The following is a 144,179-nucleotide window of genomic DNA, read 5'->3' as shown; positions in this document are numbered from 1 at the left end:
TCAGACGTATACATATTTGAAATGGAGCTTCCACTTACATACTATTACCATCAGTCACTAATTGAAAGCACCTGCTCAATGCATTATCTTCTTAAAGTCATATACTGCATGATCAAAACCAGCATGTTGGATCCCATGTATTCTGATAAAAGTACATCTAATGTACTTAAAGCACTCCAGTATTCTAAAAATATACATATATATATCCACATAAAATATATAAAATATATATATGTTACAACTCTAAATAGCTATAATACATATAAAAAGGAATGTATCTCACCCCCCCTTTTTTACATATGTAACACATAACAATCCCAGAAATGTACTGAATATGTATTAGTGTTTTAGGGGTCTATTCTTTAATATAGTCTTAATAGGGACCGTATCATTCAGACCCTTCCCAGAGTCAGCCCTAAGCCTAACTATCCATTTGGTTTTGTTGGTTTCTGTTCTATTTCTCACATCACCTTGTCTACTGTCTATCTTAGTATTTTCAATCATAAAAAACTTAAAGTTATGTTGTTCTGTGGTATTCTTCACATGCTTGGCTAACGCATTCGTCATGACCTGCTTGTGAATGTCATACGCTCCCTAATTCTATGCTTAAATTTTCTATCAGTTTTGCCTACATAGAAGGCTTGACAGATTTGACAGGAAGCCACATACACTATGTGCTCTGTGTCACATGTCCCATTTGCTTTGAATCAAAAGGTTCTGTTTAAATCTGGATGCTGATATTGTTTTGACGTATCAATAAATTGGCAAAAATTACATTTACCACATGCCTTAACCTCTCTATCTTGGTTCATGTTGTTAAATCTGGGTCATAGCTAGGGGTCTGCACATTCTCAAGATGCCCACATATGGGAATGCATACCCAGTTTTTGCTGTCAAAGTGGCAAAAACTGAATAATGAACTATGTTTTAAGTACATAAACCTTATGATAGCATTCTTTAAACCAGAACAAGACAAACTGGTGGGCAAGATCACAGATTTACAAAATCAACACTATGCCGACTTTCCAGATGCTTTGATAGACATCAAATTGGGGAATGTGATAGATTCGCTAACCCTTTTTGAGAAAAGACCAATGCAATATAAACTGAATAAGCTCAAGCGAGATGAGAAAGATTTTTATGACTGGCCATGTCTTCACGTGGCTGAAAGAGGGCAGAAGAGCCAATCAGCAGCTGGCAGTGACGTTAGTGCATATGCCACGAGAACAACAAGGAATTAACTTCAACCAACATATTGCTTCAAGTCATGAGGGAAATGTCCCCATTACAACAGAAATTCAACAGCAGTCCCAGATTCCTATGGAGGTTATAAATTTTAGTTCCAATACTGGTACACAACAGCAGGATAAGCTAATGGGGGGGTAAACGCAAAATGACACATGCATCAGCCCCACAGACAGCTGTAAACATAATCAGAACATCAATATAGATCGACCAGTTTCATCGATAGGGCTCAATAAGCCAAGTTCCATCAGTTACCCTTTACCCATAGTCACAAGAGAGACCCAAATGAGAGGCAGATCACAGAGCAGAACGAGGGGAAAGAGAAAACACGATCAGAACTTGTACAACAGCACACACACAATAAAGAAGATGTGGTCAGGCAACAGGAACTTTTAGTTTGGAATATTTCTTCAAGTGTACTAAGTGAGAATGAACATTGTGTACTGGAAAGAGTCTATCATTTATTCCATCACAATCTGCTGAGGTAACAGACTATATGTTAGATTTAAAATGCTTCATGAAAACAACTATGTTGAAAATCATGTACAATGATAATGGCCTGAGTGATATGAATCCTGATGTGCAGAATGAGTGAAGTCTACGTAAACCTAGTACCTTTATTCCCATGAACCATCCTGTATTAAATGTATATGAAAAGCTATGTACTGAAGCCTTATATAACACATTTTACAATGTAAAATCTGATGGGGGAGCTAGCAAACATAAAAAAGTATTTTGTAATTTAAATCATGAAGGGAGAGAGACGCACTTAAGTCACTGCAAGATAATAAGTTTATATGTATACGCCCTGCAGATAAGGGTGGACCAATTGTAGTGATGAATGAAAGGTTCTATAAGAATAGTATGGAAGATATGATTTGTAAAGATAAATCATATAAAAGAATATCAGAAATAGCTATAGTAGGTATACAAAACAGAGTTAAAAACACACTACAAGACTGTTTAGTGTTGAGAGTTTTAGATTATGAGCTATATCAGTATCTTGTCATGGACAAAGCATTGGTTCCAGTCATGCAAGGTATGCCAAAAGTACATAAGGATCGTTTGAATCCACCGATGAGAGCCATCGTCTCAAGCAAGAGATGGTGTACCAAACCCATATTTATATATCTGGAAAAGGTCATGAGACCTCTGGTTGACCAAAACCAATATATCATAAAAGATTCTAAGAATTTCCTAGTAGATCTATTTGAATTTTGTACCACTAATGGAAGCTTTACAGGCTACACTATGGTAAGTCTTGATGTTCAATCGCTATTCACAGTGATTCCCAATCAGCAGGGCATATATATGTTAAGGCGTTTTTTGGACAACCATTGGGAAGGGAACACGGCACAGAAAGAGTTGCTAACACTGCTAATAGAGCTTGTTCTTGAAAATAATGCCTTCATTTTTTATGCCCATATATATCTTCAATTAGATGGCGTAGCTATGGGCACACCCTGTGCCAATAGCTACACCAACATTGTTATGACTGTATGTGAAGATGAACATATATTAAAAGGTAGATTCAACAGCTACATTAAGTTCTATAGGAGATTTGTGGATGATCTTTCCTTCATATGGGAAGGTACTAAAGATGAATTAGCCAAATGCTTTAGCTTTTTGAATAACACGTCTAGCTTTCTAAAATGCACTATGAAGAGTTCTACCATGCTATTAGACTTTCTTGACATCAAAATCAGTGTCACTGAGGAAGGTCAACTCACCACTGGTGTACACAAGAAAGACTGCTATAGAAATGCATATCTCCATAGAGCAAGCATGCACCCACAACATGTGTTTGATAACATTGTAAGGGGGCAAGGGATGAGGTTATCTAGGTTGTGTGTGGATTTTGAAACTGAAATGTCTAACCTACAAGACAAGTTCGTACAGAGAGGATATCAACAGAGGAAAGTGAAAAACATGATAGAAAAAGTTAAAGATGATAGAGGTGAACAAGGGAAACCTTATTTCTCTGAGAGAGTGGTAAGGAGGGTTGACTAAGAGAAAGGGTAATAAAAAACATAGGATGTCTTTGAAATATGCTAACAATGTACTAATAGCCACTGATATACTCTAGAGATATTGGTCTATTTTAACAGCGGACATAGAAATTGAATCAGTTGTAGGTACTAGGCCTAATTTTGTGTACAGGAATATGACTAACATTAAAAGGCAGTTATGTTACCCCAGATCTAACAACATGAACCAAGATAGAGAGGTTAAGGCATGTGGTAAATGTAATTTTTGCCAATTTATTGATACTTCAAAACAATATCAACATCCAGATTTAAACAGAACCTTTTGGTACAAAGCAAATGGGATGTGACACAGAGCACATAGTGTATCTGGCTTCCTGTCAGATCTGTTAAGCCTTCTATGTAGGCAAAACTGATAGAAAATTTAAGCATAGAATTAGGGAGTACATGTATGACATTCACAAAGCAGGTCATGACAAATGCGTTAGCCAAGCATGTGAAGAATACCACAAAACAACATAACTTTAAGTTTTTTATGATTGAAAATACTAAGATAGACAGTAGACAAGGTGACGTGAGAAACAGAACAGAAACCAACAAAACCAAATGGATAGTTAGGCTTAGGGCTGACTCTGGGAAGAGTTTGAATGATAAGGTCCCTATTAAGCCTATATTAAAGAATAGACCCCTAAAACACTAATGCACATTCAGTACATTTCTGGGATTATGTTTTACATATGTAAAAAAGGGGGTGTGTGAGATACACTCCTTTTTATATGTATTATAGCTTTTTAGAGTTGTAACATATATACATTTTCTATGTACATTGTATATATTTTATGTGGGTATATATATTGTTTAGTGTTGTATATTTTTAGAATACTGAAGTGCTTTAAGTACATTAGATGTATTTTTATCAGAATACACAGGATCCAACATGCTGTTTGTGATCATGCAGTATATGACTTTAAGTAGAGAATGCATGGAGCAGGTGCTTTCAATTAGTGACCGATAGTAACAATATGTAAGTGGAAGCTCCATTTCAAATATGTATACGTCTGAGGAAGCAGTGGGACACACTGCGAAAGCGCTTACATTTTATTCTCTGTTCTTTGTCAAATAAATAGTATCTCTGTTGAAGCCATTGGTCGGACATGCATCCCACTTCTTTGTTGTTGATATATTCTATGTATTTTTTGGTTTGCAAGCCTTTATCCAGATCTACAAGGAACTTCTTGTCTGGCTTTAACTCTCTATGCCTCAGAGATGACTCATATTTTATGTGTTAAGATGTTGAAATATACTTTAGTCTCTAAAGTCAGCAGCTTATTCAACTCAGTACAAAGTTCTTTTAGATTACTGGTTAAAATTAGAAAATCATCCAGGACCAAAGTACAAATCATATTGTACCTTGAAATTTGAAAAAAAAAAAAAAAAACTTACACAGCAAAGTCAGATCCACAGTTAGCAAAAAGTTCATCCATTCTTCTTTGACAGCTTAAGACGTAATCCATTCTTAAGGCTCTCAGAATATTTGTAGCATTAAATGTGTTGGACAATGCTCAATAGAATAATGGCTAACTGCAATTTAACACTAATCAGTTTATGAAAAACTACAACCAGTAGTTCATTCAAACATTTATTATACTGGCATTTTGCCAGCAGGCCTTCCAGAAAATAAGGAATCACACAAAAATTCAACCCTAAGAAATCAGCCAAAAACACAATTTAGATAAACAAGATAGATAATTATAAAAAACTATAAACTACCTACAAAAGTAAACCCAAAGCAATTTTGGAATTACATAAATATTCTGCTTCAACCTGGTAAACCACTGCAACCTAACTCTGCTAGCTGAATGCAGTTTCACTGATGCTTGCGCATTGAACTACTTAGGCTATCATTTTAACCCACAGAAGATATACACATCTATAAATATAATACATTCCACCTAACTCCAATATTAGTTGTCATTATCAAAAGATAGTTACAGAAAGTAAAACCTACTTCATTAGTACTTGGCAATCTACAACCAGAGTACTATACCCTATACTTTATCTATAGTAATTAATACAGATTTCAAATAAATGGATGTACTGTTATTGTGGAAACAACTGAAAGTGGCCACTGATCTTTCTAATTCAAGTCATATAGCCATTTTATCTCTTCTCTCTAAAATCTTAAAAGGTGTACTCATCAACAATCCATTATTCATCTGAACAAAATGATTTACTGCATGAAAATAACAAAGGAAATGTGATTATGGTTTGTTTTCTTTCCCATTACTGTACATGTGCCTATCTCACTTTTTAAAAATGTTATGTTTAATAAGGATGTTGAAAAAAACATTACCCAACAGAATATGACTTTTGCCCAGGACACAACAGAGACACATCACTAGTATCTTTTGTTACCTGACACTGTATCTAATCAAATACGCTTGGAAGACTATCCAAGGCTGATATGACAATTAACACTATCAGCTGGTTCACAAGTTACTTAGCCCAATGTGCGCAGATTATAGCATGGGAACTCACACATTCTTGATTTTCATATATTACAGTTGGAGTAGTTCAGGGATCCTTTATTGGTCTAGTACTCTTTTTAGTTTTCATGAATGTTACGCACACTATCATAAGCATAGCTTTAATTTTTTTTCATTTTTTTTTTTACTGAGTGAGTGGACTGGACAGTTGATCCTTTTCATTGTTCAAAATGCAGATGACTCAATACATACATTCTCAGCATCTACTCTAAATGAACTTCAAATAACTAGACACATGGCTGGAACAATCTTAGTTACTATTGAATACTAAAAGCAAAACAAAAGGTATAACCACATAAAACTGTCAGAGTTATTACAGACCAACAGTTAAAATGTGGCTATCACATACACTATGTATTAAGAAAAATAAACAAAAACTTGGAAAGTGATGCAAACCAAAACCTTGCATGTTATCCTCCTTTCAAGCCTACTGTGTGTGTATTATGTTCTAAGAAATATCTGTAAAACTAAACTTAAAACAGAACAATACTACAACAAAGCAGCCAAATTTGCAGCTAACCATCAAAAGTGAAACTTATCCTTGCTGGTTCTAAGTAATATTGAATAATTAGAATGTCAAAATGTGCACAAAATCTCTCATTTAAAGAAAGTAAATAGAACCTTGTTTAAATGTAAAAAATGTCCTACCATTACAAACCTTAGTACAAAACCCAATAGCATCCCTTAGATTTTAACACAATGTTTAGTAAAAAAAAAACTAATAATCACTTTGGTGACTTATGCTATCTGTATATGAAGCAAACATGTGGAAAGCTTATCACCTCTAAAATATGTCTTAAATGTGATCATCTTAAGTAGTTCTTTAATACCTTTACAAAATTGTCCTCACACAGCAACTGTAAATATTGTTTACATAGAAAGATTACGTTTGGATCTTAATATGTGTCTTACATGCATTGTTAGCTTATTTTCTCTGTTACCACTTTCAAAAATTGTACTGCACATATACATATTATCTTGTTGTGAGAGAGCTTCAATTAATCAATGCTTCTAGAAATAGTCTGAAATTATTGTAAACTTACCGATTTAGCACTGTTTTTGTAAAGACAGTTCAGAAGTGTCCATTCAATATTTCTACTCCTCCTCTATCACTCTCTGTCTATACTGCATTTTCTGTGTTAATGTTCAATATGCCTCTGGTGCTTTCCTTGCATGCCTTATATACATATCCAACATTTTAACCTATCGTCTGATATCACTGGCCATTTTTCCTCAGTATGACCTTTGTTTTTCTGACTGGCTCCTTTACTTTCACCTAATACATTTTCCTGTAGTGTCCTATGTGAGCTTCATCAATGCTTCTCCTTATGCTTGCCAGCCATCTCCTCTGAGAAGAATTTTGTTTTCTTTTCTCTTCTTCTTAGCTTTATTGATATAGGTCATATAGTAGCTGCTAGTTGTATGTGTGACAGAACATTTTTAGCACTCTCTGCCATCACTACCACCCCTTGGCCACTCTGCCCATTCCTTCTCCAGGACCCAGGCAGTGGTTGACTAAGAGGGGCTGTCATTGAAATAGCCATTAGGGATGGGTCAAGGGTTTTCTTGTTTTTAGCCCTACCATCCATGTGAATGCCTGGCTTGTGGAACTGGAGGGGGATGTGCAATGGGCTGCCCAAGCTGGTCTTTCCTCACTTCCACAAGGATCATTGTCAGTAAGCACCCTGAAACTGTAGAGAAATTTATTAAAACAATAATATAAAAAATGATAAAAAGTGCACTGCTAAGCACTTTCAAGCTAACAAGCCCTTCATCAGATAGTGCATAGCAAACAAAGCAAAACTATTTAAAATACTCAATAACCAGAGATCAGTATTTCACCCTCCTTTTTCTAAGGATGGGTTTCAAAGGAATAACAGCATTCAAGCCTGGGGGTTTGTCAGCCTCAAGCCTAATTATCCATCTAGTTTCTGCACATTCTGTGTCACTGAAAATATTTCCTCCCCTTACTCTACCATTAATTGTGTAATGCCATAAACAAAAATGTATGGCCTGTATTCATCTTGACATGCTGAAACAAAGCATTATGCTCATTCTGAAGTCTAATATCCGAAATATGCTGAAGTATCCTAGTTTTCAACGTACAATTTGTCTTTCCCATGTAATATGAATCACAGCTCTGGCACACAGCTAAATACACAAGATTCTTTGTTCTACAGTCAGCATAACCATTGAAAAACTAATTCTGTCCTGTTCTAGGATGCTTATAAGTACTCATTTGCAAAATGTGTTGACATGCTTTGCAATGATAGCAGGGAAAAAGTCCCTATCTTATTTATTGTAGGACCACTCTTGACATTAACCTTAGGTTCATGACATAGCATATCCTTCCAAGTTCTTATTCCTTCTTAATGTAAATCTAGGTTCATCACCTACTACATGTTTTAATCTTGTATCAGTATGTAATACTTTCCAGTGCTGCATAACTATGTCACAAATGCCTCCCACATCACTACTATAGGTAAAAGTCAGGTTAACCTTGTTCCTGTCACCAGGAACACTATTCTGGCTCAAGGCATTTCCCATTGCATTGCTTGGATTTACATTTGGTTTACTGGCAGAGAGGCTTTGGTGCAAGGTGACTTTTTTGCGGTTTTCCATCAGTAAGCACACTCACACTTCATCCTCTCAAGCATGGAAGGTGGATTCCCTGGCCTCCATCAGAGAAAAATCACACTTCCCCATGTGCTACCCAAGCACCTGCTACTCACCCATCCCCATGAGAGATCAACATGGCATGTCACTTCATTCCTGTGCCACCTTGCTTGATTCCTCCAATGCCGGAGCTGCTAGTAGAACCATAGTCACTTGAGTCACTGTAAGTGCTCCATCCCTCTGCACCACAGTCAGGCATTTGTATGACAGAACGTTTGGTAATTCACCATTGTTTCTCTGCTCTTGCTTCCATTTGTATAACAGATCATTTGGTAAGTCTCCATTGTTTCTCTGCTCCAGCTTCCAACAGTTGTGACACTCTAGTACTGCAACACTGCTGCCATATGTTCCTCAAACCTGGCCTGCTGAAGTCAAGAGCACTAAATGTTTTATGCCTGGTCTTTGAGGCAACATTTATAGTGAACAACAAACCTTCTGTTCACACCTACTTATATACATTAGGTCTGAGACTAATATCGCCAGTGTGGCTTGTCATAATAACTGCTTCACACCTGCCTACTATAGCATACATAGAATTACACCACTCCTAGATGTTTTTAAAGCGAGTATAGTTTGGTAAACATCTTGTAGGATATATTTCTCTAACCAGTAACATCTCTCCTTTCTCTATTAGTGCATAGACTTTATTTTCCTGCCCTTTCTCCTTCTTGTTCTGGTGTTCTGTATTTAACTCTTTTCTAAGTATGTGGTCTCTCCTGACTCTTTGTGAGCAACCCTTCGTCACTCTCCCCTGGGCTTCTTATCACCTTTGTTGACTTAATTCTCTCACTTATGTTGAGGAATACCTCTCCTCCTATTTTCTTCCCACTCACACACTGCTGAGAATGGAGCACCTGATGCATTAACATCCTAGTTATTACTCCCACCTTTCCACAAGACTGTAACTGAGGCAATTCACATCTCCAGTTTACACCATCACAACTGTTTCAGGGAGCTTTGTGTGCAACTATTTATTTATCTGAGTGGTTGACTGGACCACAAGGATCTGTTTTCAGCCTTAAACTAGTTACAATAATCGGTACAAAGTCAACATCAGGGATTCTACAACTGACACAGCAGTATTAAATATAAAAAGGGAGGATAATATTGTAGTACCACTCCTAAAGTCCACTGTCATCTCCACAGTTTTAAGAGTGTTCAGCTTCAGATTATTCTGACTACACCAAAAGCCCAGCTGCTCAACCCATCTGTATGCAGACCATACTCATCACCAATTGTGATGAGCCCGATGATAGTTGTCTCGTCTGCATATTTAATAAGTTTGACAGAGGGGTCCTTAGACGTGCAGTCGTTAGTGTAGAGGGAGAACAGCAGTAGGAAGAGCACACATCCCTGTGGGGCACCTGTACTGATCGTGCGATAGCTAAATGTAAATTTCCCCAGTTTCACCTGCTGTTTTCTATTGGTTTTAAAATTGGTGATACATTGACAGGTGGGAACAGGAACGGAAATCTGGGACAGTTTCAAGTAAAGAAGTTCTGGAATTATTGTATTAAATGCAGAGCTGCAGTCCACAAACAGAATCCTTGCATATGTCCCTTGATTGTCAAGATGTTGGAAGATATAGTGTCGGCCCTTATTAACTGCATCATCCACTCAACGGTTCTCTCGATAAACAAACTGAAGGGGGTACAATGAGGGAGCTGCAATATCCTTCAAATGTTCAAATCTTTCAATATGATAAGTACCTTAAAAAAGTACTGTAAAACATACTCATGTTTATGGATTTAGCAATATCAGTTAAACTTTATGCAGAAAAATAAGAATGGTATAATTTTGAAGCTGAGTATGTACAGAATGAATACTGTTTATATAAATACCAGAGCTTTTTGAACTATATCTCCCAACTTTCTGAGATCTTGCACTGTGAAAACTTTCCATTGGATAAAAATACAATATTCAATTAACAAACTGCTCCAAAATCTGTCTTGGGTGATTTCTGAGGAATGAATGGCTATATGAGTTCTATATTGGTAGGGTTAGACCATTTCTGAAAAAAAGACATGATGAGAAGCAGAAGCATAGCTGGCTCAACCAGCTCCCAGGGCCAGTATTGTGAAGCACCCCACCACCACAAAAAAAAAAAAAAAAAAAAGCACTTCACTGTAACAAGCCTGTAAGTGATCTATACCCTCTCCCCAGAGCAAAAGAGAAAGATCAGACGTTTCTTTTACTGGCAGACCAATCATGTGGCCAGATGCACGAAACACAACCCCTCCCTCCTGACCCAGCCATTAAGGTTCCATTTATGTGCCCTGCCCCAACCCTTCCTCAACATAATTTCCTTTAAACTGAAGCAACAGTTGTTGCAGTTTATATCCTGTCTGCATGGAGCACTACAGTTGTTACGCTTCAGTTAAAAAATATAAACATTTCTCCTTTTTAAACTGTAGCAAACTGCTTGTACAAATGTAGTAAACAGTTGCTACAGTTTGTACCCTGTCTGCACAGTGGACTTTTTTTTTCATTACAGTGTTCAGGGTTGACCACAATTGCAATACCTGCTTTTAAAAGTCGGTATTGCATTAATGAAAGATCAGGATCAGCTTCCCCAAAACTATGTGCCCAAGGCGGTTGCACCTCTCACCCTGCCCAAGCTAGACTACTACTGAGATTTGAACTCTATCTCATTATAGTCACTGGGATTTCTAAAAACATAGCAGTCTTTTCAGTCCAAGACATGATACCAGGCCCAATAACACAAGCTATATGACATAACTTTGACTTATATTCTGCCAAGATTTATTACAATGTGTAAATATGAATATACTATAACTTTCACCCCATTTTTTTCTTTCTTTCTTTTTTTCATTCTTTTCTTTTTCTGAGTTTGTTTTGGTTCCCTAATGGTACTTAATAGTGCAAAAACTATGCATATTTAACTTCTTGTGTGTAAAATAGGTCTATAATTTATCTACTGTGTAACATCTCTCAGCAACCTTCATTATGTCTGGTTATATTGTATTCCACAACCCAGTCTGAGCCTGCAAAGGTCTTTTTGATCAGTGGTCTAACCTGGTAAACAAACAACCAAACAAATAAATAAATAGATGATCCATCTACTCATAAAACTGAGCAGTAAATTTATACTCAAAGGGCCGGATTTACGAAGGCTTGCATGGAGTCTAAGAGTAGTGTAAGATGGCAGACAGCCAATCTGTCTGCCGAGCGATCTAGCAACAGCCGGCAGGGGCGTGCATGAGAGCTTCTAAAGCTACTCTTGCATGGACAGTGTTATGTTATGCAAATTACCTCATTTGCTGCTGAACGCTATGCAAATGAGGTAAATTTGCGATCCAGGAAACACTAACCTGTCCGTGGAAGAGTAGTGTTATTTGCAGAAATGTACTCCGTTGGTAACGGAGTACCGTTCTGCAAATAGCTAAACGGAGCTATGACAGCTCCAAATAAAGGATGCCTCCAGTTGAGGAAGCATACCAATGGCCAAATATAAGGACATTGGCATTTTTATAGGTTGAAAATTAATAAAAATTATTTTTTCTATTTTTTCCCCGATCTCCAATGTTTAAGCATAGCGCAGCACCGCGCAAATGTGCGGTGCTTTAAAAAACAGAAAATAATTAAAAAATAGCCAAAAATAGGCATGTTTAATAAAAAAGATTATTCTGCCATGCAGGTGAATGGCAGGCTGAAGACAACATGGCTACTGAGTAGTGGTTGCTAAGGGGGAAGCTCAGTTTGAGAGATGTAACCAAGCATTAGTAGGCAATCCTATGCAAATGAGGATAAGGATAGTGAATCCCAATTTTCCCTGGTATGTGAGCCATGTCCCTAGAGTGTAAGTGTAGGAGTAGGGGAGTAGTAGAGTAGAAGATAGGTGACATCATGAGGGGGTATGTCTGAAAGACTGTAACTTATTGGAGCAGAGTGGCTTGTGTTTGCCATGAGTTGCTCAGGATTGCAAGAGGTGTGTCTACAGTTGTCCTAGCTGAAACCCAGAAACCAAAGGTGTACGCCATGGATATATCTGAAATTTCTTGCAAATGTGCTTACACCGTGTGCGCGCGTGTAAGCCTGTGTGCGCACGTGTGCACCCGTCTAAGCCTGTGTAAGCCTGTGTGCACCCGTGTGCGCTTTTGTGTGCGTGTTTGCGCGGTACTGCCCCTTGTGGAAACAGAAAGGGAAAAGGAAGGAAAAGAAGTAGTAGGAAGTTAACCAAGGAGAACTAGCAGAGCTGCCAGGTGAAATATATCAGAATCAGTCAATTACACATGCAGTAGACTAGCCCAGCCCAGCCCAGCACTTTAAACTCTGTAAACACCATTCCCCCATGTTTTTTCTCAAGAACTCTGCAACACTGCAGTATACAAAGAGTGAAAACTTAAAAAGTTTAAGTTAGACAAAATGTTAGGGGCTGCTATTCCTATCATAAGCCAACATGTGCAAGATGCTGAGGGTGGTGATATTGCGAATGCTGCTGAGCAACCCACAGTGAGGAGACGGAGAAGAGTGTACGGACACAGGGTAACCTACCAGGGGCTACATGAGCTGGAGATAGTGGAGCACTATAGAGTGGACAGAGACCTCCTGCAGCAAATTGTTGAGCTGTGCTAGCCACACCTCACACACACAACCAACAGAGGGGAACCCATCCCAGTGGATACCAAGGTATGTGTTGGCCTATGAATACTAGCTACAGGTACCTTCCAGAGACCAACTGGTGATATGATGGGGGTTTCACAGGCATCAGCATCCAGGGTACTGCACCAGTTCCTGGATGCCATGTCAGCACATGTCGGTGAGCATGTATATTTCCCCAATTCCCGTGAGGCATTGCCCAACAATATGTGTCTTTTCCACCAAATAGCAGAATACCCTGAGGTAGTGGGTGCAATAGACTGCACGCACATACACATCAAAGCACCACCCGGTGAGTGGGGTAGGGTCTTCATCAACCACAAGGGCTTCCCCTCCATCAACTGCCAGGTCGTGTGCGATGCCCAGGGCATAATAATGAATGTGTGTGCTGGCTGCCCTGGAAGCTATCATGATCCCCACATCTGGCATCTGACACAGCCGTACCAGAGATTTGCCAATGGGGACATCCCTGACGGTCACCTAGTGGGGGATGCTGGATACGGACTGGAGCCGTGGCTGATGACACCCATCAGAAATGCACACACACCTGAACAAGAACTCCATAATGAGGCACAAGCACAAACAAGAAACATAATCGAGCATGTGTTTGGGATGCTCAAGTCACGGTTCCGGTGCCTGGACACATCTGGTGGAGCCTTGCAGTACTCACCAACTACATGTAACCAAATTATCATGGTATGTTCCATGCTACACAATATGATCCTGCGAAAACAGCTGCAGCAGGGACAGCATGGGGCAGGGCCAAACAGCCCCCCACCATTGCCAAGGCCTGCACAGGCACAGCGTGATTCGGAGAAGGAACAACCTGAGCCTGCCCCAGTAGGCAGAAGGAGGCGTGTCCAGTATGCCTTGACTTTGGCAAAGAGGCAATGCATAGCACATACACTGACTCAGTAGGAACCCTGGAAATGACACCTCTCTCTGACTCGCACATACAATAAAAGGGATGCCTAACTTGACACTACCTGTTTTCAAACATGTATAGGGAGTGTACAATGTGCATCCAACATAGGCAGCCCTGCAGCACCACCTAAGGCATGATTGCCCTATTTTAAGCAATATAAAGCAGTGCTAAGCACATTTTACCACTGTTTAGCATATTTAAGCACAATTACGCAGAGCTGCACAACATTGGGCAATGTTGGGCAATGTTGGGCAAAGTCAGGCAAAGTCGAGCAAAGTCGGGTAAACACACTCACACCTGCTTTACTGTTCCTTAACCAGTCAGGTCTGCCCAGCAGGAAAATAAAAAGCAGTGACATGGCTTGAACTCAGGATACTGTGTACTATAGTCACAGTACTGAACCACTAAGCCATGACAGCATTTCACTGGCACAGACACAGCAGGACAATTGTAGACTAACGCAAACACAAATCATGCCCTCTGAACTTCCCCCTAGGCCTATGCAGACAGATAACAGCAGGCCAGGCAGTGTGATGTGGGTTGGGTAGGCTATGAAGTCACAAACCAGTATACGTAAAATTGGAAGCTAAGATCTGTAGTACAGTAGTATGCCTCAAACCAGTACGATAGGCAACAGTACAGACTGAAATGGAGTACCTGATATAACAGTGCAGGTCTAGCAAATGTGTATAAATGTCAGGTGAACCCCTCACCCTATGTACACCCACAGTAACAATCAGGTGTGCCCCCTGGGTAGAAATGTACAAATAATAGCTGTCCCCTCTGTATGTAGAAATGTTGATAAGTCTATGCAAAGTGACTCATGGAAGCCCTGCAGGCACAGCGTGCTTCCTGTCGATGTACAACACAAAGGTGAGCCCTGAAGTAAAAAACAACTTGATTTTTCACACACATATAGTATATATGTCCATACTGGGCATGCTCACACACACAAACAAATTTAGCAAATTTCAGTCATCGACATACTGAAAGGTCATACTGGGCGTGCTCACACACTTAGGCCATGTCTGAGTAGAGCAGTGGGCCACACATATCTGGCAGTTGCAGTTCATACCCCAGAAACTTGTCACTATTCACCAATCCTGCCTTGCGTACACAGACCCATATAATATATTGGACTCCTGTCATAATCAAACTATGTACTACAAGTACTTAAGTTGTTCAAAGAAAGTGAAAATTCAATGAAGATCAATAAATCTCAGATCAGTATCATCAATAAACAATGAGCACTCCTAACATTATCCAATCCATGTTCTGGCAAAAATATTGTCAAAGAGTCCATAGAGAACCATGAAGCTTTCTTTCGCTATGTCATAAATATCAATGTAAACTCATATATATTCTGAGTCAGTGCAAGCTGTAAATGAATACATGTACATGACTGACATTGCCAACATCTTGTCAGACAGGTTCATACATATTTACCCCCTCTCACTGACAAAAGGGCCCATTATCATACCTGGAGATTGTGAAAACCCAGAATCACATATACAATGGTTAAACAGCACTTTCCAAACCTAAAAACACGGCGTCTATGGGATGACATGGTTTCCCTAGCTGTGTCATATGTGAACTCCAAAACAAACAGACCCTGCACCTGAACAGCCTGTTGAGACTCACCCTCTGTACAGGATATGAAACTGTTGAATGCGTTACAGCAACATTTGGCACACTCCACAAGTGTTGATGCACAACAGACCATGGGAACTATTATCTTATAAGCCTATGAAGCCTGATCTGCAAGGCCATGGAGTCCATCATGATGGAACTCATAAACAGAGCTATTGGGAGCCTACAAACACCCAACCCTACCAGTTTTGGTTTGGTCAGGGGCAGATCATGGTTCCCAAACCTGCTAGACTGTTTTCAAGGCAGTCACCCAGGACATACATCAATGAAATGAGCTACAGTCCCACATAGACCTTGAAAAGCCCTTTTCCAACATCCCAGACACATGTCGTATCCACAAAATCAGCAACCTGTGCATAAATATGTATGTCATCTGATGGATTGCCAACTGGGGCACAGATAGATCCCACAAGGTAAGAATTGTGGTCTCCTGTTCAAGCTGGTAACAACTGCTGTCCCCCATGGCTCAGTTCTGGGACCCCTCCTGTCTGGTGTATACTTTTTAGAAATACAGTCAAACACACGAGGGCTATGTTTAGCAAAGTTTGTGGTTGACTGCAAAAAAGTTGTCATAATCGATGTTTGGGACAACAGAGACATCCTTAAAAAGGGTCTCAGTCAGACAGATGTGGTGTCAAAATTATGGCCTCGAGCTACAGTCAAACAAATACCACATAGGTGCCAACACGCTAAATATGGAGGTGATAATAAGGGATCTATGGACACATGTGGATAGTCATCTCTACTTCCAGAAACACATTCACAAAGTGGTCAGAAAATCATGCTATGTGTTCCCACAAACTGCCAAGGTCTTTGCATGTAGGTCAAAGGAGGTTCCCTCTACTTATCAGTCATCAGACCCATCAGAGAGTACCACAACACCCTTGCGATGAATCTGACTAGGCACCTTCAGCAGCTGGAAAGACCACTGAAGTACCTCAACAAGAGGATTACTGGCCTCAAACAGTTGCCCCATGCAACAAGACTGAATTTAACTCAATCTGTACTCTGTTGCATACTGTCTACTTGGGAGATCTCTGCCCAACAGACAGGTCCATGTCCAATGCAGAACTGATGTACATGTGCTATCTGAAGTAAGCCCAAGCTCACTGTACCACATGCTCTAGGAATATCATCATCACAGCATTAAATAGAACATGTTGGAGGGATACATTACTAACTCACAGACTTCCCTTGCTTTGGAACAGGCTCCCAGCTGACATTAAGCTGAGTCCCTCACTGACACTCTTCCAGAGGAGCCTTGATCGGTGTATGTGAAACTGAACTGTCACACCATGGATCACTTCATCATCTCTACTACACAGAGGCCTAGGGAACTAACTCCATGGGTGGTGATAGCTGCACACTCTGGCCATACTAATATATGCCTTCAGGCAGATAGCCTATTACCTACCTATGTACCTTTATATATATGTAGGGGGAACACAGTATAATAAGCCAAAGCTGGATGGGCAGAGATGTGTGTAAGAGGGTGACCATGACAGGGAGCCATCCAGGACTGTCCCACCCAGCACACATCCCAATGGCACGAAAGACATGAGGTGCACATCTCTCCCACTGTACATAACAGCCACCAGTATCTGTAAGCATTACAGTGTATGTGGTCCATGTGCCTGCTGTACAACATGACTGTACAATGAAGTACACATCTACTATCTGTAAACATGTACCTGTCACATAGTCTATTACATACCTATGAACCTATCTCCACGAAGGTATATATCAGCCTAAGCAAGACGCAAGTTGTGCAGCTTTCAGCACACCATTGGGTAGTCTCCCAAGGCCTAGTTCTAATACTTAGTACCCTAAGCCCCTTTCTAGTGGGGCTGCTGATGTGGTGCCTGACATGAATTGTCTGTTTCCCATCCACTCATCAAGGTTCCAATTGAAGAGTGTCAGCGAGGGGTTCTGTCTCCTGTACATTAGGACTCTGTTCCACAGTAAGGCAAGTGTTTGGGATGGTACTCTATCCCACCAGCATGTTGTATTCATCATTCTAATGAGGTTCATATCCCTGGAATGAGTAGGGCGACTCAATGTTGTTATCTGTAGATGGAGCATGTTCAACAGTTATGTGTTGGACATGGTTCTGTATGTTAGGCAGAGTGTGCCTCTGAGTAGTCTGTATGCAACGAAGAACATATTTAGTTTTACCAGTTGTGTTGCATAACACAACTGTTTGAGGCCAGTAATCCTCTTGGTGAGGTACCTATGTGGTCTCTACAGCTGCTGGATATGCTAAGTCGAGTGCATCCAAAATGGTGCACTGTACTCAATGATGGGTCTGATGACGTAAGAGTAGAGTGCCAACACTACCTCTTTGGATCCTGATGCAAACCCTTTGTTGATTAGGTGGGCTACATAGGATCTCCCAATCACTTTGGCAACATGGTTATCAAAGGAAAGATGACTATCTACTTGTGTCCCCAGATCCCTTATCACCTTGTCATTTTTAAGGGGGTAACACCTATGTGGTAGTTTGTGGGTATTTTGTTTTCAACAAAGAGGATCGCTATGCATTCCTCCAGAATGAGCTTGAGGCCATGATTCGGACACCACACATCTGTCTCATAGAGTCCCTTCTGGAGAATATGTCTGTCTTCCGGGGAATCTATTATGGCAAACACTTTACAGTTCCCAGTAAACTTAGTCAACCACAACCCTCCTGTGTTGGCATGTACATTTGAGAAGTCTATACCAAACAGGAGGGACCCCAGGGCTGAACCCTGGGGGACACCAGTCATTACCGGTGTAGAGTCTGACATGTAGCCAGCAACTCTTAATGTGTGGGATCTATCTGTGAGCCAGTTTGCAATCCATCTTGTGATGTATGGATACATGGCCAGGTTGGTGAGTTCATCTATGATACCTGACTGGGGAATGGTGTCAAAGGCCTTAGCGAGGTATAGGTAGGCTATGTTGAGCTAATTTCAATCATCTGTAGCCTGGGTAATTGTCAAAGAAATCCTCCAAGTTCAGGAGGCATGGTCTGCATTTCACGAAGCCAAACTGAGTGTGCTCAACTGTGTGCAGGTTCCCAATCTCTGTATTGTTGACTTCCATTATGATTGGCTCCATTGCCTTGCAGAACACACTCGTCAGGCTCATAGAGCATGAATGCCAAGGGGTTTTTGTGGTCCCACCTCTGTGGAGTGTGAAGAACATTGCTGTGCAACATTCTATGGGTACATATCCTGTAGAGAGCATGTAGAGAGAGGTGTAAGTATCCTTGATGAATATGGATACATCCTCACCGTATGTGCTATGATTCAGGTTCCGATGCTGGAAGGTATGGAATGAGTAGTATCCTGGTAGTGCTGGTGTGCTGTCTGGAGCCTTGAACTAGGTTTCTGTTACTGCACAGATATCAATATTCTCCATAATGAGAAGTGCCTCAAGTGTGCGCATCTGGAGGCTGAGACTTCTGGCAATGAGTAGCATTTAGCTCACTTTGTGGTTATTTGTGTTGGTTACGGGGTTTGGTTTGTCCTGAGTGACCAGTGTTCCACACCTGAAGTCAGCGCCTCATTGGTCCCATCTGACTATAAGCTAATTACCCTATATATCCACATTTTGGACCCACACCCCCATTAAGGAAACCATGTTAAAAAATGTCTCCAAAGCCAACTTCATGCTTCTTAAGACAGAAATACTGAACTGCAGGACACCCATGCAGATGGACAATACAGTTACGAATACTAAATCCTTCCCAATTGCACTTTATAAGCACTTACATGACTGCATGCATCGTGCTATCCCAAACAGAACCAAGACGCTATCCTCCAAGAAAAGGAAGCCAATCTGGTGTTCCCCTGCCATAAACAAACTGCACAACAGAAGGAAGAAACTGTTGCAAAGGAGGGTAAAATCCCATGAGTGGAGGAGCTCCATGGTCAACATCAGTAAGAAGCTGTGATCCCTGATAAAATCCTCCAAAGCTAGTTATGAAAACAAAATCGACACAGATTCTAAAGACAACCACAAAGCATTCTATACCTATGTCAAGAATCTCAATGGCAACACTAGGATCTGCTCTGAGTTACAGCTCAATGGCACTAAATATACAGACCCAACTGATATTGCCAACATCCTGGCAGATAGGATCAGTGCTAACTTTACCCCCCTCTCACCCATGAAAGAGCACATCTCTATAACAGAAGACTGCAAAGTTGCTGTTATCACGGCTGCACAGGTAAAAAACACTCTTCAAAGTCAGGTACACAGCATCCATGGGACCAGATAACTTCCCAGGCTGTGTTCTACACAAACTACAGAACGAATAGGCACCACACCGACGTACCATGTTCAGTCATAGCCTCACCTCAGGCTTTGTGCCTGCTGAATGGTGCACAGCGACGGTTACCCCACTACACAAGGGTGGAGACACCATGGACCCCAGGAACTAGCGCCCCATTAGCCTGATGAGCCTGCCCTGCAAGGCCATGGAATGTATCATCATACAACTTATAAAAAGACATTGGTAATCTCCAAACTCTGGACCACAACCATGTTGGGTTTGTAAAATGCAGATCATGTCTCCTAAACCTGATAGACGTCATTGAAGCAGTCACCAGAACCATAGACAAGGGTAAGGTGGTTCGCACAGCCTATGTAGATCTTGCCATGGCTTTCAACACCATCCCCCACTCTGGAATTGTAGATAAACCCACTAAACTAGGTATAAATTGCTATGTCACAAGATGGGTTGCCAACTGGCTCACTGACAGAACACACACTGTGAAAGTAGCAGATTCCAAGTATGACTTTGGACCAGTGACTAGTGCAGTACCACAGAGTTCAGTCCTGGGTCCTGTCCTGTTTTGTATCTACTTCCCTGAAGTAAACTTTAACATGGAAGGTCTGTGGCTAATGAAGTTTCCAGATGACTGCAAACTAGGAGCCATAACTGTAAATACTAAAGATGTGGACATCCTACAAAAGGGCCACACTGAGACAGATGCCTGGTGTCAAAGCCATGGCCTCAAGCTCAATGCCAAAAAGTGCATTGTCATCCCCTTTGGTAAAAACTCTGTAGCCATGAACTACAACATAGGCGGTAGTATACTTAACACTGAAAGTGTGATAAGAGACCTTGGGTCACAGTTGGACAGTGGACACACCTGTGATAATCACATCCCCACAGTAGTCAGGAAATCCTTCTACATGGCACACCTCATCACAAAAGGTGTCTCATGCAGAATAGAAGAGGACATTGTTCCCCTCTACTCATCACTCACTAGATCCATAATAGAGTACAACGCCCCTTTTGCTATGTACCTCACAAGACATCTACAACAACTGGAAAGCCTGCAGAAATACCTCACAAAGAGCATTAGTGGCCTGAAATACATGCCATACACAGACCGTCTCAAAATACTCCAGCTGTACTCTCTCACATATCGCCTACTCAGAGGTGATCTCTGCCTAACATACAAAGCTATGTCAAACACAGAGCTGTTGGACATGCTCTATGTAAAACACTCACAATCCCTCTGATCTTCGGCCCCAAAACCCAGAGTGAAATACAAAAGGAAGGGGTGTATCCATTTACCTTATGGATACCCACATCTTTAGGTTAGTGGCACAGCATGAGGCCTTGGAGACCATGCAAGTGCAACTAACATTGGGCAAAGCCGCTTATCAGATTGTAGCCTGCTACAGATCACCTACCTTGTCTCAGGAACCTCACTCAGTATTCCTGAGATCAGTGAATAATATAAAGGTCCTACCAAACACCATTATATGAGGAGATTACAACTACCCAAACACTGAGTGGGAGAATTACTCGTGTACAACGTCCTTTGCCCAATGTTTCCTAGAGTTTAAAAACTCAAATGCCCTGGAACAGCTGGTCACCATGCCCACTACAGGTGACAACATACTGGACCTGATCATCACCAACATGGGGTACCAGTGTTCCACAACAGAGATAAACCCCTCGCTGGTAATATCAGATCATAAAGTAATCACACTGGACATCCACCCCCCCCCCCCCAGTCAAGGAAACCACTGTGAAGACATTTTCAAAAGCAAACTGCACATTTCCCAAGACCAAAGTGGAAAGTTCCAAAGCCCCCTTGCTATAGGATAATGCTATACAAGCTGCCAAATCATTTACAAGTGCATTCTATGAGCATCTACAGGGATGCATGGATTGAGACATCCCAAATAAAACCAAGATGCACTCCTCCAAAAATAAGAAACCAATCTGGTGGTTGTTGCCCATAAATAAGCTATACAACAGGAGGAGGAAACAAACACATGATAGAGCAAACTTCACAAAAGGAAAGGCATCACTGATCATTATTAGGAAGAAACAATGATCGCTCATAAAATAATCCAAGGCCAGTTTCTAAAATTGCCAAGGAATGTAAGAATAACAACCACAAAGCCTTCGTTAGCTATACCAAACATTTAGGTGGCAACTCTCAAATATGCTATCAGCTACTGCAAAATGGCAAAAAATACACTGAACCAACTGACATTGCCCACATCCTGGTGGGCAAGTTCAGTGCAAACTCCCTCCCCCCCCCATCACCCCCAAAAGGGCCTGTGTCCATCCCAGAAGAATGCATAACCCCAGACTTCATGGACATGTAGGTAAAAACAGCCCTCTCCAAAGCTAAGAACACAGCATCAATGGGACTGGATGGTGTCCCAGGCTGCATCTTACACCAGCCCCAAAAGGAACTACACCCTCATCTGCATTCACTGTCCAGACTCAACCTTACCACGGGCTATGTACCCAAAGAATGGCATACAGCAACAGTCATCCAGCTCAGATGAGTCAGACTATATGCCATACTGCTTTTTCTGCCTAGCAACAGCATACACATCTTTTGCTGGGATCAAAGCTAGGACACAAAATACCATGTCAGAAATAGTTTCCCACTAGGCTATCCCACATATACACAACTTTGACACATTCACCAACACACTGACCATCACACTCAGTCAACCTCACATAGCATGTATTGCAACAAGTACATGTGGGTGTGTATAGGTTCATAGGTAGGTACTAGGCTATTGGCCCTAGGGCCTATATAAGCCTAGCCAAATGGTACCCTAGCCTTTGCCACCCAAGGAAATTAATTTCCTGTGCCTCTGTCAAGCAGAGCCACAGAGGTGATCCCCGGGGTGTATTACCTATCTCCCATCCAATCATCAAGATTATTCATGAAGAGTGCTACTGAGGAGCGTTGTTTGCTATAGATAGGTAGTTTGTTCCAGAGTATGGGAAGTCTCTGAGATAGGAATCTATCCCTCCAGCATGTTCTGTTTATTGTGGTGACAAGGTTCAGGTCCCTAGAGCATGTAGCTCAGAGGGATTGGGATTTCTTTACATGGAGCATGTCCAACAGCTCTGGGTTTGACATAGCTTTGTATGTTAGGCAGAGATCACCTCTGGGTAGGCGATATGTGACAGAGTAAAGCTGGCATTTTGTGAGACGGTCTGCATAGGGCATCTGTTTGAAGCCGGTAATCCTCTTTGTGAGGTATGTCTGTAGCCTTTCCAGTTGTTGTAGATGTCTTGTGAGGTACACACCAAAAGGGGCGTTGTACTCTATAATGGGTCTTATGAGTGATGAGTAGAGTGGAACAATGACCTCTTTTTCCCTGGATGAGAAGCCTTTTGTGATTAGGTGTGCCACATAGAAGGGTTTCTTGACTAGTGTGGCACTGTGATCATCAAAGGGGAGACTACTGTCCACCTGTGTCCCAAGGTCTCTTATCACACTTTCGGTGTTAAGTAGACTACCACCTATGTGGTAGTTCATGGGTACCGAGTTTTTACCAAAAGGGATGAGAATGCAATTTTCGGCATTGAGCCTGAGGCCATGGCTTTGACACCAGGCATCTGTCTCACTATATATGACTCTCTCTCTCTATATATATATATATATCTATCTATATATATATATATATATATATATATATATATATATATATATATATATATATATATATATATACACATACATATACATATATATTAATACATACATACATATACACATCCATTGGTGTACATATACATATAGGCACATATACACTCCACCTTTCATGGTGGGAATATCAATTATGCAAAGGATGTGAGGTATACAGTAATGTAATGATATCGCACAGTCTTGTGAGAAATGCATTGAAGGTGTTCTCAGCCCATGTAGCTTTAGCAGGCCTCACTGGCTGCAACATTGCAAACTTAACAAATCACACCCACAGTGTTTAACCACTGCATGTCATATACCAGCACTGTATGCTGTCTTGTTTGCCACACACTACAACCTACATACAAATATGCACATAACAACCTTCACCAACATATATATGTCCACCCTTCACATACAGTTGCAGTATGTCCCTTGCACATGTACAGATGTTAATATATCTGACACATATATATCTCTCTGTATGTGTGTGCCATACACACACAAGATCCACACTGTTGTAAGTCCCTGGACCTTAAGGCTGACCTGTTGAGCCTTGCTGCAACATGAACAGGTGTCACGTGAGCACACAGTAATATTAGAGGGTGTGTATATAGCTACAAATGCTAGATTAGCATACTAGCGTGGTACAGCAGTTGCCAATGCTAAGCTACATGTTAATATGACTATCATGCATGTGTTACTCAGTCACATCCATGTTTATATAGCTGTTTGCGCTACTCCCCCAAACAGCCATTGTCCACACTACTGTACAGAACACAGATAACATGGATCAGATGTTTGACATTTAATGTTGAGCTACATATGTCAGTTATGTCCTCCTGCACACAGCTACACACTGATTTGTCCATGGCAGTAGTTATGCTGGACATCTGTGCATAGATACATACTGCTGCCACATATGGATGTTTCAAAGTATGTAGAGTACTCTTCAAAAACATCTACTACATGCCAGTAAATACATATCTGTTACATACCTTTCCTTTGTATGTGTTGGTATTATTAATTTCCGTGTTCCTTTTGCTTTTGAGTTTGCTTTTGCTGTTAATCTCTCTCACTCTCTCTGTCTGTCTGTCTCTCTCTCTCTCTCTCTCAGTGTCTGCAATGGAGTGATTGCGTCTGTGGGCAGCAAGTACAGCCTGCTTTTATAGGTATCTGCACATGTGCATGTGATGACCTCTGCACCAATTGGTGGCCACCATTTGGTAATTGCATGCAGCCTGCTGTGTGGTAATTGCAGTACTCACTGTCATAGCAACCCAATGCTATAAATTGCTAAGTCAGGTAGGCATAGCCCTTTCAGCTTTCTAAAGTGGGGCTCATACTTGTTTGCTGTGGACACCGTTGTTTAAGTCAGAAGGTTGGTATAGTTCTTATATCTGAAGCTAGAGGGTGTAGCCAGTGATTTAAATGTTGTACTCAGACCTGAATGTTGCCACTTCCAGTACACACTTGTCGGTGTAGAATTATACTCACCCCTGCAAATGATAACACAAGATACATGGGAGTATGTAGTTTCTTTTCTACTTATACAATTAACTGCCACACAAAAGTAGTTATTGAGATGTATTCTTTTAGTACATTAACTGTTTGTGAACTGCTATACTGTGAATATTAATTTACTCACTTCTGAACAGTTTGTGCTTTTTTAGTGTTGACATTAGCACAGGCTGCTCATGAAAACTGGACAATTCCCGTACTGAGTATGCCTACCTACCTCCTTGGTAGACCCTGAACACACAAGTATATTGTACATTTGGGTAGGGATGCAGACGTACAGAGAGCATTATGTATTATTGTGTGAATGTTATCTTGCTGGACTTAAAGGGTTGCTGTGTACCTGTTAGTTTATCAAGGCAAGTAGTCTGTCTGCATAGCTCCCAACTGTGGACCTATCCAGAAGGTAGCCAGATGTTAGCCTGTTAGTCTTTGTCTGTGCAACGCACAAGTCTTTTCAGCACTGGTACAATGGCATTGTTACAGTCAGTTGCTACCAGTACATGGCTACATCCTTTGGTATTTCAGTGTTGTACTACTACATAAGGGTATGCTTGTGGAACTCCTTCCAAAGCTATTTGCACAGTGTGTAACAGCAGAAAAGCTGATATGCCTGTGTGTTTCTGCCTCTGCCAGGCCTCTGAAACACTCAGGTACATATTTGAACAGAGTCAGGGAAAGGTAGGTAAAAGTGAGGTACACCTTCAAAATAATAGAGATAGTAAGTAGAGACTTCGAGAGAACCAGTGCATATGGATTACTACACCTTTTCTGAAGTACAAGCGGTGTCTAACTTTTATTATTGTCATTATTCATTAAGTGTAATACCCCACCTTTCTGCCTAACGTCAGTCCTTTTCAGAGGGATTTAGAGGGATACAGCTAACATATGTTTCAAAATCAGGGACATCCCTGAAAAGTAGTCACAGTTGGGATGTATGTCCTCTGCCCTAATCAGATATGCCACTGTTTGTCCTGCTATGATATTGTGTGTGGGTTGTAAAGTGCTGCTGTAACATTATTTCCTGCTAGAATGGCTGGTTCTCTTATCACAATCATGTAATGCAATTCCACAACAACTGCTGATAAAGTTCCACAGAACAAGTTTTGTGTTATGGCATTCCTATTTTTCCTTTACATTCACTCATTCTGATGCATGATATATTTATTTCAGCACCAACTTGTATGTCTACCATGGCTTAGTGGTACTTCATGCAGTCTAGTGTGTCCAGGGTCCAGGGCTCGAGACTGACAGAGGTGTTTTATTTTGCTGCTGAGCAGAACAAGGGCCCTGACATACAGAGTGAGTAAGGCACTTTTAAGCAGTTGTGACTGGGATTGCGCGATGCTTACCTAAGCACAAACAAGCGCACACTCGCGCAAACACACTGACTACTGCTTAATAGTGCTTACTCCTGCTAACCCCCCGCGCTCATTTCTTTGAAAGAAAAGCAAATGGGGAGATAGGAAAGTGGTGAAAAAGGGGCACAGAGAGGGAAAGACAGTAGGGAAAATAACTCGGGATGTGCAGGATGGGTGTAGGAAAGGTCCATAGCTGCCCATTTCTTTAACAGCAACAGCTGTGCATATGCAATAAATTTGGAGGGAAATATGAAACCTTCCACCCCTGAGAGAGGGGTGAGGACAACAAAGTATGTTGTACTGCCAATTAAATATCAGTTTATGTGTCCAGCGGACATGTGTGCAAAATGGGCAGCTATGTATGGGGCGTAATTATTTTTTGGGAGCAGATTGCCCCTTTTTTTTTTTTTTTTTTTTTTTCAGGTGAGGGTGGAATGTGGGGTAGGGGAAGTAGGTATATTTGGGGGGGGTAGGTTGTGGAGGTAAACAGACAAGACAAACAAGATGCATACAGGGGCAGAATATGACACATGTGGTGGGTGAACACCATTGACGGGGAAGGATGTTTGGAAATCGCAAGCCCATGAGCCCACAGATGGCAACAGTGGAACTGAGATCCCCACCCATGGGCAGTCACCACTGCACCTTCACTGCCCAGAGGGTGGCTGTGCTGGGGGCTGCATAGGAGGGGCAGGCTCACCTGTGAGTCGCACCACTCGTGCCTCAAGCTGGCGTAGAGGATTAGCGACAGAACGCTCGATCTCCATACGCACCACAGCCCGGAATGTTTGTAGGGTGATAGGTGGCCCTCCTCCGCCCACGCTTGCATGGGGGGGCGAGCCCCATCCCCTGCAGCATTTCCACCTGAAGGTGGCACTGGGCCAACAGAGGAGGAGGTCCCAGGCTGGGCACCAGACCTGCTGGTGCCAGGTGCCATCGCCAGCTGAGGTGGGACAGGTGGGTCCTCTGGGACCGGCCTTCCCATACGTTTCTATGTTTAGGAGGATTTAATGAAAATATGGGTTAGTAACAGTCAACAGCATTCCCAATTAGTTATAACAGCATGCAGAAGTATTCCCATTAACCCAACACACCAGAGTTCCAACAGTTGAACAGCAAGCATGACACATGCATATATAGAACAACAGTGGACATTACAACAGCATGCAGGTTTAATTGATGGCAACAGGCCACCAATATTGTGGTATTTGAACAGGGCACATGCATTGAAATAAATGCAGATATTTACAAACCAATAGGACATATGTCCCAACAAATGTTTTGAGATTAGACATACCCATTGAGGTGTGGAATTGCATTTTTTATGCACATACAGTAGGGTGGAAAACGATAGCTCCATTAACAACTTATATATCCTTCTAGTTTACACTACATTCCTATTAACTGCAATTATATGTCCCCTACATGTATTGTTACACTACCCAATTGTCCTTAAATTGGGAAATGGGTTTTGCTAGCTCTTTACATACACGGGCTGTATCTGACATACAAACTGTCCGGTATGCAGATGTTACTGCTACATATTTTGTGAGTTGCTCAGACACACTACTGCTGAGATGGTACACTGACAGCTCTACTTTCCTATACTTATCTAGATATGTTTAGTTGAAATTATCAGTTATATGTTAACAGCTCCCTACATTTCTGCCAGCACAATGACATTTCTGGAGAACACAATGCCAAAGCTACTCATGTGCCAGATTAACCTGTACATGCTGGGCATGAACCAACAGTTGAGGACTGTAAATATGCTTAAAAGCTACTGGCACTCCCTTCATCAACTTTATATGGGCCTACCCAACTGTATGTTAACAGCGCTTAATCCAACAGTACTATTTCTATAATGCAAGAGTACAACATATCAAAGAAAATGACACAGACACACTCCAGAAATTATACCTTTATTAAAGACTTATAACACTTTTCTAGAGGCTCTCTTATTTATTTTATATAACAGTACATGCAGAATAATTATTAGAGAATTATTATACCTTTATTTATTGTGTTAAAACACTTTTTTCAGGCTCTCTCATTTATTTTACATAACAGTACAAGCTGGATAATTACTAACCTGCCTGGTGGCGCAGCCTTAGCAGCATATCTGCATAGGCTTGCTGATTCGCAGCACAGACACCTGCAGTTGTGAAGTCAATGAAGTGATATTGAGACATACCTATCCATAGTATAGACTGGAATAGCAATTCTTACATACTTAATTCCATGGCTACTTACTTATTAGTGGGGCATTTTCCATCTCATGGGCTTCCTGGATCCACTGGTCCAGTTGACCCGCCTTGCATCTCTTCAGGTCTGCGTGATGGTGTCTGACCTGCTCACCAGTCCGAGGGACACCTGTGGCACTGGTGAGTTCATGAGCTAGACGGTCCCAGGCTTCTGCTTTGTATTGGGTGCCCTGGTACTGGGCCGTAGGAGTCTATCCTCATGATTATGGACAAGGAGCCAAACCATTACTTTTGACTCCTCAATGCCCCAACGTTGCGCTCAAAAATGAGAGCCCTCTCCAGCACCGGCCATTGCTGCCTGCAGATGGGAGCTACAACCAGTTATGGCAAGCATTCCAACCTATGGAGCTTAAATATGCATCATTTCCCGTACTTATTTGTGATTGGCCAGTTTTGAAAAAACTCAGCTGAAGGCACACCTGCTTAGCAATGGGTAAGCTTCCATTGATATGTATGTGTGTGTTGAAAGTGCATGCTTATGAAAAGCTGTCAGGGCTTAGTAGTTCACTACTGTGATTATGGTGCACAGTATCCCGGGCTCGAGGCTTGTCATTGCTTTTTATTTTACTACTGGCCAGACCGGCTAGGAGGTGTGCCAACTTTGCCCAACGTTGCTCTATGTTGCCCGACATTGCTCGATGTTGCACTAGTTAGCACGTTGTGCAGCTACGCGCAAACATGTTCTGTTTGCGCTAGTTTGTGCGATGCGCAGCTCCGCGCAAAGCTATTGCGCTAGTTAAAGCAGTGCTAAGCTATGAGCAGTTACACTTAAATATGCTTAATACTGGTAAACTTTGCTTAGCAGTGCTTCACATTGCTTAAGATACGTTACTTATGCATTCATCAGTATGCATAACCATTTCACCTTCATACATATATATATATATATATATATATATATATATATATATATATATATATATATATATATATATAAAATTCGTTCACTACTACATAGGCCATTTCAATGCTTTTTTACTAAAATTTAAATGATAAATGTCAGGAATTATTTTTATATACAGATTTCCAACAGAAAATAGAAAGGGGAGTGGCGGGACTCGAACCGGGAATGCCTCCTCTTTGTGCGAAGGCTCTACCACTACGCTGTTGCTTAATTTGCATATAAGTTTCTTATTATCCTCGTCGATGTCTAAACTGCTAACTGTAGCTAAGCAATGGGCAAACTCGCGCAAATACAGGCAGCTATGTCGGGAATAATAAAAAAAATAAATAAAAGTTTTACATTTTATAATTGTACAGGGGTTTAGAATGTGGGGTAGTGTAGTGTTGGGTATGTACACATTTATGCGGACTTACTCATGTCAGTTGACATTTCCCAATTGAGAGACTTGCAGGGGCGTGGATTTTTGGACTGCTCGGCAGTCCGACACACCCCCTGCACTCGTGCATGCTCTGTGTTAGCCTTAGAGTTGAGGCAGCGTGCCCTCATTAATATGCATGGCGTGCTGCCTTCTTACTCTTAGACTGGCGTTTCCGTGTAAGACTAATTTAGTCTTACACAGAGGATTTGTGAATCCTGGGGAAAGATTCTGCACTTTTAAGGGAAGTCTAAGGGGAAATGGCACATTTCTGGTGTAGTGCAGTGTCATTGCAGATTATTTGTCAGGCTTCATCTCACTATTACACTTTCAAGTATCACTTGATGTATATTCTAGGTATATAGTGAAATTTTAAGTCTCTTTTAGATAAGATATAAAACATCATAAAAGAAATATATAAAATAAGCTAAAATAAGACAAGTCATACAGTAGAACCCATGTAACACTGCAATTGTTTTTGCAAGGGGCTGCACACTGATGTACTACATGACACAGGTGCCCCTGTCCAAACAACCCTAGTATCTATGTATGCTACCTCCAAACCTGTATAAGCTCAGTGTTAAAAAACAAGAAACTCTGATTTGTCTCTTCTGTGAATTACACAATTTCAGATTAAAGTGTAGCACCCAAGATAAAGTAAGCTCTGGCCTACTCAGACAGTAACAACTTGAGAAAACCATCTCATGGAAACAATATTTTCAGATAGGACAACACAGAATGAGATAAGTAGTAGCTTCATGCCAAAGTACAAAGAAAATATTATTGATTTCAGCATTTGGCTGAATAAATGTTATTCAATGGGGATCCAGTAAGTGTCAACTTGCGATGAGTTGCTGCACAGCCCTACTTGCCTCACCAAGGACAGCTTGTACCTCTCATTTCAAGCACACCAGATAATGCCCTTGTTGTCTCCATAGTGCTTTTTATTAGATGGAATACAGCTAATATATCTCCCATGATAAAAAACAAAACAAGTCAAGAACTATACTTAGCAAGTCTGTGCTGCTTAAAGCTATGAATTTAAATAATAAATTGCCCGACTTTGAGATCCATCTGCACTTGCAGCACATTCATGTGAGTATTATTAACAAAACTTGCTTTAAGCATACAGAAAGCACTCCCTGTATACCATAGTTTTATACCTACCACAACTTTAGAGGTAATGGGAACAGTGGTGGAGTATCCTTACTTGTTAAAGATCACACTGGTCTCAAACCAAATGTATTATTTTATTTTATTTATTTTATTTAACGTTTGTTGACCGGGAAAGTCCGACTGGGTATATGGCCATTTTCAGCGGAGGCCCGGGGAGAAAAGCTCCATATATTCAGACATATGAGATTTACATAATATAAGAGTACAACCTAGCATATCAGATGAAAAAAGAAACAGTATAATTATAGTAAAGATACAGTTCAACAGGAGAAATGACCTATATGTCAGAGTATAATATCACAAGGAAGGCTCCATATATTCAGTCAAGCAAAATTTCACATAATATAAGAGTATAATCTAGCATTTCAGAGGAAAAAAAACAGCGTATTTATAGCAAAGACACAGTCTGACAGGTAATGACACATGTCAGAGTATAACAACAATATAAGGTGCAAGACATTTCTAGATACAAATCACAATAAATACAACCAACTATTAGATCATAGCATGTTCTTGGACCTCCTCAATGCCCCTTGAAAACCATGTTTAATTCCTAAATATACTGAATTAACTTCAGATACACAGGAACTCTATCATCCTTTGATATACTAGATACTTATACCTCAGATTTAGGATATGCCCAAAAATTCATTGATTTCATAAAAAAGAAATCCCTGGATCAAATTGTCAAAGAACCTACTAAACGATAAAATATTCTTGACCTAGTCCTTACAAATATAGCATCTATTAGCACTATCCCATTGGTATACCCTTCCTCATTAAGTCTGATCACAAATTCATAATCTTCTCCTTCAAAATCCCCAAACCATCAGATTTGTAGAGAGAATGAACACAGAACAAGAAGGAACACACAGGGAATTACCACGGGTTGGTACTTTCCCATGCAACAAATGCAATATGTGCAGATATATTGTTGATAGACAGCCTTTTTTCCACCCTTCTCTAGAATATACATTTACACCCAACTTTCATGCAACTTGTAATAGCATGAATCTCGTCTACCTGGCTATGTGCATGAAATGCACGGCGTTTTATGTAGGTATGACATCCAGAAAGTTAAAAGATAGGATGTATAACCATATATATGATATTAGGAAAATGAACCAATTTAATGCATTAGCTAAGCATATCGTAGTTCATACAGACCATGCTTTTAAGTTTAGAGTTTTGTAAATGGTTGTTGATAATAAGCGGGGTGGTGATAGGATGAATTATTTGGAGTTGGTGGAATTATGCTGGATTTTTAGATTGAGAGTGCATTTAGAACCAGGTCTCAATCAATCTGTCAGCATTAAGTCTGTGTTGGCTGCACGTAGATAGATGGATGATAGACAGTGGTATTTTAACTAAGTTACTATGTTATTTTGTATATAACATCACACTCATATAGTATATTTGTGAGGACTTTTATTTTATTCCATTATATACATCTTCATTTTCATTTTTATTTTTATTTATTTTGTTCATTAACATGGTATGTATGTACATGTAATTGATTGTCTATTAGTATTCTCATTTTTACTGTTGAGTAGGAAATCAGGTCAGCATTATAATTTAATTCATTAATAGAATATGGATTTTATTATTTTTCTATGACTATGAACAAGTTCTCTATATGATGTGAAAATACCACACAAACTGAAGGATTTAGTAACCAGGAAGTCACATTGGGTTAATAAGTTTTCTGATGATTTTATTGATAAATTGAATGTGTTAATTAACTAAATTGTGATGTAATGGGTGTATATATACATCTTGAAATCAGTTGGCTTTAAAATCTGATGAAGCGTGCCTGGTGGCACGTGAAAGCACTCATTTTATACTTGGAATACATTCTGTGCATGTTTTACATTTATCTTGTGGTGGTCTTCTCCTGCTGTTTTTGGATAGGGGTTTAGAATGTGGGGTAGTGTAGTGTTGGGTATGTACACATTTGAGCGGACTCACTCATGTCAGTTGACATTTCCCAATTGAGAGACTTGCAGGGGCGTGGATTTTTGGACTGCTCGGCAGTCCGACATGCCCCCTGCACTCGTGCAAGCTCAGTGTTAGCCTTAGAGTTGAGGCAGCATGCCCCCTCATTAATATGCATGGCAAGCTGCCTTCTTACTCTTAGACTGGCGTTTCCGTGTAAGACTAATTTAGCCTTACACGGAGGATTCGTGAATCCTGGGGAAAGATTCTGCACTTTTAAGGGAAGTCTAAGGGGAAATGGCACATTTCTAGTGTAGTGCAGTGTCATTGCAGATTATTTGTCAGGCTTCATCTCACTATTACACTTTCAAGTATCACTTGATGTATATTCTAGGTATATAGTGAAATTTTAAATCTCTTTTAGATAAGATATAAAACATCATAAAAGAAATATATAAAAAAAGCTAAAATAAGGCAAGTCATACAGTAGAACCCATGTAACACTGCAATTGTTTTTGCAAGGGGCTGCACACTGATGTACTGCATGACACAGGTGCCCCTGTCCAAACAACCCTAGTATCTATGTATGCTACCTCCAAACCTGTATAAGCTCAGTGTTAAAAAACAAGAAACTCTGATTTGCCTCTTCTGTGAATTACACAATTTCAGATTAAAGTGTAGCACCCAAGATAAAGTAAGCTCTGGCCTACTCAGACAGTAACAACTTGAGAAAACCATCTCATGGAAACAATATTTTCAGATAGGACAACACAGAATGAGATAAGTAGTAGCTTCATGCCAAAGTACAAAGAAAATATTATTGATTTCAGCATTTGGCTGAATAAATGTTATTCAATGGGGATCCAGTAAGTGTCAACTTGCGATGAGTTGCTGCACAGCCCTACTTGCCTCACCAAGGACAGCTTGTACCTCTCATTTCAAGCACACCAGATAATGCCCTTGTTGTCTCCATAGTGCTTTTTATTAGATGGAATACAGCTAATATATCTCCCATGATAAAAAACAAAACAAGTCAAGAACCATACTTAGCAAGTCTGTGCTGCTTAAAGCTATGAATTTAAATAACAAATTGCCCGACTTTGAGATCTATCTGCACTTGCAGCACATTCATCTGAGTATTATTACCAAAACTTGCTTTAAGCATACAGAAAGCACTCCCTGTATACCATAGTTTTATACCTACCACGACTTTAGAGGTAATGGGAACAGTGGTGGAGTATCCTTACTTGTTAAAGATCACACTGGTCTCAAACCAAATGTATTATTTTATTTTATTTATTTTATTTAACATTTGTTGACCGGGAAAGTCCGACTGGGTATATACCCATTTTCAGCGGAGGCCCGGGGAGAAAAGCTCTATATAGTCAGACATATGAGATTTACATAATATAAGAGTACAACCTAGAATATCAAATGAAAAAAGAAACAGTATAATTATAGTAAAGACACAGTTCAACAGGAGAAATGACCTATATGTCAGAGTATAATATCACAAGGAAGGCTCCATATATTCAGACAAGCAAAATTTCACATAATATAAGAGTATAATCTAGCATTTCAGAGGAAAAAAAACAGCGTATTTATAGCAAATACACAGTCTGACAGGTAATGACATATGTCAGAGTATAACAACAATATAAGGTGCAAGACATTTCTAGATACAAATCACAATAAATACAACCAACTATTAGATCATAGCATGTTCTTGGACCTCCTCAATGCCCCTTTGTAAACCATGTTTAATTCCTAAATATACTGAATTAACTTCAAATACACAGGAACTCTATCATCCTTTGATATACTAGATACTTATACCTCAGATTTAGGATATGTCCAAAAATTCATTGATTTCATAAAAAAGAAATCTCTGGATCAAATTGTCAAAGAACCTACTAAGATATTCTTGACCTAGTCCTTACAAATATAGCATCTATAAGCACTATCCCATTGGTATACCCTTCCTCAGTTAAGTCTGATCACAAATTCATAATCTTCTCCTTCAAAATCCCCAAACCATCAGATGTAAATATCACAGGTTTCAATGACTTCAGTGTACTAACCTACTGCAATTCTATGATGAAGTCTCAAAATTCAGGTATAACAGCAACCCTCAAAATGTCAACATGTCTAGTGGTTATGTAAATAAATTATATACTCACCTAAATACCTACCTACCACAACCAAACAAAATGAGAAGTTCAAGAGCAAACAGCCTGGGGGTCCACGTGCATAAATAAACAATAAAGTAAAATAAAAAAGCTTCTTAGAATGTACGTCAAAATTAAAGACTCACAAATCAAGGACATCAAAAAATTACCAAAGGTACTGAAAAATACCATCAGGAAAACAAAAGGCATTCCATGAACTGACTAGCATCAGAAGCTAAGGATAATTACAAATCCTTCTTTACTTACATCAGGAAATTAAGAAATAACATCCAACATAGCTCTGAATTTATTCAAAATGGCCCCGTCATAAGCTGACAAATACTGAATACCCAAAAAATAACACCATTTATTCAGCCAGCTGTTGAAACCAATCATATAAAAAAATCACCAAGCAAGTGTTAAAACACACCAGGCTACAAAGCTAGCAAAATAGATGCCACCAATCTTGTATTAAATAGTTTATTCACACTGAATAACAGTTTGGCACCTCGGCACAGCCTTCCTGGAGTTACAAAATATGCCACACCATGAATACATATATACACACACACATATATTCACTTAAATACAATTAAACAATCATCTAATTAGTCAACCATCAATTAAAATAATCATATATACATTTTAAAGAAACACTCTCCAGTTACATTCACTACTTAGACCTGCTGGAGATAGTGTATTAAATTTTAAAATATATAGAGCTTCTTTGTACAATAATTTCTTTTTCATTTACAATTCATTTGTTTCTGAAATATTTTCCAAAATACAAGCTTTTAACAGTGAAAAGTCACTACCATGACAAGTAAAAAAAAATGTAACGTTATAGGGCTCATAGCATTATTATTTTTTATGTCTCTAATGTGTTCTTGCAACCGTAGCTTGAATATTCTTTTAGTCTCCCCTATACAAAACAAATTACAGGGGCAAGACAGAGCATATACCACTGATTTAGTTATACATGCAAAAGCAGAAGTGAACAGAATTTTACACAATTTATTTTTTCAAAAGATTTGGTAATGTTGGGGCAAACCGAACACCTTCCACAAGGGAAGGTGCCACATTCACCAACCTGTAGGTTTAATTTTTCACCAGGTGAAACAAATCCATTGTATTCCACCATGTCTTTAATATTTCTACTTCTCTTAAAAGAGATATTTACAGTTCTACAAAGATTTTTTACCCCTTCCATATTAATTAAATAGGGCCAATAATATCTAATGACGTCAATAATTTTCTCACTTAGAATGTTATATACAGTAACAAAATAAACTTTTCTACACTCCTGCACAGTATTAAATTCTCTATTATTATTTATCTTATTTACTAAAGGCCTATTATGAAGTAAGGTATTATCTATTTTATGAAGGGCATCTAAAATAACATTTTCATCATACCCCCTTTGCTTGAAGTTAATACGTGTTTTTATTATTTCCTTTTCTAGATCCATTTCATTATTACATAGCCTGCTAACTCTCAATAATTCATTATAAGGTAGTGCCTTCAAAGTATGTAGTGGATGGCAACTACTACTATCCAAACTATTATAATCTCCAATTCCCTTTCTGTGTATATTAGTTACTATATTATTATTCCTAACAGTAAAAGTGATAGTTAACTGTTTTTCCTATCTGTAAGCCATCACATTTTATCTGAAAACGATTTGCATCTAAATAACTTATAAACTGGGGAGCTATTTCAGCACCCCCTTACATAAAAACATCAAATCTATATATCCACAATATAAAATAACTATTAAAATAAATTCAATCTATACAAAAACTCAACTTTAAAAAGGCCCATGAATAGGTTAGCATACATGGGTGCAAAAGATGCACCCATGACAGTACCTTGTACTTGATTGTAAATGAGCTTATTAAACTCAAAAAATATATATTCAAACAAAAATATAATAATTCCATCACATAATTACTAACAGGGCTATCACCTAGAAAAAAAATCTAACAGCTTCCATATATAACTCATAGGTAATACTTGTATAGAGACTTTTTACATCTATAACTATCCAGTAATATTCTTCATCACATTTAACATTCTTTATTTTATCCAGAAAATGGAAAGCGTCTTTAATATAAGAATTTAACTTAACTACATAGTTCAAAAGATAGGAATGTAAAAAAATTCCCATATTATGGAGAAAATAATTATGTGCTGCTACTATAGGTCTACCTGGGGGAGGGGGGGGGGCTCACATTTTTATGTGTCTTTGGCAGACAATAGAACTTAGCCATTGAGCTTCCTTCTACATTAAATTTATTTAGGGCATCTTTTCTTGTAAAATAGCCCAATCTTATGCCTTTAGCTACTAGTTCTTTAAAATTTATTATAGCTTGATAAAAAACATCAATATTTACTGCCCTATATACTTGGACATCAGATAAATGGTCCATACACATTTTCAGGTATTGTTTCCAGTGCATAACAACAATTTTTCTATCTTTATCTGAGGGTTTTATAATTATGTCTGATCTTATACATAAATTTAATAAAGACAACCATTCATTCTTACTCATATTATACAAAATGTCTTTCTTCTCAGAAGAAAAATCTTTCTCTAGTGTAAAATTAAGCATCTTAGAAAATTGTAAAATCACCTGGTTGTTAAATGCAGGTATAAAAGTGCTAGTATAAGTAACTATTTCAGTATTTAAAGTGCAATATGCATTAATATTTTCAGCTGTTTCAAATGAAGAATCACAAGAAAAGAAATCCAGCAGCTCATCTTCACTTGCAGATACACTGTCTTCATTAACTGGCATACTTTCACCATTACCTTCAAAGTAATTAACCAAGTGCAGCTTTCTTATTAACTTAAACACTTCTGCTTTATTAAAATGTGCTCTAGGTAGAGCTGTTGGTATAAACGTTAAACCATACTTCAAACCAGATATTTCAGTTTCACTTAAATCAATCCCAGATAAATTCATAATACAATTATTCAAATCACATCTTTTTATACTGCTAACTACTGTGCAAACATGTTTAAAATCAATATTTAGTTCTTTTTGTTGTTGAAACTGTTACCTTCATACTGTCGTTTAAAGCTGTTTTGTTGATTGCAGCCATTTTGCTGTCTTCCCTGTTGTTTCCCTTGGCCTCAAAACGTATTATTTATGTAATTACGTTGTTGTGGAGTAGGCAAAGGTGGATAGTCTGTATTTTCATTATCAGAGCCTGCCGAAGTATTAGTTCTATCTGTAGAGGCAAAGGAGACATTTTGGTGTTTCTTAGATTTCCCAGAAGCATTTTTAAAGCCTCTTGTACCATTGTGATTGGTTACCTTCTTAGCCAAACCAGAATCATAGTCTCTAATGTTTCTTTGTATCTTATTGATTTTACGTTGTATAATTTCACTAGAGTTTTCCTCTAACTTGATATTTAAAGAACATAACCATTGTTTAAACATAGAGTCACCCAGCTGCCCAGATAATTCATCACAAGCAGCTGGAATTTCAGCCTTCTCTTTAAGCTGTTTTAGGGTGTCTCGTTCTATCAGTATAAACAGCCATTCCCTTACACACGTATGGGAGGCAGCAATCCATCTTTTCTCAAACTCTAGTTCAGTTACATCAGAGGTATCAAAAGCTGCAGAAGGATTCTTTACAAAACGTAACCCCCTAGGGGTAATGTCTATATCCAAATATCTCGGCAAGCCTAGAATATTATAATGTAAGGCATTTTCTCTAAAGAGCAGCCATTCAAGTGACTTTAAGTTAGTATGGTCAGCTGTTGACAAATATACTGTATTAGCCTTACCCACTTCATTAGGGGTTTGCAGATCTTTTCCCCCTTCCTTCTTCTAACAGACGCTCCCAAGTTTTAACAGGGGCAGCACTGGATATAGAAGTACTCGGCTCCATCTGAGTTTCACCAACTGGACAAAAAGTAGCAGAAACAGATGCATCATCTCGGAAAATACGTGGCAATTGTTGCAGTGATCCACTGGCCATCTCTCACCATATACAAAAACACCAAGCAAGTATTAAAACACACCAAACTACAAAGCCAGCGAAAAAGATGCCACCAATCTTGTATTAAATAGTTTATTCACACTGAATAACACTCTGGCGCCTCGGCGCAGCCTTCCTTGAGCTACAAAATATGCCACACCATGTATATATATATATATATATATATATATATATATATATATATATATATATATATATATATATACACACCCACACACACACACACACACACACACACACACACACACACACATATATATTCACTTAAATACAATTAAACAATCATCTAACTAGTCAACCATCAATTAAAATCATCATATATACATTTTAAAGAAACACTCTCCAGTTACTTTCACTATTTAGTCCTGCTGGAGATAAGTGTATTAAAATTTAAAATATATAGAGTTTCTTTGTACAATAATTTCTTTTTCATTAACACTTCATCTGTTTCTGAAATATGTTCCAAAATACAAACTTTTAAACAGTGAAAAGTCATGGTTCTATATCAGAACATCGAAGTTTTAAAACTTTGAATGTTCTAATATCGCCCCGTTTTGACTGAACGCTGAAAATAGCGAAGCTGCAGAACACTGAATTCTTTTCTAGGGAAAGAATTCGGTTGGCCGGTTTTGTGGCTTTGCTATTTTCAGTGCTGTGGTGGAAATTTACGGGTCGGGTTCAGGTAAGTGTGCGATTGTGTGGTTGTTAGGATTAGGGCATGGGTTAGGTGAGTTAGGGTTAGGGTGCGGGTTAGGTGAGTTAGGTTTAGGGTGCGGGTTAGGTGAATTAAAGTTAGGAGCGGGTTAAGTGAGTTAGGGTTAGGTGAGTGTGTGATAGTGACGGACCTTAAGGTTAATGTTTGGGTTAAGGTAAGTGGATAGATAGTAGTGTATGTATAGTTTAGTGTAGGGTTAGTTGTAGGATTATAAGTGTATGTGTGTGTATTAATGTTTTTAGGCGTGCTTGTGTTGTGTGTATGTGTTTTGGAATAGCAAATTTTTTGCCAAGGAAAAAATTCGCTGTTCTGAATGTTCAATATTATGTGATTTAGATATTTTAGGCTCGATGAAATAGCATTCGCTATTTTCATCTTTCGATAACGTGATATAAACGCAAAAGTCACTACTATGACAAGTAAAACAATGTAAAGCTATAGGGCTCATAGCATTATTATTTTTTATGTCTCTAATGTGTTCTTGCAACTGTAGCTTGAATATTCTTTTAGTCTCCCCTATACAAAACAAGTTACAGGGGCAAGACAGAGCATATACCACTGATTTAGTTATACATGAAAAAGCAGAAGTGGAACAGAATTTTCCATCATTTATTTTTTCAAAACATTTGGTAATGTTGGGGCAAACAGAACACCTTCCACAAGGAAAGGAGCCACATTCACCAACCTGTAGGTTTAATTTTTCACCAGGTGAGACAAATCCATTGTGTACCACCATGTCATACAGAGACATATCATACAGATATATATCAGATATATATCATACAGAGACTACTGAAATGTGATAGATTGCTGATTTACAAGCAGATAAACTGCCTGGTCTGAATGGATACATTCCCCTTAAGCCAGTTCTTAAGGGATGGCAGCTGCAATGTAGAATTTAATTGGCTTACAGCCCATTAATGGATGCTTTCATTGTATTAGTTACTTTAAATGTTTAAATGTTTAAATTGACAAGAAAAAAATAGCACTTCTGTTTAAAGTACAGTACAGTCTCATGGCAGTCTGTTAAAACACAAACTCTTAGCTTTAAAATAACTTTCCTGAAGAAGAAACTTATCTGCCCAGCAAAGGAACAGCACAAGCCAACTGTCAATCCTCAAAAGCCCCATAGGAATGTAATGTTCAGCAACATTAAAGCTCTGGAGGGCTTGGTGCCCAAATATGTTTTAGTCAGTTCTGCTCGAGAAACTAAAAGTTTGGATGCATGGAATATGCCTTGATGCTTTGGAAGCTGGCCGTCTGTTATATCCTTGGCAGGATATAATCCATATAGCTAAAAACTACTGCAGCAGTGATCAGTATGATGAACAGTTTCTCTACAGAAACATTATTTTTTAAAAACTTTTTACCCCAAAAATAAAAACGTGCACTCCTGTTTAAAAGTACATAAATGTAATGTGACAGCCAATAAAAATACTTTTCCATAGGTTTAAATTAGTTTTTCACAAAAACTAAGTTTAAACCACTAAAAAGTAATGTGCAAGGCTTTTCCCCCAAAGGGAACTTATCTGCCCAGCAATGGAATAGTATTAGTTGGCCATCAATCCTTGAAAGCTCACAGACAGCAGTCTTCTTAGAGGAAGGAAAGCTCTGTCAGGCTTTGTACCTAAACCTGTCTTTTAAGCAAGCTTAGCTTGAGCTGATTAACAGTTTGCAGAAAGTTATGAATACCCTGGAGCACAAAGCAGTGTGGGTTATATTTGCCTTGATCAAGCCTGATAGTTGTCCTGAGTTTTTTGTCTTCACCATGGGGTTATGGGATTAAGTCTTGGAAACAAGATTTTGACTTTAAATTATATTTTGACAACAATGAAGAGAAATAAAAAACTTTAAAAACTGGTGATGAAGAAGAATTTATCTGAACGCTGTTGATTTATTTTAACGAGAATTCTTTTATTCAGTCTTTTTATTCCATATAATCAGTCGTTTGTATTATCAGGCAGGCAGATGAGTGTTGTGTGATTTGTTCTGTGTGTAAGATTTGCATTTATATCCTTGTCAGGGGGCGTATGTGTGAGGAGGTATCTGCCTTAGGGGTGTGCCCATTATGTCAGGACATTCTCTAAGATTAACCCTTACAATTATCCCCCACCCTTTTGAGGCATTCAGTTTAAGTTATTATTGTAAAAGCATTTTATAAATCATCATGAATTTTTGGTAAAAATTGTAATTGTATCATTATCCTTATTACATTGTTAAACTAAAAATATTGGGAACATATTTTGTTTTATTAATTTATTTCCCTCCTTATCAGGGAGTCAACACTTGTGCTAAGTGCTTCTTCAGATATGCCTGGAAAAAAAATCATCTTGTTTTATTTATTTGCGTTGATTTATGAATGGCATGTGGGAAATGGTCTAATTAATTCTGTAGGAATGAAACAGATAGTAGCAGGCAGTGGCGGCTGGTTCCACAATAGCCTGCAGCAAATCAGGAAACTTTTTACATCCTAATCAAAGGTTAGGAATTAGTGGTGAAGATAAATTACAGTGTGCTAAGTAAAAGAGAAAAGGCAATTAAGTACATTGCTGCAGTGTTTTGCCTTGCAGTGGGGAAAATGCATGATTTTGCCTGTAAGTATGTCCTACCTTTTTGATGATTTTTGATCATGACAAATTTTTAATTCCTAGCAGTTTATTGCAGTTTACTACCTGAATTCCATTTAGCATGTAAAATTCAGTTTCACAGACATTAAAACAAAACTATATAAGAACATGTTTTTGCAGGGGCATGCGTTCCCCTGTATCCACCCACCTTATAATGCCAACTCGACAATCGTACAACAGTGAAGAAAGAGTAATCACTAAATAAAGGAAAAGTCCTGTCTTCACTCTTATGGGGTGACAGCAAAACTGATACAAACAAAGAACACTGCAAAACGAATGATGATTAAAATAGCTTTCATTCACTGAAAGGAAAGTGTCATTCATCTCAGCTGATTCACAGGTATGGCCTATGTTATTCTTCCCTTCGATAAATAAGCATAACACACACACACACACACACACACACACACACACACACACACACACACACACACACACACACACACACACACACACACACACACACACACACACACACACACACACACACACACACACACACACACACACACACACACACACACACACACACACACACACACACACACACCAGTACAGATGCAACATTCCACTTATGTAGAAACCCTCTGAGGCTAAGCTGCCTGATGGGATAAGTGTAAGCTGCATGATATTGTAGGGGACACTGCATACTCACCTGGAAAGAGAAACTGGTAGAACATTAAGTAAAAAGTTTTTAGTGGCAAGATTTGATAATGAATGGATACCCGCCACCCAAGGTTTTCTATGGAGCAGACATGAATTTAGCAGTTGGGAATCCCCCAGACACACAATGCCAAGTGTTTTAGTGAGTGTATATGACCACCACACCAAGAAGAAAAGAAACTCTGTACTTACTTCTTCTTCTTCTTTTTTTTTTACAGCTGCTGTGTCACATCGGTCCAGCGAACGAAATTAGGCCGCCAAGGCAAGCAAATAAAATCCACAAGTCCACAACCGAAACTGGCTGCAACTGTTTGCTTCTCGCTCTTTTCCCAGCACATAAAGCTCGGGAAGAGAGCGACAACCAATCAGCAGCCATTTAGCCCATCCATGTCGTGTACGAGCCTGCGGACATGGCAGTCTGAACCCCTTCCACTTCTATGCGGTTCCAAACCGCATAGACTGCTGGGCATCACACTGATGCCTTAATTCGCTATCCGGACTGCAGATCTCTAAGAGAAAAAGAGAAAAAAAAACCTTCTTTTTTTAAAACTGCTGTAACCCGGAATTTGAAAGTGCTCATGCTCGTACTCGCAGATGAGTCAGTCGGCATAAAGCAGCCAGCTGATAAGAGAATGAGGAAGACTCAAGACAGTAAAAATTAAATAACTAAAAAGTACCTTTTTCTTTTTTCTTGCTGAGGGGGCTGCAGTCCGGCAGTCCGATGGCACGAGCCACCCCTGGTAGCAGGCCTCATGGTCTGTTGCCGGCACTTCCTTAGATTTTCATCCTGGACACCTCCGACTTCCTTAGAAAGTTCAAAAACATTACAATCAATGAAAATTCTGTACTAGTAACCATCAATGTAGTCACCCTGTACACCGTACTACCACACACATTTTTGGATCAGATCGGTCATTGAAGCCTATAAGGAACATTTTTTCAAAAAATAGTCAGAGGAGACTAAAATCATCAGTAGGCTCCTCCGACTACTTTTGGAAAACAACTACTTTAAATTTGGAGACTCACACTATACGCAGACTCTCAGTATAGGCATGGGAGCCTCCATGGCCCACAGTCTGGCAAACACAGCTCTGGGAAAGTGGGCAAAGGAACACATCTATCAGTCCCCCCAATTCCAACACATAGAATGCTACATGAGATTCATAGATAATACCTTTATTATCTGGAACAGCAGCAAAGCCAAACTCTAGGAATGTTATGCACACATTGCTAAATCTGTATGACAAATGAAGCAAATTTCATATAAAATCTGGTACATCTCCAAGTAATAGCAAGAAAAAGAAACAGAGTATCCCAGAACCATAAGTCTAAAATAGAAGTCTGTTTTATTAGCTAGTTAAAAACTTTCAGTTACTCACTGTTTCTTCAGGCTTCAAGTATTAAAGTAACAAAGTAAGATATAAATGCACTTAAATACTAGTGTGTAATTCCCTCCAATTAAACAATCAATCAAACAAACAATTTCTAAAAGTGGTAGCACACAAATCTTAAAAGATAATACAACAAATCAAAAATATAACAAATCAAAAAGATGTGAGAATAAGTGGATACTAAAATTCAAGGTTCAGTACCCACCAGGATTAAATGATACATAATACATACACACTGAAACCTGAACTGTTATATCTACAGATAAGGTTTGAACTGTTTTAAATTTTGTTTTAAATATTATATAAATCATATAATTACTTTGTTATTCTGTTACTTGAAACCTGGAAAAGTAGTGAGTAACTGAAAATTTTAAACTAGCTAATAAAACAGACTTATATTTTAGAATTGTGGTTCTGGGATACTCGTTTTTTTTTTTTTTTTTTTTGCTTGCATAATGATAAATCCACAGACTTTCTAAAATTTACCACCACCCACAGCCAAGTAAAAAGCCAAATCAGAAAACTGCCTTTCAAACAACTCCTACAGGAAACCAACCAGAGTGAACCTGTTCCTCCACTAAGACAGCATGCACCCCTTTATGACAAAGAAAAATGTTATCAAGTCACAAGGACTCCGGATGGCAAGAGTCTCCAAACAACTTGAAGGTTTTACCAAAAAACATCAATGACCTGGAAAAAGATCTTTTCCATAGGCTAATGCTACAAATTCATCAAAGAGATCCTCCACCCTATCACCACCCAAAATACTGCTAATCCAAATATCCCAGAGTCCAACAAAAACCCATGTCTAAGAAGAATGGCAAGATACCACAATAATAGAGCGAAAAACATCAATATGACCATTATGTTCTCACAGACTTCAAGTAAATAGTCCAAGTTATCAATGAAAATTAGGTGATAATTGGCAACAACCCCTCACTCAACATGATCCTACCAAAAAAAAAAAAAAAAACATTTTACCATCGGCAGGAACAAGAATATCAGAGACTTTGTTGAAAACAGCAAAAAGAAATGAACAGCCCAAGTTACCAGTAGACACCTCCCCTGCAGACCTCCCATCTATAACTACTGCCACTACATAAGCACCCAAACAGGTTGCCAATGCCTGAACACCAATAACTTCTACCCAAGCCAGACTTTTGGAATTGCAACACAGAGGTGATTTGTCTATAGCCGCCAGTGTGTCAACTCTGCCAAGCTTTTTACATTGGGAAGACAATTAAATTAAAATGAGAACTACCCGACACCTCACAGACATCTGATATAACATCCCCACCAACACCCTGACAAAACACGGCCACAACCTACCAGGCCACAACAAGTTCCTATTTCACATCTTGGACCACATCTTCAAATATGACTTCCAAGGGTCCCTCAATCACTTTCTAGAGAAAATAACTTGAATGGCAGATACATCTTGAAGCCTGCAGATCCCCAGGGCTCAACACTAGCACCTCCATCCTCAGCATCCTGAACCAAAGGAAATTAGATCACCACGCATATTAATAATGCATGGAGACTACCTCCAAAATAGGATCACATGTTCGCACTACTCTGGGAACCAGGGCTATAATACTGACCTATGGATATTTATGGATACTATTTTGTGCCACTTTATTTCTGGGTGCTTATTTGACAATTGTCCACACAACCACCATTTAGAATTACTTTAGATAATGATTTTAGCATACTAGTCTCCAAACTGACACACTGTTGCCAGGGTAAGTACTAAATTGCATTCAATTATTTTTTTTATGGCATAAATGCTCAAATGGTGGTATCAACATAGAATCCCTAATGTTGGAATTATTGATTGGCATTTTCAGTATTTCAGACTTCTTCATTTGGTACATATTTGTTTCTGGTATTTTGCTATTTTTTATTATATTTATAGTTCACATTGATGGCTCTTTTTTCCATAGATCTGCACAGTCCTAAATAAGATTGTTTTAGTTATATTTTTCTGCAGGTTATATAATAATTATTTTGAAGACCCATATCTTTTTAAAATTAGAAATGCTAAAACAATAGTTTCACAAGCATCCCTGACACTGAAAAATAAATGAACTACACCCCCAATGTCAAACACACATGTTCACATTGTCTTAACCTTTTAGGCTGTTCACCTATATATATTAATCTGACATTCTTTATTTTCATTACAGTAAGTACTAAATGAAGGTCATGCCTCATATTCCCATTGCCTTCTTGAAACCCTAAAGAAATTATTTTATCTCATGTATTTGATTTTTAAAGCACCAAATAACTCCACTGGCATATGGTAGGCCCATAAGCCCTCTCAACCCACTCCTAGCTCATAGCTTTGGCCACCTAATCCACTGATTCTGGGAAGCTATTTAATACTTTCACAAAGACACCACCCTTCCCTAGTCCCAAATGAATCTAAAAAGCAGGATGGTAGCTCTAAGATCTTTAAACAAACATGAATGAAATTCATATTTGTAAAATACTTGAACGATTAATTTCACAAGCAACCCTGACTTTCGAAAAAATAAACAGCCAACAGCCCAAGTGCACCCCAGACCATGAGGCCTCAAGTGTCTCGCACACCAGTTTTAATATTTAGGGATTTACTGGAAGCAAATAGATATTTTAACCTTTAGCAAAATCATTAAAACAGATCAAGCATTTTAAAGGAACAGGAATCTAACAACAGCCACTAATCCATTTTTAGACATCGTAGCTCCAATATCCCACCTCTTGCACATTCACTATAAAACTGATACAATCAAATTCACTGCCATCCACTCCCATAAGACTTAAAATTAACAAAACTTTATCCTCTTAAGTAACTTTAGCACTCTGGAGATGTACCAAAACAACCCTCTATATTCCTAAGCAATACTGGACCATATAACCACATGGCAAGGGTGGAATGGAGGACATTGTGACAGTGAAAACTAGAAAAAATCATAGAAACACCAAGGGCTATCCCCCGATAGTACACATACCTCTCTAGTCAAGCAAATCACTCCTCTAGTCATGCTCACTCCACTACTAAAAGACAAGCATGGTCACAATGCGGAACTTAAATCACAACATAAGTCTGACCCCCCTTTAAGATTATACAAGACTACTAATAAAGAAGGCACAAGTAAAACAGAGTTTAAACAAATGAAAATGAACCTTTAATGAAACACTCCATATAAGCATGGGACTGTGCCGATAACAGACCATGCGGCCTGCTACTATCTGCTTAATTTCTACAGAATTAATTAGACCATTTCCCACATGCTATTCATAAAGCAACCAAAATAAATGAAATAATGATTTTTCCAGACAGATCTGAAGAAGCACTCAGTGAAAGCACTGATTCTGTGACAAGGAGGGAAATAAAATATGTTCACAATGTTTTTAGTTTTTTAACAATGTAGAAAGGATAATGATACAATTACAGTTTTCAACAAAAATTCACAATGATTTATAAAATGCTTTTACAATAATAACTTAATCTGAATGCCTTGTAAGGGTGGGGGATAATTGTAAGGAATAACCTTAGGGAGTGTCCTGAAATAATGGGCACACCCCTAAGGCAGACACCTCTCCACACACGCCCCCTGACAAGGATATAAATGTAAATCTTCCACACAGAACAAATCACACAATGCTCATCTGCCTGATAATACAAATGACTGATTATATGGAATAAAAAGACTGAATGAAAGAATTCTCATTAAGAGAAATCGACGTTGTTCAGATTAATTCTTCATTATCAAGTATACTTAACAAAATTCAGGACCTTCATGCCCTACTTGCTTTGTATAAACCAGATGTCATTGTGTTAACTGAAACATGGTTAAAACCAGAACACCACAACAATGAGATCACAGCCCTGGGATACAATACTATTCGTAGAGATAGAACAGAGAAAAAGGGTGGAGGTGTAGCAATATTATTTCAAAATTATTTCAACATAGAACAAATTGATTACAATATCCAAGAAGTCAAAGACGTAGAACTAATCGTTGCCAAATTAAAACTAAACTCCAACAAACATAACTATTGCAAGAGGCTATATCCCACCAGGCAATAACATTACTATAATGGAAAGCCTGCTAAACTGGATCTCAAACTCCCTTCCACAAGAAACTGTACCATTAGATGACTTTAATATTCATTGGCTTAACTGCTCCAGCCACAATCCCTCTACCCACATTAACCTCCATGGATTTACCCAAATCATATCTACCCCCACTAGAATTGACAAAACATCCAAATGCCAATCCATCTTAGACTCAATACTGTTATCTGACCCCACTCTCACTCAGCAATCTGGCTGTCTTCCTGATAGTCTAAGTGACCATCAACCAACCTACCTAATTAGGAACAGATCACACTGCATCAGCCAACCCACCTTCAGAACAGTACATAATAAGAACTATAGAGCCTCAGACTTCATCAATGCAGTAAAATGCTGTAATTAGTCTTTCCTAAAACAACTACCTCTAGACGAAGCCGTGCAGTACTTTAATGCTACCTTCCTAGAAATCCTAATCTATCATGCTCCCTCCCAAACTATAAGAATAAAAACTAACCATGCCCATGGCTAACAAAAGATACTAAAACTATAATGAAAGATAGGGACAAGGCCTGGACACAATATCACAAAAACAAAACCACTATTCTGAGACAAAATTATCTGGAACTCTGCAACAAAGCCAAAAGCTAATTAAAGCTGACAAAATTAATTACTACAAAAACATGCAAGAAAAACATGCTCACAACCCTCAAAAATTATGGTCCACAATAAATGGTATACTGCACCTGGGCAAACCCACTACTCCAACCCCTCTGTTACCAAATAACCATGATAACATTCCCACACAATTTAACAAATATTTTACAGAAACAATCCAAATGCTTGCCAATACCCAGAATACTGCTAATAGCCCCATACCAATAAATACCCCAACCCACACCAATATACAGAACAGTACCTCCAGCTTTTCTCTGCCCATGTGCCCACTAAGGTAATTTCTAAACTCCTTAAGAAACTTAAACCAACCACACTAGCAGCTAATAACCTTCCAGCAGATTGATATCAGCCAAAGCCATAGCCTATCCTGTGTCTTTTTCTCATAAATAGGTCACTATCAGAATGCAAGGTACTCACCTCATGGAAAATATCACATATTATTCCACTGCACAAAGGAGGCAACTCCCTAGAGCTCACCAACTATCGCCCAATCGCAATTTTATCTCCTTTATCCAAAATATTAGAAAGAGTTGTTCATTCTCAACTAATGCAGTACCTGCAAAAAAAAAATAACCTGCTTTCCAAATCTCAACATGGCTTTAGACCTCCCCACAGCACCACAACATCACTACTATCATTTACCAACTTAGTCAACCACCATAGAAATAAGGGTCTATTCGTATCTTCCATATTCTTTAACTTATCAAAAGCCTTTGACATGGTAAACTAAAGTATGCACTATCTACCCTAAACATATGCACCTCCTCTATATCATGGTTCAATAACTACTTATCAGGCCATCAGCAAGCAGTTCTATGGCAAGACCAACTGTCCCCCCTACTACCAGTATCCATAGGAGTCCCGCAAGGGTCCATCCTCGGCCCATTGCTCTATTTATTTACCAACCATATCTCTTTATCCTTACCCACTGCTTCAGTAGTGCAATATGCAGATGACACCACCATTATAACTGCCGCCCCCACCCTAAAGGAACTACAAACCCTAACCCAAACTAACTTTACTCTAGCCGAAACATGTTTCACTAACAACAAACTTATTCTTAATCCCAAAAAAAAAACAAAAAAACAACTTCTTTTCAGTCCTAGTAGATCTCCCCCTCTAAACTATGATTTTACCACAAACTCCAAGGAAAATATTCAAATCACTCCAACCACACTCACCAAACTACTAGGTGTGGAAATCAACATTCATCTGAAATTCGACATTCACATAGCACAAACCATCAAGAAAGTAAACAAAAAACTTGGACTCCTCTATAGGAACAAACAGTTTATCACTAAAAATACCAAAGCTGCTATTGCTAGGGTCCATCTCTTATTCATCCTCCTCTATGCTTCCCCTATCTTAACTAATCTCCACCACACAGAACTAAAAAAATGGAATCTTGTTACAACAAGATTGCCAAGTTTGCTACTGAAGCCTCATATAGGTCCCATCACTGTCTATCCCTTAAACAGCTCAACTGGCTTGAGCTATCTCAACTACTGCTACTCAATCATCTCTCAATGGCACACAAGCTCTACTACCTTCCTGATAAAACCCCAGCACTCCAGCATCTAATTCAGCCTCACACTACCACAAGAGTCTTAAGATCTAGTAACCAGAACCTCATAACGGTCATCAAATATAAAAATGATGCTGGTAAATCTCTTTGCCTGCACTATAGCCAGACTCTGGAATTCACTACCAAGTCACATAACCTCTACTTCCTCTATTATCCAATTTAAAAAATTCCTGAAAACCCACTATCTAAAAAATTGGCTTTGCTCTTGCTACATCCCAGGTTAAGCAATACCAATGCACTGTTGCAAGGATTCTGCTAAGGGTCACTAGTTTTTCACTTGAAAGCTTGTTAATCTGTTGATATTTACTTTACAGTACTAATATATGTCTTCTATAACACTTGCAAACATCACCTGTTCCCTCAACCAAACAATCTACAGTAACAAACTTTATTCTTACCTAATTCTATCCTTCACATCACCTATCCCTATACCTGTATTCATGTTTCAAAAAAAAAAAAAAAGTTTTCTAATTTGATTTATGTACTTTATGAATTTCCAACATTTATTGTTTGTTAATTTCTACTTTACTGTAATTTGATATGTATGCTGTGCTCATTATTCTCCCGTGTATTATATTATATTATATTATATTATATTATATTAAATAATATTATATTATATTATATTATATTGTATTGTATTTCTGAGCTTTTCTCCTCGGGCGTCTGCTGAAAATGGACCTGTGTCCAGTCAGACCTTCCCGGTAAACAAATGTAAAATAAACAAATCACCATTTTTAGTTGTTTTTTTTTTTCTCTTCACTATTGTCAAGATATAATTTTAAATTCAAAATCTTGCTTCCAAGACTTAATCACATGACCCCACAGTGAAGACAATAAACTTAGTACAGCTATCAGGCTTGATCAAGGCAGGTATAACCCACACAGCTTTGTGCTCCAGGGTGTTCAAAACTTTCTGTTGACTTTCAAGTCTAAAAGAGGACCAGCCCAGTCTCTTTTTAAACTATATATATCTTGCCTGACAAAAGGGGTACATTTGGTTCATCTATTTCTTTTTTTTTCAAAAAATGTTGTTGATTAGGATTGTAACAGATTATAATCAATCACATAAAATCATGAAAGATAAAGAAAAAGTGTATCTAAGAGTTTATAACATATATATGTCATATATATATATATATATATATATATATATATATATATACAAAAATTAACAAAATTATAAAAACTGAAGTATATACATAGACATCCAATGAAGAATTCATTTGAAATATACTATTATCTTCTGTTAATATCATACATCACAGATAAGAGAGGAATAAATTAAATGCACTCATTATAAAAGTTAATTTCTTCAACAAGTTTTGCAGATTGGCCCACAAATTACGATCATATGTCTTTCTAGCTGTTTTAGAAATTATGTTTTTTATTTGTAAATTACATACATAATTTGATAGATTTTTTTTTGAGCTCAGAAAATGTAGGAGGAGATCCACATATCCAGTTCTTTGTTATGTTTTTTCTAGCCACCACTAGTATTGCCCAAAGTAAGTAGTACTTTATATTTCTAACACATTGTGGAACAGGTGTATTAAATATAACCAAGGACTTGCTTAATATAAAGTTGCCTGTGAAAAGTACCTGTAGTAAATCATTTACATTTCCCCAAAATATTTTTAAAGTAGGACAGTCGTAGAACATATGAGCCCAGTTTATGTCTACATTTGATTTACATTTATTACATATATTTTGGTTTTTGTTAATTTTGTCCATTAATTGAGGAGTGTAAAATGATCTGTTCATGAATCTCCAGGTATATAATTTCCATCTCAAAGAAAAGGTTGTTTTTCCTGCTGATTTTAATATATTTGCTTTGTCTTGATCAGTCGAAGAATTATTATTAATTAAACTATAATAGTTCCAGTAGTTTTGTGTGCAACTAAATGTTTCTTCTCTTAAGATTCTATAAATGAAAGAAAGTTTGCCTGAGTAAGTATGGTTATGTAATAGGGTTGATTGAAGAAATTGTAATAAAATCCTGGAATCATGTTTAGTGGATGATGGGATCAGTTGTAATTTATTACCTAGAGATAATATGAGTGTTTGTATGTCTAGCCACATGGATTTATCCAATTGATATTCCTGGATGAGTTTAAATACTTGGGATCAATAGTTCAGAGTAATGGTGAATGTGGAAGAGAGGTGAAGAAGAGAGTACAGGCAGGATGGAGTGGGTGGAGAAGAGTGTCAGGAGTGATTTGTGACAGACAAGTACCAGTAAGAGTGAAAGGGAAGGTCTACAAGAGAGTAATAAGACCAGCTATGTTATATGGGTTGGAGACAGTGGCACTGACAAAAAGGCAGGAATTAGAGCTGGATATGGCAGAGTTAAAGATGTTAAGATTTGCACTGGGTGTGATGAGGATGGACAGGATTAGGAATAAGTATATTAGAGGGTCAGCCCAGGTTGGAAGGTTTGGAGACAAAGCCAGAGAGGCAATATTACGTTGGTTTGGACATGTGCTGAGGAGGGATGCTGAGTATATTGGGAAAAGGATGCTAAGGATGAAGCTACCAGGTAACAGGAAAAGAGGAAGGCCTAAGATAAGATGTATGGATGTGGTGAGAGAGGACATGCAGGTGGTTGGTGTGACCAAGATGCAGAGGACAGGATGAAATGGAAACAGATGATCCACTGTGGCGACCCCTAATGGGAACAGCCAAAAGAAGAAGATGATGATGATGATGATATTCCTGCATTGTGATCAACAGATTTAGCCTTATGTTCAGAAGTCAGTTGGAACCAGAACTTGAGCTCATTATGTTTAAATATGGTGATTTTGTTTGAATCTGAGGTTAAAAAAAATTCTTGTGTGAATGCTATGGGGAATAATTAAAAAAAGCATTCTTTGTATTTAAGATGTTTATATATAAAATTCCTAAAGTTAGTTATAATATAATGAATGTAGCTAGCAGTATGACTGGGAGTTATACAAGTGGCAAAATTATCTTTTAAAATCCATAATGTAGGATAGCTTATTTCTAACTTGTCTGTTGAGGGCTTTGTTATTAACTGCATAGCTGATAATTCCCCAAATAACTTCCATTTGGCTGAATATGAAGTGTCTAAAAGTTGTGTAATTGTTCTGATTATGGAGGAAATTGAGTAAAGATTTAAATCTGGGAATGCTTTCCCGCCATTATTCCAGCTATTAAGATGTTTATTAAATACAATTCTTGTTTTTTTTTTGGGACCAAAAAAATTTTAATATTAGAGTATTTAACTTATTAATAAACTTTTTTGAAGGAAGAAGTTGAATAGATTGTATAATGTATAAAATTTTAGGTAGAATTATCATTTTTATAAGGGTTAATCTTTCCTCTGTAGTGAATAATATCATATTCCATTTAGAAAATAAATTTTGGATATTTTCAAAACACTTGTTATAGTTTAGTTGTATTATTGATTTTATATCTTTAACAATAATAATTCCAAAATATATAATTTGTTCGATATTTGGAGTTTGTTGAACATAGTATTTAGATTTGTTGCTTCTACTTGAATATATGGGTAAAATTTTGGTTTTATTATCATTGAAGGATAACCCAGAAATCTTTTGAAAAGTTTTGATTGAATCAAATAAAGATAATATAAAAGAGTCATTTCCTTTTGTGGTAATAGGTACATCAGCAAATAATTGGATTTTAGCTGTTATATCTTTATCTATTTCCAAACTGATTATATTGCTGGTATTTCTTATATCATTTGCCCATGGTTCCATTATCAGCGTGAACAATAATGGGGAAAGGGGGCAACCTTGTTTAGTACCTTTTATGATAGGAATTTTATTGGAGATATATAAGCCAATTTTAATATATGCAAAAGTTCCTTCATATAGATGTTTTAGGAGATTAATAAAGTTGTATGAGAAGTTTAAACACTCCAGAAGTATGAACAGGTAATCCCAGTTAATTGAATCAAAAGCTGCATTTATGTCAAGACTAATTAATGTTAAGTTCCTTTTTTTGTTTTGAGAGAAATCAATAAGGGCTAGTGTTCACTTTATATTATCAAAGGTGCTTCTATTAGTCACAAAGCCTATTTGATCATCATCTATCAATTGAATTAGGAACATCTTTAGTCTTTCAATGAATATATTCATAAACATCTTATAGTCAACATTCAATAGGGATATGAGTCTGTATGGAGGAACAATATTTAGGGTTTTTGTTAGATTTTAGATTAGGTGATATGAAGGTATATTTCCATGAAGGCGGTAGTATGGTGTCATTTTGGGCTGCATTCTATACATTATGTAGAAGGGAGATAGCTATTTTGGGCATATTCTTATATATTTCAGAAATAATGCCATCATTTCCTGGCACTTTGTTATGTTTAAGCTTGTTAATTTGATTTTGTACCTCTGTTAAAGTGATTTGTTTATCAATAATGTATATTTGTTGTTTATTAAGTTTATTATATATGTTTTTATTAATACAATCCTTTATTTTATCCTTTGATTCTATTTGTTGTATGGTTTGATTGATTTCATGAAGATGAATTCTGAATTCATCTATTTCTGACTAACAGTTTAGGTGTGTGGAAGATCTCCTGAAACTCTGGACGCTGGACAGTTGTTATATCCTATGCAGGATATAACCCATAAAGCTTAGGCTACTGCAGCAGTGATCAGTATGAAGAACATGATCCACATACACTAAGGGTGTGTTCTTTGCACCCAAATACTGTAGTCCACAATGGTATGGTACAGAATAACACAACTGATATGTAATAAACTGTGAATGTGAAACAGCTTATGACTTAAAGCTGCATTTTAGAAAAAGTAAACAAGGCAACTGACAAAAGCTCCACTGGACTTTTTCACATAATTTTGCATCGGAAGGCTCCCTTTTTGCAGTTTTGATTGTTAGATACTATAGAGACCTCACTACAAAATACACTGCATCTGCAAAATGAATGGCTTCAAGTACTTATTTTGGTGCTGCTCAAACACCACTCCTAAATTGAGTTGAAATATTCAAGTATTCTTTGTCTAGTATGATCTGCTGATTGTCCCTTACGTAGGGCTTTGGACAATCATGGAGAAAGTGCAGTTGTTTAAGTCTTACTTACTTGTAACAGTAGATGCTCAATTTCCTCACTGCCTCCATAACATTTTGAGTTATCTGCCAAGGTACTCCAGTACTGGCCAGCTTTCAAAAGTTCAGAATCCCCTTCCCCTTTCCTCCTGTAACAACTCATTAGTTGAGCATATCCTGAGAGGGAAGCCTTCATCTGTGACAGGAAGTGAGTGTTCAGGCTTTTTCACTTCCAGAAGGACAGGAAAGTACCTGAGGGCAGAATTATACAGTAAGAGTAAATTCATAGCCAATCACAATACCAAATGAAAAACACCCCCAAAAGCAATGACTCTAACAGGTTGAAACCCACCTCAATTATGCGCAGTCTGGGGGATGACAGGTGGGTGCTGCCACTGAGGCAGTGAGGAATTCAAACATCTACTGTTACAGGTAAGCAGGACTTATCCAGTTGTACTGTATTCATCATTTCCACTGCCTTTGTGGCATTTTTGGTAGTTAACCAAAGCTTACCCTAACTAGAAGGTGAAAAGATAAGGAACCAGGATCTCCTAGAGAGTAGTCCTAGCAAAGACTGCTCTGGACCTTGAAAAGAAATACAATTTGTAGTGCTTTATGAAGGTATGAGTGGAGGACCAGTTTTCTGCCTCTAGAATGCTTCTAGAGTCCACCCCTTTCCAATATGCCATCAAAGAGGATAAGGTCATAGTAGAGCGACCCTTAATCTTACCTGGAAGTGATTTATCATGGCGGGAATTACAAAAAATAATAGCAGATGACAACTATCATGCAATAGTTTCCTTAAAGACAGGCTGACATTTCTTAGCCCCGTATAGAAGAAAAAGAGCTATCCAGCATTGCTAAAGCGCTTTGTTCTATCAAAGAAGTACCTGAGCTGCCTGTGCACATCCAAGGTACGTAGAATCTTTCTTCACTTATTTTTTAGATCAGGATAGAAAACTGGGAGACTGATAGCTTGATTGAAGGTAAATTCAGAAACAGCTTTAGGCATGAATGATGGATTAGTGCATAACACAACCATGTCCTTGTGAAAAATCAGATACAGTTGGCCCACCATGAGAGCTTGCAGCTCAGAAAGTCATCTTGCAAATTTCAGAGCAATGAGTAAAACAATCTTCCAAGTAATGAACCGCAAATTGGCCTGAGAGGCTGGTTCAAAATGATGCAATAACACCACAAAATCTACTACGGCATGCACTAAGGAACTAGAACTCAGCAAAAGCGTGAAGAGCTGAAATATTGTAGTATAAAAAAAGTACTAGTAGTGGATAAAACAATAAATACTTTATTTAACAGATAAAGCACTTTTCATCCACAGGTAAACGAACTTCATCAGATAAAATCTTAACACAATGCCATTTCCTTTTATATAGGTTAAAACAATCACATGCTCATTCAATGATCCTTCTCCATGACAACAGAAGAAGCTCATTAGGTACAACCAAATAGGGGAACCACCCCTTTTTTAAACTACAAAGAATACATAAAGAAATATTAATAAATAAATGCTATATATACACATTAAAAAATGAACATGACTTCCTATTCCTTATGTATAAATTGTTTAACCTCCAGATAATCCCCATTCCTTACAGCTTATTCATAAATTTTGTATAGGCTATGATATGATGAAACCTCATTACTATCATATTCCCTCAAAATTGATTAAATAGCAGGATATTAAAGAAACAAATTATTAAATAATGTCAAAACTGACAATTTCCTTGAGGTCATATAATCCTTATCAAAAAATGTATGCAATATGCAATAAAAACATTATACATATAAAAATATTAAAACATTTTAAAAAAATCCATACATCTTTAAGACTATATGCCTTTATGTATAATCAACTTATCCATAAGATATATTTTTTATGATCATATTCATCTTAGCAGATTTCTTAATTTTAATAAACACATAATAGAACACGTATCATTTAAACCCGGTGGGTTGTATGCATTGAGGTGTACCTGCCATTGCAGTTCTGCTCTTTCTAAATATAATGTAAGTGGCCCACCAAAATGATGTAAGGTCAATTTTTCAAGAACAAACTTAAGAGTGCAGAGAAGAGAAATTTGCTTTTGAGGGGGTCTTACATGCATTACTCCTTTCATAAACTCTTTGACCACAATAAGAGACAAAAGAGGGGGGTCCATGGGCAGACAAGTTGAGCTGGCAAGATGTACTTTGATGGAGGCATATGACAAACGATCTCTAAGTAGCTTACACAAATATTTTAAAATCAGAGGGGTTGAAACCCTTTCGGGACCTCTGTTGTTGGCTAGGCACCACCTAGAAAACCTCTTCCACTTGCAAACATAAGATTTTCTAGTTGCAGGTTTTTGTTCCACATCCTCATGGAACAAGTGCATAAAAAGTATCAAAATAGAATTATCCAGTCTGTCAGTTGCAACTGCTCTAAGTTGGGGTGTACCATTCGTCCCTAATATTGTATCAGCAGATCTAGTCAGTGAGGAATCTTGTGGCAACTGCCCTTGGCCAATTCCTTTTGAGTCTTGTGGTAATTGCCCTTGGCCAATTCCTTTTGAGTCTTGTGGTAATTGCCCTTGGCCAATTCCATTAAAAGGGAGAACCCACTTTGCCTGTGCCAAAAGGGGGTTACCGCAATGATATTTGGTAATTCTTTCTGAATCTTTTGAACTGCCTTTGGAATCAATGGAAAGGGTGCAAATGCATTGCATACAGGAGCGTTCTTGACCTTGGGAATGAAAGAGAATCTGCCTTCCAGGCATGGCTGCAAGGACGTCTTGAACAGAATTTTCTCAGTTGTCTGATGTGAAAGGAGGTGAACATATCTACTTGAAGTGTTACCCACATCTGGATCAAGTCCTGGGTGACCTCTACATGGAGCTTCCACTCATGAAGGTCTGTCCAGGATCTGCTTAGTTTGTCTGCCACTGTGTTTTGCTCTGATGGAATGTATGAGGCCTGACCAGACCATTACTACCAACTGGTAAAGGTGGTGTGAAATTGTACTCCCTTGCTTGTTCAGGTACCACATCATGGTAGTGTTGTCTATGAACACTAGAAGAGGACCTAGAGTCTATAAGTGGTGAAGATCTTTTAAGGCATGAATCACTGCCAACATCTCTTTCACATTTATGTGCTTTGGCATGTCTTGAGGACCCCACAAGCCTTGCACTTGAACTGTCATGGACACTGTTCCCCCATGCAAAATCTGATAAGTCCATTTGGACTGACTGGTCTGGGGTCTGAAGAGAGAAAGGGAGTTCTGGATTCAGAGACAGCTGACCCATCCACCACTGAAGTTCCTGTTTACAAATCCCAGAATTGGTACCCGGAAATCCATGGCATGAAGGTGCTAGGTTCAACAATTCTTCAAGTATCATTGAATTTTTCTCATATGTAGTCTTGCAAATGGCATCATGAGGATCATTGATGCCACAAGGCCTAGGATTTTCAGGATATCTCTTGCTGAGGTCATATCTAGAAGAGACAGAAAAATAAAAAAAAAAATGCCCCAATAAGTCAAAACTTTGTCTTCTGGCGGGAATGGTATCCTTTACTGTAGAAAGGATGTGAAGAAGGACATCTGAAGGTTCAATTTTAAGTCCAGGTGGAAAAGAAAGGATGCAACCTTTCTAAGGACTCCAAGCACTTGGATAGGGAATCTGCACAAATTAACAAGTTGTTTAAATAAGGAAAAACATGGATGACCAGGGTTCTGCAGTAGGCAATAATTAGGGCCAGACATATTGTAAACACTCGGAGCAGTAGATAGCCCAAAGGGTAATGCAGAAAATTGATAATATAGGCCAGACACAGCAAATCTCAAAAAATTCCTGAAAATGGGAGCAATAGGAATATGATGATAGGAGTCCTTGAGATCTAGAGTCACCACAAAAAAATGGTCCTGAAGCAATGCTAAGGCCGACTGTAAGGGGAGCATTTTGAATTTCTGAAGTTATACATAGGTGTTTAGAAAGAACAAATCTAGGATGGGTCTCCAGGAGTGCTTTTTTGATACCAAAAAGATTGTGGAGTAAAATTCCTCGACTTTGTTTATCGCAGGCATGGGTTTTATTACCCCTGCTTGTACCATGTAGTGGTGCATTGGAGGAAACAGCTCTGTCTGGTCTGTTGAAAGTGGGGGAGTTCCTCCTGAAAGGACAAAGATTTTCTTCCCATTGCCAAATGTATCCTCTCTGAATTATTCTCAAAACCCATTTTTCTAAATCTATTTGTGGCCTGGCTGCAGGGTAGAGAGAGAGATGGGTGGGGATGGGTAGGAGTGCTCTGTGACTCAGCATAAACAAAATGTATGTACTTACCATAACAATAGATCCGTGTTGTCCTATTTTCATCTAGTTCAGCCATTAGGACTCGGATCCTGTCTCAGCACCTCCAAATGTGTGGACCCGGAGCTCTGATTCCACCTCTACCCATAATCCCTCACCACCTTCCTCTTTTACCTTTGGTCGAGTTTGTCTAATGCCAGTCAGTAATACTACACAGGGACAACACTAAACATCATGAGCTAAAGTACAGAACTCTTGCAGAGTCAGTTCAATTTACAAGAAAGAATATGACAATGTGGAAGTGGGAAGGAGGGAGGGATGCTGAATTAGACAAAAATTGGACAACACAGATCTATTGCTATGGTAAATACATAACTTTCATATCCGATGTTGTCCATTTTTGTCATGTTCAGTCTTTGGGACAGGTTTTACAGCTACTGTCATCTTTGGTGGACTCAACAAGGGACATTCCTGAGCACCGCAGAGCTAAAGGATGAGCGAGACCTGGATTGGAAATCCAACTTATAATGAGACACAAACTGCTGACCAAGTGGCTGCTGCACATATTTCATCTATGGGTAATCATTTCTGAAAAACTGAAGCAGTTGACATTGACCTCTTTGTGCTGTGGGCTTTCTTGATAATGACTTTCTCGACTCTTCCTACACATATGCAATACAGTCATCCGGTTAGTGTGGATTTTGTTACTCCACTACCCACTTTTGCTTTTGAAAAATGCCACAAAAGGCTGGTCTGATTTTTTGGTTTCTTTTGTTCTATGCAAATAGAATTGTAGCTGCCTATGGATGTCCAATAAGTGAAGGACATACTCTTGTTTGTTGGAGAATTTTGGAAAAAATACTGGAAGATAAATTGACTGTTGCAGATTCAATTTGTTTGCCACCTTAGGGATAAAGGAAGGATTAGACCTCAAGGATACTTTGTCTTGGTGGAAAACCAAGTAAGGAGGTTTACAGGATAACAACTGTAGCTCTGATATCCTCTTGGCTGATGTAATTACTACCAGGAATAAGATTTTCCAGGAAAAGAATTTTAAATCCACTGTAGCAGCTGGCTTGAAGGGATGTCTTGTGACAGCCTGAAGTACTAATGTAATGTCCCACAGGGGCATAGGATCCCTGATAGGTGGTTTGAGAAGGAAGGCACCTCTAAGAAAGTCCTTAGTAACTTTAAGAGCTGCTATGGGTGTACAGTCCTGGCCAACATGAAAACTGGAAATCAAACCCAGTTGCACTTTTATATTAGAGAAGCTAGACCCATTATGGTAGAGTTCTGATAATAATTCTAAGATATGGGGGAAGAGAAGCAGAAAAGAGATCTATGCCTAAGCCCACCATGAAAATATTTTCCATTTACTACTGTATATCTTTCTGGTGCTTGGTATCCGAGAAGCTTTCAAAATGTGGACTACCTGATTCAAATACCTGGAGTCTCTGTCCATCGTTAGAACTAGAGTAACCATTTGGTCAGTTTGAGGGTTAAAAGGTCTAGGTGAGGAAGCCTGGAATGATGGGACAATCCGTCCTGATGGCCAATGTCCATAGTGGGCACAGTAAGTGAGGCCACAGAGATGAAAACCATACTTGTCAAGGCTAAAAGGGGGCAATGAGAATCACATTCACCTTGCATTGAGTTGCTTTCTAAATGAATTTTGGTATGAGGGGAAGAGGGGGAAAGCATACAGAAGTCCTAGAGCATCTGTCAGTGTTGTCCCTGTGGTAGGAGAAGGGCAAAGTAACTTCTGCATTTGAAAGTAAGATTGGATGCAAACAGATTGCATTAATATTGGCCCCACCCCAGGCAACCGATGAAATCAATAGACTGAACTGGCATTAGTCAACTTTTGTAGAAGTTCACTGTTATACCCAAAAGGTGGAGCAACTGAACTAAATAGTCCCTCCTTTGCAACAAAAGATCATTGCTGGGTGTAGTGAGGAGCCAATTGTCTACATATGGGAAAACTTGGAACACTTTGAGCTGGAGAAAGTCTGTCACTGCTGCAATGCACTTGGTGAACACCTAGGTGGCAGTGGTGAGACAGAATGGCAGATCCCTGAACTGGTAGTGATTGGCTCCCAGCTTGAAATGTAGAAACCTCCTGGACTGCCTGTCTATCTTTATATGATAGTAAGCATCCTGAAAGTCTGTTGACCACATCCAAAAGTCCTTTCCCTGCAAGGGAAGAATGGACTGAACAATGACCATCTGGAACTTGGTCTTTTTCATGAATTGATTTAGGTGACTGAGGTCCAGAATAGGTCTTAGGTCCTCTGCCTTCTTTGGAAATAAAAAGAACCATGAGTAGACCCCAGATCCTATCTGGCCTGGTGGGACCTGTTGGATGGCTCTTTTGTCTAGCAGAGTGTTGACTTCTGCTTCTGCAGATTCCAACTGATGGGGTGGGTTTTTCCATGAAGGGTATTCTGTATCCTCTGATGACTATCCTTAACACCCAGATGTCTGAAGTGATGGCCTGCCAAGTAGATGGGTTTAAGGAGATGCATCCTCAACTGCCTCCAGGGTGTGGCAGTTGGGTAACTCCTCATGAATGCTATATGGGTTTGTCAGAGAAGGGACCTTGAAACCCTTGATGGTCCAGCTTTGCCCCCTAGTGTGATGTCCATTGTATCCATTCTCTCCTCTGCCTCTGGAAAGTCTGTCAGAATGAGTGTCCTGGGTAAAGCCATGTGATTTTTTAAACCACATCTTCTTGGTCCCTCTCTAGTTCCTTGAAAAGGACCTCTAAGAGGCCAAAGAAACAGATGCTTATAGCAGACAGAATGTTACCATCTTGTTCACTCCTCTTTAGTGTGTCTTTTACTTTTCGTCCATATAAGGTGGATCCATCAACTGGGGCAGTTATGAATGACATCTTTGAGCCTTCTGCAAAGTCACAATTGTATCCAGGCACCGCAACGAATAGCTACTCCAGTGCCTTCTACCCTGCTTGTTCCATTAGCTGCATTGGGATGCAGATGTACAGAAATGCTGGAAATAGAGTTCAAGGTAGTCAATTGAGACTCCATCTTTTTCTGGATGTCCCCTGGTAAGACACCTGCAGGAGAACCAGAAAGCTCCTTAGTCAATTCTCTCTGGAAATGAGTCACGTGACCTAAGTAGTTCAGCGCTCTGATGGAAAAGGTCACTGAAGCATACGTCCATTTACCAAATCTGTCCAAAGCCCTGGACTCTGTCAGGGGGATAGACAGATGAATGCTCATCTGAGAGTTCTTTGTGGTTGCTGACACCACCATAGAATCAACAGGGGGATCTTTGCTCTAGTGTGCTTCATTCTTTGGTGCTGCAAGTATCTTGTCTGGTCTCTTCGGAATAGGCTCTGTGGTGTCAGGTTCCTTCCTCATCTTCTGTATGATAAGATCTATAATGGGGTCAGAAGGATGGACCACCTAAATGGTAGATGGAGCAGCCCCAAAAGCTTCCCTGAACACAGCCTCCTCCTGGAAAAGTACTCTGGACCAACCTCCACTCTGTTTTAGCAGCACTAGGATCTTGCCAAAGTTGACGTCTTTGAAGTCTGTGTCTTCAGTGACTTATTCAGGGGATGAATCTATGTGCTTCTGCTTGCACATCAATTTCCCTCAAACCTGCTGTTGTGGGTCTTCAGTGGTCAGTTCAGAAACAGATTGGGAGCTCAAACAGAGAACTTCTCCTGGTGCTTTTAAGGCTGACTGTCCCTGTGGAGCAAAATGGCCAGAATGAGAAACAGTTGCAGTGTGAAGTGGGATTGGATCCATACTAGCTGAAGAAAACTCTTCACTGGCTGAGAGAACCCTTTCAAAGCCTCGAAGGCCAAGCCCGAGATAAGATAAGGAATGGCCACCTAACAAATAGGAGTCAAGAATGCCCTCTAGGATGTGACTTGAATTGACCCAGAAGACAATCTCAGAGCGGAGCCATTGACAGCCGAAGCACCCAAAGGAAGAAGAGATGGATCCAATAACTTCGAAAGACATCTCTCTTCAGGGCCCCTGACTTTGATGCTTTGGCTCCTAGTCTCATCTCTCTCCGATATTGACAGAGAGAGAGAGAGAGAGAGAGAGAGAGAGAGAGAGACAGGGCCATGGACAGTGCTGACACTGGATGAGCTGTCAGTACCAACAGAGTAACCTCTGACATAGTCAGATTCAAGGAATGCCAACTAGAAGGCAGGTTCAACAGCGGAGCTTTGGAAGGAGGGGAAAGAGTGGCTGGAACATATCTTGGCTCCATCCTGGGGAATGAAGCCAGGATCACCCCTCCAAATGGATCTGTTGTCTCAAGAATCTCCACATCATTCTGTCCACTTCAGTCTCAGTAAGGCTCCTCGAAGACCTAGATGACCTGGAGAAGGAAGCCACTGAGGAAGCTCTTGAGTGTCTGGATTCATGTAATATTGGTGAGTGCAAGTGAGGACTCACCAGACATGGTGAGAGCCTTGCCTTTGAACATGGTGAATGGATCCTTGAGGTTGTCAGATCCTATACTTTAGGAACTTTTTCTGCTGGACCCAAGAGACTTAACAGCTCAGGAGAAAGTTTCTTTACCATTTCCTGAGAATTGTCCAAAGTTTTCTGTTGTCCTCTGGGTTTTCCCTTTCTCATTGTCTTTTCCTTTCTCTTTCTCCCTTTCCTTCTGCTTTTCTGATATCTTAAGAGGGGGAGAGGGTTTTGACTGTTGAAGAATAGCATCCCTTTTAAAAAGAACTTTTACTTGGGACTTTGCAAGGCTTTACTACCAGATTGTGACAAATGCAAACAATCTGACGATAAATGCTCCGGTCCAAAACAAAACATACACAAGTGATGGGGTTCCTGAGGTGGAAATTTGTGCCCACACTGATCGCATTTTCAAAAGCTTTTATCTGACATAATAAAAACACACACACACAATCCACAATATGAAAAATGGCACAATGTAAAATATACCTTAAAGTTATTCTAACTAATGCTGTACACTAAAAGTTTTCTTAACTAGTACAGAATAGTATCCTAAGAAATCTATGTAAGTAACACATAAGCCAAAGAACAAGGCCAAAACACACACCCTAAAGTCTAAATGCTATTTATCTAATATACTAACACTAACTATAACAATACTAAAGGTAACACGAAGGATACACTATCTAATATAAGGGTAAGGGAAAACAGTTGTAGAAAAAAAAAAGGTTACAGCTTATTGTAGAAAAACTATACAGGAGATCACAGCCCCCCAAAAAAACAACTTGCTGTTTCAGGAGGCAAATGAGATCTTAGGTAAAACAGGAAGGTAGTAAAGGATAATGGGCAAGGATGGAGTCAGAACCATGCATCCACGCATTTGGTGGTGCCAAGACTGGATCCAAGGTCGGATTCACAGTCCCAGTGGTTGAACATGATGAAAATGGACAACATCAGATTCATTCTTTTGCAGTGGGTTTATCCTTTTTTGGAAAGGAACCCCTCATTTGGTTTTAAAGAATTATCATCCTGACATTTCCTTCTGGATCCCTGACTTTGGTTTGGCTGGGATTTTTTTTGTTCTGCCCCTTGAAGGAAGGTGCCTTGTTTGTGGAGAACCTGGGTACACGAAACATCCTAGATACCCTAAAGATTAATTTCCCTCTATCATCCACCGTTTTATAATCTGTTTAACAGAGGGCCTAAATGCCAATCAGAACTTAAAGATGCTTTCAGGATTTCATCTTTTAAATCAGAGAAGTTCTGATTATGTAACCAAACTTACCATGTTAATACACAGAAGCTGCATTTCTCGAGTCAGTATCTGCATGTTCAAGCACACTTCTCAAAGCATGTTTTGAAACCTGAGTCAAATTAGAAACAATTTAATTCATATAAGACGTTTGCTCTGCATGTAAGGATGCAGTAAAATCATCAAAACTGAACACACACACACACACACACACACACACACACACACACACACACACACACACACACACACACACACACACACACACACACTAAAATAAATTTCCATATATACCCTTGATAATTTAACATTCTAAAGGCTAGATTATGAGAAAGAGACATACTTTGGGCATGACAATCTATCCATATTCACTGTTTATCAGGGGTTCTTGGATTAGATGAAGGCAAGGACTTGTCATCTGAGTGGGCAGGTGGGTCAGCAGACAAATGAGAAAAGAGACCTGTCATATCCGAGGAGACCCTATATTTTCTCTGAATCTTTTTAGGAATTGCTGGAATAGATACTGCTATCATACAGGCAGCTTTATAAACATCTTCCAACACCAGTAATGTGTGTGTCTTTGTTTGTGTCTCTGTGTGTGTCTGTGTGTGTCTGTGATCCCCTATAAGGGCATATACCCTGCCTAGCCCTGCAGTCATTCCCGATTGCTCCCAAGAAAAACCTTAAAACTGAACACTTGTTTGGACTTAGGCTCAGGTTCACCTTCCAAACATCAGACTGCCTGGACTTAGCATCATCCAAGAAATCAACATTGTCCTCATCAGATTACTCATCATTCTCTGAAACAGAAAGGTCTCAAGGCAAGCTAGCACTAGGGCCATGTAAGGAAACTCAACCACCAGAATTAGATGTCTGCAGAATACTCTTAGCCAAGGAAGCCACATCAGCCTTATAAACAGGTATAATCTGATTATGAGCTGTATAATGAAGCATTTGTTTATTTTTCACATGAACTTCACTACTAGATAAAATATCTGGGAGCTACTCCTACACCTAAAGTGTTTGGTTTTCCAATAACTGCACCAGGGATTGGAACAGACCCAGAGGATGCGCTTAACACCTGTTCCATAGTGGCTGGAAAAGCTACACTAGAGGGAGATGTGGCAAAAGGTAAGTGATCTGTGGCCTGTGCAGTGGTCTTGACAGAATCACCAACTGTAGACTGAGATATATTTTTATTTTGTAATTTTTTTTTAGGTGCAAAAGAATTTGATGGGTAGAAGGTACCAGCATTGGGATTCATTAAGTTGGGGGAGAAAACACCAGCCCAAATAATAAACTGACAGTACTGGTTAATGTTTTACAGTAAGCACGTAAAGTTTCTTGTATTAAGTATGTCCCCACATACCTAAACTTTGCCAAACTGTACTATCATCACAAAAAAAGTTTGAAATGTGTTAGGGATTATAAAGCATTTCGAGTAAACAAAGTTCAAACACCAAAGCAACCAGTGTTAAAAGATATCCTCAGACACTTTAATCATGTTAAACTGTCATAAAATGATATTTAATAGCAATTTAAACTATATTTTCTTGTCTGAGAGAGTAAAATCTCCACAGTACATTCAAATAACGCCATTTGCAGTAACATTGTGATTTGATGTTAAAAACATATATAACAGAGTCATACATATAGTAAATAATGTATAAATGCTGAAAAATCCAAGTTCTGCCATTTTCCCTGTCAAAAGATGAAAATAAATCAGAGTAACAGCAGTAAAGGCAGGCCTCTACTGTCTAAGATCACATAGACATACTGCGTTTCTGACAGAAATACCAAACGTTTCCTCAGAAACCATAAAAACAAGCATTTGTCAAATATAGAAACCAAACAACAGTGCTACAAGCAGAAATTCTAATAGGAATTACTGTAAACCATGACAGAAATAAAATATTTTTAAATAAACATAAAAATTCCAAGAGAATAATAAATCTATTAATAAAATGGGAGGAAGGAGCACCCAAATGGGGCTCATCTGATCAGTAAGCCAGAAAAATCAGCAATGGTTCCTGTGAAGAGTGATAGGAATTCTTTGGATGGCATAAAGACAGAACACTCACTTCCTGTCACAGCTGAAGGCTTCCCTCTCAGGCTGTGCTCAATCAGCTGCCACAGGAGAAGAGAGAGTTGTAGATAACCCAAAATGCCACTGATCAGTGAGAACAATGAACGTCTAATGTATTCCTGACCTTCTGTCCAGTTCTCTGTTTCTTTCTTATAACATTCTAGAACTCATCACCTCTCTATTACTAATCATATTCCTTGTCCATTGTAGTTTACTAGTGTGGTGTTTCTAATTTTACAAAGGGCCTTTGTAAAAACCAAGGAGGCATAACTGACTTACTGCAGTGTAACAGCCTTCCAAGGGCTACCACATTCTTCATAAGGACTTGTACCAGCTGATGCTGGGTATGATTCTTGACCATCTGTGAAGGCAGTGAGGCTGACAGCTCATTGCCACCCAAGGAAGTTTGCTTATTTATATCCCCTATGCTACCACTCTACAACGAGAAACAACTGCAAAAGTTCGTGAAGGGACAATCTTGTCTCCTGAACCTGATTGACTTCTTCAAAACAGTCTTCAGAGCCATGGACGAGGGTAAGGTGGACCACACAGCCTATCTGGACCTCGTCAAGGCCTTTGACACCATCCCCCACTCTGGAATCATAGATAAACTTACTAAACTGGGCATTAATCCCTACGTCACTCGATGGGTTGCCAACTGGCTTACTGACAGAACCCACACTGTAAAAGCAGCCAACTCCAAATCCACCTCCAGACAAGTGACAAGTGGAGTACCTCAGGGTTCAGTCTTGGGACTGCTCTTGTTTGGCATCTACTTCTCTGAAGTACAGGCCAACACTAAGGGACTCTGACTAACAAAGTTTGCAGATGACTGCAAACTTGGAGCCATTATTGAATCCCCAAATGATGTGGATATTCTACAAAAGGGCCTTACAGAAACAGATGATTGGTGCCAGAGCCATGGACTCAAGCTCAATGCCAAGAAATGTATAGTTATCCCCTTTGGGAAAAAACATGCACCCGTGAATTACCACATAGGTGGCAGTACACTAAACACCGAAAGTGTGATAAGAGACTTAGGGACAGGTGGACAGTGGTCTCACGTTCGATAACTACATCGCCACAACAGTCAGGAAATCCTTCTATGTGGCACACCTCATCACTAAGGGCTTTTCATCCAGAAAAAAGGAAGTCATTGTCCCACTGTACTCATCCCTCATTAGACCCATTATAGAATACAACACCCTGTTTGGTATGTACCTCTCAAGACATCTGCAATAACTGGAAAGGCCGCAGAAATACCTCACTAAAAGAATCACAGACCTAAAGCAGATGCCCTATGCTGACTGACTAAAAAAACTCCAGCTATACTCTGTCGCATATCGTCTACTCCGAGGCGATCTTTGCTTAACATACAAGGCCATGTCAAACCCAGAGCTGTTGGACATGCTACACTTAAAGAAATCCCAATTCCTCAGAGCCACATGCTCCAGGAATCTAAACCTTGTCATCACAATGAACAAAACATGCTGGAGGGATAGGTTCCTAACCCAGAGACACCCCAGACTCTGGAATAGACTGCCCATGCATGTCAAGCAGAGCGCCTCTTTGGCCCTCTTCAAAAGGAACCTTGATGACTGGATGGGAGATAGGAAATTCACCCCGGGGATCATGTCAGTCGCCCTGCTAGACAGGGGTCTAGGGAAGTAAATATTGTGGGAAGAAATAGCCAGGGAATTGTTATGGCTAGGCTTGCATAGGCCCTAGGGCCGATAGCCTATTACCAACCTATGAATGTCTGATTCTACCCACCGTGATGCACAATGGGGAGTGCCAGAGACAAAAAATTATGTGGTAATATAGTCTATCAAATGGGCTGTGGAGTACAACAAATGTCCTCCATTGGTCTAGTGTATCTGCTATGCTCCTGTCATCAATACCATGTCCTTGTGTGAGTGTGAGAGTGTGTGTGTGTGTGTGTGTGTGTGTGTGTGTGTGTGTGTGTGTGTGTGTGTGTGTGTGTGTGTGTGTGTGTGTGTGTGTGTGTGTGTGTGCAGAACTCTTTTAACAGCCCTGTGCTATAGTCTCCATGTAAACAAGACACAAACAATGAAATGCTTGTCCTGCTAGCTACAGGAATGAGGAATTAACTTCTTGCATAGAACAACTGAAAGCTGTTCAGCAGAAGTTGTACTGTAAACTGGACAGATATGAGAATACTAAATCCTTTATGGGATGAAACATGTTTTTCTATTTTACTGTGGCTTTTACATATGAAGAAACATATTCAAGGAGCTAATTTTTCTAAAGCACAGTGTAGAACTACAGGCTGCTAAATATAATTTCTGGACTTTGAAACAGCTCAATTTCTCACCACTGATCGGTGACTGAATACTTTTAAATGCTCTTTTCAAGTTTGTGAAATTGTAATCTCCTTGTATAAGTACATGACACTGATTGTTATTGCAAAAGCATGAGTATTTTGTCACATACAGAAGCTCTGCCTAGTAGGGAAACAAGATTGATGCTGTATACACTAACATGTGATGAATGATATGGACAATGGTACTTAGCTGTTTAATAATAATAATTTTTTTCATAGCATCTTTATCACAACACCTTTGTTTTCTTTCCTCCAGATACTCCAGTATCCGTTGGGTAATAAAATGGATTGAAAACAACATTCATAGCTATATTCTTCTGCTCACCTCATTTCACATACCCCCCCCAGATGTTATTTCATTACCAAGGGCTTCTGACCCCTGAACATGTTGTAAGGGGTGTCTTTTAGGATTATGTTTCAGCATAAAAGGCCTCTCAGTTACTGTTCTGCAGCTCCACTTTATAGGTTCATAGGTAGGTACTAGGCTATTGGCCCTAGGGCTTATATAAGCCTAGCCAAATGGTACCCTGACTTTTGCCACCCAAAAAAAAATATTTTCCTGTGCCCCTGTCAAGCAGAGCCACAGAAGTGATCCCCAGGATGAATTTCCTATCTCCCATCCAATCATCAAGATTTTTCTTGAAGAGTGCTAATGAGGAGCTTTGTTTGATATAGATAGGTAGTTTGTTCCAGAGTATGGGAAGTCTCTGGGACAGGAATTTATCCCTCCAGCACATTCTGTTTATTGTGGTGACAAGGTTTAGGTCCCTAGAGCATGTAGCTCAGAGGGATTGGGATTTCTTTATGTGGAGCATGTCCAACAGCTCTGGGTTTGACATAGCTTTGTATGTTAGGCAGAGATCGCCTCCAAGTAGGCAATATGCGACAGAGTAAAGCTGGAGTTTTTTGAGATGGTCTGCGTAGGGCATCTGTTTGAGGCCGGTAATCCTCTTTGTGAGGTATTTCTGTGGCCTTTCCAGTTGTTGTAGATGTCTTGTGAGGTACATACCAAAAGGGGCATTGTACTCTATAATGGGTCTAATGCGTGATGAGTAGAGGGGAACAATGACCTCTTTTTTCCTGGATGAGAAACCTTTTGTGATGTGGTGTGCCACATAGAAGGATTTCCTGACTACTGTGATGATGTGATTATCAAAGGAAAAACTACTGTCCACCTGTGTCCCAAGGTCTCTTATCACACTTTGGTGTTAAGTAGACTACCACCTATGTGGTAGTTCATGGTTACAGAGTTTTTACCAAAAGGGATGACAATGCACTTTTTGGCATTGAGCTTGAGGCCATGGCTTTGACACCAGGCATCTGTCTCAATGAGGCCCTTTTGTAGGATGTCCACATTGTTAGGAGTTACTTTGCTCATATTAAGTATATTCTGTAATAATGTTGCAGCTTATTGATAATGATTGCACATTTTTCTGTTCTTATCTGATTCTGTACAATGAAGACTATGCCTTAGGTTTAACAGTTTGCATGTGTGCATTCATATTTGTATGTGTATATGTAACACATATATATATATATATATATATATATATATATATATATATATATATATATATATATATATATATATATATATATATATATATATATATATATATATATATATATATATATATATTTATCTATATACTTACACACATATCTATATATATGCATATACAGTACATATACATGTGTGTGTATGTGCACACACTACCATAATTTTGTCTCCTATATGCAGACACACACACACACACACACACACACACACACACACACACACACACACACACACACACACACACACACACACACAAAGACACACACACACACACACACACACACACACACACACACACACACACACACACACACACACACACACACACACACCTTACAGGAACTGCTAACGAATGAGTACAACTACAGGTCAGCCATTACTCACAGGTCAAATCCTCCAATAATATCATCCTCATACAAGGCAAGTCTACATCGGGTCTATATTAGATCAGCGAATGCTTAAAAAAGCTAACGCTGATTGAGCGACCTTATGTAAGCAAAAGCTTACAATCTCGAACTGTCAGATCAGCGATTTTTTTTCCTAGGAGGAAAAAAAAAATCACTGATCCAAAACACATACACACAACAAAAGCACACCAAACAAACAGAAATCCACACACATACACCTAAAATCTGACACCTAACCCTACACTAAACTATGCACACTCCACTAACTATCCACTTATCTTAACCCAAACCCTAACCCTAAGGTCAGTCACTATCGCACACTCACCTCACCCGCTCCCTAACTCTAAAACCCGCCCTAACCCTCACGTCCACACAATCGCACACATACCTAACCCGAGCCTTAACCCTAACTCACCTAACCCACCCTAACATTCTCATCCACACAATCGCACACTTACCTGAATCCGACCCATAACTTTCCACCACAGCACTGAAAATACCGAAGCAACAGAAATGGACAACTAAATTCTTTCCCTAGGAAAAAATTTGGGTTCCTGTTGCTTCAATATTTTGAACATTCACTAAAATAAGGTTGATCAATCAGCGTTCACTTGTTTAAGCATTCGCTGATCTAATATAGACCCGTCTACATCAGTAGACTGTACCTGCTAAGCAGTATTGGTTTCCCTATTGTTGTCTATCCTTTTGGTCTGGGGTCTATGACATTTTGTCGAATGGGTATTCAGCGAACTCCCATTTGTTGAACAACTATTTATCGAAGCTGCTCTTCACTGAATGGCGGATTTTTAACTAGGACACAAGCGGTTGGCCAACCAAGCGACCGCAAAAAAAAAAAAAAATAAAAAAAAAAAATCAAAACCTGCCAAGGTGTGGGGGTGTGCTCCACCCCTCTAACTAAATATACCAACTCTGAGATAGCACTACAGTGGGGAAAAGGGCAAATTCCAGCTGGTGGCCAACCACTGGTTTGCCCTAGTTGAAATTTTTTATTTATTTATTTTACACTTGTTGACCGGGCTAGTCCAACTGGATACATGTCCATTTTCAGTAGAGGCCCGGGTAGAAAAGCTCCAAGACAGATACATTATACCAAATGTATAAGGTTACAATTTAAAACAGTATATATAAGGTTACAATCAAGTTAACATAGCAGATGTTTCAAAACATTTTACAGTACATTGCAGAAAAATATTTACAAAAATATATCACAAGATATTAACATGAGGTAGATTGAACTTTTCCAGGTTTACAATTCCTGAGAATGGTTGCATAAGAATATATACATCGAACAAGATATCCACGTGAGGTAGATCATAACTGTATGCAGTTTTACAATTCCTGCAATGCTTGCAGTAAAGAACATTGAATCAAAAGTCAGAGTGGAGTTAGGAGAAAAATTAGTAAGAGAGGTGGTAGGTTAGTCAGGGTTGGTGAAAGGGCATAACCAGTGTGTTTTAAGGTATATTTTGAGTTTGTTTGAAGTGGGGTAGGGAAGGAAGTGAAGTAAGTTCACTAGGTAGAAGGTTCCAGTTTTTCCCAGTTGTGTTTGAGAAAAGAGAGTTACCTGCCATGTTGTTAGACTTGCTAACACTAAGTAGAAGTTTATTAGCTGAGCGTAAGGTATTAAGATTTTTATAAGGAGTTATGAGGTTTGCGAATATTGGAGTGTTGTTAGGCTGGTTGAGGATCTTATGGGCAATGGTAAGTTGGTTAAAATGAAGCTGATTTTGCAGTTCAAGCCATCCTAGCTGTTTTAGATTCAGACAGTGATGAATTCTAAAGGGATTACCAGTTGCAAATCTGGCAGTGTTATTATACGAGGTAGTTAGTTTGAGAAGATTATGCTTTGATAGGTTGGTGTATATTGGTGAGGCATAGAGAAGTGTTGAGATTAGATGGGAGTGGGCAATAATAGTTCTGGCTATTGGAGTGAGAAAGTATTTGATCCTGTATAGCGAGCCCATTTTTCTGTTGACTGTTTTTATAGTGTTATTAATATGGGTATCGAAGTTAAGGTTATTGTCTATTGTAGTTCCTAGTAGTTTGGTGGTAGAGTCAGGGGATATGAGGATACCATTGTTAGAAATAACAGAGAAATCTAAAGGAATAGATTTAAGGGTAGGAGTAAAGAGAAGGAGCTTTGTTTTTTGGGGATTTAAGAGGAAATCTGCTGTTTGATGAAGAACGGCTTAAATAGTTGTTCAGTGAATGGCTATTCGCTGAATACCCATTTAACGAAATTATATAGACCCTTTGGTCTGACACTACTTGTTTATGAACTGACTGCCTAAAAGACAAATGTGTTACACTGATTAGTAAAATCAGATCCAAGACTAGTTAAAATTAACCTTTTCCCACACATCTAGAGTGTATGAAAACAAATGTGTCTGCTTTGGCTTCAGCTTAACAATTCCCACCACAGTGGCTGCCCAGTATCTGCTAGGAACAGATGTGTGATACAGATGAAATTAGCCACTGTTTCATTTAATCTCATAGTGGAAGCCCACCGCTACTTCATAATGTGAGACTGGACACTTCCTTACAAATAATTTATAAAAAAAACATACAGTGTTGCACTGTAGACATATTATAGTAATTCTCTTCATACTACACCAGTCAATACTGATGCTGCTTGACACACTGCCAGATATTTTCCCTGGCATACTGTGTGCAGAATTGTTCAAGCAACTGATTATGTCTTCCCAGGAGAATGTTGTTATGTTGTAGTCTTTGCAATGCATAAAGGCATAACTCATATTATGTACTCCCTGTTTATCCCTCCTTGATGTTGACAGATGCAGAAAAAAATAAAAACTTGGGACAGTTAGGTCAACTAAGACTCATCACACTAGGAACGTGTGAACATGAAGTACTGTCAATCTCAAAAGGAAGTTTGGGATATGCTATACAAATATCCCATGTGCAGCTGTCCCAACATATAGGACAGGTGCTGCAAACAAATGCTTGCCTTTGGCTGGTATATAGGATGCAGAAATATTTTTTTTTACATTTTTCTTTTTATCCCACTTGATATGATATGGTTTTTCATCCTGCATAGCCTTGTTCATGTCTCCTCCTCATGACCCTGGTGTTGAAAAACACTGAGAATGGCAAACATGAAACAAGGACTGTGGTTGCCATTGTATGAGAGTTAGCAGTTTTTGTGTATTCTTTTATCTCCCCTTCCTGTTAAGCACACTTATAAAATGGGGCCTGCAATGCTGACCCAATGGTGTGTATTCACACACACACACACACACACACACACACACACACACACACACACACACACACACACACACACACACACACACACACACACACACACACACACACAAAACAGCTATCTAGCTGAAGCAGGTGTTTTCTTGGCTGTTCAGAGTGCCCATTTCCATCCTTTATGCTGCCTAGCTGTGATGCCTGGCCTCCAATAGGTATTAGTATCAAAAAGAACTTGACAGCCTCAGTTTCCAGGGATGGGCAATCCAGCCTTGGGCTGCTCACTTCCATCCTCCCAGACAACTCCTCCAGTGGCAGGACATTTTACTTAAACCCAGGTCCCCAGAGCTAGTGTTTAAGGTTCCATTTCTCTCTCTGCCATAAAGCCACCAGGCATTTCAATCATAACAAAGTAATTAAGTTTACAAAACGAGGTTGGTGGAAAATGAAATTATATGTATCTTTTTTTTCCCTTGTTCCTCCTTGCATAAATAGCCAACAGTCTACCATTTACAAAGAATACCATGCCTGCTAAACCAGTAAAGAATGAGCAGATACACTAGCATTCAACAAATGTTCACAAAGAAACATGCCTGCTTAGACTTTGGACTTAGTCTGACTATTGCCAGCCTCTGAACAGCTGCAGTTTAGATATGAGCTGGACAGAACATAGTAGAGGTATTTTTTTTTCTTGTTGAAATACACTCTGCTTCTTATCTTAAATGAGATAAAGGGAAGTCAGGAATGCACGCTAGCATAATTGGCTGGCTCACACTGCCCTCTGCTGCAGATGCATACAAGAGGCACCAAGCAAACAGATTAAGCTGCATGCACCTGTCTCCTTAAAACATAGCCACTGGATAGTGGAAAACCCGAACTTGCAGTACAAATCAAAGGTAGTGTGTTTATTGAATTCAAGATAATGCCTGATAGCCACTGATAAGCATTAGGACTGCCCAGTGCTGAACTTTGAGGAACAAGATTCTGACTGCTCTCAGAGCAGGAAAGTTATGCTGAAAGATGGCCTTCACACATTGTCTATTCTCTTAAGAATATGGATGGGGTACCCTTCTACAGATGAAGTACAGCTGCAGTTATACTGATAGTGATATCCACTAACCATATTTGTCTGACTTACTAGCAAAACTATTATAGCAATAACCCACGCCTGGGTGTGGGTAATGCTGGATTTACCCACGGTTGGCGTGGTTTGGTCCCGAGGGCGAAGCCCGAGGGACCAAACAAAGACAACCGTGGGTAAATCAACATTACCCACACCCAGAAGTGGTTATTGCTATTATTAATGACATTATTTAAGAAAAAATAATTACTTTTCTTAAATAATGGCATTGTATAATGCCTCTTTGCTGCCCTTCACAGCTGTCTGGTGTTCCGCGGCAGTTCTGATGTACTGCGCATGCCTACGCAGTACATCAGAGCTGTGGGCAAAAGCAACGGAGAACGCAAGATCTCCGTTGCTATTTACTGTCTCGCTATGTTAAATGGGTTTAACATAGCGAGACAGCTTTAAAATAAGCAACGGAGATCTCCGTTGCTTATTTTAAAGCTGTCTCGCTATGTTAAACTCATTTAACATAGCGAGACAGGTTAAAAGCAACGGAGATCGCAAGATCTCCGTTGCTTTTACACTGTGTCGCTATGTTAAAGGAGTTTAACATAGCGAGACAGTTTTAAAAAGCAACGGAGATCTGCGTTGCTTTTTTTAAACCTGTGTCGCTATGTTAAACTCTTTTAACATAGCGAGACAGTGTTTTATACTAACGGAAAAAGTCCGGGCGACCGGACCTTTTTCCGTTAGTATATTGAGGGATTTACAACGGGCACGCTGGCTGGGCTGGCCAATCAGCATGCACGTTTTAGAGGAGGCATTGTATAATAGGATTTTCATCATGGGCTGACACGTCACATGACTGATGAAATGTGGCATTTATAGAAAAGTTTGCTATAGAACTGATGTTAAAGTATAGTCCTGATTATAGTTCTGAAGCTTATTGTCTCACGACAAATATTCATGTTTTTTAAGTAAGACCCAATAATCATAATTGTCTTTGTTCAGAGGTGGCCCAAGAGCTGTAATATAAATAAAGGATCATTCTGCATAGGTTCATATGCAGTAACTAGGCATGCAGCCCAGCAGACAGTTGAGGACCGTAGCCCAATTTCCTCAAAGCATTGTCTGGTTAAGTGACTTACTCAAGGTTATACAGTTGGGAATTGAAGGCTGAAGAAATCAAAACACTGGACCACAAAGAATACATTGTAAACAGCTCTAGCTGTCAAACTGGTTGAAAGTAAGTGTCTGCTTCTACAAGAGAAGTGTGCAGCCTTAATGCTGTGTGCTGTACTAACAAACAAAACAGAATATCTCACATAAACTAAATATTGTGTCACTTCTTCAGGTTAGTCCCACAGGTAGCTAGACTTTTGTAGAGTATTCAGCAGGGCTTGTCACACTTTACAAAATTATGAACTGCTGTTAATCTGACATGTTTGCAGACTATTCATTTGCTTTGTGTCACTGATCTGATTCAGTTAGTTTAGAAAAAGTATGCAACAGTAATAGCCAGTAAGGGAAGTTACTGGAAAAATGCTGTCAATACAGCCACAAATATAAATAAAACAAAATAAACATTAGCTACAGAAGCATCAGTTTAGTATTGCAAGTAATGTTAGCTTAGATATATTTCTTAGTAATGTGTGACTCCACACAGATGATACATGAATGATTTTTGTCATCCTCTTTTCCTGAACTTAGTCTTGGGACTACTGAAAGATTCAAAACTTGAAAACATAGCATTTGGATAATATTTTGCATCCAGGGAATTACATTTAAAAATATTAAAATCAGTTTTTTGTGTTGTGTTTGCTCTTTAACTGAAGCTAAAGGTATTAACTTGAGGCATTTTTATATTCTGCATTTTTTGTTTGTTTCTGTGCTAGGCCTAGGTGTTCTGACTGAGCCTTCATTTTATTGCATTTCACTAGCACTCTTCTGGATCTGAAGCTTCAGCTATAAATTGATTTGGGTTTTATAGCATCCATTGCTGTTTGTATGAGCAATAAAGTACATTATCAGCATTGCTCATTTAATTATGTGTTGTAGTCACTTTTCAGACTTAAAAAGCCAGCTTTGGTCAGTTGTGTGAGTTGTAAGTGTTGCCTACCCTTGGTATTTTACATTACAGAAGCAGTCAGCCATCCTAATCTTTTGACTGCTGTAAGACTGGAAGTTGAAAACAAAGCATTTGGACTACATTCTGCATCCAGGGAAGTACATTTAAGCTATAATTGCAATATTGCACTTGTCTTTCATTTTAAATCATGTTTGTGTGTTATGTTTCCTCTTTATCTGAGGTTAAAGCTATTAATTTAAGGCATTTTATAGTCAGTCTGCAGTGTTTTTTTTTTTTTTTGTATCTGTGCTGGGCTTGGTGCTCTGACTAGGCTTAATTTTACTGCATTTTTACTATCTCTCTCTTCTGAATTTGGTCCCTACCTACCCAACCTATTTCTATTGTGTTTTTATCCTTGGAGGCTTTTGAGTTGCCTGCTTCTACTGCATATTTGGCCTTGGATGCTCCTCCCAGATTCATCTTCTGTATACCTAGCCCTAGAGGCTTTTCCCAGTCTTATCTCCTCTGCTCATCTTACTGGTTAAGAGGAAACTGGGAAAGCCCTTCCTCAAACTGTTTGTGTACGTTGTAATTGCCTTAAAGTGTGTCTCTTATTGCTGGCTTGTACACCTTTGAATCATCTTGTAAGGAGTGGGTGTCCTGAGTTATGGAGGGAGTCAGTGCATACAACTTACCTTGACTTGGCCAAGGCCTTTGACACAATCCCCCACTCGGGCATCATCGAAAAGCTAACACAACTTGGCGTAAATCCCTATCCCATTAGGTGGGTGGACAACTGGATCATCAATAGGATCCACAAGGTCAAAATAGGCACCTCCACCTCTGACAGCAGACCTGTCACTAATGTTGTTCCCCAGGGATCTGCCCTGGGACCCCTACTGTTTGGCATCTACTTCTCAGAGGTCCAGGCAAAGACAAAAGGCTTGTGGCTGACCAAGTTTGCAGATGACTAAGTTAGGTGCTGTGACTGACTCTCCAAATGATGTTAACATACTGCAAGAGGATTTCACAGCAACAAATGACCGGTGCCAAAGTCATGGCCTTAAGTTAAATGCAAACAAATATATTATCATACCATTCAGCAAAAACATGGCCCCTACTGATTACCACATCAATGGCAACCCCCTAAGCACACAAATGTGGTGAGAGACCTGGGTACGTAGGTTGACAACAATCTCACATTCGACCATCATGTAGCGGCAGTGGTCAGAAAAGCCTTTTACTTGGTTCATCTCATAAGTAAAGGGACTGTATCCAGAAAAAGGAGGTTATTACCTCTCTGTACTCATCCCTCATTAGGCCAATAATTGAGTATAATGCCCTGTTTGGTATGTACCTATCCAAACACCTGCACCACCTGGAAAGGCCATAGAAATACCTCACAAAGAGAATCCATGGCCTCCAACACCTGTCCTATGCAGACAGGCTCGAATCACTATCATTCTACTCAGTATAATACAGATTGCTCAGAGGTGATCTGTGTCTTACCTAAAAGGCAATATCAGACCCTGCCCTACTAGACATGCTCCATAGCCATAAGTCTAACTCCTCATGCATTACCCACTTGAAAGGCCTAAATCTAATATGCAACATCAACAAAACCTACTGAAGAAACAAGTTTGTCTCCCAGAGGCTGCCCCATCTCTGGAATAGACTTCCCATACATGTCAGAGTACCTCACTGACCCTCTTCAAGCACAACCTTGATGAGTGGATGGGAAACCACAAATTTGTCCCATGCGTTCCACCTGTGTCCCTCATTGACAGGGGTGACAGGTGCTGTCTGAGATTTCTTTTTTGGGGATAATCTCTGGGCTAGGCTTGTAAGGGCCCAAGAGCCATTCACCTAGTAACCTCCTATGATCCTAATTACTTGATCTAGTTGTTAAATTTGTTTTTGGTACCTTTTCATTTCTAGTAAACTAAAGAAAGACAGTGACTGCAATTCAAATGGCAGAAGAATGGTAGTCTGATCTGTCTGAGTTGGGATACACACAGGTGGGCTGAAGTGAGAATTACTTGTAGCTAGTTGCATGATTCGTTTCTGATGCCTTTCACTTTTGCCTTACTAAAGTGTATTTTTACTTTAAGAAGATTTGGGACTGTAATTCTGTTAGGAGGAGAAAGGGAGACTGGTCTATCTGAATTGGAAAACACACAAATGGGCTTAAAGGGACAATTACTTGTTGTAGCTAATTAGTACCTTCCCACTTTTGGCTAGCCAAAGTGTGCTTTTACATTAAGAAGACTGGGGCTTTTATTTTGTTGGTAGTAGTAAAGCACCTTGGTGAGTCCACGTAGGGAAACACATGGGAAAGCTTAAAGTGAAATTGTTTCATCAGCCAGAGGGCTTATTATGGACTTAGTTGTTTGGTATTTGGTATTAATCTGCACTTGAGGGCTACGTTGTTGTGCTTTTACATTAAGAAGTTCCAGGATCATCCATTTTGTCACAAAAGATGTAAATCTAGTGTCTATGAGTTGGAAAACATTCCAGAGAGCCCAAAGTGTAGTCATTTATTTGCCAGAAGGCACAGAATTTAGTTTTCAGCTTTTTTCTGTCTGCTATAAATTAGGTGCTTTTTCATGGAACTGTTCACTTCAAAGTGGCAGTTAGCAGTACCCTGTATAGAAGCAAACCTATAAAGCTAATACTTTAACCTGTAACACAGAAAGATTTTGCATGGAGCTGAGCTTATGGCAGCTAGGTAGCGCATCAAACATCACTAATATAAGATCATAGCACTATTTAATAATCTAGCCTTAACTCTAGAAAATTCTATTAGAAGGAGAAAGGGAGACTGGTCTATCTAAACTGGAAAACACACAAATGCAAAAGCACAACAACGTAGCCCTCACTTAGATGACCCTGTAAAAAACAAGCCCCTAAATCATAATAGCCCAAACCATAATACAGGTTCTGACAACATGGATTTGTGATTTCCTAATGTCTCTGTGGCCAGCTTGGTAAATATGGGCATCCTTAAACAATGTAACAATTGTCTCATGTACTCAGACAATCTTTTAATCCTTAAAGAAACTAACACAGTTGTGAGATGTGCATACATAACCTCCCTGAAAGCAAAAACCTTGCTTACAAACATGTTTTTTAAGAATACACACACACTACATCCTTCATCACACATACTGCTCACCACACTCATAGACCTTGTGCTGCGGCACCGAAAAGAAACCTCTTCATACCTCAAAGACCTCCAAGCTTTCAAACAGCAACACCTATCCTCAGCAGCCACTAAAGCACACCCCAAAAGCAACACCTAACACCACACATAAGCCTACACCCAATAATTCCCCAAGAACAGAGCCCATAAGGCAAGCAAACACTTTTCCTAGTACTTTTGTCATAGGGGATACTATTGTACGACACACAAATACCGCACTCACCAAGCTGGACAAGAAGAGAACAGTTAGTTATCTAACTGCAGCAAGGATAAGCAATATCATGCATGCAGTCAAGTCACTGCACCACATATACCAATATGATTCTATCATAGTCCCATGTGTACGACTTGAGACATACCTCACTGAACTACATGAAGAGATATTCTGGATCTCGCTGAATATGTGTCACAGACAGGTATGTGCCTTACACTGAACAACATTCTACCTTCACCAAGGATGATACAGTATGAACAGAAAATGTACAGCAAGGATAAGCAATATCACGCATGCACTCAAGTCACTGCACCACATATACCAATATGATTCTATCATAGTCCATGTGGTGTAAATGACCTGAGACATACCTCACTGGACTACATGAAGAGATATTCTTGGATCTCTCTGAATATGTGTCACAGACAGGTATGTGCCTTACACTGAACAACATTCTACCTTCACCAAGGACGATACCACAGTAGGAACAGAAAATGACTGATTTTAATAAATGGCTTAGTTTCTAGTGTCATTCCAGGGGAATCCAGTTATCAGCATGGATAGGGCATGGTTGACAGACCACGTTGTTTTTCCAAGGATTGTCTGCACCTACCCCCATGGGTTTTGGATATTGGCTAAAACTTTATCCACTCCTTAGAGCCATTTTTAGGCAATATCAAAATAACAAACTACCTAGATAGCAAAAAACAAAAAAACTCAAAGCAACCTTAAGGTGTTACTGCTCAAAGCCGAGAGCCTAAACAACTTAACAAGAAACTCACACCCTACAAGCTCTCCTCACTCTGAAGAATGTAGACATTTGAGCTGTCACTGAGACTTGGTTTAAAGCCACCAAAAATACTCCATTAGTGGAAGGCTACAGTGCCCTCCACAAATTTAGACCAACAGCAGTACAGACAGAAACTAAAGGCAGAGGTTTTTTAATCTACATTAGCATCAACTACACCTCCAGGTTGGTTAAACAGAATGATGCACTGGAGTTCATCTATGTCTAAGTCTCCATAGACAAGGTTCCTTACCCTGTCCTGGCCAGCTACAGGCCTTCCTCTATGATCCACAAAACTCACAACTCTTACTTAGACCTACTAGATGCTTTCACCATCCAACCAAATACTCATTGGAGACTTTAATTACCCCTCTATAGACTGGGAAGCTTACACTGCCTCTAACTCATAGATAAAATGATTCCTAGACTTCATCAACACAAACACATTTGACCAAATAGTGTGTACTCCAACCTGAGGATCAAACATATTGGACTTAGTATGTTGTGCTCCCTATGTCATGTTTTCATTGGTAAGGTCAGAACACAATGCTGTCTCCCTTAAAATAAAAATCAACCTGGAAAACCTGACTACACCTATAACAGTAACTTTTCTAGAGCAAACTGCATCCTTTTAAGTGTCAGTTTGTCAAAATTCATAGCTCCCCCAAACCCCAGGAACACTGACACCTCTGCAGAACTATTTACAGAAACACTGTACAAACTTGTAAATAGCTGCACTGAGACTGCTGTACCTACCAGAAGTAAGCCCAGATCCAACATCACACTGGTAGTAAATGGCACAGCCTTCAGTGACCAAGGTGACATAGTGAATCTTCTAGCTGATAAATTTAGCTCTGACTTCTCCCCTACTCCCCCTACACCCTGTGAAATCCCTTCTAGCATATCTTCACCAACAATCAACAGAGGTCAGGTCCTGGTGGTGCTTAAAAATGCTAAAGACACTGCTTCAATGGGCCCTGACAATATCCCTGTTTTACTTCTAAATAGGCTAAAACAAGGCCTAGTTGGACTACTTGAGGCACTCTTTGACTACAACATCAAAACAGGTTACTTGCCAGGTGAATGGCTGCAACAGTCATTCCTCTTCATAAGGATGGACCATCAACTGTCAGAGGGAACTACAGACCCATCAGTCTGACAAGTCTAATATGCAAAGCCATGGACCGAATTATCATGGAAAGGATCAGTCAGCAAGGGCACTGGCAACCTGCAGAGACTGGACCCATCTCAGTTTAGCTTTGTTTAGGGAAGAGCTTGCTTACTGAACATAGAATACTTCTTTGAGAGGGTCACCAAGGCTATAGATGAGAGGAAGACAATACATACCACTTATCTTGACCTGAACAATGCATTCAATACAATACCCCACTCAGTTATCATTGAAAAACACTCAGATCTAGGCATAAATCCCTGCATAACTCACTAGATTGCTGGCTGGCTTACAGATAGGACCCAAAAAGTCAGAATTGGTAAGACCACCTCCATCAGGAGACTGGCATCAGCAGAATACCAAAACAAGCACCCACTGTAGTACTGGAAACAAAATGCAACAGTAGAATACAACCACATTGAGAAAAACTTTTAATACAAAAAGCAGCAGCAAAGCTTTTGGGTCTACACCCTTCCTCAATGCTAAATACAAAATCAAAAACACATGAGTTAGAGTTTAAATAGGAGCCAAGAAAAGTCACATGATCGCAGCCAGCCGATCAAATGACAACAGCATATAAAATCACAAACAGGTTATTTTAAAAAATACAAAATTTAAAAGTAACATAGAAAGCACATATAAAAAATAAAAATAAAACACACATAAAAATATTGTTATGGGACACATATAGAAAATTTTTACAATCAAAATTTACTCTGCTGTAACCTCAGTAGAATGGGATTTAAGGTAACAGCAGTATTAAGGTCAGGTGGATGATCAGCAGCTAGCCTCAAAATCCATTCATATTCCTTGACTTCTAAGGAATTATTAATATCACCACCTCTCAGAGACATATGGACCGTGTCTACAACCCTAAATTTAAATCTATGCATGCTATCACAAGATAAAATGTGCTTATAAAGTGCATTCTTATCATTATTCCTCCTGATCTCAGACTTATGTTCAATAATAAGGTCTTAGTCTTCTTGTGGTCTTTCCTACATAGAATGAAGTACATTGGAGGCAAGTAGCCAAATAAACCACATTAGTACTAATACAGTTAGCAAACAGCTTAAAGTTATAGACACGTCCAGTAACAGGGTGGGTGAAAATATCACTGCCTTTACCTAGAATATCATCACAGCAAGTGCAGTCCATACAACAAAATGTACCCACCCTTGTACTAAGTTGTGGGATGCATTTACGGCTAAAATCTTTGTAGCACAATCTATTTTTCAAATTTCTCAAGTTCCTATAAGAGAAGAAGGGTTTGGAATCTAACACATTCCTACCATCAGACAATGCCATCAAAATGACCCAATTCTTCTCAATAATGTACTTAACTCCATGGGTATTAATATTAAATGTTGTCACATATCTAACTCTGTGTGAACCCCCCACGCCAGTCTCCCTACGCATATATGTATCAGATTCGCTTAGCATACTGAAAGTTGGTTTAAGTGACACAGCCCTATCTCTTGCAATTTTACCCATTATATCACAGAGAAATGTTGAATCATAACCACTATGTAGAAAGTCCATTTTCATATCCTCCATCTGTTTTAAGAAAACACCATTGTCTGTATTAAGCCAACTGGCTCTACTAAACTGCGCAGTGACTATCCCTTTAAATATGTGCGGAGCATGCATGCTGTTCCTATGAAGATATCTACCAGCACATACTTATTTCTTATGTATACTCGTACAAATTAAATCCTCCTTTAGTTCTATACATAAATCCAAAAAGGTAATACTAGTTTCAGAGTATATCATTTTAAACTCAAGAAATGTAGTTGTGCCATTCAAATAATCTAAATAGATGTACAGATCACCGATAGACCCCTTCCAGATAAGGAAGCAATCAACAAAACGCTGATAGAAGCAAACATTGTTGTTTAACAAATTGACATCACTACACACATATTTGGTTTCCCACTGATGGAGAACCAGATTGGCATAGGTATTGGCCACAGATGTGCCCATTGCGACACCAGAGAGTTGTAGAAAAAACTTCTCATCAAACAAAAAGATATTCGTAGTGAGAACCAAATCTAATAAAGAACAAATATTCTCTGTCTAGCAGGCATAGTAGCCATGCTAGTCAAAAACTCTCTGATGGACTCAATTCCAAGGTTGTTAGGGATCACTGTGAACAAGGATGAAATATCAAGGGTAACAAATAAATATTCACCCTGAGATAACTCAGTGACATTTAGACTATCATACCACTTCCTAAGTTTCAGTATGAAATCCGTCGTGTCTTTTAGCACATTCTCACAGCCTAACAAAAAGGGTGCAATTGCCTCTGTAGATAAATAGAGATTGGTTCTGTTAACCAAGCATTGCCAGATACAATTGGTCTCATGTGAGGATTACATAGACATTTATGTATTTTGGGCAGCCCATACAGCTGTGGAACAACTGGGCAGGGTACAGTAAAGAAATGAAAAAGATCAAGATCAATGTCGCCATTAATCTGAAGGTCATACATAAACTTATTAACCTTACTGATACATTTCTTAATGTCTAAGGGAGAGATACACTTGAAGGCATTCCCATCATCAAGCAATAAATACATAGCTTTCAAGTAATCATCACGATTCATTAAAACCACAGAACCACCTTTATCAGCCTGCTTTATAACAGTAAAAGTGTCCTTCTCTAAAGATGTAAGGGCTATAAACTCATCATAGCTTAAGTTGTAAAATTTCTTTCTTTTAACATTAGAATATAAACTTCTAAGCTCAACCTCACATAAATCATGGAAAGCCATAAGAACAGGCAAACTAATAGGAATAAAAGTACTTTTCTTCTTACAGTGAATGGATTGGCTTGAAACAGAGTCTTTAAATAGCACTTTTAAATCAACACTTCTACCAAACTGCTTTAAGTCTGTAAGAGCTATGACAATGTCGTCAGCAGCTGTGGGAATGAAACTAAGTCCTTTCTGTAACAGGGACAAGTGTGGAGATTCAAGACGAAAAGTAGATAGATTAACAATACCATGAGTTACTGCAGAGTCAGTTTTCCTTGCCCCATAGGGCTCTCATTCTTCCGCTTAATTCCACTGAGGTTTTGTCTCTATAAGGATCGGCCCCTCGACACACTCCGTTTTCACTTTTTCCAGTCGATCCAGCTGAAAACTTTTCTAGGTAATGTTTAAAATCAGCTGTTGACTCCTACCATTCACATTTTCAGCACCATGCTCCTTCTCCATTGATTCAACTGCAACGTGCGTATTGACATGCGTACTGGTACCAGCCTCTGGTATGAAGGTCGCCGAAGTGTCAGAATGTGGGGGCGTGTCCTTAGATAAGCGAGTTGACATAGCAGAAGATACCAGGGATATGGAGTCAGAAACATTCACAGATGAGACTCCAATATCAAAGAAGTCATTTTTCGATATACGCTGCCCAGAATGCTTATTAACAGCAGACAAATCTTGTTTAGGCCAAGAAAAGATATGGCCCCTCTGGAAATCAAGTATATCACGTTTAAGCTTGCATTTTTTTGTAGCTTCGAGGCTATCATCTAGTGTGTGCAGTCTATCAAGCATCTGTTGGTACACATTAGTCAAATTAGGAAAACAGGGCATAGTAAGCAACTTGTTCTCTAAACTGATAATTTCTTCCTTCAAATCAATCTCAGTTTTGAAGGAAATGATCATTGATCAAAGACATATAGTCAAGGCTTAACTTCAAGTTAAGCTGTTGCCAACGCTTAAGTAAATCTGGATAAACATTGCCATATGACGGCATTTTTAAGATCCTCAAACCTCGTGGAACAATGCCCATGTCAAGATAAGCTAAAAAACTAAAACATTTCCATTGTAAGCATTTATAAGATCCAACTTTCTTCTCTAGTAGCTCTAAGTTCTTATTAAAGTCAGCAGCAGTTTCAGAGAGTGAAATGGAAAGGTTGTCAGTGATTTCCATCTCTCCAGGAACCAGATTAAGAAGTGGATTAACCTCTCTAGTTAAGAGAGCTTTCACAGAAATGGTAGTTTCCATAAAGATAAGTAGTACTGGCTGAATGGCTCTCAATCCACAAATCCCAATGAATAAAGCAGGAAACACAGTAGCAAGATCCAAAACAAGCACCCACTGTAGTACCAGAAACAAAAAAGCAACAGTAGAATACAACCACATTGAGAAAAACTTTTAATACAAAAAGCAGCAGCAAAGCTTTCGGGTCTACACCCCTCCTCAATGCTAAATACAATATCAAAAACACATGAGTTAGAGTTTAAATAGGAGCCAAGAAAAGTCATGTGATCGCAGCCAGCCAATCAAATGACAACAACATATAAAATCACAAACAGGTTATTTTAAAAAATACAAAATTTAAAAGTAACATAGAAAGCACATATAAAAAATAAAAATAAAACACACATAAAAATATTGTTAAGGGACACATACAGAAAATTTTTACAATCAAAATTTACTCTGTTGTAACCTTAGTAGAATGGGCTTTAAGGTAACAGCAGTATTAAGGCCAGGTGGATGATCAGCAGCTAGCCTCAAAATCCATTCATATTCCTTGACTTCTAAGGCATTAGTAATATCTGAGGTTACAGCAAAATAAATTTTGATTGTAAAAAATTTCTATATGTGTCCCTTAACAATATTTTTATGTGTGTTTTATTTTTTATTTTTTATATGTGCTTTCTATGTTATGTTACTTTTAAATTTTGTATTTTTTAAAATAACCTGTTTGTGATTTTATATGTTGTTGTCATTTGATCGTCTGGCTGCGATCACATGACTTTTCTTGGCTCCTATTTAAACTAACTCATGTGTTTTTGATTTTGTATTTAGCACTGAGGAAGGGTGTAGACCCGAAAGCTTTGCTGCTGCTTTTTGTATTACCAGCAGAATACCCCCAAGGCTCTGTGTTGGACCCTCTCCTGTATGGCATCTACTTCTTGAAAGTAAAGGCTAATGCCAAAGGTCTCTGGCCCACCAAGTTCAAAGATGACAGCAAATTAGGAGCTATCATAGATTCCCCCTATGACTGCAACATCTTATAAGAGGGTCTAACAGAAACAAATGACTGGTGCCAAAACCGTGGATTAAAACTCAACATAAAGAAATGCATTATAATGCCCTTTGGGAAATCATCCACCCAAGCTACTTACTACATCAGTAAAACATCTACACAAGTTGACCTGATAGTTAGGGATCTGGGAACATATGTAGACCGCAATCTGGTCTTCAACCAACACATTGTCACGTTATTAAGAAATTCATTATGTATTGCTCAACTTATAAGCAAGGATATGGCATCCAGGTCCAAGGAAATTCTAGTACCAGACCTTATCAGACCCATCTTTGAGTATAACGCCCCTTTGTCATGTACCTAACCAGGCACTTGCAACAGTTGTAATGCCGTCAAAGGTTCCTCACTGGGAGAATCTAGGGTATGAATATCCTGTCCTAGACAGATCACCTTAAAGTCCTATCAGTACTCAGTCTTTCTACAGGTTACCGAGAGGCGACCTATGCCTGGCATATAAGGCATCCCTAGATCCAGCTCTGATGGATCTCTTGCACATCTGTAAAACAAACAGCCCCAGAAACACTAGATCCAAGGACCTGAACTTTGGCTGCAAATAATTAGAACATGCTGGATAGCCCAATATTTGTCTCAAAGGATCCTTGTGCTGTGGAGTAAGCTTTCCAGCTATGTGAAGCACAGTTCATCCCTGACACTATTCAAAAGAAATCTTGATCATTCAATGGGACATTGCAAATTCACACACTGTATGGCTCCCGTGTCTCTAATGGACAGAGGTTGACAGTACGTAAATTAATCCCCAATCATACCTCTCAACCTCTTAGTACAAAATATTTGGGCAAAGCCAAAAATAATGGGGGACAAAGCCCCGAAAATAGGGACAAATTTTAAACATTGCTCTTATAAGCTTAGAAAGTTGTTAGAATAAAATGTCTTGTGTTACCATGCATTTTCTGAAGGCTATAAAGTTTGAAACTCAAATGACTGTCATTATTTAGTGAATTCAATCCTCACTGATTTGCCTCATAAACACAGAAAACCACAAATTTTATGAGGAACAGACCAAAAATATGAGGTAAAAATCTGGACATTCTGCGAAAATCTAGACAGTTGAGAGGTCCCCAACTAATATACCCCCCAGACACACTACCCTTAGCTACCTCCAACATATCCTGTCATATAGGCATCCAAAAATCTTGGGGACAAAACTGGGTTGGGTTGTACCCTAGTGGTGGTTAGCCTACTATAAACCTGTGAACCTATAAATGGGTCTAATGGGATCAGTGCTCCATCCTGGTTAACAAATTCAAAATAAAACTCTAAAATAGAACATGATGAGCTAAAATAATACATTTTCTTAGCACTCTGCCACATTGAGAGCATATTTATTTATTTTTTGTTCTTATAGTGCTTTGCTACTGCAGAAAAATATTCATTGTAAGAAAGAATCCAGACTGGAAATGCCCTTGAATATGTTGTTGCTACAATGTCTTTTTTACTTTACGATGGAATTACAGCAAGTGTTTGGCCCCACAACTCACCCTTTTTTGTTTGTATCATATTGGTATCCTGTACTTCACTTTCTGGTCTCCATGTGGGGTTTTCCAGGTGTGGCAGGTCCAAAAGCCTCTGACAAGGATAGGTGAGATGAACTTATACTGCTTAAACCTAATCCCTGTGGATGGTTCTCCAAAACGTAGGATATTACTTGAATATGGATTAGAATTCAAAGTTATGCAACATCAGGGTCAAAACAGAATGCTGTACATTTTAAATTTTTTAAATGCTCATAGTATTGCTTTATCCAAAAAGTAGCTTGGTAGTAAAACTATTTCCACTTCTTCCAACAGATCAATTTACATAATAGTTGTTCTTACATACCTCCTTGTATCTGCCAGCAATAGTATATCTGAAACTGTAGTTACACTGCTCAGAATAGTATGCTTCTAAATTTCTAAGATATTTCTGTCAGCTATTTGTTTATCACTTTTTACCCAATAAAATGAGCACTGACTTAAGTCCTCTATTACTTACATATTTTATTAATCAGACGTCATTATGAGACAACAAATGAGCTGTGCTTAAGGAGCTAGGTTTTGGGGTTTTTATATTAATCATACACTAACAATAGTTTTTGACCATTAATTATCCCTATTTTTAAAACAAACAGAAATTGTCATGATTGTTCATACGCTGCAGAGACTGTTGCTGCACTTGCATCAGATTCCCTGGTCTAGTGAATACCCTTGTGGACATTAATCAGTCTTTTCTAGTGGGAGATGTTGTAGCCCTCTGTGAATGTCTATATTGTCTGGGAGTTCTCCAGACTAAAGGGAGTAACAGAGTAAAAGCAGAACATAGAATTGAAATAAAACTACACTCAGTGCTACTGACAGAATTCTAGCCTTATTTAGAAAGTAAAAACTCAAAGGCAGTGGATTTTAGAGATGGCAAACACTAATACAAACTGGGCTTTTATCTTTGAATAACATGATTTTGCAAATAGCCCAGCTCTGTGCCACTGAAGAATAAAGCCCTGTCTATGCCTCAGTTGACCTGAGTCTGATTTGCAAATAGGGTGCTGCAAGAAGGGGGATGGCAGTGGGTGGCTGATGCTACCTCATTAATCTCTGGCAAGGAGTTCATAGCAAGGTCCTGATGCGTAACAGACATGGAGTACAGAAGTATTGGTAGCTCACACAAAAGATAGCAAATGGCTTACCAAGGAGTATTCATACTGTAGAAAGGCCAGCTGTGTGAACAAGTTGTTGGGCTCTACTTCAAGGAAATGCTAGCTGGCCATGTAGTAGAGGTAAGTTGGGATCTGAAATCTCTAGGTAACCAGGATGATGGCCTCCATATCAGCCAGCTGTTAGTGACCTGTAAGTGGAGACAACTAACTCCTTTGGACAGAGTGAGGTACTGTGAGAAGGGTGGGAAAAGGCTGGTTGGCCAATGCAGGAGAGGACTCAATGGCAAGAACCAGGCAAAGGAAACATAAAAAATAATAATGTTCAGGAAATGTCTGAAGATGGAATTAAAGCTAGTGCATTTTCAGACTTCAGCTTACTGCAAGTTCATTATTTTGTGTTTTAGGATCTAAGGGTAACAAACACAATCAAGAAGCACTGCAGAATGGGGAATTTCAGCATAAGATATTTATGTCAGTCAGCATTTCCATATTTCATGATGATTTGAGACTAAACTGGGGTGGAGGACTAGTATGTAAAAAGATATGCAGGATTCTTAAATGGAGATGTCACAGATTTTATTCATGTTTGTGTGATACTATAACTTTCTCTGTATCAAAAACATCAAGTGCGGGAAGCTTAGTCACATGAATATTGATTCTTTTCACATGGGATATAGTTATGTCTGTGGTGGAACTAGAACTATGGTTTTGCAGGGGAAGAATATCATGCTTCTGCTTGTAGGCTATTTATTGTGCATCCAGAGAGGTCTCTGTTGACATAGTGCTATGGACTGCATATTGATACTGTGTATGAATTAAACTTGTACAGCATGGATGGAACGAATGGACTGTGCAGGACTTCTGTGCTTAGTGCAGCACTGTGATGCCCACTTTCCAGTTTAGTTCATCATGGAGCTGAATAAATTCACTTAAATTCTCCCTATCTCCCAAGTTGTTTTTGTAGAATAATGACTATTCCTCTATTTATACAGATCAGGTTTCCAATAGTATTTGGTAATATTTCTCTTTTTATCCATTACAACAAGCAACATTTTATCTGCACACCTTTTAAACATGGCTTTCACTTTTTGTCTACATATGCAGTGCCATAGAAATGCAACTTATTTTAAGAATGGGCTTGGAGAGCGGATCAGATTATTTCCATTGGTTTGTTGCTTATCAACAGCATCACTAGGCTCAGCATGGAGAGTAACATAACCACACCAAGGTTATGCACATCAGTATTTAAAATTGTGCAATGAGCTGGGCCAGTATCTCAGAACTTTACATGCAATGTGGTGTAAAGTTCTTTTTGCTACTTTGGCTTTCCATATAGGCTAGGAATTATAGTAAAAAAAATTCTGACTTTGTGTCGTTGACAGACAGGTCACAGAAAAAAAAATGTCGACCACACACACTCGGACTATTGTAAATACACAGTCATGGTACACAGCTGATTGCAAAAGGAAAAATAAGTGTGCAATCACTAAATGCAAGCTCAGATCTCCTAACAAACTGCAATCACACACAAACACACCATACTGTACCACACCTTTCACTACATGCAACCACTAAACAACTTCCACTCACAATCATACTCTCACTCAAACAAAATACACACGTTATGTTTATGTAGGAGGGCTTCAATCCCAAACCCCCTTACTTATATACTAACTCCACAGTTGCACAATTGTGAACAAAGGCACATAGCTAAAACTATGCTATAATTAACTACAGGGGTGTCAACTATAGTATCATTCTATATACTGTGATTTTGGCAGGTGGTGGCATCTCTACTACACATAGACAAAATGTGTCTTTGATGTAACAATCTGCTACCAGGCTAAGTGACACCACCCTCATATGACTGTAAAGCATATTCTAAGAAAAGATGTCCTATGCCCTGGTGTTTTTTTTTTTTTCTCTTTTGGGACCTGCTGAATGCTGGAATCTCTCATGACTCAGATCTCAGGGTACTCTCATGATCTGCTGATGTTAATTCAGTATTCTCTACTGTGGGTATGACTTAAAAGAGATAATAGATGCTCATTGCATTATAAACATTTTAATTCCTTTTTAATTTTTGACTATTAAGTCTAATTTGGCAGAGGCCTTTTATAACAGAGAACCATGCATACAAGATATACCACAGTAAGTCACTCATGGTTTAAATATGATTTCTATAGACACAGACATTAATATATAGAAAAGAACATATGGGTGTACTATGTCTATAAAGAGAGAGAGAGGCAGATGTCTCAAGAGTAAGAAAGCAACAGTTGAAAAAGTTCATATATTCAGCATTTATGCAATGACAGTTCCTTTGATTTTTGGTACGTCATTAATGATGCATGAAAGAACAGCAGTGCAGATGGCATATTGCTTCATAATTTATAAAAACCTGTATTATTAAAGCAGCATAGTTTGAATGAAGATAATTTTTTATTTCATTAGAATTAAGTCCGCACATCTAAGAGTTAAAATATAAATAGGAGGTTCACAGATTGTAAGAACATGCCCAAACAAATTTAGCTGCGCAAGGCACATGGTGCCTTTTTCCACTGCTCATATGCAAATAGTAATTGCAGTATCTTAATGGAATATCAATGAGGTTCATAGAATCTTTGCCAGCACAGCTTCCGGAGTGAACCCTCTTTCCCAGGTTCACTCATTTACCTGTTACTACATCAGCTGAGGTCACCGTTGCCATGGATACAATTGATGCAGTTTCCATTCATCACTTCTGATGCAGCCACCAAAGACGTAATCAGTTCTTGAGGGATTCTGCTATTTTTACTGCATCACTGCTGTTTTGCTGTACTACAGATTGAGACTTTTACCATGTAATTGTATGTATAGAGACAAACTGGATAAAGAGCTCTAATAAAAGCCTTTCCTTAAATGAGATGTTTAGCAGATTGGTGATTAAAAATACTGTCTATCTTGTGATGAGTCATACAGAACAACAAGTCAGAGCAGTGAGTTTCAGTGCCGTTAATAGATGGCTTAATTTAGAAAAAGGACTTTCAAACTCATGGATACATGTATCTTATGATGATACTGGGAATGAGAAGTGATGCAGAGCCCCAGTGCCATTAAATTCTGGTCCCCATTTACAGAAAAAGGTATTCATATCCACTGATTAACAATATGTTATCTTAAAGATAGGCCAAAACAGAAGTGTTAAGATAAGCTGCATGCTAAATAATATCTTAGAAATCTCTCAAGAATTACTCTTTGCATTGAATTAGGCTCCCTAGACAGAATTTGTGGGATTGTATGAGAAGTGGAACCTCACTGGAGGGTCAGTATTGAGGCAAGCAGTACTAGCATGCAGAGCAGGTGTCTATTGTGCCTTTTATGTGATTTGGTCCTTGGTGTTTCTTCAAGTCTATTTTACTTGTACTGAGATGCAAAAATCAGGAATTCCATTATTTTTTTATATATATTTTATTTATGTACAATCTGGTTACCAGGGTAGAGCACTGATCCTACCATGAGCAGCTGTAGGCTCAGCTTGTGTTGCAACAGAAATGGAACAATTACAACCTAGAGTGGAATACAAAGATAATGCAAATGAGTCACAAAAAGAGACATACTGTGTACAAACTTTACAACTGAGGTGTGCATTTTACAATAGCAAACACTGAATCAGAGAAATAGCAAGAAAAGAGTGAGAAGAAGGTTTACCCTTGGAAATTGTGGTGGTATCTCAAGGTTTAGCCTTGAAAATTGTAGGACGTAACACAAGATGCTTATCAGGCAAAGCAAGAGATAAGTAATTGTAAAGACATACAGTTCAGAGGGTATGAGAACGGTAAACTTTGTAAAATGACAGCTGTAATGCAGAAAGAGGAGCCACGTACATATTTACAGGAAGCAGAATCATAGTGGTAACCAGATTAGTGGTGTAAATGGGTTGACATACAAGGGAATAAACCTAGTGCAGAGTAGTGTTGATCAAGTGATACAGCCTGTGTTCTGGCATTTGCATTTGTATTGCTCAAAGAGTAACTGTTTTGAGTTTGGGCTTGAACTTAACATAGTTAGTATGCTGGTGAGATATCGAGGAAGGGATTTCCACAGTTTTGGAGCAAGTTCATGAAACTAGAGTCAGAGCTATGTAGTTTAGTAGATGGCACTTGGAGATTAGGGCTTACTGTACTCCGATTTCTAAGGCTGTAAGTTGGGGTGGTAGTGATATGTTTCACATCAAGTGGAGCAATTTGAATAGCTGGGAGCCCAGAAGTAGGTTGGATGTGACTTGTACTAGGCAGGGGGAATTGTTAATGAAGTGGCATATTTCTTAGATAAGGTCTGTTGTTTTGATGTGTTTCTGTTAAATGAGGTAGCAAACAACAGTCAGCCAAATCCAAGTTGCAGATGCCGGACACTTTTCCATATGGCTGCCCTAGCTGGTGATGAAAGGGACTGAGATATTTTCTGAGTCCAGAACAGGAAGCAGTTGATTGTAGATCTAAGTTTTTGAATATATTCCATGGCACACAGCTGATTGCAAAAGGAAAAATAACTCCAGAAGGTTAAGAGACTGGGAGTGTCAGGTGTCTAGATATCTGAATGGCATAGTGGTGTCAACAGGGTTATCTTGCTGGTATATATGCTTGGGGGAAATGAGAACTTTCAAAAGTCTTTTCTTAGTACCAAAGAGCATAGACTTTTTATAGGAGGTCTTAAGGAGAAGCTTCTTGGAAGTAAGTCAGTGGTCTAGGTTCAGAAGGTCTGTTTGTAGTTGGGTTTAGGTTACCTGTTACACTGGACTGAATCTTGAGATAACCATGTCACTGGCATATAAGAGGAGTTCTTACTGTGGTAAGTGAAGGAGTAATTTATTTCTTTACAAAAATTTGAAAGCATATTGGAGCAAGTATTGATCCCTGTGGTACGCCTGAATTAGTATAGGGATATGTGATAGAGAGGAGCCAGTCATCAGAAAAGGTTCTGTTAATCAAGAGGTCTTTGAACCACTGTGCAGCTTCAGTGCTGCTGCCAATGTCTAGTAGTTTTTTTAGTGATACTGAGTTGTCCGCTATATCAAAAGCTCAGGTCTGCCATATCAAAAGCTCAGGTCAGGTAAATGAAAATGGCAATGATTAGATTTCCTTTATCCATGTTAGTGAATATGCGATCAGTTAGAGTCCAGAGTGCATGTAATGTATTCCTTCCTACCCAAAAGCCATGTTGTTTGTTGGAGAGTAAATTATATTTTTTCAGGATGAGGAAGTTGGTCACAAAATATTTTAAAAGTATTTTGCTGAGGGTAGAAAGAATGGAGATGGGCCAGTAGTAGTTGGTGGAGGAGGCTTTTGGATCTGTAGGAAAAAAAAAAGTCTAATGAAGGCTGAATTCCATATTGTGGGTGTTGAAACACAGGTGCCCAGTAGGAAGGTAGCTGGAATAAAGCTGATCCACGACAAAGTAAAATCTTTTTTTTAATACAAAATGGTGAGCGCTTTCACAATGGTAACCATTGCTTCAGACAGTTCATTCAAACAGCAACAGCACTTAAATACTTTAATTCATTACTAAAACAACCAATCCTACCACTCAAAGTTAATTCAGCACTCAGCAATCAATTAATTACTATGGTTACGTTTTGCCCTTAGTTAATTGCTGAAGTCAGAAAAACTCTGTTTAAAAACCACCTGCACAAAATGTAAAGACAAGAACATGTGGATAAATATAAATAAAATACATAAAAAGTCTATGAATAAATACATATACTCATGTTCCCCATTTTGTAGCTACTTGTGTGCGTGGGTATAAACATAAAAATACATATAAAAATATAAGCAGTACACACTCAACAACTTAAATATATTCTGCCTAATAATGCACATGTTGTCCACCTAGTAAATACATATGCTTTAATACATTAATCAAGAAATGCTTGTCTTTAGTGATATCTATGCTAGAAGCAGCTCAAGAAATACTGTCATATTGACCCAAAGCCCTGCATGTGTTTGTGTAGTCTTCTCTTGTTAAAATAGTATTATTATTTTTTATTTTAACCTTCTAGATTTTAGCACTGGCTTCAATGAAACACTATCATTCAAACCCAAACCTCCGTGTGCTCCTAAACGCAAAATCCATTTTACTTCCATATTTTCAGTAGTATTGACTATGTCCCCCAGGGAGGAGGGAGAATCAATGAAGCTAATATCAAGTTCAAATCCCACGGAGGAGGGGGATCTTTAACCGGGGGTCTAAGTAAAATAGTGCCCTTAAGAAAGGCCTTACACAGTTTGTGGGACATGATACTGGACTCTGATAGACCAACATGAAAATTAGCAATAGCAGCCAATTGGACCCTAATGGTGGCAGATGAGGAACCTGCTCGAAAAAGTTCCGCCAAAAAATCCAACACGTTATGGACAGGGGCTGTAAAGGGGTCTATATTCTTGGCCTCTGCCCAGAGGGAAAAACGTTTCCACTTACTAGCATAAGTCTTACTGTTAGAAGACTTATGCAAAGAAAGTATGATTTCACGCACTGACTGAGAAATATGTGGAAGCCTGGCTAAGGTTGGAAGTGGAGCAACCAAGCTGTGAGGTTGAGAGAGCGAAGGGATTGGTGCAGCTCGCCCGACTGATGGATCAAGAGGTCTGGCACTGGGTCCAGATTCCAGGGCTGCTCCAGCAGGTGACGATGCAGGAATGGGAACCAAATTTGTCAAGGCCAGCAAGGAGCAATGAGGATCATCCTGGATCCCAAAGCGGTCGCTTTCTGAGTCAGTTTTGGAATTAAGGGAAAGGGAGGGAATGCATAGAGAAGACCCCAGGGCCAATCGTGAACTAGAGTGTTTCTGGGGGAATGGCCTGGGAGGGGAAAGAGGGTGAAGAAGTTGCTGCACTTGCTGTTGAGAGGGGTTGCAAAAAGGTCGCAGCAAGGTTGACCCCATCTGCGGAAAATTTTTTCCGCTACTGACTGATTGAGAGACCACTCGCGAGGCATAAGAATTGCTCTGCTTAGCCTGTCCGCTATGATGTTGGATTTCCCCGGGATATGCGTTGCTATCAGAAACCGTTGAGAGGAGATCACCCACTGCCAAAGTCTGAGTGCTTCTCGACATAAGGGATAGGACCTGGTTCCGCACTGCTTGTTGATGTACCAGACTACCGACATATTGTCTGTCTGAACTGCAATAGTCCCGGTAGGTAGAGAGTCCTGAAGAGCTCGCAACGCTAAAAGTACCGCTCTCATCTCCAAGACATTTATGTGCAGGTGGTACTCTAGGGGATGCCAAGTGCCCTGGACAGTCCTGCCCTGAAAATGCCCCCCCCCCTCACCCAATCAGGGAGGCATCCGTCGTCACTGTGGCAACCGGAGGAGGAAGGACAAACGGTCTGCCCTGAAAAAGTTGAGGGGAGACCATCCACCAAGAGAGATGGTCTTTGCATGATTGGGTGATTATTATGTTGTGAGACATCGGGAGCTGTTGGAAGGACCATTGGGTAAAAAGCATCCATTGAAGAATTCGCATGTGAAATCTAGCCAGGGGAGGTAATGTGATTGCTGCTGCCATGAGACCCATGGTTTTCAGTACAAATCTGGCCTGAATTCTTTTGCACTGTAGTAATGTTTGAACATGTCAGCGTATGTCTAATACTCTTTCTAATGGAAGTTTTGCTGACAGTTCTTTTGTATTTAGAATGGCGCCTATAAAGGTTATAGATTGACAAGGCGACAATGCAGACTTTTCGTAGTTTATAGAGATACCTAGCTAGGAGCAAGTTTGTATGGTATAATCCCTGGCTTGGATTAGCTGATGCCTGGTGGAAGCAGTTAGGAGCCAGTCATCTAAATATGGAAACACCTGGAATCCTCGCCGTCTCAGGTGAACCGTAACCACTGCCATGCATTTGGTGAACAACCTGGGGGCTGTGGTGAGACCAAAGGGCAGGGCTCTGAATTGATAGTGAATGGCTCCCAGCCGGAAGCGGAGAAACCTTCTGGAGCATCTGTCCATTTTGATATGGTAGTACACATCCTGAAGGTCCATAGAGCACATCCAATTGTCCTGACCCAAAAAGGGTAGAATGGACTGAAGCGTGACCATCCGGAACTTTGTTCTTTGAACAGATTTGATTAACCTGCTGAGATCCAAAATGGGTCTCCAGTCCCCTGTCTTTTTTGGTACCAAAAAGAACTTGGAGTAAATCCCGGATCCTTGCTGGTCTGCTGGGACTGGTTGGATGGCTCTTTTTTCTAGCAGTTTTGAAATTTCTAGAACTGCTTGTTCCCTTAGACCGGGTGGAACATCTAGAAGGGACTTGTTTGTTTGTACGGGGGTGTGGACAAAGGGAATTTTGTAACCCTCGGATATGATCGACTGTACCTATTTGTCTTGTGTGAGGAGTCGCCAGGCTTCTGGGTACATTGACAATCTTCCCCCGACTGCCTCCAAAGGTGGACAGTCGGGCAGTCCCTCAGGGGTGCTGAAAGGGTTTCTCAGAGAAGGATTCCCTGCTACCCTGATTTTGCGGACCCCCTCTGCCCCTCGGGCGACATCTATTGTTGTTCCCTCCTCTGCCTCTGGAGGGAAACCTGCCACGTGTGTCAGGCACGACTCCCTGGGGTTTGTGAAACCACATTTTTCCACTCTTCTGACCTTTTGGGTATGGTCTAGTGGGAGTAGAAAAACGGACTCCCACGGCAGAGAGAGACTTGCCTTCCTGCTCACACCTGGTAAGTGTATCCTTCACCTGTGGTGACAGGAAAAAAAGTTTTTTTAAGTGGGATCTAAAGGGGATACAAGATTAGATTAAACTAATAGCAAAAACTATCTAAAAATTTTAACAATCCTGACTATAAGAAGTAAAAGAATTATACGACCTGGAGCCAGTAAAAAAACGCAACCTCGTAGCTGAAGCGGCAAACGAGATCTGGGAATCGGACGCCTAGCATTCTGGGATAAGGGGAGGCCTCGAGCCGGTAAATAGCTCTCGAGCTTTAGTAAGAGGCCGAGTTGGAGCCGAGGTTCAGATCCAAACCCATCCAGCAAGAATGAAGGCGAGATAGACAACTTAACATTAAATACATATACTCATGTTCTCCATTTTGTAGTTACTTGTGTGCGTGGGTATAAGCATAAAAATATATATAAAAATATATATAAAAATATAAGCAGTACACACTCAACAACTTAAATAAATATATTCTGCCTAATAAACGCACATGTTGTCCACCTAGTAAATACATATGCTTTAATACGTGCATCAACAAATGCTTGTCTTTAGTGATATCTATGCTAGAAGCAGCTCAAGAAATACTGTCATATTGACCCAAAGCCCTGCATGTGTTTGTGTAGTCTTCTCTTGTTAAAATAGTATTATTATTTTTTATTTTAACCTTCTAGATTTTAGCACTGGCTTCAATGAAACACTATCATTCAAACCCAAACCTCCGTGTGCTCCTAAACGCAAAATCCATTTTACTTCCATATTTTCAGTAGTATTGACTATGTCCCCCATCCTATTGCTGACATTCTGAATATGTAAAACCTGAAACAAAAATATATGGTCACCCCCCCCCCCCCTTATCCAATGTATGCTTAGCCAAAGCACTATACAGTTGCCGTTTTCTAATGCAGTAAAGGTGATCCCTTATCCGTTCCCTAAGGTGACGGTTAGTTTTGCCAACATAGAAATGGAAACATGTTGTGCAGTGAGCCAACGGTTCCATTTTGAAGCCTGCTTAAACCTAAATGTTATACCAAGGGGACTCAGAGTACTTAATATGCCCACATATGGAAACACCTACCCCACTTTGTTAGCTCAGTGGCAACAAATTAATTTTAACACCAGTAAAGCATATATACAATTGTTGCTGGACTTTTTCAAGCCAGTGGAACAAGATCTTAATGAAAAGACATGTCAGCAACAACATGAACTGTCAGTGCTTTATGGGGAAGCAGCTACTCAAGTTTTCATGCATGAATTAATTGATAAGATACTCCGTTATGAAACCAGACTGCTTGAGCAAAAGAAAAAGAAGCTGTGTAGGGATCTAACAGATTTCACCAACCAGCATGTCTTTACTTAGCCGAAACCTGCACAGTCTGCAGAGCAGTCTACTACCAACCGCAATTTGTGATTTATGAGAGAAATCAATGGGCAGTTAGAGCTACCACCAACAGTCTACCAGCAGAGGAGAGGGCGAGTCCAATCGTTTGAGCGGCATGAGAGACCGAGGGCGGAGCACCGGGTATAGTCTGAAGAGATTACCAATGCACTCGGGGAGGAAGAGGAAACAATGAATCAACAGCCAGGAGGAAGTGTCCTTTCACCAGATGAGGCACATTCCATTTACTTTACACCGATGGAAGTGCCATCATCCTCGGCAACCAATGATAAGGCAACAACTGCCTCCACAACTACAGCCGTGGTAAGAAGGATGATTAATATGTAAGGAGGACAACAACAGGTTTTTGTCATTCTACCCCTACCATTTCGAGCAGGGAGGAGAAAATCTGTGGAACAGGACATTTACAGGGGCCAGAAATGGAAAGAGGCACCAGGTCATTTACAAACTCACACTTTGAAGAAAATATGGGGGTATGGGCAGGAGAGTTAATATGGAATATTTCTAAATATGAACTGTCTGCAGCTGAGACTTCTTTATTAAACAGAGGTTTAAATTTTATACCTTCGACTAAAATGGACATTAGTGAATTTCTGTTATGCCTACGTATGTTTACTAGAAATGTAACATTGAAACAACAATTTGGAAATGGCAATGAAGCAAGGGATGTTCAGTTTAAGAAAAACAGTCTGTATGTACCAATATTGCCGCATAATATAGAAACCTTTTTAAAAGCTTGTGAAAATACCATTTATAGCACAGGAAATAAAAAGAAGTTATGTCCTTACCATAACGTTCCATGTGGAGTGTTCATCTCGCCTTGGTTATTACACATGGGTTCGGAGCCGATCCTCGGCTCCGTCGCCGACTGCAAGCTCTGCATCGAGAAGAAGCTCGAGGACATCTAATACCCACAATCCCCCTCTGCCTTTACCTCAGATCTAGTTTGCAAGCAAACCAGACATAAAGCACGCACACATCCAAACTATATACATAAAGTACATATATACAAACATACCAAAGGTATGATAGTAACACTAATACTGCAACAGCAGAAGGAGAATACTCCAGACCAGACACCAAATTGAACGTTCTTCCTAAGGGTGGGAAGGGTGGAGTGTAAAGATGAACACTGCACATGGAACGTTATGGTAAGGACATAACTTCTTTATGTGAGAGTGTCCAATCGCGCCGTTGTTCTTACGCATGGGTAGCCCCTAGCTCCATAACCCTGAGGAACTCAAGGGAGAACGTTCTTGAGCACAGTGGAACCAAAGGTTGCCCTATCCCTAGAAACCCTGTCCACTTTGTAATGAGATATAAATGTATGTGGTTTAGCCCAAGTAGCAGCCGCACAAATAGTGTCTAGTGGTAAACGAGCTGCATGAGCCAAAGATGTAGAAACTGATCTGGTTGAATGTCCTTTGGGTTTTGTTGATAATGTTTGATCAGAGGCTTCATAAACATATGTGATACAGTCAGTTAGCCATTTAGAAAGAGTTCGCTTAACTGCAAGACCCTTTCTGCTGTCAGCAAAGGCTACAAATAGTTGATCAGATTTCCTGTGATCTTTTGTTCTATCCAAATAAAATCTGAGTTGTCTATGGACGTCCAGTTTGTGCAACATATACTCCAATTTATTAGAGTGGTTCTTAAAGAAGGTGGGTAGTTCAATGGACTGATTAATATTACTAGAAGAACAAACTTTGGGAAGAAAGGATGGATTAGTGCGTAGGGATACTCTGTCAGAATGAAATATTAAATAAGGATGCTTGACAGAAAGGGCCTGAAGCTCAGACACTGCCTAGCAGATGTAATGGCCACTAGAAATAAAGTTTTCCATGACAAAAATTTCAATGTGCAACTTGAGGCTGGTTCAAAGGGTGGCAACATCAATTTAGAGAGCAACAGGTTTAAATTCCACGGTGATGTCGGACTTCTGACTGGTGGTCTGATATGAAAAGAACCTTTTAAAAAGGCTTTAGACAGTCTGTGAGCCATAATAGGCACCACATTCCTCTACATGAAAGTTAGAAATGGCAGCTAACTGTACTCTTAAAGTAGCCGGGGAAGCTCCTTCATGAAATAGTTCAGTCAAGAACTCTAAAACCTTGTTTAACGGAGCTCTAACAGGGTCCAAATGATGTGACTCAAAAGACAAAGCGTTTCCACTTACTGGTGTAAGTCTTAGTAGTGGAAACTTTATGAGAAGCTACTAAAATATCTTGAACCGCCGATGTAAGTGGAACCGACCTGGCTAGAAAGGAAGGAGCAGCCAAGCTGCTAGATGGAGAGATTCTAGAGATGGGTGAGGAACTCCTGACGAGTGAGTCAGTAGATCTGGCTCTGGGTCCAGCATCCAAGGTCCCCGAATGCGGTGATGCAATAGAAAGGGGAACCAAATTTGACGAGGCCAGAACAGAGCAATGAGAATAATAGTCCTCTGAAGGTTGTTGGCTTTCTGTAGAAACTTTGCAATCAGGGGAAATGGAGGAAAAGCATATAGGTGACCCGGGGGCCAATCGTGCACCAGCGCGTCCCTGGGGACTTCCCTGAGGGGTAATAGGGCAAAGTAGCTCCTGCATTTGGCTCATTGGAGACGCAAACAGATCGCAGGTAGGCTGGCCCCATTTATAAAAAATCCTTCTCAACTGACTGTTTGAGGGACCACTCGTGAGGCAATAGTATTGTTCTGCTCAGCCTGTCGGCTATGACGTTGGATGACCCGGGATGTGCGTTGCATCAGAAAGTGACCGTGGACTCTGCCCATTGCCAAATTCTCATGGCCTCTCTGCATAGTTGGTAAGACCTGGTTCCCTTGCTTGTTTATGCACCAGACTATGGACATGTTGTCTGTCTGAACTGCAATGGTCCCTGGAGGAAGAAGGGGAGCAAAGTGTTGCAACGCCAAAAACACTGCCCTCAACTCCAGAACATTGATGTGCAGATTGTACTCCAGATTGGTCCATTCGCCTTGGACTGTCTGTCCCTGAAAGATGCCCCCACCCTATCAGGAAGCGTCCGTGGTTATCGCCGCTGACGGCGGGTAGCACAAATGGTCTTCCGCTGGATAGGTTGCAAGTCTGTAACCACCACATTAGGTGTGATTTGCATGTTTTCGCTATCAATATTTCGTGAGTCAGTGGAAGTTGTTGGAATGACCATTGTGCAAACAGAAGCCATTGTAGCACTCTCATGTGCAGTCTTCCCAATGTTATCGCAATGAGAGAAGCTGCCATGAGAACCAAAACTTTCAGAACAATTTTTGCCGGGGACTTTCTGGACGACAGTAGAAGGGAAATGTTGAATTGAAGTGCTACTATTCTTTCTGTAGGAAGTTTTAGAACTAAATGACGCGTATCTAATTCCGCTCCTATGAATAAGATATGCTGTGATGGCTGTAGCAACGATTTTTCGAAATTTACTGAAATGCCAAGGTGTGTACAAAGTTGTAGGGTGTAATCCCTGGCTTGTATCAGTTGACGCCTGGTGGTGGCAGACAGGAGCCAGTCGTCCAGATACGGAAACACCTGGAATCCTAGGCCTCAGATGAGACGCTACCACTGCCATGCATTTGGTGAAGACCCTGGGGGCTGTAGTCAGACCAAAGGGCAGGGCTCGAAACTGATAGTGACTGGCTCCCAGCCGGAAGCGCAAATGATCCCTGGATGCCCTGGCCATTTTGATGTGGTAGTATGCGTCCTTCAGATCTATCGAGCACATCCAGTCGTCCTTCCGTAAGAATGGAAGGATCGATTGAAGCGTGACCATTCGGAACTTTTCTTTCTTGACAAAGGTGTTGAGATGGCTTAGGTCCAGAATCGGCCTCCAGTGCCCTGTTTTCTTTGGAACTAAAAGAACCTTGAGTAAGTTCGAATCCTATTTGGTCCGCTGGGACTGGTTGGATGACTCTTTCCTAGCAGCTTTGAAATTTCTGTAGCTGCTGGGTCTCGCAGATGGGGTGGTACATCTGGGAGTTTTTCTTTGGAATGGGTGGATAGAAATGGGATTTTGTAACCTCTGGTAACAATGCTTTTACCCAATTGTCTGAAGAGAGGTTTTGCCAGGCCTGAGGGTATAAAGCGCGACCCCGACTGCCTCCAGAGCAGGACAGTCGGGCCTCCTCTCAGGAGTGCTGAAAAGGTTTGCCAGGGAGATTATCCCTGTCACCTTGGTTTTGCGGACCCCTCTGCCGCCAGGGCGTCTTCCACCTTGCCCCCTCTGCCTCTAGAGGGGCATCACCCTGTGTGTTTGGGAAAGATCCTTGGGGTTTTCGAAACCACATTTTCCCACCACGTTGCCCTTTGGGGTACGGTCTGGAAGGGTGGAAAACGGACTCCGACAGCAGACAGAGTCTTTCCCTCCTGTTCACACCGGTAAGGGTCTCCTTTACTTTAGGGCCAAAAGTGTGGCTCCGTCAAATGGGGCGTTAGTAAAGGAAGACTTGAAGGCTTCAAGAACGAACATAAGCGCATCCAGGATTGCCTACGAAGAGCAATCGCTGAAGCCGCTGCCCTACTCGATCCTTCGGCTGCATAAGATATCAGCCTCATGGACGAGTTTACAATGGATGTAAGGGTGTTGAGATGCGCTGTAACTCTCTGAAACAGCGGCATCTGTAGTACCCTGGAGGGTATCTCCCAACTCTTTGACTAGATCCTCTGTAAACGTGTAAAATGAGTCAAATAGTTCAGGGAACGCATAGAAAGCCGCTGAACTGAAAATGCACTTCCGTGATCTGTCCATGGTCCTAGAATCTTTGTTAGGCGGATGGACAGATGAGGAAGACTCTGACATCTCCTTTTCGTGGCCGCTGCCACCACCATGGCGTCTACTGGAACTCCTTTGGTGAGGTAAGCCTTGTCCTGTGGTGCCGTAATGTACTTATTTGGCTTCCTAGGGACTGGTTCCACCGTGTCAGGAGTTTCCCACGCCCTTCGAGCAATTAATTCCATTAACTCATCAAAGGGCGGAGTGACCCAGGAGGAGGAAGGGCGGCACCAAATGCCTTCAGCAAAACTGACTCATCCTCAGAAGGGGAGGGCTTGCCAGTCACCTCTGTTTTAGGATCTCCAAGATGTCAGAAAAGAGACATCCTCTGAAGGTGACTTAGGGGACCCTTCTGACTCATCTAAGTCAGTATCAGATGTCAAGGATTCTTGTGGAGAATCCAAGTGTCTCCTCTTACACAGTCTTTTCCTAGGGACTTCTTCGTGGGAGCATCCAAGAAGCCTCCGAGGAAGAGGGGGCACCAGGGGTGGCTGAGACACTGGTGCCCGACGCTTGGACGTGGCCGTGGGTGCAGAGGAGGATAACGGTCCTTTGTGGGGAGGAGAAGCTGTACCTGCTGATGTGGTTGTCTGGGTAGACAACACCTTCCTCATGAGGTCGAAGGCCCGGGTCCCGAGTCGAGGTATCTCCCGGTTCGAAGAAATGGGAAGAATCCCTGAAACAGGAGCCGAAGGCACCGACCGAGGACGGAACCGAGTCGATCCTTGCCGAGGCCCGAGAGGAGGCCGAACCAAACATCGGTCCGACTCGGTCCCGGAACCAAGGACGGATCTTCCCCCGAGACTCCAGTACCAGATCGGATGGAGTCGAGGTGAACGGTGCCGACCGAGAAAAAGATGGTTCTGGCACCGAGGGCTCCACAATCATCAGTTCAGCTTCTTCCGGCTCCGAAGACTGGACAGGTCTCGGAGGAGGAACAGATGGAGATAGTGGCAGGCCTTCAAGTCTCGACATCAACTGAGAGGAGACCGAGATAAGCTTGGATAGGGCCGTATGCTCCATCAGTTTCTGCACCACACGGTCCACATCGGTGTCGGAAAGGGGCCTGGAAGAACGAGTCGAAGGGATCGAAGACGGAGCCGACCTCAGCAGAGTCGGTGGAGGGAGCTCCGTCACCGGTTCCAAGACTCGAGGCTCGAAACTGCCAACAGTTGAACACTCGGCCCGAAGTCTGTGGAACCGGTGATCTAACTATACCCGAAGAGCTCAGAGCCGATGACTTGGGCTCCGCCTTCGACCTTCAAGACTTGGATGCCTGGTCTGAAGCATCCAGAGCCTCCTGGAAAGAGGGTTTCAACAATCCTCTATCCATCAGTTTCCTGCGCCTATCTGTCATGACCCTCCCACTAAAAGAGTGACAAATAGAACAGTCCTCTTGTAAGTGGAGAGGGCCAAGACAGTAGACACAGGAACTGTGGTTGTCTGTGACCGACATCTTTTGGCCACACTGACAACGTTTGAAGCCAGATTTTATTTTCTCAGACATAATGAAAAGAGAAAGAGACAGTCCAGTCCAGTAATAGTCAATCCAGGTAACAAATGTCAAATCCGGTATTTTGTAAGTCCGATTGTCACTTGCTTAAGAAAAGCAAGACTACAAAAAATTTTAGTCAAAAAGTGATCCAAGTAGGGGTGGTAGGCCCCGAAAAACTCTATACCAGTTAGTTAAACTAAGTTAAACTAATCTAATGGTACCGAGAATTCTGCTCTACTCACACCGTACACTAACTTTCAATGACTAGATCTTAAAGAAGTTTTTGAAAATTTAACCAAAATAGATAAAATCTTATCTGTAAAAAGCCTCGAGCTAGCCTCCAGCGATGCGTATGCAGCAGCGGCAAACTAGATCTGAGGTAAAGGCAGAGGGGGATTGTGGGTATTAGATGTCCTCGAGCTTCTTCTCGATGCAGAGCTTGCAGTCGGCACGGAGCCGAGGATCGGCTCCGAACCCATGTGTAAGAACAAAGGCGAGATTGAACACTCTCACATTAGTTTTTTAGAAGAAGGAAAGTATAATTTGACAAAGAGTGAGCACAAAGCATTGTGTGACTTGCAGACTAATGATAGCATAGTTATAAGACCCGCTGACAAAGTGGGACCAGTGGTGATATTGAATGCTGACTTTTATAATACAGCTATGCAAGAAATGTTATTGGATCCAAATGTATATGTTGAAGTACCAGCAACAATTGTGTTTGAAATGAGTGAAAAGATTGCTAGTACCTTATATGAATGCACATGTATGGAACTATTAAGTAAAGACCTTTTTAATTATTTTACTGTTGAAAATCCACTCATACCTCAAATCCATGCCCCCCCCAAGATACACAAAGACCCATATAACCCAAAATTTAGACCTATAGTAGCAGGGGCAGGATGGCTAACAGAACCTATCTCTATATACCTGGATAAGGAATTGAAGACAGTACTCAATGAATACGCATATGTCTTGAAAGATGCAGAACAATTTTTAGTGGACCTCTATGGGGCAGTGAAGCAAATGGGAACAGCAGATATGGGGATGCTGGCCACACTAGATGTAGTGTCTTTATTTAAAAATATACCCAATGACCAGGGGATAAGCATGGTGAAATCAGTGTTGACAAGGCAGGGAAAGTTCTCTAATACTAAGATAGACTTTCTCTGTATGTTACTAGAATTGGTACCAGAGCACAACATATTTATGTTCAATGGCATATGCTATAAGCAGTTGTCAGGGGTTGCCATGGGCACAAGTTGTGCCAACACATATGCAAACCTGGTTATGGTTAACTGGGAATATGAACATCTGTTAGGTAATCCCCAAATAGCCTTTTATAGGCATTTCGTAGATGATCTTTTTATTTTTTGGAAAGGTGATGGTGATGGTGAACAACTTAAATCCCTGTATGCATACCTAAATACTACTAGTGACTTTTTAAAATTTACGATGAACTGTTCTGAGATGAGTTTAGACATCCTGGACGTTACCATACACAGAGAAAATGACCAATGGTCTACGAAATTACATAGGAAACAATGCTACAGACCATCTTTTCTACACAGAAACAGTATGCATAACCCTAAGATTTTTCCTAACATAATCAGAGGTCAGGCAATGAGAACATCTTGTCTATGTTGTCAAGAGGAAGTGTATAGAAATGAGTTAACTAAGCTAAGAACAGGTTTCATTAATAGGGGGTATAGTGAACATGAAATTGATAAGGTGTACCATAATGTACACAAAGAAAGGAAAGGTAAAGCTAAGCCCTACTACTCTGATAGAGCAGGTAGTGACAGGGTAGATATCAGGAATAGTGTATTACCATACGTTCAGATGGTTTTACCATATACAAGAGATATGAAAAGGTTTGAAACCATCATACGACAAAATTGGCATATGTTGTTAGTAGATGAGGATACTACCAACATAGTGGGTGGACAACCACATTTTGCATTTAGAAATAAGAAAAATCTGAAACAGCAGCTTTGCTATCCAGGGATACTTACTCTGATGGATAGCACAGTGAATGGTTCCCATAGATGTGGAAAATGCACACAGTGCATTTATATAGACAAATCAAGTTTTTTTAAGCACCCTGAAACAGGGCGTCTATGGGAGCTAAGGAATTCTGCTGATTGCAATACTAAGAATGTAGTGTATGTAGCTCACTGCACAACATGTTTCCATTTCTATGTTGGCAAAACTAACCGTTACCTTAGGGAACGGATAAGGGTCACCTTTACTGCACTAGAAAAGGGCAACTGTATAGTGCTTTGGCTAAGCATACATTGGATAAGGGGGGGGGGTGACCATATATTTTTGTTTCAGGTTTTACATATTCAGAATGTCAACAATAGGGTGGGGGACATAGTCAATACTACTGAAAATATGGAAGTAAAATGGATTTTGAGTTTAGGAGCACACTGAGGTTTGGGTTTGAATGATAGTGTTTCATTGAAGCCAGTGCTAAAATCTAGAAGGTTAAAAAAAAATAATAATACTATTTTAACAAGAGAAGACTACACAAACACATGCAGGGCTTTGGGTCAATATGACAGTATTTCTTGAGCTGCTTCTAGCATAGATATCACTAAAGACAAGCATTTGTTGATGCATGTATTAAAGCATATGTATTTACTAGGTGGACAACATGTGAATTTATTAGGCAGAATATATGTATTAAGTTGTTGAGTGTGTACTGCTTATATTTTTATATATGTTTTTATGTTTATACCCACCCACATAAGTAGCTACAAAATGGGGAACATGAGTATATGTATTTATTCATAGACTTTTTATGTATTTTATTTATATTTATCCACATGTTCTTGTCTTTACATTTTGTGCATGTGGTTTTTAAACAGTTTTTCTGACTTCAGAAATTAACTAAGGGCAAAACGTAACCATAGTAATTAATTGATTGCTGAGTGCTGAATTAACTTTGAGTGGTAGGATTGGTTGTTTTAGTAATGAATTAAAGTATTTAAATGCTGTTGCTGTTTGAATGAACTGCCTAATGAAGCAATGGTTACCATTGTGAAAGGCTCACCATTTTGTATTAAAAAAAGAAGATTTTTACTTTGTTGTGGTTCAGCTTCTTTATTCCAGCTACCTTCCTACTGGGCACCTGTGCTTCACCATTTTCAACTTCTGGGCTGGTTTGGATTTATTCTGGGCTGGTTTGGATTTATTTGTTTGCTGCTTGTGTATCCATATTGTGTGTGTTAGTTGTGAGTCTAAGGCTAAAGATATGTTTTAGGAAGGTGACAATGTAATCTCTACAGTGATATAGAAACCAAGAGCACAAGTTGCCTGGTCCAGAGGAGAGGGTCAAGTGAGATTTGTTCAAGTAATGGGGCAATTTGCTTGGCAGTGATTTTAGTCAGATAGAATGGAGGAAGGTGATGATGGTGTTGGGCTGTGTTTGGTACGATGAGGAAGAAATGTGTCATGTAGATGGGAGATTGTAGAATTCTTTCAGGAAGTTAGAAAGGATGCTGACATGACAAATAATATGTCCTTGTTCAGCAAGTTCCTTCAGAAGAACTTTTCTAAGGATGTTATTTATTTCACACCAGAATTGTCTAGGAGAATGTAGGAGTGTGGATTGTTAAGATTTGAGGTATTTGGCTTTGTGCCTATGGATTGCTTGCTTGGTGATATTCCATACGTTGGTGTGCTGTTTTCTATTTGTGGTCGCTTTCCTGGATTTTCAAGCTTCTTCTCAGACTTGCATAAAGTTTTTCAATTGTTTGGTGAGACATTCAGTGTTGGTATGTTTAAACAGTCTGATGACTATGGGGAAGTGTTCTGAAGAGTTAAGAGAAGCTGAGAGGATTGATTAGCGGCTATCTAGAGTTCAGTTAGGCAAAGTATGAGTGACTAGTCTTATGGAGAAGATTTGGACTTGCACTCTGAAATGCTTGTTGGGAGACTTTGGTCTGAAAGAGACCATCTTTGGGGGGTGCTTGATTTTCATGTTTTGTATTTGGAATGCTATAATGCAGTGGTCACTGAAGGTTGGTGGGTAGGTAGAGATAAATTAGGTGGAAGGGTGGGAGGTTATAATGAGGTCTAGGAGTGAGTGCTGATCTGTTCTGAGATTAGATTTGGTTGGCTCGGTTACTAATTGGAGTAGTTTCAGGTCAGCATGAAGTTCAGACTTTTCACGGTTGATGGGACCCAAAAAGTAAGATTAAAGTTACCAAGGATAATGATGCACTTGTTAGGAGTTGATGCAACTAGAATGCTATGAGAAGAGCTTTGAATTTTGTGATTGTTGCCGGGGATGGAAGATAAGAAAGTGCAATTGTATGGGGGGTGGTCCTTAAGTGGCAGTTTAGTGAGAATACAGTTTGTCTTGTGATCAGTAGAGAGGGGACTGGCCTGGGTGATGACAGAGAAGTACAAAAAAGTGTAGAGTGGATATATATGGGGGCACTATAATACCATCCTTCCTTGTTCCAAGGTAGGAGTCAAACTTGTTGGTTTAACCTGGAAAAGCTTAGTGAAGTGGTAGTGATCATTTGTGAACCATGTAATAGCTAAAACATCAGGAGAATGGTAGGCTAGAAAGGTACTGATATGACCCAGTTTATTAATATACATTTGGCATTATCTAGAGCTCAGGTGAGAGAGTTAAGGTTAAGTCGGTATGAGTGAGGTCTTGTGTAATTATGAGGGAAGATCATTATTGACACAAACAAGATGACGCCAAGAATGGCAGCCTCAGTTCAGTGGTCTCTATTAGTCTGTTTGTTTTTGTTTATTTGTCCTGCTGTTTGGTGTTCAACTGTAATTAAGTATACTCGTAAAGAATTGTTATATATTCGGCAATTCATTTCATGCAATTTGGCATCAGATTTTTCACAATTAAGAAATTTTCTGGAGATCCTAGCTGGAGGAGGAGCAGCTGTCAGCAGCAGAAGTAGACACAGGCATTGCAAAAGGGGGGAGCGAGCTGGTGCACTGGTTAGGCTGAGACAGAGAGGTTTTCGAATGGTATTCCCAAGTTTACATCTGGCAAACCTCAGATCCCTATGCAATAAGATGGATGAACTGTTACTTCTCAATGAAACTCACAAGGATTTTCCCTTTCTTCTGTACTGTGTTTCACAGAAACCTGGCTAAATGATTCCATTCCAGACTCTGCATTACATCTGCCTGTCTTTCAACTTTACAGAGCGGACAGAGTATTGGAGACATCAGGGAAGAGTAAAGGAAGTGGAATCTGCTTTTATATCAATGAAGGTTGGTGTAATGATGTCACAGTGTTAAGTAAAATCTGCTGCCCTGACTTAGAAATGTTTTGTGTTAATTGTAGACCTTTTTATTCACCTTGGGAGTTCTCTTCATTTATTCTGGTTAGTGTTTACATTCCACCTCAATCCTGTGTGAGGGCGGCACTACAAAAACTCTGATCAGATAATGTGCTTGGAGCAGAATTATCCTAACTCCCTTTGATTATTCTGGGGGATTTTAATAAGGCAAATCTCAGTCATGAACTTCCTAAATTTACACAGCATATAAAGTGCCCTACCAGAGACAGGAACACACTGGATCATTGTTATACAGTGTTAAAACATGCTTACCGTGCTGTCCCCTGTGCAGCTTTGGGCTTTTCTGACCACTGTCTGATTCATTTGCTTCCTGTCTATAACAGCAAATTAAAATCTGTTAAACCTGTGATCAATACAGCAAGAAGCTGGACTATTGAGGCAAAGCTGAAGTTGCAAGCCTACTTTGATTGTACAGATTGGAGTGTCTGAAGATTCTTCAACTAACTTGCATGAACTGGCAGACACATTAACTTCTTATGTCAGTTCTCTGAAGATATGTGTGTCTCCACTAAGACCTGGTTAAATTTAACAATAGCAAACCCTGGTTTATTGCTAAACTTAAGCAGTTTCATCAAGCCAAGGATGATGCCTATAGAAGTGGGGATAGAACACTTTTTTAGGCAAGGAACACACTGACAAAAGAAATCAAAGTGGCTAAAAGGAACTATTCTGAAAAGCTGAAAAACAGTTTTGAGCTAGTGATCCTGCATTAGTGTGTAAAGGTCTACAAAACATTACAAACTATAGGAAACCATCCTCCTACGCTGCAGCTAATTACCAGCTGGCTGATGACTTGAATGCTTTTTACTACAGGTTTGATAAGCATAAGGCTACAAATGACACTGTTACCAACTCTGTCAGTGTTCAGACTTATATGACTTTCTCTTCCACACATTCTTGCATTCAGCCTACGTTAATTATCTCTGAGGAGGATGTGAATCATTTTTTAAAAGGCAGAAAATTAGGAAAGCAGCTGGTCCAGATGGGGTTTCACCTTCCTCTTTAAAAACATGTGCTGATCAACTGGCTCCTGTTTTTACTTGTATTTTTAATAAATCATTAGAGCTGTGTGAAGTTTCCTTATGTTTCAAACAAGCCACAGTCATTCCAGTGTCTAAAAAATCCACTAACAGGACTGAATGACTACAAGCCTGTTACTTTGACATCAGTGGTCATGAAGATTTTTGAGAGGCTGGTGTTAGCTCATTTGAAGGATATTGCAGCTCCCTCATTGGACCCCCTTCAGTTTGCTTATCAAGAGAACCGGTCAGTGGATGATGCAGTTAATATGGGCCTGCACTATATCTTGCAACATCTTGACAACCCAGGGACATATGCAAGGATTCTATTTGTGGACTTTAGCTCTGCATTTAATACAATAATTCCAGAACTTCTTCACTAGAAGTTCTCCCAGTTTTCTGTTCCTGCTTCCACCTGTCAATGGATCAGCAATTTTCTAACCAATAGGAAACAGCAGGTGAAACTGAGGAAATTTACTGCTAGCTATTGCATGATTAATACAGATTAATTTAATATTGCTGTGTCAGTTGTGGAATTCTTCAAGTTTTTGGGATCTATAATCTCCCAGGACTTGAAGTGGGAGATCAATGTAGGGCCAATCATAAAAAAGGCACAACAGTGGATGTACTTTCTGCGACAGCTGAGGAAGTTTAACATCCCACAGGAACTGTTGATTCAGTTCTGTACAGCAGTCATTGAGTCTGTTCTCAGCTCATCCATAACAGTGTGGTTTGGATCTCTTTCTAATCATGACAAAAATAGGTTACATTGAACAGTCAGGTCTGCTGAAAATATCATTGGTGCTAGTTTGCCCTCCTTATAGGACCTGTACTATTACAGAGTCATGCAAAGGGCAGGGAAGAACATCATCAACTCTTCACATTCAGGCCACTGTCTTTTTGAACTATTACTAGCAGCCAGGTGTTATAGATTAATACGCACCGAAAAGCAGATATGAGAAAAAAATTTTTCCACAGGCCATCAAGTTCATAAATGGTTAACTCAGCTTATTAGGTTAGAGTAATCTTTTTCCCCCAAGACTGTGAGAATTCTGCAGTATTGTTTACATATTGTTAATACTTGTTTCTTTCAGAGTTTATTTCAGTATTTCTTGCACTGAGTTACACTTCGCACCTTGTTTGTTTATGTATACGTATATTTACTTTTTGTCTTGTTCTTAATAGTTACATGTATGTTGTTTGTCTTGTTCTTAATAGTTGTATGTATGTCATTTATGTAATTCATACTTGGAGAGTCACTTAAACCGGAATCAAATTCCTTGTATGCATGCATACTTGGCCAATAAATGTTATTCTGATTCTGACTCTGATTCTGATTATTGGAGGAATATTATAATTGTGGATAGAATGAGAAGAGATGTTGAAATTTGGACAGTGAAATAGTTTTTTTATACTATGACTGTAGTGGTGGTGCTGCGGTAGCGTTGTCGCCTCACAATAAGACGTTCTGTTCGATTCTCAGCTAAAGCGACATGGAGACATGCGTGAATGGGCGTACCTTCGTTGAAGGTTGTACGTCAGGGCTGGCAACTTGGTACGTAAAAATCTACTGCCAATCATTAGCAGACCAGAGTTCTGCTGTGGCGACCCCTAGCCGGGAAAAACCAAAAGATACAACAACCACTTCTCTTCAATATATTCATCAACAAGCTCTGCACAGCCACAGGTCCATCAAAAATAATTCACTGTTCTTATGATGCCACTCTGGTATGTGCAGCCTCCTCCATATATGAGCTACAAAAATTTACACAAGATGCATACAATTCAGTCAAAACTGACTCCAAGACCACAATCTAATACTACCCTCCCTAAAATTAAATTTATGGTCTTCCATTTCAAGAACATAACTGTTCTGACACTTATTATAATTTCATCCCAAAATATAAAAATAGATACCATTCCACATGCAAAACTGCTAGGGATCACAACTAGTAACCAATTCAGATTTGACATACATATCCGACACACCATCAAAAAGACTCATCAGAAACGTGGACATGTATATAGAATCAAAAACTTTCTAATGGACTCCAGCTTTAAAGCCACTGCTGCTGCATATCTCTTATCTATTCTAATGGGTACCCTTCAGAATCTCAAAATCCTAAAACCTTGAAATTCATATGGTTGAGACCATATGATCGAAGTTTTAGAACTTCGAAATTCTGAATGGAGATCTGCACACAACGCAGAATGGGAGATTTCCCTTTTCCTCGCTGTAGAGTGATCTCGGAGTTGGTATATTTAAGTAGTGAGGGTGTGGGGGTTCAGAGGGGCTTGCCCCCCCTGTAGAAACATTTAAATATTTTGTTTTTTTCTTTATTTTGGATTTGTTTTGGAATTTCCATATTCCGAAACATCGATAATATGGTCTCATCATATGACATTTGATGTTTCGGAATTTCAAAATTCTGAAGTGAGTCCCTACTATGGAACATCTTACCTATAAAATTCAGACTAATCAAATCCAAATCAAACTTTCTCAAGGACCTTCATGCTCAGTACCTCCCTGAAGGACTGTGTAGGTGTCCCATCCCAACTGACTGAAACACACAGTCTAAGCCGCCCTACCTCTCAAGCTCTCCAATCTCAGCTCTTGCACTCTGCCAAATGGCTTCCAGTTCATGAATTTGATACTGTAATTGCATATGTGTATTTGTGAAAATTGTATCTGCATTATCTCATAATGTATGTTTGTAAACATTTTACCTGCATATCTCATAATGCGTTTCATCTCACAATCCCTTGTACATAGCAACAATGTATATGAGTTCATTGATAAGTACTAGTCAGTCAGTCTGCAGACCATTACAAGGCTAGCTTCTAGCCTCAAGGATGACAAGACAAGGTAGACTGGGGAGAATTTAAGGCTACTATCCAATTATGCAGATTTACCTTGAAGGTGGCAAGGGTGCTACTCTGCTTGACATATAGTGGAAGTTTGTTCCAGAGCTGAGGAATACATTGGGATATGAATCTATCACACCGATGTGTCTTGTTATTGCTACTGTGTTATCTATGTTTGTTTATTAATATTAAGATACTGATTTATAAAACTACTAATCTTAAGAGCAAAACAAAAACAAACAAAGCAAAAGAATTGTGTGCATACTTGCACACTTGCACATCTTTTCTTCCTGGGCCTCTGCTAAAAAGGGGTCTTGTATGGCCCATCACATCATCCTTGTCAACAAATATAAGTAAGCAAATAAATAAATGAATGAAGAAATGGAGGAAGATAAATAAGGAGACTGGCAGAAATATTTTGTAGGATGCATTTACTGACGGAGTGAGTGTATTTTAGAATGCTGGTAGTGATATGGACTGGTGCATTAAGTTGTTGAAGTTTTAGGGATAGAATTATTTGCTGATGTATTTTTTACCTGGGGTGGGTTTGCAGGCTTCAGAGGTGAAGAGAGCTTGAGTAAGTTAAGTTTGATGGTTATGAGATTTATGTTAGTACTTTTAATGGGGACAGTCTTTTGTGGAGGTTACTGGGATTGGCACAGGGTGTTTACATTTGTTAGCACTGGGCGGGGGCGGCTGAGGAATTGGGAGTGGAGTGAAGCAGGTAATAGCTGTCTTACCAGTGACAGTCAATCAACCTGAACATGTATAGAATGATCAGTGCTTGAAAAAAAAAAACTCAAGTTTGCTACAAAGGAATCCTCTGAGCTGGTAAGTGAATTGACTGCTATTTCACTGCAGTGATTGTTTTATTTTTTATGCATCTTACAGAGTTGCCTATAATAAGTTACCCTACTGACTATGCTTGAGGCTACATGTGTTTGCTGAATGGAGTTATATTTTTAGGCAGCTGGGAAAGGGGACCTGCTAACAATAAAAATCAGCTAGTATACAGTTGAAAGTTGTTTACTTTACTGCAGGATTTATATATAGCAAGACACTTGTGCTGCTTTTCCTTATCTTACCTTTCAGGGTGGAGACAGTTTGTTAGTACATACAGCTCAGGAGAATGTGGTGAACTTCATGCATTCAGACCTTGAGCTCATTAGAACTGTTTTGCCATAAAGATGTTCCTTTATGGGAGTTAGACCAGCTGACTAAATGGTATTCCCTTCCTGGCAAGAAATGCATACCAGCTGACTTTACATACTTTATTTCTGCATATATTTTCACATACTATCACTGGGAAAAGTCTATCTGCTTATCTGAGGTTCAGAATAAAGCAGGATCACAGTGCTTTCTCTCTTGAATAATGCTTATTATACAATGACTGACCATTAACATTCAGAAAATGAGCACACTGGTTGGGCTGACCATATACCAATGGAAAAAGCCCGATCCCCTGGACTTTCTTCTATTAATATATGCTATGAAAATTCTACTTTTCTTTCATTTTTTAATACACCTACAAAACCTGAAGACTTCAAAAGAATGAGAGAAAAGGGATAGAGAAAAATACAAGGATAATTAGGTACATTATGCAAAACTAAAGAAACGTACCTCTTATCCTTATATTTTCTCTGTCCCACCTCTCCTGTATGTTTAAAGTTTCTGTATTTCATTTTTTATTAAAAAAAACAAACAAAAAAAAACAATGGAGATCTTCCTTTCTCTGTTGCTTCCTTTACACATCACTGATGTACTGCATAAGCGTGGGAACATAAGTCCCATACGCAATACATCAAGAAAGCCCCATAATACAGAGGAAAAACCCAAAAAAACACCACAGCACTGTTATGCAAGGGCATTAAGAAAAGTAAGTTAATTTCTCTTAAATAATGTCATTGTATAATAGCAATAGCCCATGTCTGGGAGTGGGTAATGCTGATTTACCCATGGTTGGCTTTGTTTGGTCACTCATCACCCTCATGACCAAACTACATCAACCGTGGGTAAACCTATCATTACCCACACCCAGCCATGGGTTATGGCTATAAGAGTTGTATTTACAGGAAAACAATTCTACCTTCTGAAATTGTAGTGATTAGTATGTCCTGATCTACTAATCACTACAATTTCAGAAATTGTAGTGATTAGTATGTCCTGATCTACTTCTGGGGTGGTGCAGCGATAGCGTTGTTGCCTCACAGCAAGAGGTTCTCCCGTTCGATTCTTGGCTTGGGTTGGGAGTGCCTTCTGTGTGGAGTCTGCATGTCCTCCCCGCGGTTGAGTGGGCGTTCAAAAGACATGCGTTGAATGGGCGTGCCTTCATTGAAGGTTGGGCGTCGGGCTGGCAACTCGACACCATAAAAAACAACTGCCAATCATTAGCGGACCGGAGTTCTGCTGTGGCGACCCCTAACCGGGAAAAGCCGAAAGACAAACAAACAGTATGTCCTGATCTGTTCACAGTAATTTGCAATTACTGACCATTGGTCAGGCAGTGACTTCATTATATTTATATATGTTTATTTCAGTTTGGTAGGTGGACTGTTCTTAGCTCACCCATTCTGAGGCACAACATTAGGTAGTACAAAAGGCAGCTTGTATAAAAGACTCAACTATGGCCACAGCCTAATGAAAATGATAGATGAGTAATATGCACAATTTTAAAAGGTCATATAAGAATAATGCTAAAAAAGTACACACAGGGATGATCATACAAGGAGTAAAAAGTGTAAGAAATAACATTCATGTGAACTACATAAATTATACGATATGGCATTGCAAAAACTTTGAGATGATAGCAATAAACAAAGTAGAAACAAAGCTGACTTGGACTAGAGTACAGTGTAAGATGAAATGGATAGGCTTACAAAGGAGCTCTTTTGAAATTATGAGAGAGAAAGAGAAATAAAAGTGAGGGGTTCACAAGTACAAGTAAACTGATGGAGAAAGGAATTTAAGAGAAACTAATTAAAGATGGGAAAGCTTTTAGAGATAACATATGTATCAGTTCTGAGTGGGTGGCTGGGTGTTTCAGGAGGGGAATGCAATTAGTAGCAACAAGACACCCACACAAGGAAAGGAAAATAATCCTGGAATGCAGGAAAAAAATCACTACATCGATATCAATGTCCACAAAGGTTTGTGTAGAATCCTGCTATCTTTTCAGAAGTACTGCAAGTATTTCTGAAAGTCATAGTTATTTTTGTTTATTAGTTATATTTCGTAATGATTTTTTCCATACTTCTGCATCATCCCTTATATCTGCCATCTTTCTGGCTCACTGACAACGCAACAGTGCTGTAGCACATTGACTGCTGTGGGCCAGACTGAGACCTCATAATGCACAAGCCCAAGGAACAGCCACCAGAATAGGGACACCGTGTGTGTGTGTGTGTGTGTGTGTGTGTGTGTGTGTGTGTGTGTGTGTGTGTGTGTGTGTGTGTGTGCGTTGCTTGTATGTATACACATGCTTTTGTGTGTGTATGTGTATATGTATGTATGTGTGTGCGTGCCTGTGTATGTGCATGCACACATACCTACATGTATTTTTGTCTTACAGTGAGTGCTGTGGACTGCAACTCTAACCTGAGCAACAGTTTTAAGGCAGAATGTGTGTGTGGAATATTGTTTTCTTACTGAGAACTAACAGTTGAAGAATCTGTAGTAACTCACTCAGTATGAGAATTTTTGTCAATGAAATAACCCTGAACTCTTCAAAAGAAAGTCATTATATGAGGATGTAGTCCTTGTACCTACCAGAGTCAAATATGCACTGCTCATCCATATGTCTCTCAGGGAAGAATAACATACCTCAATCCTTCTTTTCTTGTTTAAGTATTCTGTGGCCAAGATATATTTCAGACCTTAGATTAGCAGCAGCGACAGCACTCCCAAAAATGCCTAGTGCACCAGCAAACTAGCTTAGAACTTTGGAATTATTTACACTTTTTGAGGAGTTCTGGTACAACAGCTTGTTTATGTTTTCTTGGACTGTATCACCTTTTTAAAGTACCTCTTATTGATTGCTACTCACTGGCCTAAAGTAAATAGAAGACCAACTTGACCTTCACTGGGCTAGGAGGCACTTCTAGTTTTTTCAACAGGAGCATAATAGCTTTTAAATTCATTACATTCACAGAGGTTCACCAAAATGAAATCATGACTACAATTGTCTCATATGTCACTTTCATTTCAGTCAGTGACCAACCTTCCTTTTTCATAGAAAAACAAACAAAAGCAGTCTGATACACAGCATTCTGTTTTATCAGAAATCTTATCTAAATTACATCACAAATACATATTTAGTACTCAGATATGTTTTCATATTTGAACACTGTTCATGAACAAGTGATCCATGTAGATATTCTTCATATTGATCACTGCTGCAGTAGCCTTAGCTATATGGGTTATATTGTGGCAAGGATACAACATCAGGCCAGCTTCCAAAGCTACAGGGCACATTCCATGCACCCAAGCTGTCATCAGCTCAAACTGTGTTGAGTAAAAGACAAGTTTGGCCGCAAAGCCCTTCAGAGCTTTACTGCTGCTGAAGAGTATGCTCCTCTGAGGCTTCTGAGAATCAACGGTCGGCTTATGCTTTCCTTAGTTAGGCAGATAAGTTTCCTTATGGGAAAAAAAGATCCATTTTCTTATGTTTTACTGATGTTTTATTACTTTCCCCTTCAGGAAAATTATTTTAAAGCTAGAAGTGTTGTGTTTTAATATATTGTCTCGAGACTATACTGTACTTTTAAATGGAGAACTAATTTCTTGTCATTTTAAAAGTAGTGTTATCTAGCTTCTTCTTCTTCTTTCAGCTTTTCCCGTTTAGGGGTCACCACAGTGGATCACCTGTCCACTCATGATTGGCAGTGGAGTTTTACGGTGTTGAGTTGCCAGCCCAACCTTCCACAGAAGGCACACACATGCACAGACTCACACCTAGGGCCAATTTAGAGTGTCCAATCCACCTACAGCATGTCTTTGGAATGTGGGAGGAAACCAGAGCACCCAGAGGAAACCCACGCGACCACAGGGAGGACATGCAGACTCCTCATAGAAGGTACCCCAGCTGGGGATCGAACTGGAGAACTTCTTGATGTGAGGTGGCAACGCTAACCGCTGCACCACCGCGGTAATGTTATCTAGCTGATAAACTATTTTCTGTGGAGAAATTGCATTTATTTTAAGGTTGTGAGACTGTCTTAGTATTTGAGAGTACCTTTTACTTTGCCTACCACAGCAGGCTAGCAATTTGCCTCAGCTGCAGGTGGGTGACACTGCTGTGGCCATTTGTCTTACCTCTAATCACTCATCTTTTACTCCAGATCCCTCTGGTGTAACACCTACAGCCACTATGGACCAGGGGTTAGACACATCCTCTGTGGCTGTTGGGGTCCTTTCAGTGGGGAAGGGAGAACCACTTGTGTCAGTCCTGGAAGAGGGAATAGGGAAGGTTCCCCTGTTGTGTCAGAATGCTGTGCCCATCCCTGGGGAAGCAGCAGCTGCTGTTAGTTGCATGGCTGACCCCTTTTTTCCTGTCAAAAAGAAACAGAAAACCAATCATGTATCTGCTCCTCTTCAAATTTCTTTGGATAGGAGTAATTTCCTGGGACTGGTTCAATGTTTAATTCAGATTATTGATCCTTCTTGTAGATTCTAGTAAAATAAAGAGGGTTGCCTCTTTTCCTGAAGAGATTCAAGATTCTGAATCTGAACAAGAAGATGCAGGGATGGATTCATGGTTTTGTCCTCAGATTTCTGATTCAGAATCAGAGGAGAGCTCTCTTTCTGATTCTCCTTGTGGGGTCTTCTCTTTCTCTGAGACTATTGCTAGAATGTCCCATTGTTTTCAGGGGAAGAACACTGAGATTTCTCAGTCCCTCAAGAAATACTATAATTTGTTACAGAAGGATTTTCTAGAACCTACACCCATTCCTTCTGTTTTGTCTGCTTTACAGGATGTGTGTCTTATTGCCTACAATTTTCCTGATAGTCAACCAGCTGCCCCTCTAAAGGCAAATTGGATGTATAAGGTTCCTCAGTCTTTTAATGTTTTATACACTATTTCCAAACCTGACCCAGTTGGCTCCTCTGCTGCTAAGCACATAGCTAACTCCAGTCCTAATTTTTCTAATACAAATGGGAAAATTATTGATAAGAATGGGAAAAAAGTGTATATTTCTGCAACTTTGAATTTCAGAACTTTAAATTGCCATACTCAAATGTTAAAGTTTATTTTGACATATTGTGAAAATATGAAGAATGTTTTATCTATAGTTTCTTCTTGTGAAGAAAACTCTGATCAAAATAACTTAGTTTCTTCTGTTTGCAATGTGTGCATGACTCTGTTGATACTTCTTCTAGGGCTATGGCCAATTGTATAGTTTTAAGGAGGTTTGCTTGGCTGCATTCTCAGAACCTTCCAGATGATGTTAAAAATGAGAGTTTAAGTTGTCACTTGGATAGAGATTTAGTGTTTGGCCCCTCTGCTGCAGAGGTGATCAAAAAGCGTGATGATAGGGGCAAGCTGATCCAGGGAATCTCTAAGATTTTTCAGCCCTCCTTTTCCAAATTGCCCAATTAATTTTCTTTCTCCTCATCCAATTCCAGCAAAACAGAATAAACAATCTCAGCAGAATTGAGGTAAACAGACGTTTAAGAAGAAGTGGCAAGGAGGTTCCAAAAAGAAGTCTCAAACCTCCCAAAACCAAGGACACTCCAACAAATCTGAATGACTATTCAAGAGGCATTGTGACTCTCTCCCACCCTGGCCCTCTTTCTCTTTCAGAAATTCTGAATCTCCATTTTCTCTTTGGCAACAGATTGTTTGACAAATGGGTTCTGAAAATCATTCATTGGGGGTCCAGATGGCAGTGGAGGAAGTTCATCCAAGGGGTCATTCTTCATCATGCAGATCAGACTGTTTTGTTTCCACCTGTTCTTCATCACATACTGTCCCAAGGAGTGATAGATCCGATTCCTCCTCCCAGGTGGGGGAAGGGATTTTATTCAAGGATGTTCCTAGTCCCAAAGAAAACATTGAGACCAGTTATCCTAAACCTGTCTGTGATAGTGCCCAAATTCAGAATGATGCCACTTCACAACCTGTTGCCTCTTCTTCCTCTTTCAAGTTTCTTGATAACAGTAGACTTAAAATATGCTTATTATCACATTCCTATTAATCCAGACTTTAGGCGTTTTATAAGGTTTTTTGTATCTGGATCACATTATCAGTTCTCTGCCTTACCCTCTGGACTATCCACTACACCAAGAGTGTTAACAAAATGTCTTTCTCCACTTAGAGCTCATTGCAGGCTAAAGTGTATCCACATTTTTCATATTTAGATGACTTGCTTTTCTTTGCAGAGTCTTTTTCAAAATGTCAGGAATCTCTCTCTCTTGGATGAGAGATCTCTTGCACAGGCTGGGATTCAAAGAGAACATTCAAAAGTCTTTCTTGACTCACTCACACAAGATTGTGTCCCTGAGATATCAACTGGACACCTCAGTTCAAAGAGCTTTTCTTCCACAGGAAAAAAAAATAGATCTTTATTTAGATCTATTTCTAAGTTTTTCCACGAAGACTTCACTCCCTGCAAGAGGCATTTATGATTCTCATGATACCCTGGCAAGACTCCACATGAATAAGATACAGTGGTATCTGACATTTCTTTGGTCCCAGCATCAACATCCTTAATCTTTTCAGATTCCAGTACTGGGGTTTGTCAGAAGAGAAATTACTTATTGGAGACAACAGATATCATTAAATCAGGGTCTCCCCTTTTCCCTCCCAGCTCCAAAGTAGTCACCACAGATGCCTCAGATTTTGCTGGGTGAGTAGTTTCAGGAGATAAAAGTGCAGGGGGTGTGGAACACGAAGAACATATGCAAGCACATAAATATCAAGGAGATGCTTTCCTTGATCAAGGCACTCAATTCTCTGAATCATCTTTGGTCCCCAGGATGTGGTAGTTCAACAAGCAAGGGGAATCAGGTTGTACCACTTTTGTAGCCTAGCCATGTTAGCTTGGGATATAGCTTCATAGCACAATCTCACTCTACAGGCATCCTACATTCTGTTAGAGCAAAATTGTGTGGCAGACAAACTGAGCAGGACCAGGGCAGAACTTCACAAATGAAAACTAGATCTCAGGGGTCTTCCAAGAGTTGATCCATCTGTGGAGAGTTCCTGAAGCAGACCTCTTTGCCTCCTCTCTAATCAATCAACTGGCAAAATTCTGTTCCAGGACTACATGCCAGAAGGCCTAGAAGACAGATACCTTTTCTTTTCTCTGGATAGGAATGTTCCTGGATGCCTTTCCACTAATATCCAGGGCACTTCTGAAGATTCAGAAGGAATCCTCCAAAATCATTGTGGTGACTCCCTTCTGGCCCAGGCAACCATGGTGCTCCCTTCTTTTGGAAATGGCCAGGGGCAATTACCACAGGTTTCTTCACAGAATAGATCTACTCACACAAGAACAGAGATGTTTGACACAGGTCAATCATCTTCAATTGACTGCCTGGATGATAGTTCTTAATTCTTTTTGAGTTACAAGCTTTTATGGTGTCAACCCTACCTCATTTTCCACAAGGACAGGGTTTCTTTGAGAATGTGTCTTCCTTTTATGCCTCATGTGGTATCTGAGTTTATTTTAAGTCAAAGTATCCATCTTCCTGTTTTCTTTCCTGAACTTAAAATTCAGGGAGAAATGATACTCTATACCTTGGATGTCCACAGACAGCTCAAGTACTATCATGATCACTGATGCAGTAGCCATTCCCTCCCTCCATCCCCCTTGCTGTTGTGTTTTTTTATGTCAGGGTGTGGACATTTATTTTTTGTTATCTCTAGCCTTGTTCTTTCAGGGCTCAGCCTCCTCCTCCCTTCTGGCAGGAAAGTTCTGAAGGGCATCACACCCAAACTTTTCTTTTAGTCAGCTCAGCTTAAGCTGGAAGGTGCCCTGAAGCTTTGGAAGCTGGATGGCTGTTATATCCTTGGCAGGATATAACCCATATAGCTAAGACTACTGCAGCAGTGATCATTTGAACATCTACTCTTATGGTAAGTTCAGCTTACACAACTGTACTTTACTCAGAATTAGAAGATTACTATCATCAAGTGTGTGAGAACCCTTTCCAGTGCTTCTCTTCTGCAAAGCCAGAATATCAATTGGCTTTCACTATGGATGATGTAAGCTGATAACATAGCAGTCCTTGCAAGTATTTATTTGAAATTTGTACTATGTGATTATTGTCTAAAAAGACAGGCAGTCTCACTGTGAATCATTTTGTGTTTGCAAGCACTGCTGGACTGGACTGGACTGATTCTATCCTGGAACTCAAATCACAGTGTTTTCTTGATATGAAGCATTGAAGCAGCACCATTAAAATTGGTTCCCATGAATTTGCTCCCTCTGCACTAGTTCTGCTATGAGTTAAATTATTGTTTCCCACCACTGGCTTCAACAAATCTGATTTCCCTGCTCAGTGGTCTGCCATTCAGTGTATTATGTTCCCTTTCATGCAAACCTGCTAAAACCAAAACACTATGGTTCATACAGGTCTATCTTTTCACTACCGTTTTAGCTGGTTCCTTTTATGATGTTGAATTAAACTGTTCCAGTATGTCTAAGACACAGTTAATGGCACATACATTTTCCCAGAACATTCTTAAGCTGGTAAATATAAAATACTTTTTTGTTCCAAAATGCCACACTGAATTTAGTTATTCTCTACCTGTTAAATATTTGCAGATTTCTTTGTAGAATTTTGATGCTTGCCCCCATTTGGTAAATGGTGAAAGATTACTGGTAAACAATTTCATCACACCATGGCCATGGGTCAGTGTCACTTTTAAAATGTTCCAAGAAAACCAAGTGAAAAATGTTGCTATTAAATATGCGGTCTTATCCATCAATAATTTAGATATCAGCACATTTATACAATGTTTTTTATGTCAGTACCTGCATAATAAGACTTTAAGTTTATTGTTTGTCTGGAAAATGTGGTGACCACATTTTTTCACTAAAAAATTTTGATTGTCTGTTATGCTTGCACAACTTCTGTAATAACTTCTCAATCATCAGATCTCCAGTTCAGTAGCTTGTGAAGCCGACTATCAGTCTGTTTTTCCTGTTTGAAAGTTCTACAGAAAATAACAGAAATATTTATATACACAAGTGATATCTCACACTCCTATTTTATTTTAAGTTTCTGTCAGAAATCTTATAATAAAAATTTGTTAAAGAATGTAATCATATAATGTAGTTTATACATATGACAGTACAGCTAGTACTTATGTAAGTTAAAGTAATAACAAGCTCCAGGATAACCTTCTAGGTTCAAAAAGCATAAGCAATGTGTAATTCTGTAATATAAGCATGTATCAAAAATGAAGCATTCAGAAATCTCACCTCCAAAATAATTTATTATTCTATAGTTTACAGTAGCCTAAGTGATCTTGCATAAAGCATAAATCGGTGTTTGACAAGTCAGAATGACAATTAAAGGGACCTTGTCCTCCCCACCCTGACAGATCCTTTTCCCTTCCAGAAAGTCTGACTCCACTTTTCTCATAGCATCTATGATTCTCATGATACCCTTGGCAAAACTGCACATGAGAAAGATACAATGGTATTTGAAGTCTCTTTGGTCCCAGCACTAACATCCTTTGTCTTTTCAAATGCCACTGCTGGGATTTGTCAGAAGGGAAATCAGTTTATGGAGACAGAAAATGTCTTTAAATCCAGGTTCCCCTTCTCCCTCCCTGTTTTAAAGCAGTCAGTCACCACAGATGCCTTGGACTTTGCTTGGGGAGCAGTTTCAGGAGGGATAAAAGTCCAAGATGTTGTGGGACACAAAGGACAATCAAAAGCATAAAATATAAAAGAGATGCTTACCCTGAATGAGACACTCAACCTTCTGAATCATTTTTGGTCCCTAGGACCTCTTCAAGTTATTACAGACAATATTACACTCATCTGGTACATCAACAAGCAAGGGAAAACCAGATCGTACCCCCTTTGCAATCTAGCAATTAGCATTAGCTTGGAATTTAACTTCATAGTACTATCTCACTCTACAGGCATCCTACATTCTGTCAGAGCAAAACTGCATGGCAGACAAGTTAAGCAGGACAAGGACATATCCTTGCAAATGGAAACTAGGGAGTTCCTCAGGTAGACTTCTCTCTCTGAACAATCAGCTGGCAGGATTCCATTCCAGGACTCCATGTAAGAAGGCCTGGAAGATAGATGCCTTTTCTTCTCCTTGGACAGGAATGTTCATGTATGCTTTTCTACCCCTTCCACTAATATCCAGGCTATTTCTGAAGATTCAGAAGGAATCACTCACAATAATTGTGGTGACTCCCTTTTGGCCCAGGCAATAGTGGTTCTCCTTTCGTTTGGAAATGGCCAGGGGAATGCCCAGACTGGATCTACTCACACAAGATCTTGGGTGTTTGATACACCCTAGGCCTATCCAACCTCAGTTGACTGCCTGGATGATAAGGTATTAATTCCCTTTAGGCACCTGTTTACTGAGAATGTGCAGCAGGTACTAATGGAGGCAAAAAAGTCTGCTACCAGAAAATCATATATTAGCAAATGGAAAAGGATTTCTAGCTGATGCCAACAACATAACCAGCACCCATTCAGGGCTAGTTCTTCTCTGGTTTTACAATGTGTTTGGGAGTTATTATCCTATGGTCTTTCCTACTCCTTCATTAATGTTAATTTATTGGCCATTTTAGCATGTCTGCCCATGGATCTTCCTCTTTCAATGCATTCTTATGTCAAAATGTTTTTAAAAGAAAACTGGTGACCCTTTCTTGGAATCTTAATTTTGTGTTAGAGAAGCAAACACTTGCTCCATCTGAACCAGCTAACCTGCCTGACTTGAGGCTTTTAACATGGAAAACAGTTTTACTGATTACTCTGACTTATGCAAGAAGGGTATTTAAGTTGCAAGCTCTTATGGTGAGTAAACCCTATCTCATTTTCCACAGTGACAGTGTTTCTTTGAGAAGTAATCTTTCTTTTATGCCTAAAGTGATACGTAAGTTTACTTTGTCAAACTCTTTATCTCCCCGTTTTCTTTTCTGAACTTACAAATGAGTTAGAAATGATACTCCATACATTGGATGTCCACAGACAATTTAGGTACTATCTTGACAGAACTAAATCTTTCAGACCTTCAGGTCATTTTGTTCATTTCTTGTTGAAGGTAAGAAAGACGGGACAACCAATGTCAAAGCAGGATATTTCTAAATGGTTGTCAATGGCTATTACCTTTTGTTATACTCACCACAACATAACTATTCCAGGCAGGATGTAGGCTTACTCTACCAAGGCCTTAGCTTCATCTATGGCTTTTTGGAAAGGGTTGGATTCCAGAATTATTCTGTAAGTAGCAACTCAGTCCTCTGTACATCTTTTTACAAAGCACTGTAAGCATGATTCTTCTCTAGGTCTAGATCAGACTTCTCTAGGTTTTTGCATGTTTTTTGATGTATAGTGTATGTCAGGGTGTGCATACTTACTTTTAATTGTTTCCAACATTGACCCTTCAGGGCTCACCTACCATCTATCTGTTGGCATGAAAACTTTGTAGAGCTTCGACCACAAAGCAGTCTTTTTAGTCAGCTCAGCTTGAGCTGACTGACAGTTTGGGACAGTGTAAGGTAACATGAAGCATTGGAAGCTGACCAGCTGTTATATCCTTTGGCAGGACATAACCCATATAGCTATAGCTATTGAGCAGTGATCAATATGACAAACTTCCCACATTACGCATGTTGATCACTGTATAATGGTAGTTTCTTATCTTTCCACACATATTTCTAAATGTAGCATGTGATAGATTGCAAATGGTTTCCATAAAAACATAAAAGTGGCATTATCTGATCACAGTTACTCTGACGTTTTGTCCTCCAAGGAATAAGGCTGTCATTTGCTATGTTGTAAGAGATTTTATTCCCCAGCAAACCCTGCACCTCCCAGAATTAATGCTTCAACTTCTGTTCATCTTCTTGATTTTTTTCTCAGAAACCCATGATCATTCCAAGTTACAGTGAGTCTTGAAATGCTTATTTAGTATGCAGTCTAAGAGTTAAAGCACAGCCTGTCGGGGAATGTATGGAGTAGTTATTATAGTACGTTGGTGTGCTTGTCTTTGAAGTTCCTATATATCATATAGTGCTGTATTATGCATCCACCTTTTCTTTTGGCGTATTTGCATCCTGTTATGGAGAGTATACAGACAACCATCCATGCTCTTTTTATATTGAATAATGGGGCTTACCTGAAACACTGTTGCCTGTTTAGAAGTCCTTTCTGCAGTAGTATCCTGACTTCATCCATTTTAGCATTCTGCTCACTTTTTTGGCATAAACATACTCCATGAAGAAAATAATTTTATCTTCTAACTTTAGGAATAATTACTGCCTTATTAATGCAACTCTACCTCAGAAGACAATGCAATAAGAGTTAATACAGGGTGCTGTGTCCTATCACTGTCACACTAAGAGTGGCATTCTATAAGTGGGTTTTATATAAAGCACATGCCCAAGTTCACCTAACCTGTTTTCAGCATCCAGCACATGGGGTAATATACTGTTCATAGATGGTTGTGTTCACTTCTGTAGCTACAGGTGGTATTTTCCTTGTGACCACCTTGGATTCTAATGTCACAACTGTCATAGACTGCATTTTGCATTTTATACAGGTTATGTCATTTGTAGTGCTTGTCTCAGCTCCACTTGAACAGGAATTGTGTTACTGCTTATGTTATCTGTGACTGTTGTTCATAGAGCACCTCAGATGCAAGAGGGACATACGCCAGGGGATGAACTGAGCAAGTGAGCATGACTTCTGTTATTACAGCAGAAAGGTGGGGTTCCTAATACTGTGGTGTCTGCTCCCAGTAGAAACTGTGGAAAAAAAGTCAGCAGAATGCACTATTGTGTTCTGTATCATTGTTAAGAGATGCTTGGGCAAAAAAGTGCAGAAGTAAGCCACTATCCCACCATTCAGTATCACTGCAGCTTCAGTGCTCATGAGGAGACAGAGGTAAAGTTTAATAATTCCTTCCAGTGCATTTGGGTTAGCAAATTTTAGTGCTTATCCAAGTTATTGCACTCTGTTTTATTTGCTGACCATGTAAGCCCATTGGGTAAAATTAATTGTCCCTTTTTAGGGTGACCTAAGAACACTGTCTGGTTTAGTGATTTGCTCAGAATTACACTAGACAAATGAAAGTGGAAGGAATCAAACCCTGTACCATGAGCACAGGAAGCAGTTGATTATACAGCTCATTACACACTGATGTAGCAGATGCCACTTTTGTTGTGTGAGACAGGAGTATGGAACTTACAGGTGGTAGACAGAGAACCAGGGCATTTTCTGGACAGAAGCTAGAAACTGTAAACCCTATGGATGAGAGAGAGAGAGACTGAAAGTATACTGATATAAAGACATTCATGCCATTGGTCTAACTTTCTATTTTTTAAATGAACTGTTAGCAGGAACAAATTATCTGATCATTGCTGGGTAATGTAGCATGAGCTGTACAGAGTACATATCTAAATGTACACTCACTAAAAAAAATAAAATTTAGCTGCAAAAATGGAACTTTGTCTGTGCTCTACCCCCCCCCCCCAGCTCTGCCTCTTGCATCTGTGAAGTGATGTATTGGTCCTATGGCATATTAGTATGCTGTATTTGCACCAGAGTTTTTAAATGCCATTCCTTGTTAAGTATGTTGATACATATTTTGGAAGAATTAGTTGATTAAGATACCAGATACAGACAACAACACGGATGAGCCACTGATTATGTTGATTCTAAATATATAATGTAGCTGACAGATGACAGTCTACATAGTATAGCTGCAATGCTATTCATGTCTGATGTAGCCTTGAACAGAAGAATGTGATAAACTGAGTGGTTTGTCCCAATAAAGGAAAATATGTTGCATATTAGCATTCTTTTATTTTTATTACTTAGTTGCATCACATGGTCATACTTAATAGACCAAAGGAACTGTATTAGTCAGGAGAGTCTGGAAGTTTTATCTTGCAAGAACCCTTGTCTTCAAGCAGGCTAGCCATTTCTATAGCTTTGACTCTAGCTCCATTTTACACTCTCATGCTCTTATCAAACATGCTATTATCTCTGTTTTGTAAAATCATAGGTAAATCTGGAAAGTAATGTCCCTGTTATGCTGATTTTGCTAGGACGGCTGTGTGCCCTTAATAGATGGATAAATTGGTGTTAACTATTTTATTGGGTTAGATACAGATTACAACTTATGGCAACCCTATCAGGCATTGTCTACGTATTTATGACAGCTAGACCCCCTTCACTGGCAGTGCTGCACTGAGCAGACTACTTTGTTAGTTCTCATTTGGACAAAACAAAAAGCAAGTATCTGCAAATCAACCAAAAACAAAACAGGATCCTGTACTTCAGTGGTGTGAGTTCACAGAAACCGAGAGTCGAAGGTTAACTCTACTTCCTATATAATCTGTTTCAAATATGACATTTACAGGATGTAGTGAACACAGTTTGTTACTCTGTGGTGGCTTTGATCCTGGCAAGTTATAGTTAATGACAATACTACAGGCGATGACAATTCATAAAACACTTGTAAGAGGAGGTTAAGATACTAGAATGTAGGGGATACCAAAATCAATAGGTTATCCATTAGGTAGGGAAATATATAAAGTGGGTAGGCCTAGCTGTGCTCACCTGCTTTAAAATTCTGCATTTCTGGATACAGCGCTGAACTGTCACTGACTTTGCAGAATGATAAAGTTTGTCTCATATTTTTGCCCTGTTCCTCATAAAATCACTAAGGATTGTAACTGGTTACAAATGCCCGACATTAGAGGTTTGTACTTCTACTTCAGAAAATACATGTTGATGGAGAGAAAGTTGTTCTAGTAACTTTCTTAGTGAATTAGAGTAATATTTAAAATCTGTCTCTGATTTTTGGTCATTATCACTCATTAGTTTTTGCTTTGCCCCTAATTCTTGAACAAAGACGGTGTGAATAATCTACCACAAACTCTTGAGTCCTTTGTCCAAGCAGGACTGCTGAAGTCGACTCATTTGCCTTATTCATACATACAAAAGAGAGAGAGAGAAAAAGATGGAGGACTGCATATGGTCTCTCTACTGACTCTTATACAACACTTACCACTGCATTACTGTAAAAACATATAAGCCAACAAAAAAGCTATTATGGCTTAAATCACATAACTAACTTTGATTAACAGAGTTTTACTCACAGACTACTATTTAAGAACTCTGGCCCTGCTTCTAGAGGATTCCTGACTTGATACATGCTTGCAGGAAAGCTAAAGTCTTCTGCAGGTTTTGTGTTTTTATATGTGTGTGTGTGTATATATATATATATATATATATATATATATATATATATATATATATATATATATATATATATATATATATATTCTTCTTCTTCTTTCGGCGTTTCCCGGTTAGGGGTCGCCACAGCGGATCACCTGTTCGCTCATGATTGGCAGTGGAGTTTTACGGTGTCGAGTTGCCAGCCCGGCGCCCAACCTTCCACAGAAGGCACACACATGCACACACTCATGCCTAGGGCCAATTTAGAGTGTCCAATCCACCTACAGCATGTCTTTCGGATGAGGGAGGAAACCGGAGCACCCGGAGGAAACCCACACGACCACAGGGAGGACATGCAGACTGTGAGGCAGCAATGCTAACTGCTGCACCACCGTGGCCACCCTATATATATATATATATATATATATATATATATATATATATATATATAACACCTACAACAAGGCACAATGTTTGCTTATCAAGTTACGAATAACAATTGAAGTAAAAGGTGTGTCAACTTCCAAACTTCTGCAGAGCAGAAACAGAGACTGAAAAAAGAGCAAGGGAGAGAAGTAGGAGGAAAAAGGTCATAGTCATGGAGGTTTGCAGACAGGAAGATTATGAGCTCCAATATGGAGAGGGAGCAGGAGATCAATGATGTCTTGGCATTTTAAGAGATGATCTGAACAGAGAGAATATACTATGATTTCTTATGTTAGATGGAAAGAGCTTGGGAATGAGAACTAAGAAGCTGAGGTTGCTTAGGGGTAGTTTTGTACACATAGATCAAATACAATGGATATTGGAGGGAAAAAGAATATAACTGATAATTTGTAGCTCTTGTGGAAAGTTTATTAGTAAGAAAGGAAAGGAATCTATAAATATTTATTTATTTTATTTTACATATGTTGATCGGGATAGTCCGACTGAATATATGTCCATTTTCAGAGGAAAAGCTCCAGATAACACAGATAGAACATAACAGATATAAGTCAAACATATTTACAAAGCCCTTTAGTGGGTACTCACAGTGTGTAATAGTATACAAAAACAACAGGTTGCAGCACGCTGTTATAAGCAAGAGATTAAGTTATAATATTAAGTTTTAGAATATGTAACCTTGTATGTATGTGTTTTTTGGCTTTTCCCGATTAGGGGTCGCCACAGTGGAACTCCGGTCCACTAATGATTGGTAGTAGATTTTTATGTACTGGCTTGCCGGGCCTAACGCACAACCTTCAACGAAGGAACGCCCATTCACGCATGTCGCTACACAGAAGACGCTCTAATTGAGAATCGAACGGGCAACATCTATCTGTGAGACGACAATGCTACCGCAGCACCACCACCGCCTTGTAGCAAATTAAATTTTTCTTAAATTAGGAGACTGCTAAGCCTTTGAAAGAACTGAGCAGTGGTATTTGCTTGGTGGAATTAAGATAGTGAAATGGTACACAGAACCGGCAGTAATTTGTGAGGAGAATTGCTTGTTTTGGAAGGGTTATAATAAGGGGTAAGTTTGTATTAAAATGAGGTAGTGCAATGCCTTTTCCTATGGTTCTGCCTTCAAGGACTAATAAGCAAGAGATTTCTTTAACCAAAAAATGAGTTTTATTAATTCTGAATTTGGTTTGTTGTATGTCAAACTGAAAGTTATGTTTTTGATTGAGTCTTATACCTATGTAGTGAAAATAGTCTATAGTTTTTAGCTGTTTTTTTTCTTCAGTTGACATGTACCAGTTGCAGGGTACAGACCTCAGTTTGTGGGGCGTACCAAAAATTAAATCCTTACATTTAGTGGTGTTCAATAATAGGCGGTTGTTTTATATCCCTGAGGTTAGTATGGGGAGATCTTGTTTTAGGAAGTTAATTTAAAGTAGTTAGTAGCTGTGGGGATACTGTCTGCACTGATTAAGGCTGTAAGGAGAACGGTATGGTCTACTGAGTCGAACACATCTGTTAAATCTATTAATGTAGTTCCAGTTCTCTGTGTTTAGTAGGACGTGATCTGTAAGTGCTCATACTGAAGCTTTCTTCTCCTATCTGATCAAAGTCAATGTTGGTGGGGTGATAGTATGACATGCTTTTCAAGAAATTTGAATGTTGTAAGAAGAACAGTTTTTCAAATATTTTACCTAGTGTGGGGAGTACAGAGATAGGCTAGAAATCAGATGAGATATTAGGGATAGAATTTTTTGGTATGGAGTTAGTTTTTTTGGGTTTGCTGTTTCGATGCAGTTAGATGAATTTGTGTTGCAATTTTATTTTATGGCCCAGTGGGTTTTAATGCAAATCCACAAACATTACATTTGCCAAACAGGGAGGATTGTCCTTGTCTTAAGTAGCTTGCTTTTTGTTGTCTAACACCTTTCTTTGCTAAGTTCTGTAGGTGACTAAATCTTGATAAATGTTCTGGGTCTTGAGTGTTTTTAAGGGTTCCAGGCTTGGTCTCTTATTCTCAGATGTGTTTGGATAGATACGTTCTGAATGGAGCATTGTATTTTATAATGGGCCTGATACAGGAGTAAATGGGGATGATGACATCTTTACATCTAGAAGATATATCATTTGGTTATAAGTTGGACAAGGTAGAAGGGCTTCTTGACAGCAGTGGATACCTGATGGTCAAGCAGAGTTCATTGTATACAAAAGTACACAAATTCCTAATGTTGGTATCTGTTTAAGAGAGTTGTTGTTTATATGGTAGGCGTTTGGATGCTTACACTTCCCAAAGTATACAGCACTACAGTTTTTGGCATTTAGACCATGATCCTGGCACCACAGGTGTGTGTGGGTGATGCCCTCTTGGGGGCTGTGGGTGTCTTTTGGAGAGTTTAAGATGGTTCCAGAATTGCTGCCATTTATGAATTTGGTCAACCAAGGGCCTCTGATACTAACCCTGACATTGGTGAAGTATATTCCAAATAAAAGCAGTCATAACACAGCACAGAGTGCTTTGGGGCAGTACTAATGATGAACCTTTTTGATATGAGCATACTCCAACCATGACTGCATGGGTTATGCCAGTGAGTTAGTTTGCTATCCAGTGGTTTAGCATTTAAGTAACTCTGGAAAAACGAAGTCAGCTTAAACCCAGCAGCAAATTATGAGACTCCACAAGTTGTTTTTAGCGCTTTCATTCACTTTAATCTTCTGTGAACTTCCTCAGAAACAACTTCACCATCCATACACCTGTTTAAGTACTATTCAATCACAATTAATTTACATACATAATTGATGGCAATGAATAAAATTTAAAGACATACCATAAAAAATTACTGAAAACTATATATAGTACATATGAACTCTTAAAACATCCTAAATAAATACTTCTCAAGTATATGTTTAACACTAATATAACTATATCATTTGAATATGTGATATCACAATAAAAATTATGAATTCATTTCCAGGAAACATCTCATATTTATAGTTTCATTGAGACCTGGAAATTTGTCAGCTCCTAAAAATATTTGCCAAAAGGACTCTTTACATTTTAATAAAAGTTTGAAATTACCACCAAATGTTACACTATTTACACTATCTAGAACAGCAAATGTAAACTTTTTTAATTCATTACCAATGATAGGATGCCTTGGTTATGCCTTATTTTTGTCTTTTTCTTTATAGCCAAAATGTGTTCACTAATTCTGACTTTCAAGGCTCTTGTGGTCATTCCCACATAATAACTTGGACATGTTTGGCACTGAGCAAAATAAACAACCATAGTACTGTGACATGTAAAATACTGTTTTGACCAATGTGTTGTTCGTAAATGCTTAAAGTGTACAAAAGATGAATTAGTGATGTATCTACACTGTTTACAACAGTGGCAAGAAAAGGTGCATTTAGTTTGTATGACACCCGTTCTATTTGTAGTACATCTGTTTTCTTTTTTTCTCAAGTATACTTTTTAGATTAACTACTTTTTTGAAAGTGAACATTGGTTTAATGCCTAAAATGTTCGCTAAATCTTGGTTGCCCAAGATAATCTTCCAGTTATTTACAATAATGTCTTTAATAAGCCACATCTCATTAGAAATGGGTAGCAAAAAGGAACCACTAAATTCCTTATTGTTCATAGTTGTTACTTCTGTGACCAGTGACCCTACTGTTAAAATAGGCCTTGCTGTGGTCTCACAAAGAAATGTTACTTCTCTTTCTATTGTTTTTAACCATGCCAACTTATAACCTCTATTGACAAAAAATCCCCTTAGATTATTTGTTTCATTCAGAAAAATCTCATTGTCAGATGTCAACCTGCTTAGACGAATGTATTGACCCTTTATAACCCCTTTCTTCATGTGGTAAGGGTGTATACTGTTTTTGTGCAAATACTGATTTGCAAATATAGGTTTTCTATATATGGAACTTGAAAATTTTTTAAGTACATTGTCATAACTTAAATGTAAATCCAAAAAATTGATGTAACAATAGAAAGAGAAGTAACATTTCTTCGTGAGACCACAGCAAGGCCTATTTTAACAGTAGGGTCACTGGTTACAGAAGTAACAACTATGAACAATAAGGAATTCAGTGGTTCCTTTTTGCTACCCATTTCTAATGAGATGTGGCTTATTAAAGACATTATTGTAAATAACTGGAAGATTATCTTGGGCAACCAAGATACTTGAGAAAAAGGAAAACAGATGTACTACAAATAGAACGGGTGTCATACAAACTAAAGGCACCTTTTCTTGCCACTGTTGTAAACAGTGTAGATACATCACTAATTCATCTTTTGTACACTTTAAGCATTTACGAACAACACATTGGTCAAAACAGTATTTTACATGTCACAGTAACCACCTGTGTGCTGGTTAAAAACAATAAAAAGAGAAGTAACATTTCTTCGTGAGACCACAGCAAGGCCTATTTTAACAGTAGGGTCAGTGGTCACAGAAGTAACAACTATGAACAATAAGGAATTTAGTGGTTCCTTTTTGCTACCCATTTCTAATGAGATGTGGCTTATTAAAGACATTATTGTAAATAACTGGAAGATTATCTTGGGCAACCAAGATTTAGCGAACATTTTAGGCATTAAACCAATGTTCACTTTCAAAAAAGTAGTTAATCTAAAAAGTATACTTGAGAAAAAGGAAAACAGATGTACTACAAATAGAACGGGTGTCATACAAACTAAAGGCACCTTTTCTTGCCACTGTTGTAAACAGTGTAGATACATCACTAATTCATCTTTTGTACACTTTAAGCATTTACGAACAACACATTGGTCAAAACAGTATTTTACATGTCACAGTACTATGGTTGTTTATTTTGCTCAGTGCCAAACATGTCCAAGTTATTATGTGGGAATGACCACAAGAGCCTTGAAAGTCAGAATTAGTGAACACATTTTGGCTATAAAGAAAAAGACACAAATAATGCATTAGCAAGGCATTCTATCATTTGTAATGAATTTAAAAAGTTTACATTTGCTGTTCTAGATAGTGTAAATAGTGTAACATTTGGTGGTAATTTCAAACTTTTATTAGAATGTAAAGAGTCCTTTTGGCAAATATTTTTAGGAGCTGACAAATTTCCAGGTCTCAATGAAACTATAAATATGAGATGTTTCCTGGAAATGAATTCATAATTTTATTGTGATATCACATATTCAAATGATATAGTTATATTAGTGTTAAACATATACTTGAGAAGTATTTATTTAGGATGTTTTAAGAGTTCATATGTACTATATATAGTTTTCAGTAATTTTTTATGGTATGTCTTTAAATTTTATTCATTGCCATCAATTATGTATGTAAATTAATTGTGATTGAATAGTACTTAAACAGGTGTATGGATGGTGAAGTTGTTTCTGAGGAAGTTCACAGAAGATTAAAGTGAATGAAAGCGCTAAAAACAACTTGTGGAGTCTCATAATTTGCTGCTGGGTTTAAGCTGACTTCGTTTTTCCAGAGTTACTTGGTTGCAGTGTCTTTCTGTTCTTTGATGGTTTAGCATTTACTTGCATTATTTCCTGAAAGTAGGATAATATTAAAAGCGTTTGTCATATCTAAGTATGCTGTGTGTACAGGTTTGTCTTCGTCGAGTGCTTTGGTGAATTTTCAAAGAAGTTTTTTTAGGTTAACCAAGTAGCAGCTACCTTACATGAATCCAAACTGGTTTGGGTCAAGGAAATGTATGATGTTAAAATCTCTCATTATGAGTTCATTAATTATGTATTTGATTACCTTGCAAATGACTATGGTAAAGCTATTTGGTCTAGAGTTGTCAGGATCTGTAGTGGGGCCACCATTATGGAGTGAAACCATATATATTGTATGAAACCAATGGATAGCCAGAGGTTAAACAATTTCGAGTAGGTTGCAGCAGCTAACCACATTATCTGGACTCAACATTAGTACTTTTAGCTTTTGGAAAGTGCCTCCATGTCTTGCTTCAGTGTAATTGCAGGGAGGGTGTGGACAGGCTGGTATGGGAGGATGCTGGGTGAGGATGAAGGGAGAAGTTTGAACTAAATGTATCTGTCAGTATATTGACAATATTGTCTGGGTAGAGTAAGTGAATTTATAGTTTACGAGTTCAGTGCAAGGCTGGTTACTGTTAGTGATGCTTCTAACACAGCTAAACAAAACATCACAATTGTTCCTGACAGTGGCAGCAAGTTTTAGTCAATGTATTCTATCATACCTATCCTAATTATCCATTTGTTGACCAAGGTAGTCCTACTTGACTAGTGGACTCTTTTCAGTTGAGAAATCCTGATAGAAATTTGGCCAGGGCATCAGGTAACTTCCCCTATTCATTGTTATAGTACTTGCTGAGTTCTGGCATGAAGGCTGCTGGTGCAAGGGAAGGAAGATAGTGACATAGGGAGAATCACTGACATCGATTGGTAAAGAGATTTTGTAGTGTATTGATAATATGGAGAGAAAGTCAAATGAGGAGAATGTAAAAATGCAGATGAAACTCTTTTAATAAGTGGAGAGGCTGCTGCAGTGAATGAAGGTAGCAAAAAAATTCAGGTGACTGAGATCCAGTCAGAGACTAATGGATATGATTCAGAAAGGAGATCCTGCAGAGGATTCTGTCCTCTCACTCTTATGGGGTGATTTAATGGTGAAGATATTTCAGGAGATTGTAATACAAGAGGATGGTGTAGGTGGAACTGTTGTTGGAGAAAAGAATGTCTTGCAGTCAGCAAGTAAATCATATGCTTCAGTTGTGACAAGGTGAGAGAAGTTAAAAAAAGTGAGTGAGCAATCTATGCAAAATTACCATGAATGGTGGTAAGAATAACTTAAAAAAATGTCCTGTTATAGACAGATATTTTTTGTGGGAAATTGTTATAATCCCACCAAGGTTTAAAACCTCAGATGTGTGGTCCATTTTACATTTAGTCAATGAGATATTCTGTGATATGATTTTTGAAACTGTTGATTTGTTAAAAATATTATGAAATCTATGAAAAGAAGAATGAGTATCCATGGAATGATTATGTTTTCTGATGACAAATATATATATATATATATATATATATATATATATATATATATATATATATATATATAAAGTTAATATACTATTTAATAATTATTACATTTTTGAAATTATATTTATTATTTTTTGAAAATGCTGGGTAAAGAAATGAAAACTGTTAAAAATGCAGATGATAGAAATGTTTGAAATGGTGTTTGGCAGTGCATTTACCCATATTGTGTACTTTTCTGGCTGTAGGGGGATATTAAGATACTGGGGACAGCTTAAAGCATGATAATTATGTGCGAAACATTCACATTTGATTAATGAATGTAATAAAAACAACACTGTCAACAATGTTTGGAAAAGGTCATGCTGTACAAAAACTGTAAACCAGAATGTAGGAAATGTAAAAAAAAAAAAAAAAAAAAAAAAAAAAATAGCATTTCTGATTTGATTATGTGGACGAAGAGAAATAATTATTGCAACACTGTTTGGAAGGAGACGTAGGGGTATATGATGTAGTGGAGAAGGAAGAGGAAAACAATGAAAGTAATACTGAGGGAGAAGGTGAAGTTAATATAGTAGCAGTAGCAATGAGATGGCAGGAAGTAAAAGTTACTACTGAGAATAAGTTTGAAATGTTGGAGGAAGAGGAGGAATCTAATGAAAAAATGAAATTAGTAGGAAGATATTTAAAAGAATTTCATTGGGGATAGAGTTATGAAAAGAAAATTAAAAAAAAAAATAACACAGCAATATTAAAAAAGGAAATTCAATTTTTTCACATTCTGTTGGTTAATGTTAACAGTATTAAAAATAAAGACAAAAGATTATGTGTTATATAATAGTGTGTTAGGTCAATTGCAGATGTTATTATTTTATAAGATGTAAGATTTTTAGAGCACGGTGAAAGAAGGCAAATGGAAGAATTGTGTTGTGGTAAAATTGTATGGAGTTTTGGAAAATATAAATGTTCAAGGGTAAAAGTATTATACACACATATATACAAATATTTGAAGTACGGGCATTAATGCCCTTCTAGTTTGCCAATATACCAAAAAAAGAAGTTATGTACTCACCATGACATTCCATGTCAGTTGTTCATCTCGCCTTCATTCTTACTGATGGGTTTGGAGCCAATCCTCGGCTCCGACTTGGCCAAATGCAAAAGCTTTAGGTCTTCAACCAGCTCATGGCCTATGCCCTAACCCATGATGCACTGGTGATTCCCTCAGATCTTGTTTGCTGCTAATAAATATATATATATATATATATATATATATATATATATATATATATATATATATATATATATGCCACTCTTGACATACCAATAGTATAGAAAACCCTAGTTAAGGATCATATACAGCCATGCTTTGCCTTAAATGTCAGTCCTCAAGAAGCCTGGATGGGGCTTGGAGGGTGGGACATAAGACTGAAGGTGAGATGAACAACTCACATGGAATGTTATGGTGAGTACATAAGTTCTTTATGTGAAGTTGTCCTATCTTGCCTTCATTCTTACTGATGGGTCAGCGTCCCAAGCACCATCTATCTTGGGTGGCTCACGGGAGAATATTCTTCAGGACAGTGGAACCAAAGGAAGCCCTGTCCCTGGAGGCCCTATCTACTTTGTAATGAGTGATAAAGGTTTGCGGCCTTGACCAAGTTGCTGCTGCACAAATAGTATCTACTGGTAATTTGGCAGTAAAGGCTGAAGAGGTGGAGACAGCTCTAGTGAGTGGGCCTTTATTTTGTCTTGTAGGGGTATATTCACTGAACTATAAGTAAAGGAAATACAATCTGATAACCATTTTGATAAAGTGGTTTTAACAACAGGAGCTCCTTTCTTGGAATCTGAGAAAAAAATGAAGAGCTGTTCTGTTTTCCTGAAATCCTTGGTCCTATCAAAATAGAATTGAAACTGTCTGTAAACATCAAGCTTGTGCAGCATATGTTCCACCTTATTGCCATATTTAGGGAAGAAGACAGGCAACTCTATTGACTGATTGAGGTTAGTTTCTGAACATACCTTTGGTAAAAAAGAGGGATTAGTCCGAAGAGAAACTTTATCATTATGAAAAATTAGATATGGGGGTTTAATGGACAAGGCCTGTAACTCAGAAACCCTCCAAGCAGTAGTAATAAGTACTAGAAATATGGTTTTCCATATGAGATGCTTTAGGTCACATGAGGAGGCTGATTCAAAGGGAGGTAGGATGATTCTTAAAAGAACAAATTTCAGATTCCATAGAGTAATTGGAGATTTAATGGGTGGTCTCAAATGTATAGTACCTTTGAGAAATGCCTTGGAAAGCCTATGTGACATGATATTGGATCCTTCATCACCAAGATGAAAGTTAGATATTGCAGCCAATTGAACTCAAATAGTAGTGATGGCTGCCTCTTCATTGAAAAGCTTAGTCAAAAATTCAAAAATAGAGGATATCGGAGCTAAATACGGATCAATATCATTTTGTAATGCCCATATTGAGAATCTTTTCCATTTGCTGAGATACAATGTTCTGGTAGATGATTTGTGAGAGGATGTCAAAATATGCTGTGCTGCAGCTGAAAGATTCTGCAACCTGGCTATGTTTGAAAGTGGAGCAGCCAAGCTGTCAATTTGAGGGACTGAAAGGATGGATGAAGAGCCCCTGATGAGTGAATCAGGAGGTCTGGAACTGGGTCCAGGATCCAAGGCTCTTCCAATAGATGAGGCCGAAGAAAGGGAAACCAAATCT

This window comes from Protopterus annectens, chromosome 13.part0 (genome assembly GCF_019279795.1).
Source record: "Protopterus annectens isolate FY-2018-M chromosome 13.part0, PAN1.0, whole genome shotgun sequence".
NCBI lineage: Eukaryota > Metazoa > Chordata > Ceratodontiformes > Protopteridae > Protopterus > Protopterus annectens.
The sequence above is the reverse complement of the archived record's forward strand: the minus strand, read 5'-3'. Positions refer to the sequence as shown.